The sequence below is a fragment of the Gossypium hirsutum genome, chromosome D02 (genome assembly GCF_007990345.1).
Source record: "Gossypium hirsutum isolate 1008001.06 chromosome D02, Gossypium_hirsutum_v2.1, whole genome shotgun sequence".
NCBI classification, from domain to species: domain Eukaryota; kingdom Viridiplantae; phylum Streptophyta; class Magnoliopsida; order Malvales; family Malvaceae; genus Gossypium; species Gossypium hirsutum.
The window spans coordinates 9,018,518-9,162,696 of NC_053438.1; the positions used below are offsets into that span (position 1 = coordinate 9,018,518).

At 33.8% G+C, this 144,179-nt stretch overlaps 10 protein-coding genes, 2 long non-coding RNA genes, 2 other non-coding genes and 3 pseudogenes across 21 annotated transcripts in view; 7 read left to right on the top strand and 10 right to left on the bottom strand.

The window, feature by feature from the left end:
• The first annotated feature begins 6,045 nt into the window (after positions 1–6,045).
• Positions 6,046–8,862, top strand: LOC107910516 (tRNA pseudouridine synthase A 1). Of its 2 annotated transcripts, none has more exons than XM_016838369.2 (6): positions 6,046–6,228; positions 6,312–6,420; positions 7,562–7,701; positions 7,780–8,142; positions 8,306–8,368; positions 8,550–8,862. In XM_016838369.2, exons 1-6 carry the CDS (start codon positions 6,133–6,135, stop codon positions 8,784–8,786), a joined length of 1,008 nt encoding a protein of 335 aa, XP_016693858.2. In that variant the 5' UTR covers positions 6,046–6,132; the 3' UTR covers positions 8,787–8,862. The 2 variants fall into 2 exon arrangements, with proteins under 2 accessions (XP_016693858.2, XP_016693859.2); XM_016838370.2 differs by lacking the exon at positions 6,046–6,228 and adding an exon at positions 6,598–6,685.
• Positions 7,411–13,293, bottom strand: LOC107910517 (G-protein coupled receptor 1). 3 transcript variants are annotated; one of them, XR_001687658.2, is made up of 12 exons: positions 12,944–13,293; positions 12,605–12,636; positions 12,296–12,465; positions 12,034–12,128; positions 11,620–11,721; positions 11,459–11,515; positions 10,739–10,882; positions 10,125–10,195; positions 9,079–9,520; positions 8,880–8,971; positions 8,447–8,803; positions 7,411–8,320 (listed from the first exon to the last, which is right to left on the bottom strand). XR_001687658.2 is itself a non-coding variant. In XM_016838371.2 (9 exons), exons 1-9 carry the CDS (start codon positions 13,106–13,108, stop codon positions 9,415–9,417), a joined length of 942 nt encoding a protein of 313 aa, XP_016693860.1. In that variant the 5' UTR covers positions 13,109–13,293; the 3' UTR covers positions 9,034–9,414. The 3 variants fall into 3 exon arrangements, 1 of the variants encoding a protein (XP_016693860.1); XR_005910118.1 differs by having other exon boundaries at positions 8,447–8,971; XM_016838371.2 differs by lacking the exons at positions 7,411–8,320; positions 8,447–8,803; positions 8,880–8,971 and having other exon boundaries at positions 9,034–9,520.
• An 8,386-nt stretch (positions 13,294–21,679) lies between these two features.
• On the bottom strand, positions 21,680–23,028 carry LOC107908368 (kinesin-like protein KIN-UB). Its single transcript, XM_016835544.2, has 2 exons — positions 22,858–23,028; positions 21,680–22,315 (listed from the first exon to the last, which is right to left on the bottom strand). The coding sequence occupies exons 1-2, from the start codon at positions 23,011–23,013 to the stop codon at positions 22,178–22,180; spliced, it is 294 nt and encodes a 97-aa protein (XP_016691033.2). The 5' UTR covers positions 23,014–23,028; the 3' UTR covers positions 21,680–22,177.
• A 3,422-nt stretch (positions 23,029–26,450) lies between these two features.
• Positions 26,451–32,701, top strand: LOC107910515 (5'-nucleotidase domain-containing protein 4-like; annotated as a pseudogene).
• A 3,663-nt stretch (positions 32,702–36,364) lies between these two features.
• Positions 36,365–38,353, top strand: LOC121214509 (uncharacterized). Its single transcript, XM_041088278.1, has 5 exons — positions 36,365–36,692; positions 36,807–36,877; positions 37,031–37,337; positions 37,389–37,561; positions 38,039–38,353. The coding sequence occupies exons 1-5, from the start codon at positions 36,365–36,367 to the stop codon at positions 38,351–38,353; spliced, it is 1,194 nt and encodes a 397-aa protein (XP_040944212.1).
• A 1,127-nt stretch (positions 38,354–39,480) lies between these two features.
• LOC121214500 (uncharacterized) lies at positions 39,481–41,034 on the top strand. Of its 3 annotated transcripts, XR_005910119.1 has the most exons (4): positions 39,481–39,749; positions 40,013–40,077; positions 40,412–40,494; positions 40,573–41,034. It is a non-coding gene; the product is annotated as an uncharacterized lncRNA (long non-coding RNA). The 3 variants fall into 3 exon arrangements; XR_005910120.1 differs by lacking the exon at positions 39,481–39,749 and having other exon boundaries at positions 39,889–40,077; XR_005910121.1 differs by lacking the exon at positions 39,481–39,749 and having other exon boundaries at positions 39,889–40,077; positions 40,412–40,474; positions 40,573–40,651.
• Positions 41,035–50,361: 9,327 nt separating this feature from the next.
• LOC107910512 (protein CHUP1, chloroplastic) lies at positions 50,362–54,386 on the top strand. 3 transcript variants are annotated; one of them, XM_016838368.2, is made up of 7 exons: positions 50,362–51,476; positions 51,580–52,023; positions 52,128–52,259; positions 52,588–52,769; positions 52,874–52,985; positions 53,714–53,857; positions 54,106–54,386. In XM_016838368.2, the coding sequence occupies exons 1-7, from the start codon at positions 50,943–50,945 to the stop codon at positions 54,217–54,219; spliced, it is 1,662 nt and encodes a 553-aa protein (XP_016693857.1). In that variant the 5' UTR covers positions 50,362–50,942; the 3' UTR covers positions 54,220–54,386. The 3 variants fall into 3 exon arrangements, 2 of the variants coding, with proteins under 2 accessions (XP_016693857.1, XP_016693856.1); XM_016838367.2 differs by having other exon boundaries at positions 50,365–51,476; positions 51,577–52,023; XR_001687657.2 differs by lacking the exon at positions 54,106–54,386 and having other exon boundaries at positions 50,526–51,476; positions 51,577–52,023; positions 52,836–52,985.
• Positions 54,387–54,617: 231 nt separating this feature from the next.
• LOC107910513 (anthocyanidin 3-O-glucosyltransferase 2-like) lies at positions 54,618–56,573 on the bottom strand (annotated as a pseudogene).
• Positions 56,574–72,526: 15,953 nt separating this feature from the next.
• On the bottom strand, positions 72,527–80,990 carry LOC107908046 (UDP-glycosyltransferase 71A15-like; annotated as a pseudogene).
• Positions 80,991–93,365: 12,375 nt separating this feature from the next.
• Positions 93,366–93,438, bottom strand: TRNAV-UAC (transfer RNA valine (anticodon UAC)). Its single transcript has one exon. It is a non-coding gene; the product is annotated as a tRNA-Val (tRNA).
• Positions 93,439–96,681: 3,243 nt separating this feature from the next.
• On the top strand, positions 96,682–96,754 carry TRNAV-UAC (transfer RNA valine (anticodon UAC)). Its single transcript has one exon. It is a non-coding gene; the product is annotated as a tRNA-Val (tRNA).
• A 6,842-nt stretch (positions 96,755–103,596) lies between these two features.
• On the bottom strand, positions 103,597–105,371 carry LOC107910511 (anthocyanidin 3-O-glucosyltransferase 2). The gene has a single exon (XM_016838366.2). The coding sequence runs from the start codon at positions 105,346–105,348 to the stop codon at positions 103,831–103,833; it is 1,518 nt and encodes a 505-aa protein (XP_016693855.2). The 5' UTR covers positions 105,349–105,371; the 3' UTR covers positions 103,597–103,830.
• A 6,596-nt stretch (positions 105,372–111,967) lies between these two features.
• Positions 111,968–112,458, bottom strand: LOC107910510 (L10-interacting MYB domain-containing protein-like). The gene is made up of 2 exons (XM_041088279.1): positions 112,139–112,458; positions 111,968–112,031 (listed from the first exon to the last, which is right to left on the bottom strand). The coding sequence occupies exons 1-2, from the start codon at positions 112,456–112,458 to the stop codon at positions 111,968–111,970; spliced, it is 384 nt and encodes a 127-aa protein (XP_040944213.1).
• An 83-nt stretch (positions 112,459–112,541) lies between these two features.
• Positions 112,542–119,730, bottom strand: LOC121214702 (uncharacterized). The gene is made up of 2 exons (XR_005910386.1): positions 119,457–119,730; positions 112,542–112,814 (listed from the first exon to the last, which is right to left on the bottom strand). It is a non-coding gene; the product is annotated as an uncharacterized lncRNA (long non-coding RNA).
• A 9,001-nt stretch (positions 119,731–128,731) lies between these two features.
• LOC121214510 (uncharacterized) lies at positions 128,732–129,115 on the bottom strand. The gene has a single exon (XM_041088280.1). The coding sequence runs from the start codon at positions 129,113–129,115 to the stop codon at positions 128,732–128,734; it is 384 nt and encodes a 127-aa protein (XP_040944214.1).
• A 3,456-nt stretch (positions 129,116–132,571) lies between these two features.
• On the bottom strand, positions 132,572–134,473 carry LOC107908045 (uncharacterized). Its single transcript, XM_016835320.2, has 2 exons — positions 134,015–134,473; positions 132,572–133,921 (listed from the first exon to the last, which is right to left on the bottom strand). Exons 1-2 carry the CDS (start codon positions 134,471–134,473, stop codon positions 132,572–132,574), a joined length of 1,809 nt encoding a protein of 602 aa, XP_016690809.2.
• A 9,503-nt stretch (positions 134,474–143,976) lies between these two features.
• LOC107910509 (aspartic proteinase oryzasin-1) overlaps positions 143,977–144,179 on the top strand; it is a 4,112-nt gene continuing 3,909 nt past the window's right edge. Inside the window, 1 exon segment of the mRNA XM_016838364.2 lies at positions 143,977–144,179. This exon segment is cut by the window's right edge and continues 89 nt beyond it. Coding sequence (XP_016693853.2) covers positions 143,992–144,179 — 188 coding nt within the window. The 5' untranslated portion in view covers positions 143,977–143,991.

Below are 144,179 nucleotides of genomic sequence, written 5' to 3' on the forward strand. Positions count from 1 at the left end.
CAATGGTTCTCTATGAGCTACATCAAAATTCTGCACCAAATCTCATGAGGCACAATATTGTTGAACTTCAATCTTTCCTGAAGACATTAGCCTAATCAAAATTAACCCACAAAATTCATCTGACTCGCACACCAACTTCGAGAGATCCTTGCTCAAAAAAGGTTTGTAAAACTTTGAAATTTCTGTAGCAATAGATCCTTCATTAGTTGAAAGAGGGCCATAACAAAACAATCTGAACTCACAATTCCAAAATGATCCCAATATTATGAAAAAACTTAATTCAGTTGCCCACTGATATGTATTATCCCTATGTTGTAACCTTAATTCTGATAACCTAATCACATTAATGAAGCATGGATTATCTAGATCAAGAACCCAACACAACAATGGCATCATTGGCTTACGCACATCACAAAGAAGCAATAAAATTTTAGAAGCCAAAACAAACTGAAACCCATCAGCTTCTGCTCTAAAAAATGCTAGGAATTGATCATCATCAAATACAACATATGGGTTCAACATCTCAATCTTAGCTAAACAAATTACATTAGACTAATCATGCCTAAAATCAAGTAACAAAACAACATCTAATCGGGCAACAACTAAAATCCTAGGATGCCAATTGAACTCAATACCCAACCATTTATAATTCTCTACACCACTCGAATCATCCCATAAAACTCTAAGTTTACTCCTTTTAACGTAGCCATTGAGTTTCTGACAATTAACATAAGAAACTAAATCAAACAAGAATAGTGCATAATTTTCTAACAAAACCACACTTGCTTTAGGTATTGTGGACTACAACAAGCATAGACAATAGATGAACTCTTGAATAGCTTACTTTCTAAAATCCCGTTGACATCATCAACTGGATCGTTTGCTACTGGCACTCTAATGAAGGAATATTCATTTGGAGGAACCTTACCCACCACTGCACATCTATCATTTGTCCCAACTATGGCTTGCCTCACTCGTGACCCTAACATTTTTTGTGTAATTAAAACAGTCGAAATACCATCATTAGGTTCACCCTGTTCCTGTATCAGATGAACCTTAAATATTGGCTCCGATTGAAGCGCTTGAATTTTGACTTGCGCAAACGAACCTTTTACCTTCATAGCCGATGCATAAAAAAGAACAACAATTACGCAAACTTGATGGAGCTTGTTCTTAAGAATCGTGTGGTACTCATCCGTGTCACTCAGTACCGTTGGTGTCAAATCGGACGGTGAAGAACTAGGATTATCAAGCCTTTTTACCTCAACCACACCACCATCCACATCACCATTTTTAGATTTGGAAATTGGTGTTTGGGGTATCGCCAAAGACGTACCAATCACATTCTTGCCCCCACATGTTCCTTAGATCGTCGCACCAGCATCATAAAACTGTATATCAAGCTGGCAACAATCATCATAAATATTACGACCCTGTGGAGAAATTCTAGTTAAGATAGCCTACAAGTGTCCTTCAAATGGGATCAAGACTTGAAAGCTAATCGACATTTGAAATGTGACGATCTTCTCCATAGATTCATGAGGTGAGAAAACTTAGTGGAGCACTTCCACAGTAATAGGATAAAGCATATGATGGATTGTGATTAGCAGGGTCCGATTTGACTCATCACTAGCCATGAAGGACCGGGTGAAGCTCTAATACCTTTGTTAGGCCATTTTACTAAACTAGTCCAAAAAAATATTATATTTACAAAAATAACTCAGGTTTAAAAACAATCACCATAATAACTTAAAAGGAACAGTAAAATTGGGTTGTGGCCTGTCAATGGCCGGAACCCACTCGTATTTTGCACCCATGATTGCCTAATAATTGTGTCAGACTTAAAAAAAATTATTTTTTTTGGGTTTTGGCCTGTCAATGGCCGGAACCCATGTATTTTTTTAAAATTGTATAATATTGATATACGAAAAAGGAAAAAAAATTTTGGGTGCTGGCCTGTCAATGGCTGGCACCCAACAGTAATAATAAAAAAAATTTTGATTTTTTTTCGTGTCAGAATCAGATATCAGTATACGAAAAAAGTTAAAAAAAAATTTTGAGTGTTGGCCTATCAATGGCCGGCACCCAGTACAAATTTTAAAAAAAATTCTTTTTTTTCGTATCAGAATCAAATATCAATATACGAAAAAAGCAAAAAAAAATTTGGTTGCTGGCCTGTCAATGGCTGGCACCTAGTACAAATTAAAAAAAAATTTGTGTCAGAATCAGATATCAGTATACGAAAAAAATAAAAAAAAAATTTCGGGTGCTGGCCTGTCAATGGCCGACACCCAGTACAAATTAAATTTTTTTTTGTGTCAGAATCAGATATCAGTAGTAGAAAAAAAAATAAATTGTTGGGTTCTAGCCTGTCAATGGCCGGCACCCAGTACAAATTAAAAAATTCTTTTTTTTATTTTTTTCGTATACTGATATCTGATTCTGACACAAAAAAAAAAAAATTTTTTTAATTTGTACTGGGTGCCGGCCATTGACAGGCCAGCACCAAAAATTTTTTTTTTTACTTTTTTCGTATTCTGATATCTGATTCTAACACAAAAAAAAAAGATTTTTTTTTTTAATTTGTATTGGGTGCTGGCCATTGACAGGCCAGCACCCAAAAAAAATTTTTTTTCCTTTTTCTTTTTTCTCCTTCTTCGTATATCAGTATTATACAATTTAAAAAAAATACATGGGTTCCGGCCATTGATAGGCCAAAACCTAAAAAATTAATTTTTTTAAGTCTGACACAATTATTAGGTAATCATGGGTGCAAAATACGAGTGAGTTCCGGCCATTGATAGGCCACAACCCAATTTTACTGTTCCTTTTAGGTTATTTTGGCGATTGTTTTTAAACCTGGGTTATTTTTGTAAATATAATTTTTTTTGGACTAGTTTGGTAAAATGGCCCTTTTGTTACGAACAGAAATAGAGAAGCCAAAAACAACAGAGAAAGAAGGAAAGGAAGAGAGAAATTCCAAAGAGGAGAGGAAGAGTTTAAGAAAAAGGAAGAAGAATAGACAAAAAAGAGAGAGAGAGAGAGAGAGAGAAAGAGAATAATTCCTTAAATATTTTCATTAACCACTCAATAGACCTGTCCATGGGCCGGGCCGGGCCCACAGAAAATTTTCAGCTCATTTACTAGGCCCGAGCCTGGCCCGAAATATGGGCCTAAGATTTTACCTAGGCCCGGCCCGAAGAAAAAATATAGGGCCCGAGCTCGGCCCGGCCCGGCCCGTTTTTAATTAAAATTAAAATTATTTTTTAATAAAATTAAAACTAATTGTTATTAAAATTAATTGTTAGTAAAATTATCAAATTATTAATTGTTAATTGTATTAATTGTTGTAATAAAATCTAACATTTGATTAGTAAATTTATCAAATTATTAATTGTATTAATTGTTGTAACAAAATCTAACATTTGATTAGTAAAACAAACTTGATGTTTTATTATTATTATTTTGTAACACTAGTCAAGGAAATGAAAGTAAATAAACTTAAAATAAAAAACTATTATATTTTAAAAATAAAAAATATATATTTTTAATATTTTTCAGGCCGGGTCGGGCCGTGCCCGGGCCAAAAAAATCTTGCCCGAGGCACGACCCATTTTTTAAACAGGCCTAAAATTTTGCCCAAACCCATATTTCGAGTCTATATTTTTACCCAAACTCTCCCATATTTCGGGCGGGTCGGGCCGCCCGGTCCATGGACAGGTCTACCACTCAATGACCTTAGCCAAAAGCAAAAAAACATATATAAGGAAAGATAACGACAAAATATAACAGCAAAAAGAAAATAAAAAGTAAAAGAAAATTGTTGGATGAAACGCTTCGTATCATTGAGTCTTCTGTGCGTCGTATCACTAAAGCAAAACACATCATTTTGCTTAGTATTCATTTTGGCTCGTATTACATGACAGGCTAGGTCAAAATCTTGAAATGCGAGAAACCGTTGATCGTCAACACCGAGAAGACCAATTGGACAGTGGTTGTTGATGGATCGAGGAGTGAAGTGGAAGTTGATTTGAGCTTGGGTATGATGAACCAGTTGGGTCTAGATTGCAAAAACAAATTAAGCTTAAGGAATTCAAAACTGGCAATTCTTCTTCTTTCGTTTCGCCACTGCCTAGTTTGGTTCTGGTCTTCGGATTTTTTTTGGAAGGATTGTGAGGGTATGCCCTTTTTAAAAATTTGCACCCCCATGATGCAATTTTGTTTTTAAAGTATATTTTGTAAATATTTAAGGTTAAATTTACAAAAATTTTAAAAATTAAAATTTATCATTTTGTAAATGTTGAGGGTCAAATTTATTGCATTTTTTTATATTTAGAATTAAATTGATAGAATGTTTAAACATGAGATGGCTAAATTTGTTAATAGATCAATATAAAAAATCTCATGGCAGCTACCCGTCATTCATCTAACTACAACTAAGAGGAGAGTAGTTAAAATATTTAATTTCAAAAAGTTTAATGGCTACATCAAAAAAATTAATAGTTGAGTAACTAAAATATAATAAAGTCAATAGTTTAGTGATCATTTTTGTACTTTACCCTTATAAAAATTCATAAAAAAATATATAAATTTCTAATAAATTGTAATTCTTTTTAATTTTTTAAAAAATTATAAAAGGTATATAAATTATCAAAAAGAAAAGGTTATCAATAAAATCAGGTTCATGTAATTGTCCTGTTATCAATAATTTTTTTAATATATTTTATACTTTCTCAATTAATTTTAACAATCAATATGGGTATAAACAAAAATTATTATTGAAGGGGTTTAATTAATTTGTTTTTGTTAACAAAGGCACAAATGGGTACCAATTAAATCAAGAAAATTTTTTTTGAACAATCTTATTATATGTTCTAATCATATATGCTTTTTTTAAGCACAATACCTAAAACTATCCATAGCTTCTTCTTAACTAATAAATATGAGGATAATGCACTTTAACGCACTCGAACCTATGTCTTCCTACATTAACAACAATATCCATACCAATCGAGTTAAGACTCAACCGGCAAATAAATCAAAAAACTTAATTGATTTTGTTTTTGTTTTTTAAGAGATTTTTATATCCATAAACCTTTAAAAAATATATTCAAGTATTTATTTTAAAATTACGTGCAAATCACCTAATATCCATATACATATATATATCAATTGTCACTATACGTCTCTAAATATTATTAAAAAACCTTATAATCTCATATTTAATCGTAACATTACAATATTATAATTAATATTTTTATTTATTTGATCTAACATACGTATAATATTAACCGATGGGTAATTCTTTTAAATGCCATATATAAAAAAGATAAAACAAATTTTAATTATAAAAAATCATATAACACTAAATTCTTAAAATTAAAAATAATTAAATTTTAAGGTAAATTACGCGCAATGTTACTAAACTATTAATAAGTTTACATTTTGATCATTTAACTTAAAAAAGTTATAAAATGATTACTAAACTATTCGAAAGTTCTCATTTAAGTCCCTGAGTTGTTAAAACCATTGTTGTATGGTTTCTTTGTTGGCACCAACTAAATGCTCTCTTTCAATTCTCTTCAGCAATTCCATTTTTTGTCACGAAAAAAACTTTGAACGTCATGAATCCATGAACCAAAATTCAAATAATTTTCTTCTCTGATATTTGACATTGATCGTCAAATTATCTTGGATCTAAGGTCTGTTTTTTTACTCATTATTGGGTATTGATCCTTCATATAGATCATCAAATCGTCGCTTGGAGCTCACTAACTTAACTTTAAAAAAAACTTAGTAGTCCAATGACTTAAGTAAAAACATTCTAATAGTTCAATGACTTAAATGAAAACTTTCAAATAGTTTACTGGTCATTTTGTAACTTTTTAAAGTTAAGTAGTTAAAATATAAACTTACTAATTATTGAGTGATCTTGGGTAGAATTTACCCTAAATTTCAAAGGTTAAAAAGAAACAAAATATACTTAAATCTTGAAGCTTGAGCCAAAGGGATTAGTTAAAACGACGCCGTAAGGTTCTGTGTGATCCTTTTTCATTTTCTGGAAGGATTGTGTATCCAAATTCTATACATAGATTAAGGAGAGTTTTTGAGAGAGGAAGAGAGAGGGAAAATATGGGGAGTGGTGGAGGAGCTTTAGGCCTTTCATCTCCTCTCTTTGCAAATGGGCATCTTTCTTCTTCCTCCAATTCTACTTCTCTACCTCTACCTGTATGTAACTCAAATCTTTCTTCTTCTTCTTTTGCATAAATAAAATAAACCCATTTCTTCTTTCTTCTTGTTTGCAATTGTAGGTGGAAGATGGTAACCACTTGGCAATGGTGAAGCCCAGCAGCAGTATTGTTAATCTTCCCCACTACAAGTGGCGTTTGCTTATAGCTTATGACGGCACCCGCTATGCTGGTTTGCTTTCCCTTCTTTTTCTTATCAATGTATCTCTGCATGTATTTCACAGCCCCCTTGTAGATTATCATTCATCACTCTCACATTCTGCTGATTGGTTTTTTCTTTATAAAATAATTAATAACTAATTAATATTCCTAATCTATACTCTGGAAAGTGTTTTTTTTTTCCTTAAAGTTGAGATAAGCTCTGGTGGAAGTTCATATGGCAGCATTAGCATTGGCATTGGCATTGGCATTGATATCTTCCTTGAGTTATCTTGTGGGTGGGTTTTCTCCATAAATGCAGCATCTTTCTCTGCCCTTGTTCTTTGAATTTGCTACCTTAACATGAACCCATCCACTTGTTTTAATCTTAAGAGCTAAGAGCCAATTTGTTTCATTGCCACAAGAAGAAAACTTGGATTTCTCTAAGTAATTAGTATTAGTCTGCTCTATCTAAATTTAGGATTAGCACTGTTGGTGCAAGGATGGATAAATGGCTCACCCTGTTCAGGACAGGGCGGAGAGCCACCGAGTAGGGTGGCTCGATTGGTAGGAAGGCGTTGAGATAGGCTGGAGAATGTTGGTTACTTGGTTTTCTCCTTAGGATCCCACTATTGGCGGGTCAAGGGCAAGTGGCCTTATGTCATAGGCTTAGGTAGAGTGGCAGTATGATGTGCCCTAAGTTATCTCATATGGGACATGGTATTAGAGATCTGATATGGCTGTTAATAAGTGGGTCCACTTGTCAAGAAAGTTGCAAGCCGAGGGGCTCTTATGAGGAATCCCCTTGGGGGGTCTATTTGTACCGCTTTGGGACTTGACCATCTGGGCAATCATAGCGGGGTGTAACAAGCATCTTATGCCCTAACAGCCAAAAGAAGAAACATTTTTGCCCTTAAATGTAAAATTTACAAGATTTCATTTATTCATTGTGAACTTTGTTTTAATATTTCCATCTGATGCTATGCCTGATTCTTGGATTCTACTGCAGTTAGAAATTTTGCAGTTTTAAAATATCATGTTTTCAAGTATGTTAATGAATGACAATCCTTCTTTACAAAATCCAATGGCCTTAAAACATGCTTTAACACCTTTGATTGATAGCAAGGCTTCAATGTCTTTACATCTTGAATATTGAGCATCACCATCTATTTCAGGTTGGCAATTTCAAGTTTCACCACCAACTATACAGTGCATTGTAGAAAAGGCTTTAATTCAAATAACAAAGCTCGAGCGGGAGTGTCTCCACTTTGTTGGTGCTAGTAGGACAGATACGGGAGTTCACGCCTGGGGTCAGGTCTGACTTTCTTACTTGTATGAGGATTTGGCAAGCATCCATCAATAACTCCCAAACTTAGTCAATTAAGATTTTCAGGTGGCACACTTCATTACACCTTTCAATTATGACAGCTTGGAGACCATTCACGCTGCTCTAAACGGGCTTCTTCCTTCTGGCATCAGGGTTAGAGAGATCAGTGCCGCAACACCTGAATTTCATGCTCGGTTTTCAGCAAAAAGCAAGGTTTACCACTACAAGATTTATAATGACACCATCATGGATCCATTTCAGCGTCATTATGTTTATCATAGTGTTTATAAACTCAATTCCGCAGCCATGAGAGAAGCAGCAAAAATGTTTATCAGAAAGCATGACTTCTCAGCTTTCGTTAATGCTTCACGTAATGATCGAGTTCCAGATCCTGTGAAGACAATATTCCGCTTTGATGTCATTGAAATGGTAATTGCTGGTCCCTGTAATACTTTATGTTCCTTCAAAAACCGGTTCATTCTTAAAACTTTAGCTTCTAGCTATCGTTGATTTACTAGCTCAATTTGAAACCAGTTTGTTTCCTTATTACCCTCTCGGCGTTCCTGTGACCCTTTACTGGTTTGTTGTACAGGGGCCTCTTATACAGCTGGAGGTTGAAGGTTCCGGTTTTTTGTATCGACAAGTTCGAAACATGGTGAGTTGTTGCAAAATAAAATAGGTCACGTTTGAGTTGTTTTTACACTTGAATATGAGTTAACTAGGAGTAACTTACATTTCAATTTTTTAAGCTCGTGGAGAGGAAATTTGCTCTGGGTCTATCATCTTTCACTTGAATAGGTGTTACTTTTCTTGATTCTAACTTGTGAGTTATGTAGGTTGCTTTGTTGATTCAAATTGGAAAGGAAGCAATTCCTACAGAGATTGTTCCAAAGATTTTGGCAACTCTAGACCGCAGAGAGCTGGCCAAATACGCCTTGTCTGCCCCACCGCATGGCCTTTGCCTTGTGTCTGTCAAATATAATCAAGAGCACCTACTGCTTCCTTCAGATTGCCCGACAACTAGCTTTGGTAGACATCATACTATCACCAAATGTAAGCTTCCCTTTTATTAATTTCAACTCAACAAAACCTTAAAAGTTTGAAAAACATCTGAATTAGTCAGAAAAGAAATAGATTGAGATTTTGTTAGCTGTTTATGGGCTTACAAGGTGTCAACTTCAAAGTTCCTTATACTGAATCCTGGTATAGCAAAGGCATGCAGCCTTTAGATGTAAAGGCCAAGGTCTAGGTAGTCTTGCTGAAAAATAAATAAACAGCGGAAGCTTTAAAGAATTTGATGATAACAATGTACCAGAATCATACAAGAATCATTAATCGATTGATTGATCAAACGAACAAACTTACTTCAATTCCAACTTCACACAATTGTTAACCAATCAACTAACAGGGCACAACAGCATATGAACAACTAAGCACGAGACACTATTAGCTAAAAAATAAGGGCCACATTGCGAGACGCCCATTTGTGGCCGTGGTCTATTTCAAAATTACAGATGCTGCCTCCTATTGCATCAGTCTTGTGAAGTGTCAAGGTAAGAAATGATCCAATCCGATTATAGTTTTCACTCGAACACCAGCTCCAATTGTCTCCCAACAATTTAAAGAAAGAATATCTACAAAACTGTGACACAGCTAGCAACGCACTTGATGTTTTGGTAAGAGCAAATGTCCAACTGCCAGTTATTGCTGGTCCTGAACTTTAAGGGAGACCAATTCACTCTGTTGCTGTTGGTTTCTATGTCTTGAACTGTTGGGGAACCATCTCTTAAGGCTTTCTGGCCAAAACCTGGTGAAGGATGCAACCACTCATTCTTCCACTGAAAATAACTATTGCAAAAGCAGCAAACACCAAAAATAAAAGCAACTACACCTAAAAGATGCTTCTTGGTTTCTATCATATTTCCTAGCAGATATCCAATGTTTTAAAACCTGGAGGAGAAGCCGCTATCAATCAATATTTAAAGTTCACCTGCTATGTGGTCTCGCATTTCTTCATTACTATTTACCCTTACTCATAAACCAAGAAAATATCGGTGACATGATTTCTAGCAGTACAACGCTACTAGATTTGTCCATGGACCAGGTTATAGGCTTGGCTGGCTTTTTAAATTCTTTGCCCAAGACCGCAACTAGCTCGTTGGGTCTTACAGGACCAAAAAAAATCCCAAGCAGGGCCCAGGCTTGAAAATAGTGTCCAAGACTCAACCCAATAGATAACCTGGTCTTTGGACAGGTGTAATTATTAATCCATGGTAAAAAATTGCAGAGGATTGCACAAAATGTCAAATGTGATTAAGTTCAATATATTGAGTGGTCTAAATATTATACATGGAGAAGTCCTCACAGATCCTATCAAGCAATGTATAAGAAATTCAGAATTTGCTACTTACAGTTCCAGTCTTTCAGAAATTGCTCGCCTTACTGAAGCATTCAAACCATAGGCTATTGAGTTGAAAAGGCCCTAAAATAGATAAACAACAGCAGCAAAATCAGTTTCTCAAAGACGCTTTACAATGAAGAACAAGTGCTTCATTCTTTGTACCACACTAATTCAACGGCACTTCCATCAGACAAGTTAGAGATAACAAAATTTGGATCCCACTTCGAAGTAACCTACAATTATCCATTAGGGCCTGGCTAGATACAAGAGATTTTCACTATGGCCCTATTAATGTTACATAAATTGCTTAACCTAAAACAAAAAAAGTGAAAAGAAAAGAAATTTCCACCCAAGACATTACTTGGAAACTTGGGTTAGTTTCCATAGTGGAACAAAACAGTTCTTTCTAAATTGAGCATGCTCAATTTTGCTTATTTGGTCCCCCCACCCCAACCCCCCCAACCCCAAAAAAAGAAAAAAAAGAAAAGAAAAAGAAAACAAGAAAAGCTCATAATATGTAGTGAGAACATGTTTTGCAAGTGAGATTTAATTACTATACTAACAAACAAAATAACAAGATACAGGCATACACATATAGGTATTGATAGTTTCCGAAGCCATTACCAAAAGTCCAGCTGTCCCAACATCAAGAAATGTGAGCCAAAAGATCTTGTGGCCAGGCTCAATAAAATCGTGGATGCGATTGATTGTGCCGAATGCCCATGATCCAATCAGGATCAGTGGATAGTAACCCCACCGGTTCAAAGCCTATGGAAAAATAAAATAAATGGCAAATAGACTTAATTTAACTTAACAATGCTTAAAGGTAATAGAGGAAAGAAGCAGAAACAAGTTTATTCCAATGAATTATGAATGACCAACTCCTATGGCTTTGACAGGGAAATCTCAAAGACAGTAGAAAAGGCAGTAAAGAACCATGAAAGCAGGAAACAGCTAAGGCCAACTCTATTTCAAACTAGGGCAGAAACCTGAAAAAGTAGAGCTGTAATTACGCAGCAGTCTGAAATAAATGGAAATAGGCTAATATTTTATCGAGGATTACAGTTTCATACAATATTTAATATATTTTTTAAGTTGCAAAGAAACCAAAATGGCATAACTTTTCTCTGGGAAATGAAGACATGTAATCATCAGAATCATAGAAACAAATTAGGACTACAAGGTATAATAATCAAGGTGGAGAAGAACATAAATACATGAATGATCAGGCATTTGCATTCAAGCAGTCAAGAGCAACAAAAAAATAGAAAAGCTCCATTTGATTTGTATGTTTCATATCTTTAACTTTTAATCTATCATATGCTCTGCTGAGAATAGAATTACCTTCGTGTCTGTCCTTGAATCAAACTGGTATGCACGATCTGACATGCCAACTGCCATCTAAAATTTCCAAAGATAGTAGACATGTGACCTTGCTTGGAGTTGCACAAGTGTGTCAGATTAAAATTATGAAAATAATTAGATAAAGATAATAGCAAACATACACGGGTGGCATTATTCAGCATGCGTATCACTTGAAAGTATGTAAAACCATTGTAAAGAATTGCACCCCATAGTGGGACATAAAACGTTATGAAATGAACTGCCTGCATACATATTCCAAATACGTCAGATAATCTATAATGCTAAAAAATCATGCTATATTTATCATAAGATAATTACAGGTCAAATTTTTTTCTTAACCTCATTATTTCCATGCTCAATTAGTATGTATAAAAGAATATAGAATACATTATTGTCTAGACACAGCAACTCAAAAGCTACATTCAGAAAGGGTGAGAAAACAAGGCAAGGAAACATGAAACCCTTATAGAAACCAAGTGCTTGAATACAAAGTTGGATCTAGTAAGACTATATCCAACAGGACAATCTGACGGACAATGCTAATTTTCACTTGCCTTTCCAGTGCGACCTGTTTGTGCCCAACACCATGCTCCCAAATGCGTGTGGTCATTACCAATAGAACGTATGACAGTCATAACCAGCGAAGTTCCTGTAGGAAGTAATCGATGTCCAATATAAAAAACTGGTAAATAGCACTAAAGGATGGAGAAGGAACCAGAAAAGGAAATGACAAGTGTGAAGCACCATGTAGAATGAAGATAAGTAGTAACAAGAAATTAGAAATAGAAACAGGAAAACATGTAAATATTATCATACCCCAAACATACAAGTGAAAGATAGCCTCCAAATCTTCAACATCAGTTTTGTGTCTAACAACAGTTCGATGAAGAGTAAAAGCAATAGTTGTTGTCCAGAGGAAGGAAGCGACACAGAAGAAATGCGTGGTGTAGCCCTGAGCATAACAAAAGAAACCTTTTGACGGGTCCCTGCATTAAAAAACAGATCTATACAATGAATATATCAATTTGTTTTAGTACATTGGAAGTCCCAAATCCCCAGTAAATACTAGAACAGAATAGATGCAAATGGAAATTGATTGCGTGGGGGGGGGGGGGAATACCATACCCGACCATGTTAAAGAAACTGCAAAGCATGTCCTGCGGCGATCCAAAAAAGGAAACGGAGGGAGCAATGGGTAAGAAGCATATCAGATCAGATTCCGAGATTTAAGAGAAAAATAATAATGGAACAACATCACAAGTTTTCCTTCCTAGATTCGCGCGCTGCACACATAAATTGGGTCTTCAACCGTAATCTATTGAATTGAACAAAACAAGTATACGAACATTCTTGATCCTATATCTATCATGATTCGTTGAACAATGAACAAAACAACCAGTTGCAAGTTGTAACTACTTCAGTACTAGTAAAATCTTGAAATTTAAGGAAAGGAAGAAAGATTACAGAGAGAGAAAGGTAGAAGACGAGCTTGAAGGAGAACTTGCGAAGTTCCTTGAAGAGGGAGTAACAAAGCACGATGAATCCGGATCCAACGAACGATAGACTCGATGCTCCACTGTTCACAGCCGTCAATATTCCTCGATCGTGAAGCGAGAGCACCGTCGCCATTTTTTCTTTTTGGGGTTTTAGTAAATGTTAATTCTGTATTGTTTTGGGTAACCAACAAAAAAATTCCATTCAACAACCAAAAATTAAAGAAAAAAAGAAAGAACGAAAAGAAAAGTGCAGTATTACAGCACAACATTGAGAATTTGAGAATTTAAGGCTAAACAGATGAATCGAAATGTGATGTGTAAACGCATCGTTTTGAGCCTTTGGCCCATTGTTTAAGACGCGTCGGTACTCCCTGCTAAGAAAGCCTATGTTAAGTTTTTTCCTCGTTTTTTAATAATCAATGTCAACGTGAGGATAAAACGAAACGACCTTCATTTCGTTAAAAATCCTTAATTAATTAATTAACTAATTAATGGTAAACTACAATAGAGGTCATCCAATTAGTCAATTTTTATCACCTGTTGGCTAATATTAAAATTGAAACCGTAACATCCTTAAAGTCCCTATAGTCGTAAGAAATATAAACTTGGGAATCTATGTGTTAAGATCTCTTAGAGTAAAAAAAATGTGAATTATCAGTGTTAATAGAAATGAGTATTGGATATTGAAGGAAGTTAAACAAGTAATATGTTGTGAGATAATGGTTTGAAGTAAGGACTAAACCGCAAAAAAAATTGAAAAGTAATGAGGTCAAGTCATAAATACTCAAAAGTTAAGAGATCAAAGTGGAAAAAGTTCTTGGGACTAAATTTTTTATTTTTCCCAAAGGTGTGAATGGCGAAATTGTAAATATCAAAAAGTGTCAAGGTCAAAATAGCCATTTCACAAGAAGATAATTTTTGGATAAATTATTAAATTGCCCTTAGGTGTATGGATGAATCATGACCATTTAATTTACTTGGAGATTAAGGAGAAGATTATAGACTCTTGGATTATAATTATGATGGTGGTGATATTTTATTATTTAATTATTATTTTAAATAATATTTTATTATAGATATTTTATTATTTTAATATATATGATAATTATAAAGGAAATATGAAGAACATACTTTCACAAAGCTCTAACGCCCATGAAAGGGAAAAGAAAGAAAGATTGCACTTTGTGCAATTTAATTCTTTTCCATTAAATCCATCATTTTCACTCAAAATTCATGAAATTTTCATAGCTACCAAAAAAAACAAAGTGAAGTAAAAATCCTAGAGAGTTTGATTATCATTTCAGAAGAAAGACATTAGAGTTGGGAGTGAAGGAAATTAAGAAATTAAGGTATCTAGGCTTAAAGATGAAGATGGGAAGGGTGAGAAAACATGCGTATTTGAAGAATTTAGTTAAGAAATTAAGGTAAGTGGTTTAAATTATTACGTTGTGTTTATTTGAGTGTTTAATTTGATAGGATGTAAGAATTAATTTTGTATAATTATTTTCTATGTTCTGAGTAAAGAAAATATTGTATTTATGTATGAAGGGAATGATGGTTGATGGGTGATTTTAGGAATAATTGGATGGATGATTTTATGTGAATAACTAAAAAAAAAAAAGGTAAGTGTGAGTGATTTTAAGTTAAATACACTAGGGTTGCCGCCCCTCACATGTAATACGAGGGGAATTGGTATATTCTATATTTGGTCCAATTATATGTGCTTTCTGAATTTTTAACCTAACACTTTATAATTTAATTCAACTCAATACATGTTATTATATTTTTCAAAATAAAAATTATTTATTTAATTAGTTTAATTAGATAATTTATTTTCTAATTAAACAATTTTCTCAACACAACTCTAATTTCGTTAAAATCATGACAACTTTACCGTAAAACAATCTATGAGGGAATATATTTAATTTCCATATTCAACGAATTCACAACCACTAATTAATTTAATTCCATTTTCGAACTTCAATTATTTCATTAAATAATAATCCGAAAACCTTAAATTAATTCTCAAGTCAATTTCTATACTCAGTGAGAAAACACATTCATTTGCAAATGTGACTCATTTCTCTATCTTTATCATTTCCAACCTTTTTTGTTCGTTTGGTTACATGTAATTCATTTCTAGTTTCAACGAGCTAGCAGAAGGACTGATTTGACATATATAATTAGGGTTCAAATGATTTATAATGAAGTTTCAGCTTTTCACCTATTAATTATAAACTCATTTAGTCACGATGTCATTCCACTAGCTCTCCCTAATGACATACCATTACGAAAGCTACTTAATCAGTGCTCATCCAATGACCTAGTCATAAGTGTGTTACCCTCATAGGATATCTTAATCTCTTTGGGATAAATCTATTCTCCTAATATGATCATATTTTATCTCATGGTAACCACTACATCTTCTTTAATAAAAATTCAATTACTATCAAATAGTAATCAAGTCATTCATCATAAAGACAAACGACATGTGGTCACGTTTACTTTTCATCTATCATGTAATGTCAATGGGAGGATGTCATTTGCCCATTGGTGGGGCTATGAATTCCACTATTGTAAATGATACTACATATTGTAAAAGTTGTATACCCAACACACCAGCTTTCAATTCCTTATCTATTTGAACTCAAGCTTGACCTTACATCAAAGTATACGAGTCATGCATACATAGTCCAACATCCACTCATGATTAAGTTACGTCACAAATGAATAAATCCGTAAATGGATCTAGGATCTATTCTACTTGGGTTTAGTTTGATGTACTATCAGTCCAATCAATCACATCTATGTCTTTATCTTCTGGGAGTGGCTTATCGTCAAATGTAGTAGTTATTTCGGTCTTTTCCATACTTAAGGAGCATGTTTTCTATCACTTTTAGAATTCAATATAATGTTTTCGGTATTTAGTAGCTAGGATTAAAAGTTAGTAAAAATAAGTATTTTTAACATGTTTTTGAGTGTTGATGACCTATTAGGTCAACATGGGCCTTAGGTAGGTTTAATTTGTGTATTTAAGTGTACACGAGTGTTGCACGAGCTTCTCGAGCCGTGAAAGCATGACAAAAACATCTAAAGCCATAAAATGGTTGCTATTGCGCGACATGCACCTTGTGTTGAGTCATAGCCTAAACTTGGGTCACAAGCGATGATGACATCAGCAACCGTATTTTGACAGATTCTCGTAGATTTTATTTCTTACTTGCACCCAAAGTATCGGGGGCATATCAGGCATAAAGTACACATATTTTAGCCTATAAATAAGATGCTTCTGTACACAAATTAGGGCATCCATCCATCAAACACAATTTTACTATTCAATTTTCTTCTTTTTTTATGTTCGCTTAATCGAAACTTTTCTATTCCGATGTGAAAATAATTGCGAGTGGAGATTGCTTTGCATTCACGTTTTAATATATTTATTCATGAGCATTCTCTTATCTCTTATCTTTTATTCTTTTATTTATATTTTATTGATTTGACCAATTAATCGTTGTATAAATATTAAAATATATTATTGTGTTTTATTCATATCTTGCATGTTTCGGTTAATAAATTAATTTATCTGTTAAGTAATTATTTATCTAAAGTTGAGTATTTATTCAAGAGTTCTTAGCAAATAAAAGAGTGATGCCCCCGATAGAATATTGAGATAGATGAGACCGGAAGGGTACCCTGTCATGTATAACTTGTGCTAAGCAAAAAGACTGGAAGGTTATCCGTATTCTTAAGAAGAGACCGGAAGAGTGACTTAGGCATTAATCCTTAGTGAAGATGAGACCATAATGATATTCTTAGCTAAGAGTGATAAATAACTCAATCGAGGATAATTAATTATTTAACTAGATGATTATGATTTAATCAATTATAGGTTAGAGACTCAAATTGTCAACAATAGGAATAGGAAATTTCATTAGGTTAGTTAGGTTAATTAATATTTTAATTTGGATTAACACTACTAATTCGTGACTCGGTCAGCTTAGTAATTATTTTATGTAATTAATTTAATAATAATTTCTCCAATCTTCATTCCGTTGGGTACGATCCTCGGAATACTTATTAGTGTTTTGTTGTAAACTTTACTATATTACAATTTGACTCATACGTTTGTGGACACCACCGATTTAATTATATATATTTTTAGCATGATATTATACTATAAACGATAACACATTTATAAACAGTCAAGTTATTGGCGTCGTTGCCGAGAATTGCGACGGCAAAAATTTTATTAGATTGATTATTATAAAATAATATTAATCGAAAGAAGAACAAGCTAGATAATGTTCTAATTTTTTGTACATAACTAAATATTTTTAATTTGAATTTTTAAAGTTAATTAAATATTTTTATTTTCAATATTTTTTTATTTTTACTTATCTTGTTGATTAGCATATTTAATCATGAATATTTATTTTTATAGGTCTGTGTACGAACTATCCAAATCGATTTGGTTGTATAGATTTTCGAAAAACCAATAGAGTCGTGATTACAAATATGAGCAGCCTAAGTATTCGAACGAACTCTCACCTAAGCCAAACAAGTATACATCTGATATGGATGGAGATTCAACAAACTAAGGGAGTTACAATGGAGAATGTGACATGCCCAACTATTCAATAAGAATTGGATTTAATAATGGATGATGATGTACATAGGTACTTGCTTGAGCAATATCGAAATAAACAAAGGCCAAGTTAGACACAAAATGTCTCAACAAATCAGCAGAGTTATGATCACAGGCTTGGAGATTACGATTATTCATCTAAACTCCCTTGTGAATCAGATTTATATAAGTCATTTCTCCGTGATCTAAAATTCCAAGCTAACTTAGAAGAATTTCAAAAACGGGTGGACCAGTTAGAGGAATTACTGTAAAAGAAAATAGAAGTAGAGACTCCATTGGAAGAGGTCATACATGATGTTTCCAATTTCAATCCGAAGGACCAATGTAGTGCTGACAACCATCTGAAATTAAATCTTGGAAATTAACAATAGTTTGGAACTGAAGATGAGAATAAATTGAATATAACTAAAGATGTCTCCAATCCAATTAACATAGATGTAGATATAGAAGTAGATGTAGTGGTAAAATTAGAGGTAAATGAGCTTCAACTATTTTTGAATGAAAGTGTAGACAAGCCGATAGACTTTCTGGCCATAACCGAGGAGGTGCAGACCGAAAAAATAAACAAGTTTATCTTATTCCCATTCTATGATGAAGATAAAGCTCGGGCAACCAAAGCTTCTCACGACATGGAGGGGAGGAAGCTTGAGACAATAATATCCCGAAAAATAATTTAGGGCTGGCTCGGATTCAGCACGAAGTGGCTCGTGATGTGGATGTCATGTCGGTCGAAGATAAGGTGATATCATCGGGATCAACCAAAGGTTCTAGTTCAGATTTATCGGCAGTGGAACAAAAGAAGGACTAAAGTGTCGAGGACCAATTGGAAGTTCATCTTTAGGGGCCAAAAAATGACTTCTCTTTTAAATTTTATTTTTCATTTTTTTATTAGTTATATTTTAGGATTTAGATATTTAATCTTATGTTAAAACTAGAAAAAAAAAGGTTTCCGAGAGCAATGGAGGAGCTAGAAGCAATTTGGGGTCAAGTACGAACAACTGAAAGCCTTTGAAGTCATATCATTACATAACAATCCCATGGCGCAACACACCTATTTTGAATCTGAAAATCTGAGAATCCGTTGTCTTGTCATGCCATACACATTTTATGGTGCGACATACACACTTTAAAGCAAACATAAAGGCAAAATTTCACTTTATGTCGCACCATGCCTTCTTTATGGCGCGACATGCAAGCCATTTTCTACAACTTTTTGTTCTTGGTTCAATGCAATCTTTAGAGATATTCTCCGAGTTTACACTGCAAGTCAAGCCCTAGATGACCTCTATATATTGCCCTTATTATAAGACACACCTTCCAAGCCTCCACAAGCAACCAAACACCCTTTGTTACTCTATTCTTCGAGATTCCACTAATTTTATGCCTTTCACTTGTGACATAGTCTTAAAACGAAGAGGAGCGACCATTTAGAAGCTGAATCGGGAGCTGATAACTTCAAAGAACTTCGTGAAAGAGAGCTCAAAATTTATCTTCGAGCCATTCGATGAAAATCTCCTCTTTAGGAGATAGGTTTTAAGTTATTGCTTTCATTAAACAGTAAAACAATAGAGATGGTTTGGTTCCATAGATGGGAGAAGTTTTTTGCCATCTTAAAGGGATGAGCCTGTATGTCAGTCATCTAGGAATTTTACACTGCCTTAAGAGAGATGGAGACGACTCGAGAATTCGATGTACCACGGTTGTGGGTTTTCATTTGAAGGAAAGAAATTGCCATCTCACCTCTAGAGATAGCAAGGTACCAATGAGATGATCCAAGTGTTATTTACAACCAACGAAGTATCCAATACGAGAAACTGGTGTGAAGTATTTGGTGGGAAATTGTAAGCGGAAAAGAGCTATTAAAACAAAGCCACATCTAGGTGAGACGATGTTTCTGAATTCGGAATGGATAGTTCGATGGATGCAAGAAACGAGACCAATCTACGAGGACTATACATGGAAAAGCAAGTTAGGGCTGCCTCAATTCCCAGCAACAAAATATGAAGCAAAGGCGAAATCCAGTAAGATAGAGATAGAAGAAGATCCAGAGGAAGACCCAGAAGAATATCTTGAAGAAAATCTGAATTCAGAGGGTGATCCGGACAAAGCTAACGAGGAGTCGGACCATTGATGACCTAGGGTCCCTCTAATAAAACCTTTGTATAATCTTTTATTGATTGGAATCTTACCATTAAAAAATCATTTTCTAAGTTCATTGTTGAATAGGCTACAAAAGCTTTCATAAAGCTAATATTTTGCTCATTAGAGTATTGTAGTCAATTCTTCTGCCCAATAACTTAAGAATGAAAATTTTGGACATGCTCTACTCAACCAAAAAATGAACACATTTCGAGAATTTAATTGATTGAATACTATTCACTATATCTATCACTACATCATATAAATAAACCAAATATCATCATCATTCATTTCTTTGTTAACATTATTGGGACCTTTAAAAAAGTTCAATGGTTTATCCTTGAATGATATTTTTTCACACTCTGAAGACTACATGAATCCTCATTTTCGGGAGGGTTTTTCACTTATAGACAAACCTTCTCGTTGGCCTTACTTATACCCTTTTTCGAGATTGACACCCTCCCTAAGTGCTTTTGCCATTCACCATCTTTTTTTTCTCTAATATGAATACTTTAAAGATTCAGTTAGGATGTATTGGAGTTTATAATCAATTTAAAATTTGGATGACAATTTGGAATAGACATGTTTCAAGGGTTGGGCTACTTATTCAAGCCCGAAGGCTTGTTTAATATTTGATAGGGTTTGGACAAAAATATTAGGTTCAAAAAATGAGCTTTAGCAACAAAAAATATTCCATTTAAAATGTGAGTTAGGTTGGGGCTTCAATATTCAAAGCTCGAGTTTAGCTCGATTCAACCCGTTTTTAAGTTTATAATATGTTTTTACTTTTTTATTTTATGTATTATGTATTTCATATCATATAAAATTTCAATATATTATACTACAATGTAAATATTAAAAAAATGTTAACTTGTTTATATTTAGAGTTTTAGTAAAATAAAAATTATATAATAATAGTAAAAGAAATGTCTATATATAGTTAGCTGGATGACAACTACTTTTTATAACAACTAAGAGCACGTTTGGTTCGCTGTATTGGATTAGAGGCGTAATGGAATAGAGGCGTAATGGAATAGAGGTGTAATAGCAAATCAATTATTTGGTTGAATGTAATGGAATAGAGGCGTAATAGTAATCTTGTGTTTGGTTGAATGGAATGAAGGTGTAGTAGCATAAGGGAAAAAACTAAAATGACAAGAATACCCTTAGCAGAAATTTGTTTAGATAAATGATTATTGTTATTGTTATTAAATTTTAATAAGATTATTAATATCAATAATAAATAATTTAATCATATTTTAACATAATTATTATTAAATATATTTTAATTAAAATATATTTTAATTAAATATAATTTAATAATAATATATAATTTCATAAAATTCTTGATAATAAATTTTCTTATATGAATTTATATAATTTAAAATAATTAATATTAAATATAATTTAATAATGATATATAATTTCATAAAATTCTTAATAATAAATATTCTTATATAATTTACTAAAATAATAATATAACTTGAGAATTATATTCTGCATAAACATAATTAACTTATATTAAGCCACTTCACTTGTTTGATATCATAGTAAATAATTTACCTTTTTTACACTACTTATAATCATAAGTTTGTATAAATTATTAACAATAAATAAACACCATAATTAACTTGAACCCTGTATTAACTTGATGGATAAAGTATTTATCACCTCAAATATGATTTGGGTGACCGCAAATGTGATTTGAGTTCAAATTAGATTCATAGTAAGCTCAAATTTTTATTAATGCCAATGCCAACACTACCACATTTGGGTTCAAATTATACTCATAGTAAGCTCAAACTTTTATTAATGCCAATGCCAACATTACCAAAACCTTTTGGACAATTATTTCGAAGATTTAAACCAACAAAAAGAAAATCAATAAGTAATAAAACCATAGAAAATAAAAGAAAAAAATTGCCTTTGAAGCACATTCAATTGAGCACTTGATTCTCTTTGATATCTACATGATTTCTTCATCTTTATTCATAATATCAAACATAGGCAAACAAATCGATAACTGTAACCCCCTACCCCTACCAACATTTTATTGTAACTATACCTAACATAGGATAACTAGTTGGCCTCTTAAAACAGTCAAAGACCAGACCCCAAACCAAACCAAACTGCTAAACAACAAAGCAGACATCATTAAAAAGACCCCATCCCCATGCATCATTTTCAATTCTTAGAAAGGAGGAGCATAGAGCTGGAGAACCTTCTGCCAGGACGGTCTGCTGCTAATGTCATCCCACCAAGCACTCACATGCTTCCTACTGGTTTTCATGTATTCCTTTCCCATTTGACCCACCAAGTACTGAGTAAATGGTAGGTGGCTCAGGTCAGCAAGGCTGAAGAAATCACCAGCCAAGTACTTGTTCTTTGACAGCCTCAGAAAGTAAGCAAGCAAAATAGCTAAGCCACCATATATCTCAAAATAGCTAAGCCACAATTTAAATCTCTGGTTGCGGTAAATTGGCTGATGCAAGAATCTAACAAGGTCTTGTGCAGCTCTGAGAGGTAATGGTTGCATCGTGAACGTCTTACCACTACCTAAAATTACAAACATATAACCATCAATTATTAGTGCAGAAAATAGCAACAATGCAGGACAACATTGAACTGGAAAGACAAGAAATGTAGAGCAAGAATAAGGACAAGGAAAATGAGAAAATGAACAATCATGTCTTAGGTTTATGTGATCTAGTTCAGAACAGAGTGCTGCTTCTCTTTTTCCAGCACTAGTTATTCTCCTAGCAGTAATTCATTAATCTAATCAAACCTTGTGATATCTAAATTACAAAGCCTAATCATATGCATTAATTAAAGCATACAAAGTAGAATGCAAAAATATAGCACATGGCCCATTCAGAAAGAATGCAGAAACTTTGGAGAAAATTTAAAATTTTCAATGAACAGAGCTATTAGGCACATTAAAATTTAAAATTCTTGTAACTTTGGAGAAAATGATAAAAAAAAATTCTAAAAGAAAAGTAAGCTTAGACCAATTAGCACAATTCATGACAATATCAGAAATCAAACACCAAGATCTGCAGTAATATGTATCTCCCAGAAAAGAATATCTAATATGCAACCTGCAAATAGGAGACCAAAACAGAATCAATTTCTGGTGAAACTTCTGCCAAAATGTCCTCCATAGCACGGACCATTATTCCACGATTAGTTGTATCTTCCTCCCCAAGTCGACCAAGAATATATGTTTTGCCAGTACCAGTCTGACCATAAGCCATGATTGTCCCATTGTAACCATCCAAAACTCCCTATGAACACAAATACACAATGACCTTGTTAATAAAATGAATAATGCATCAAAAAAGGCACCAAATCCTTTATAAGCTATGACCAAACACAGCAGTTATGTACAGCAGAACAAAACAATTGATAACTTGGGAGAAGATCGACACAAAACACAATGATAGGTTGAAACTATTTTTAGCCACCGCCTCTGCTGTTGCCAAGGAAGAATAACTAATAACAAGTAAAATTCTAACAAATTCTGGTACAATTAGAAAAGCCCTGTACTCAAACCTCAACAGCTGGCTTTGCAACAACTTCATACACACGCTTTTACGATGCAAACTTTGTCAGCACTTCATCAAACTCATAGGTGTCTGTGTCCCAGTTGTTTTTTCGAAGCTTTAACCTTTTAAGCTGAAAGAGAAAAGTTGAAGCATTGGTGAGAACTTCACCAAAATCAAGTAATAAACACTTACAGAAACTGGAAGGGAGTTAATTGCAATAAATCTAAAAGCTAGTTAGGTGAGCTACGTGCACAAGTACAGGCATGTCGACTTCACTTTTTCTTAGGTGGTTAGAAACTAAATCCTTCTTGACTAATTGAAATGAAGTGATAATTATTCAAGAATTTGCTACTTTTCTCCATTTTCATTTGAATAAACTCACTTTTAGGCTGATGCATCCCTCAAGATGCCAACCCTAACAAAATATAATCGATATGCCCTTCTCTTAGCTTTTCCTCAATCATTTGTACTTCAAGATCAAACAGATAAAAGAAAACAGATACAGACATCTAACAAAATTAATGTCACTGAGAATTGTATTCCCTACATATCCAACTGTCAGATAGCAACATAATACCTCTGGTTGAAGTTCTACACAATCAGCAAAATCAGCATCTGCTAGTGACTCTTCTGCATTATGTGGATGTAATCTCACAGCCACTCGAACTCTTCCAAGAACTAAAGAGAAACGTAAAGGCTTCAAATTAACAAATAAAATATACAGAACAAGCAAAATAATAGAGTTTCTTTTCCCAAAGATACAACTTCTGCAATGTAGAGGAAAGGTTTCTCTGTTTCTTGGCCAATTCTTCATTGAAATCTAGAAAAGCCGGATCAGTATTGTTAACCGATGAATCAGTCTTAGAAGTAGATGGCTGAGATGATACTAATGATAACGAAGGAGTAACTACTTGCAACATCTTCGAAGCTGTTGTAGAAAAGTTACCAAACCCCGCAGTTAGTATTACTATTAGAGCAAATAGATAAAATAACACAACAATCCAGTAAAATAATGATGAAAATCATTACCATGTTTACGGTGATAGGGAAGTGTTCCCACCGTAAGCAACTTTGCAATTTCACTCCCTGACTCAGAAGCTTTAACAAATTGAACATGTATCTCTCTAATCACCTCAAAAACATTCCCTGGAGGGCCTTTTGATCCTCTAACTTCGAACTAGAACATCCCATCACTGACGAAAACCAAAAAGAAAAAAGACCCAGCAAAGTATATCAACTGCTTTACATGAAGGAAACGAAAAACATGATAAGAGTGATTGTTTCTGGAGAAAAGTTCAGGGTAGGAGAAATAAAGGCTTACCAACAGTGCTTTCCTTGTGCGTCGGTGTGTATATTGCTGGAGAGTATTATGGGCAGAGGGACAGAGGGAGCAAATCGGTAGAAACCCCTAGCTAGAAGGAAGGAACAGAAGGCGAAAAAGGGAAGTGTCGATTGGGAGGGTAAACAGGGTATAAAACTTGAAGCAGCACCTAAACTGAGCAAAAGGAAGGGATTAGAAATCGGTGGATTTCACCGATTAGGTCAGTAATGGTTTAGCCCCGTAATAGCAATACATTGAACCAAACAACGGATTAGAGGCGTAATAAATGGGACCCACTGATTAGCCAATACACCCAACCAAATATAGTGTAAATTTGTTGTAGAACCGGTTTTTATGATCTAGTTTTACCTTATATAATAACTTTCCACCTAGAATAACAATAATTGTAAATTATGAATTACATTCTTTACTAAATTGATTTTCTTTAAAAACCTTTTATCTCAAATTTTGGTGAAATTAATTATATTTCTAAGTGAAATAAAAGTAATAAATTTTAGTTGTCAATTGAGTCTTAGCGTTAGTATCGACATTGTTGTCAGCATAAGAGGATGTGGGTTCGAGAACACTGAAGTGCATTTAAAAAATCTCAAATTTAGTTATAGTTGTATAACAACCACATCTTTGTATAAAAATAAAAATTGCAGCAAACAAATAAGGTTATTATAAGGAGGGTTGATTGTATAAAATTACTAAATATTAAATAAAAATATTTTTAAAAATAAAAAAGATATAAGCAGACTCAAACAAACTTCAATTAGTCATTTACAAAAATGAGCGGGATTGAGAAAAATTGAGGTCCATATCTTGAGTTGAACTAGACTTGAGCAAATATTATAGATAAACCAGGGCGAAATCATATAATTTAGTTTAGAGATGTTAGGTTGAGTTAGCCCTTTCATTTTTATCTTATTAATTTTTTTGCAAGATGGATACTTATCATTAATAGGAATCATAATGAATGAATATATAGGTATAACACATAGTTCAAACGATAAATAGAACACTATAAATTGTTGCACAAATGTCTCAACATTCAAAGAATTCAGAACCAACCAGAGATGTATCATCTCGATGACAAACACCGGTCAACCAAGAAACCATTGCCATAAGCCTAAAAGACCCACCCCATTAATGATGAATGAAAAGCTAAATCTTAAATGGCCTATGCTCTTCCTTGGCATGTTGGAATTCAATTTTATGAACACTATCACAATATTTTATCTCGACGAAGATCTCCAAGAACGATACCGAATAAATTTGAAATAAAACTAAAACAGAAACTATCACTAATGCTTTTAAAGAAAATAAGGTGGATAAAAAACACTACAAAATTTAAAATTAAAACTGCTACTGCCTTAAAAAAAATAAAATGGACTAATATTTATGTACAAAATTTCATACGATGATATTCTATGAAACTAAGTTAAACAAAATTTCATACGATGATATTCTATGAAACTAAGTTACCATAAAAACTATCACTAAAGTGTTGGAAACAAAATTGGAAAGAAAAAGCCAAAAGAAAGAGGTGAGACAAAATATTTTTTTATTTTAAGAAAAACCTTTTTTATTTCACATTTTCCTTTTCTATATATATTTCCTTTTTAATAAGGGATTTGAATTTTTTATTTAAATTAATTTCTAAATTTAACAGTTATTTCTAAATTCAGTCTAAATTTTCTTTTTTAACAAATTAGTTAGATATTTCCTTAAAAAAAGTTAAGACAGAAAATTTAAGGCTGAGAATAATTCAAAAAGTCCATTCCTTTCAATTATCAAACGTTAAAAGAGTGCAAGTAAAATTATTCGATAGAAGGAAAGGAAAACCCTAAACACTCCTGTTGTTGTTGACTTGACCCTAATTAATTTATAGAGCGAACAGAAAAGGATGGCTTGAGCTTTGACCACAGATTATCCACCTTGTCTGTCTGGAGCAGGAGGAGAATAGCTAACCGAGAAAAAAAAATTTAATCGTTAATTATACACTGTAAGAAGTGGGTCTTTTTGGCTCTCAGTTTTTAGTCTGAGCGATACCTAATTTAACCATTTTATTTTGGCCAAATTTGCAGTCACTAGCAATGGCTACTGCCAATCTTCAGTTTCTCCAAAATCCATTCCCAAGACCCACTTTTTCTTCTAAATATTTAGTGATGAGAGCTCCGAAAATGGTGTTCAAGTGTGGTTGTAGCAGTAGCAGCAGTGTTGGGGGGGATGCTTTCTCCCTCACTTCTTCCAGCAAGTGTGATGTTGATTATTTGGGTGAAAGCACCAAAGGCGATTTAAACATCAATCTGAAACATCTTGAGAATTTCGGTATTCTTTTTTGCGTATTTACCTCACATTTGATTGCTCTTTTCTCTTTCGTCTGTTAACTTTGAATGTATGTATACCGTTGTACCACTCAGCATGAATATTGGATGGTCTCTTTCAAAATCTTTTATTTCTCTACTTTAAACAGTGTTGATAATTATAATTTATACTGTATCTTGCTGGGTTTGCCTTTTTTATCAACTTATTTATGTTCATGACATTCCCTTGTAGGGCTTGATGGCCAGGCCACTTTAGAAGGTCCAATTGAACAGGTAGCTAGGTTGGAGGCTGAGGAAGCTGGGAGTTTACTCAGAGACTTGGGTATCCCGGTGCTGCAAATCCATCCTTTTCTTTTAATTTCATACCTTTACATAGAGTTTCTAATATTCTTACTTAAGCTAACTGCATGTGACACTTTATGGTAATTAATTTATTTTCTAAGGTGGCTGCATTTCTTATTTAGCTGGTAGAAATCAGTTTAGTTTACTGCATAAGTCAGTAATGCTGTTTTTTGTTTTCTGTCAATCTCATCTGTGTCAATTTTTTTATCTGTAGAGTCCTTCAGCGGCAAGGCTCTCTCCTCGTGGTATGTTTTGCACCCGGACGCTGAATCTTAGGTCAATAAGTGCAATAGGATATGACATGGACTACACTTTGATACATTATAATGTGATGGTGAATATCAGTTGAAATTCTTTATTAATGGAAATACTCTATTTTTTTATATTGCTTATAGCAACCTAAATTGATTCATCTCTCTTTGTGGTTACTTTAGATTGTATGATGTGGATTAATTCCTTTGCAGGCTTGGGAAGGGCGGGCTTATGATTACTGCATGGAGAATTTAAAGAGTATGGGTTTTCCTGTTGAGGGACTTGCCTTTGACCCTGATTTGGTAATGTCTTCATTTCCGAGTATACTCATGACTTCTTATTGAATTGCTTTCTCATAATTTCATGGCCCTAAACATGCTTTTCTTCTTTTGGTTTTCTGCAGGTAATTAGGGGTCTTGTTATTGACAAAGAGAAAGGTAATTTGGTTAAGGCTGACCGGTTTGGCTATGTTAAAAGGGCCATGCATGGCACTAAAATGCTATCTACTCGAGCTGTTAGGTATGTATTGAGCTGTGTAACTTTAGTTATTAGTAACAATTATGTTGGATGTGTGTGTGATGTGTGGCTACAATCTCAATTGGACAAACCATCTTGTAGTGAAATATGATTTAGATCGATAGTTCTAGATCAATGATATCATTGCCATTTTTTCATATAGTAGCCTGTATGTGCATTACATTTTCTATTCTGATAGTTGACTCCCTTGTCAATCTATTTGATTTCTGAGTTGTCTCTGCTTGGTATTTCATATTCTGTTACATTATTTGCGGCATATTTTCTATAGTGGCGCTTAACTTTCTATGCATGGAAGCGAGATGTATGGGAGAGAACTGGTGGATCTGCGGAAGGAGAGTCAATGGGAGTTCCTTAATACGTTATTTTCTGTTTCAGAAGCTGTTGCATACATGCAGGTAGTTTCTTCCCGTTTAAACTACAAAACAAACAATTATCTAGTTTTCCTTAGAAACTGTTTTTAGGGCACTTGCACTTTGTAGTGAAATTTAATGACCAAGTTCCTTTCCTTTCTTCTTGATGTAATTAACAATAATGACATACCTCTGCAATTTTATGACCTTCTTCACGTTCACTTAATAAATTTCTATCCTATGTGTCTTTATTGCCACTTGCATGGTGCTTGTAAGATCTCATAATCTCCAGATTCAAAAATCTTTAATTTCCACATTACTTTGCCTTTGTTCTGACTTCCATTATTGCTAATAATTTGCTCAACTAGGCAGGAATGGTGTAAATATTTTGAGCGTTATTATTCTTATATAAAATCGTAGTCTTCTAATTCTTTGTTGAGATAATTTTGTTATTAATACCATATGGTTTTACTTCCAGATGGTGGACAGATTGGATGATGGAGTCATTCCAGCAGATCTTGGTCCACTGGACTATAAAGGACTTTACAAGGTAAATTATTACTGCAAATGTAGTATTTAATCAACCTCTCAGATGAATATGTGCTTATATTGCAACTCTTTGCTTGGTTTTAAGGCTGTTGGAAAGGCTTTATTCAGGGCACATGTAGAAGGTCAACTTAAGGTAAACATAAACAGTAAATTTTGACGATTAAGAGTTGTAATCCATGAGTTCGTACTGACGGGTCACAGTATGCAGAGTGAGATAATGTCCAAACCTGAATTATTTGTGGAGCCTGATCCAGAGCTACCTTTAGCACTTTTGGATCAAAAGGAGGTATTCTTTTGCAGTTTTACCTTCTCATCTAGTTTAACATGTTAGTTTATTATATTCTTTCTATTTATGTGTACATTTCATGCATCAGGCAGGTAAAAAGTTGCTGCTTATTACAAACTCAGATTACCATTACACAGACAAAATGATGCAGCATTCTTTTAACAGATTCTTGCCCAATGACATGGGTTGGCGAGATCTTTTTGACATGGTAAGTATCAGTACATGCTCAGCGACCTTTCCCTTCTGCCAATGAGCACAACTTTTAGCGGATATTCTTTCTTTTTATTAGACCGTCTTTAAAAATAGACATTGATAATGTCAGCAAACAAGTTCTTGGTGAGAAGAAAACCAAGTAACCAATCAATGAAACAAATTGACATATAGCTAGAGAAATCCAAAACAAGATTTCGGCTAATGCATTCTGGGATGACTTTTACTTGGACCTAACGGTTGGGTCTGTCTTACCGTTGAGTATGGTCCAGTTGGCTTCCTTTTGGTCTCTGTTTTTAGTAGAATACTGACTTTAAATTTGTTTCTTCAAATCAAATTAAGAAAACTGATAATTTGTGATCTCACAACCTGGAAATTATCAAATGATACTCTGTGATATTAGAAAACAATAGCTTCAGTACAGTCTTCTCCTTGCACAACTTTTTGCAATTGTTTTTCTCATGAGTATTAAATTGCTCTAACAGAAGGAAATGTGAATGTTTGATTTAATGGCATTCAAACATGTTGACGCATTTGTGTTTTCCTGCTGTTCTGTATGTCTGTAGGTGATAGTCTCAGCAAGGAAGCCAGAGTTCTTCCAAATGTCACACCCATTATATGAGGTTGTGACTGGTGAGGGCTTAATGCGTCCATGCTTCAAGACTCATACAGGTGATCTATGTTTGTACCTTATGTTTTGATCTTATTTCTTCTTTATAATATAACATTTTATGTGGACGAAACCATGAGAGTGAAAGAGAAACCATTTACTAATCTGTTTTGATCCAGTTTCTTGGTTGTCATTGATGCCAGCATATGGGCCAAATTTTGGGGTTGAGAGAGATAATACCATTGAGTGGGTATATTATTGGGTATTTGAAAGCTATATAATGGCTGCAGCATTTTCCATAGCTAAAACTTCAGCCAAATAATTCTTCATATTGTTCTAAATATCTTCTCAACCAAAAGTTGAGGATGCTGAGAAATTACTCCCTGTTGACATATGAACTTTTTAGCTTTTGATGACAGTGCACTTTTGGCACTCTGAGCCAATGATTTAATTGTTGAATATATTTGTCTTGTCTTGCAGTTTGTGCCAAAAAGAAGAAATCATAGGTTGCTCATGATTTGCAGTTCTTACTTATTCATCTTTTGTTTCGTCTGCAGGAGGTTTGTACTCGGGGGGAAGTGCTCAGATGGTTGAGAATTCCCTAAATATCCATGGAGATGAGATTCTTTATGTTGGCGACCATATTTACACTGATGTAAGTCAATCCAAAGTCCATTTACGATGGCGAACGGCATTGATTTGTCGAGAATTGGAGGAAGAGGTATGAATATGTTCTTTTATTATGTTTACTATTTCTAGATGGAAGCTGAATTTTGTGTTTCAAAAGTTCAGTTCTATTTTGTGCCAATATTTTATTGTAATGACTTTCTCACTCTCTAGTCTATTGAGGATGAATTTAATCAGAACTATAAAGTGAAGTGAAAGGGACACCATTTAACTTGCAGTATTAATTACTGGACTTGTGAACTGTTAAACGAAAATAAGGTTCATTTGAGATCGCTGAATTTCGACTATGGACAAAATTAAGTGGCAATGCATTCTTCTAAATCCTGACTGCTGAGTGCTGAAAATGGTCTTTATTTTGTGAAACAACAGTATAAGGCTTTAATACATAGTCGTGGTCCTCGTGCAACTGTGGTAGAGCTTATAAACCAAAAGGAGGTTGTAGGGGATCTCTTTAACCAACTACGGTTGGCTCTGCAACGCCGAACCAAAGGACGCCCAGCTCAGGTGACTTGATCCTATTAAATGATGCCCCTTGTAATCCCTTGGATTTTAGATCCCTGCTTAATGCTACAGTGCGATTTCTGTTTTGTATAATTTACTGCTGTCTCATCCCTGTAAAAGGATGTTCTAAAATTTTGTAAATCATGCAAATTTATACCTGTTATCTTATTATCATTGATCTTCTGAAACGGCAAGCAGCATTCACACTCTCTCAGACTTCTTGCAGTATAATTTCTTTTCTTTTTTTCTGAAATCATGCTCATATTTATTCTCAAAATTTGCAACTAAATGGTTGGATCATAAAAAGCATATATTCATGGAAAAGGTGTTTATTGCAATGGTGAAATAACAAAATTCTTGAATCCTTCTCCATGGTTTTAGACACTTGCTGCAACTAACATGGATGACCGAGAACTGACAGAGCATGCAGAAGCTGCTTATTGTTATGCAAAGGCTTGATGAGAAGATTGCTCCATTGCTAGAAGCAGATGGAGAGCTGTTTAATAAAAGGTAAAAACGAGGACAGAGAACTTCATCTTTTTAGATTATTAGATTCAGATTATTTCAATATATCAAAATGAGGTAATGTTGAATATATGAATGCTCATATCCAGGGAGCCAACTGGTTAAAAGACTGTGATTAGTTGATCATACATGTTTCCTTGTTTTGGGGATGCATACAATATTTGTATATATTGGACACCATAGAAACAGGTAATTGAGATAGGACAAAATGTTTTGGTTTAGGTGGGGCTTTCTTTCACGTGCGGGTCTGTGGGACAAAAGCCACTTGATGCGTCAAATAGAGAAGTAAGTAGTCATGGCTGCCTGTCCTAATATACATTTTTCCGAAATAGAAAGTTGAAAAGTGATTGATTCGACAGAGTTATATATTAACGTATCTATAATTTGCAGGTATGCTGATATATATACATCTAGAGTGTCGAATTTTCTGAATTATACTCCTTTCATGTATTTCCGATCACAAGAGCAGGTAAGTGTTGGATGAAGTGGTAAATATATAATATAGATGTGGAGGATGGAATTCGTGGAACTGACATTGAAATGGTGGTGTTTCTGTTTGTGTTTGCAGACACTTGCTCACGATACATATTCACATTACTGTTCAGAACATAATGGGAGTTCGACAAACTAGTGAAGTTCGGAGTCATCTTGATGGTGATGATGATGAAGCTTTAGAAGATAATTTGTGTATTTTTATATAAATAAATGTACTAATATACCTGGAGTAAACAACCAATGGATGAGCTGAGCTGAGCAAGCAGTTTAGATTGTTGTGCGTGTGTTAGCTTAGCTGTTTATGGTGGATCATTCATGCTGAGAGTGGAATGTCAAAATGTAGAAGAATAAGCACTTTTAACACATTTTTTTCCCCCTAAACATGATTTAAGCTTTGTTATATATAGGCCTGGTCAGTCCAAGCATGGGTTAATATGATCCTAAAACCTTGCAAGTCGTATTTGATATTAACAATGCGCTGCCACGTAACACTGATGTCTTATTTTCTAAAGTGCATGTATACTACTACAATCCAGGTAGGTTAGGGGGTACCACCATTTTCATTTTAGTTGCAAACCCAAGTCAATTCACACGGTCAAACGTATATAGTCCTAATGTACTTTGATGAATTCTATTATTCTTACATTTTGAAATGAGTTTTTTCAGTATTATCCTTTAAAACAATGGCATGTTTTTTTCTTTTAAATTAGGTGAATCAGGTCATGACGTGGAGTGCACATGATGGCATTTTTTGTTGCTATATATTTTCATCAAAGAAAAAAAATTGAAAAATCAATAGGAAATTAAAAGGAGAAAAATATTTGGTAGGGTTAAGAGTGATGATAAATTTGTAACTCTGTTGTACCTTAAAAGGAAAACTTAATAATTGGAAAAAAAAACTTTCATGCTCTTTGTAAACTAAATCCAGAATCTCATTTTAAACCCTAAACCTTCATTTGACACCAATTTGAAAACCCTACCCCCAAATTGGAATCTTGCAAATTTGATTCATATTAAAGAAATTTGTTGCAGATTCAATTCAAGTAATAATTTTGTACCGTTACTAATAAACATTGAAATGCTCTATTCCGATGGTAATTCGAAACAACAATGTTTATATGAGTTAACAATAAATTGAATTTGCAATAAATTGTTGTAATTAAAGTGTAAATTAATTGGGTACCGTTAGTACCTATAAACATCAAATTGTTCAAATTTTTTGAAGAGTTTATACCCCAAGTTTGATCATGATTTAGCTGTAATTAAGGAGTCAAAACAATTGATGGATTCTTTATATGCTCATGAAGCAAGGATCAATAGTTTAGCCAACAGTAAACTTGACACTAATTTAGAAAATAATACCTAAATTTATCGCTATTTCCATATTTCCATACTTTTATATAAAATGCTTAAAAAAAACATGCAAACATATTAAGTTCAAAATTTTACCATTTCAGAACTTTTATATTATCACTAATTTCCAATGTTTATGCATTTAGTATTTTAATTAATTTTTTTTAAGAATGCATTTAATTAATGTAATTTTTTAATTTATTATTTGAACATTATTAAAATATATTGACTTATTTAACCATCTAAATATAACATGAAAAAAATTCAAATCATAATTAAAGCATATATATTATATTAAAAAAGTGACATTTTAAATTAATACTTTTTTAATACTATTAAAAAATTCAAATCGTAAATAATATACATTTCAACTCCTCTCTGCTCCCAAGAGTGCTTTGCTAAGAAGTCCTAGAGATAGCAGTAAATGCTGCGGCTTGGGATGGAAGCAAGCGGTGGCGACGACCGAGAGAGGAGGGATGAGATCTCTCCTCTTGCCGAAGAACTAGTTCAGTTATCAGTCAAAGGCTCGATGGTGGTACCAAGTTCCAAACCTACATTGATATGTACGATTTGGACAGAAAAGCAGTATAACCCAGACAGTTTTAGGGCTCATATGAAAGATATATGGAAGATAAGGAAAAAGTTTGAGATCCAGGTGGTGGGACAAAATTTATTTTTAATAATTTTTGAGTTGGAAGAAGATCTGGAATTAATTTTGGAGGCGAGACCTTGGCTCTTTCGTAAAAGTTTATTTTTATCTGACAAACTATGCCAAGCGGTGGCGAGGGACCAGATCAAGCTTACTTCATCCCCGTTTTGGATAAAAATTGAATCGTGCTTCCCAGAGTTCGACAAGAAAGATCTATTGCATGCTATTGGTGGAACGTTTGGTGGGGTTCTCAGATCTGAAATTAGTGAAAAATTTTGTCGACTCAGAATTAATTTGGATGTTCAGAAACCACTTAGAAGAGGTATTTTTGTCTCTACTGATTATGTTAGTAAAGTATGGATCCTTTTAAGTATGAAAACTTGCCAATGTTCTGTTTGGGATGTGGAAGAATGGGGCATGGGAAGAGTAGTTGCATCCAGATACCACTTGCAAGGAAAAATAAAATTAGTGAAAATCCTCCTTATTCGGTGGCCTTAAAAGCAGAATCAAGATTAGTGGAAAAGAAAGTATGAAATTTAATAGTTTGATGAATCATAAGGGGTTGCAAAGTTCTTATACTAGAGGGGAAAGAATGATGTCCAATAATATAAAACGTGCTGAGGAAGGATACACTGAGTTGGGGGGTTTACAGGAATGTTTAAGATTAAAGGCAGGGGGAGATGCTAAAAGAACAAGATAGTACTTCGGGGTTAGGGGAAGCTGAGAAGGTGTGGGAAAGTACCAGTAAAAAGAGTCAAAATCCTTATCAAGAGAAGAAGGTAAATTGGACAAGAACACAATCTGGCGCATCAACAACAAAATCTGAAAATTACACGAGGAAGACGAAATCCCCAGATGTAGATTTTAAAAGCTATTTTAATGATAGTGTAGACAGAGATGGAATTAAAAGGCTGAAACAAGATATTTCAGAGGATTATGATAAAGGCCCTTCAGTGATGATGACAAACAACGTTGAGCAACTTGAGGTGCAAGACTTACTGAGATCGGCGGCTGCCAATAGGCAAGCCGACCGGACACAATGAAAATCGTAAGCTGGAATGTTCGTGGATTGGGGAGTCCACAAGCTGGAAGAAGGCTGCGTTATTTCCTAAAGCAGCAGAATCCCCAAGTGGTCTTTTTAATGGAGACCAAAGTTGCTAAACAAAAGATGGAAAGAGTTAGACGAAGTTGCGATTTTACTAATGGAATTGATATTGAAGCTGAAGGCTCAAAAGGAGGATTATGCTTAGCATGGAAAGGAGACATGAAAGTTAGTTTACGAAGTTTTTCTAAAAATCATATTGATGTTTTGGTTAAAGAGGAGCAGGTTAAAGAAGAGTGGAGATTCACAAGGTTTTATGGCTCTCCATATGTCCACAACAAGAGTGATTCATGGTATCTATTGATGAATCTGAGGCAAGATAAGAATTATCCATGGTTGGTAAGTGGTGACTTTAATGAGATCATGTATTCTTTTAAGAAAAGTAGGGGCGACCTAAGGGATGAGAGTAGAATGCATGCATTTCAAGATGACTTGAAAACTGTCAGTTAGAAGACCTGGGGTATTCGGGAGTATGGTTTATATGGGAAAGAAGAAATTTACCAGAGACAAACATTAGAGAAAGACTTGATAGGGGGTGATAAACGATAAATAGAGGCTCCTTGTTTCCGGAAAGTGGCATTAACCATCTCTCTCACACAATGTTCGATCATTGTCCAATTCTAATTAATACAGATGGCGATAGCATTTATAAGGGCAATTCAAAGTTTAAATTTGAGGCGTGGTGGTTGATGGAAGAGACGTGCGAAATAGCAATCAGAGAATCTTGGGAGTCAGGAACAGGTACATTTGACGAGAAACTTGGAAATCTGCAAGCAGATTTATAAGTTTGGGCGAGAACAATTAAGAAAGGAAGAGAAGGACTAAAGAAAAGGTTAACGAAGCAGCTTGATATGTTAATGGGAGAAGAAAAGAATGAAACACGTTGGCAGAAATCATTGACACCAAGATCCACTTGAATGTGGAAATTGATAAAGACAAAATCTATTGGGAACAAAGGGCAATGGCGAATTGGCTTGAAGTAGAGGACAAGAACTCAACCTTTTTTCACAGGTTTGCTACATATCGAAGACGTATAAACTCAATATCAAGGTTGGAGAAAATTGAGGGAGGAGAAGCTAATGAAGAGAGTGAGATCCATGAAGTAGCTTCCACCTATTTTCAGGAGCTCTTTACGACAAAAGGAGATGGGGATTGTTCATATCTTTTATCGGGAATAAAGGAAAATATTTTGACAGATACAAATAAAGAGCTAATGTCAACTTTTACAGCAGATGATTTGTATGCGGCATTGAAGGGTATAAGACCTACAAAAGCTCCAAGACATGACGGTTTCCCAGCTATTTTCTTTCATAAATTTTGGCATATTGTAGGTAAGGAAACAACAAATTTTTGCTTGGATATCTTAAATAATGGTGTAAGTTTTGGTTCTTTTAATCATACAGATATTGTGTTGATTCCTAAAATCCCAAATCCCACTAGCATTGTTAACTTTAGACCCATTAGTTTATGTTCAGTAACTTACAAAATGGTCGCAAAAATAATTGCAAACCGATTTCAAGCAGTTATTGGAAGATGTATTGATGCGACTCAAAGTGAGTTCGTTCCGAGAAGGTTAATAACTGACAACGTGCTACTAGCTTATGAGATCTTGCATACATTTTGACAGAAGCGCACAAGGAAAAAAGGATATATGGCAGTAGAGATTGATATGAGCAAAGCCTATGATAGGGTTAAGTGGGGATATTTGAAGGAAGTAATGCTACGAATGAGTTTCACATCAGAGTGGGTTAGGCTGGTTGTGAATTGTGTTTCCACGACATCCTATGCAGTTAATATAAATGGAAGTGGAAGAATTTTTTCACCGTTTAGAGGCTTGCGTCAAGGGGACCCTTTGAGCCCTTTCCTATTTCTGATATGTAGTGAGGGATTATCATCTTTGATGGGAATGGCTTCAGCAGTGGGAATGCTAAAAGGTGCATAAGCTAGTAGAAGAGGACTAGAAATTTCACACTTGCTTTTTGCAGATGATTGTATTTTGTTCGGGGAAGCATCAGATAGGGGTGCTAGGGTTCTAAAGGATATTTTGAAGGAATATGGAAAGTCTTCTGGGCAATGTGTTAATTTCAATAAGTCCAAAATATTTTTTAGCACGAATACAGCTGAAGAGAAGAAGGAAGAAGCGTCGGCAAAGCTGGGGGTTAGGATCTCAACAAACTTAGAACGTTAATTGGGGCTTCCAAACATGGTTGGTCAACGTAAGAAGGAATATTTTAAGCATTTAAAAGATAAGATCTTAACTAGGATTGATGGGTGGAGTACTAGATTGTTATCCCAATGAGGTAAAGAAGTCTTTATTAAATCGGTGTTACAGGTCATTCCAACCTATGCTATGTCGTGTTTCTTACTACCAAAGACTCGTTGTGGGGAATTTGAAAACATATTTGCTAAATTTTGGTGTCAGAAATCGCATAGTAGAAGAGGTATCCATTGGTGTCAGTGGAAGTATTTATGCCGTCCTAAAGATGAGGGTGGATTGGGTTTTAGGAATATGGCTCAGTTTAATATCTCCCTTCTAGCTAAACAGGGGTAGCGTATTTTGAATAATCCAAATTCTTTAGTAGCACAAGTATTAAAAGCAAAGTATTTCCCAAAAGTAGATTTTTTAAATTCACAGTTGGGGAATAACGTTTTGTATACATGGAAAAGTACTTGGGATACTAAGGGTGTTTTAGCTGAGGGATTATGTTGGAGGGTGGGTAAAGGTATGAATATTTTGATCAGTCGTGATTATTGGATTCCAGTTTTACCGCGTGATAGATTACCAGTTTTAACTACGAATTTGAATGATAGTAAAGTTGCGGAATTAATTGATTCAAGCAATAGAACATGGAAACATGAGTTGATAGCGTATACCCTTTCGGAGGATGTAGCAGAGATGATTCTCTGTATCCCGCTGGCTGAAAGACCACACGAAGATTCCCAAGTCTAGAATGCTGAAGCGTCGGGTGAGTACACAACACGTAGCGCCTATAAACTATTACAAAGTACTGCAAATGATCCTAGAGCTTATGCTTTACAAGCCGACTATAAGGACTTTTACAGGAAACTATGGCTACTTGATCTTCCTTCAAAAATAAAAATTACAGTTTGGAAGATCTCATGGAATTTCCTAGCTACTCGTGTTAATATGCTACTTAGAAGACTAACGAATACATCAATGTGTCCTCGTTGTGGCTCAGGAACTGAATCTATGGAACATCTTTTTCGTGAATGCCCTGTTACAGTATCAGTGTGGAGAGAGTTATCATTTCATAAGTATGTGCAGGAAAATCAGATGGGGTTTCTACAGTGGCTAACCTGGGTTTTTGTACATAGCTCGACATCCTAGCGTCGGATCTTCTGTGTTGCAATATGGGCCATCTGGGGAGATAGAAATAATAGACTGCATAATAGAAATAATAGACTGCATAACAAAGGGAGTAAATCTGGAAAAGAAATAGGGAGATTTGTTAATAGCTACATATCAGAGCTTGAAGCGGTTGGTAAAAATTATCGACAAACTCCCATAACTGTTAAAAAATGGGAAAAACTAGTGGATAGGGTTGTCAAAATCAATTTCGATGCAGCATATGAAGTAGGACAAAAAAAGCGATTATTGGAGTTGTGGCCAGAGACAAAGAGGGTTCAGTTCTCTTATCTTGCTCGGAGGTTCATCAAAGGGTTTCCTCAGCCTTTGGAGCGGAAGCAATCGCGTGTCAGAAAGCTCTCCAGATCAACGTTCACATGCAGTGGGAAAGAGTTATTATTGAAGGAGATTCTTTATCAATAATAAAGAAATACAAAACAAAAAGCCCAGATAAATCATTGGTTAGTGCGTATATTCATGATATCCATCAGCTCTTGGTATATTTTAAGGAATGTAAGTTCGAGCATATCCCAAGATCAAGAAACAATCTCGCGCATACCTTAGCAACTGAAGCGTTTAAGAGCAATAGAGGAGATTACCTGGTCGGACGAGTCCCTGGAGTTGCAGAATTTCAAGCAGAAAATGAAAGGGTGAGAGAACCAGATTGAAGTAGGAAAAGGGTGAAATGGAGGGAAGGAATCGGAGAAGGGCAGATATCTAACAGTGTGTTTGGTTCGCTGTAATAGGTATACCATTACTCCCCGATTACGCGCCTATTACATTACCGACCTATTCCGGCGTTTGGTTCGCTGTTTTCTCATTCCGCGCCGAATCAGTTACTCCCCCATTACATTGACTGCGGGTAATAGGCATTACGCTCCCTCAGCGCCGATTACCCATTCCGCGTCTTTCCCTTTTTTCTCTTCCGTTTTCTGCCCTCGTCCTCAACGCTCCGATTCTCCCACGCTTCCTTGCACAGGTAATTTCTTTTCCTTCATCCTCTTCTGACGTTTCTCAATTTTTTCCTTTCCAGATTTCTACTTCTTCTTCTGGTACGGTACGCTTCTTTTCTTCTCACATTTCTTTTCTTTTCTCCATTTTCTTTTCTCCATATTTCTGCTTCTTCTTCCAAAATTTTCCCTGTTTTTCTTTTCTTTTCTTTTCTGTAGAATCGATTTTGATTTTGATTTTATTTATCTTTGTCGAATTTCGAAACACTTCTAATCGGGAATATCATATAAGTTGGATGCTTTTCATTCGTGTCTAGACACTCATCGTCTTCTCTGAGAATCGATTTCATTTGTCAGGTAAAATTCCCATATTTTGCCTATTATTTTTTCCCCTTTATTTGCATTCTTGCCTGTTGATTTCTCTGAATCTAGCTATAGGTGATTAAATATATGATCACCAAAGTAGTGGCATCCATCTAAAGTAGTTTTCTACCTTCTTGGGCTAAGTTCAGTTAAGTCTATATCATCATCCTCCCCTTGGCATATTGCATTCATTTTAGCTATAGAGTTATTTGCACAATTGGTGATTATCGTTTGACATTTCTCAATCTTCTATACTGGCCTAGTAGTCATTCTTCTCTCCTAACCTTTCTCATATGTGATCAACTGTACTGTTTTATTGCAAGCGCAGTCTCCTAACTACAATGCTACCCTGAAACAAATTTTCCCCAATATTCAGCAAATCGATTCTGAAGTATTGGCTTAGAAATTTTGGTAGGTTCTGGACTTTTGTAGTTGAATGTTCATAAATTTGCAATCACGCGTGTAGTATGCTAACGGTAACATCTCCAGTCCCTTGTTGTCTGGAGCTTGTGAGTTTGCAAATGTTGCTAGGGGAAAACAGGGTTCTAGAAGTGATCCCTAATACATGACAACCAGCAGGAAGCATGTGAGTGCTTGGTGGGATGATATTAGCAGCAGACCGTCCTAGCAGAAGGTTCTCCAGCTCTATGCTCCTCATTTCTAAGAATTGAAAATGATGCAATCTGGGGATGGGGTCTTTTTAATGATGTCTGCTTTGTTGTTTAGCAGTTTGGTTTAGTTTGGGGTCTGGTCTTTGACTGTTTTAAGAGGCCAACTAGTTATCCTGTGTTAGTTATACTTACAATAAAATGTTGGTAGGGGTAGGGGGTTACAATTATCGTTTTGTTTGCCTATGTTTGATATTATGAATAAAGATGAAGAAATCATGGAGATATCAAAGAGAACCAAGTGCACAATTGAATGTGCTTCAAAGGCAAATTTTTTCTTTTATTTTCTATGGTTTTATTACTTATTGATTTTCTTTTTGTTGGTTTAAATCTTCGAAATAATTGTCCAAAAGGTTTTGGTAGTGTTGGCATTGGCATCAATAAAAGTTTGAGCTTACTATGAGTATAATTTGAACCCAAATGTGGTAGTGTTGGCATTGGCATTATTTTAAATTGTATAAATTCATATAAGAAAATTTATTATCAAGAATTTTATGAAATTTTATATTATTATTAAATTATATGTAATAATTATTATTTTAAATTATACAAATTCATAAAATATAATTTATTAGTTATAATTATTTTAAATTTTATTAAATCATATATTTAAATTAAAATATATTTAATATTAATTATTTAAAATTTTATTTTATAGTATCATATATTATGATTTGAGTAAATTCATATAAGAATATTAATTATTAAGAATTTTATTAAATTATATATTTTAATTATATTATATTTAATAATAATTATGTTATTTTATATTTTACAGTATCATATATTATGGTTTGAGTAAATTCATATAAGAATATTAATTATTAAGAATTTTATTAAATTATATATTTTAATTAAAATATATTTAATAATAATTATGTTTAAATATGATTAAATTATTTATTATTGATATTAATAATCTTATTAAAATTTAAATAAAATAATTTACCAAAACAAATTTCTGCTAATTATTAAGAATTTTATTAAATTATATATTTTAATTAAAATATATTAAATAATAATTATGTTTAAATATGATTAAATTATTTATTTTTGATAATAAATAATCTTATTAAAATTTAAATAACAATAACAATAATCATTTATCAAAACAAATTTATGCTAAGGGTATTTTGGTCATTTTAGTTTTTTCCATTATGCTATTACATCTCTATTACATTCAACCAAACACAGTTTTACTATTACGCCTCTATTCCATTACATTCAACCAAACAGTTGATTTGCTATTACACCTCTATTCCATTATACTTCTAATCCAATACATCTCTAATCCAATATAGCGAACCAAACGTAGTGATTAAACTAAGCTCTCGGGTGATTCAAAACGTCTTGAAGAAGAAAAGAAATTGAAGAGACAAGATGTTTATCTGCTTTTGAGACTGATTGGGCAGGTGAATCGGCAGCATTAATTGTTGCAGATATTGTTTCCTTTTTTCATTTTCTAGGTGATTAGGTTTCCTTTTATTGTGTTATTGCTTTTCCTTCTGTTGGGCCTAGTCTGTTTACTAGGCTTGTTCTATTTATTTTTCTAGAACTATTTGTGTCATTATTAGTTAAAATAAAGCCCAATCTGAGATTTATTTCAAAAAAAAAATTTAAATCGTAATCAAAGCACTTGTACCATAGTTAATGCATAATATAATTTTACTTCATGTAATTAATACAAAATAATATTATTCAAAAATAGTAAGTAATAAATATAATTAATATATAAAATTATTTTGATAATTTAGATATAATGTTAATAAAAAAATTCTTAATCATCATTAAAGCTTTTGTACAAACTATAAAAATAATATATTATAAATTAAACTCTTCACTTTTGAATTTTTATCTTTTTTCTTTTCGTAATCAGGGGTGAAGCTAAAAAATTATTTTAGGGGGCCGAAATTAAATTTTATTTTTTAATAGTCTATATCTTTATACTTTTTAAAGGATTAAATCAAAATTTTATTATTTTTAGGGGGCTAAAGTGTAATTTTACCTTTACTAATTTAAATTTTTAAAATTTTTAAAGAGCCTAAATGAATAATTTTCTATTTTAGGGAGGCTCGGGCCCTGCCAGCCCCCGCCACCGTTGGTAATGTTTTGTAGATAATATTTTATTATATAAATATATTATTTATAAAATTGTATATATGAAATATAAATTTAATTTTTATATAAATAATTAGAATTTTCTATTTAAAACTCAAGTTATATAATTTTTTCCTTTTACTTTTTTGGTTTATGAAAATATAATAATTTAAATATAAAATTTATTTTATTTATTATTATATAAATAGAATTAAAATTCTTATTTATAAGTATGCTAAATTTTCTTGTAAAATAATTTATTTAACCAAATATTTTAGTATATTTAAAAATTTTATTTATAAATGTGATATATCTTATAAATAATACAAACATTTAAAATGATAAATCTAATAATATAATAAACCATAAAGATTATATTATCAATTCAAAAAAATTTCAAACTCGTGTTTTTTATATTATAGATTATATGTAACAACCCAAAATTTGTGGGCACCAGAAAAGTGTGTTATCGGGCCTCCGTCTTAGTGAAATAAGTTCGAAAATAATTATTAAAAATATTTATGAGTCTAGTAGTGTGTTTAATTAGGTTTTAATTAAGTAAATTTAGCTTAATTTAGAGTAATTAGTAAAAAGGATTAAATTGAATAAGAGTAAAAGTTTAATTATAGATTAAAGAAAAATTAGAAGGACTTAAGAGGAAATTAAACCATTTCCTATAGCTGAGGCAGTTTAACGTGGAAAATATCAAAGATTTTATTGATTAAAAAAATATATATTTATTTAATAATTAAGTATATTATATTATATTATATTATATTATATTATATTATATTATATATTATATTATATTATATTATTATATATAAAAGAAACAAATAAGTTAAAAAAAACAGAATAAAAGCAAACGAAACAGAGAAGAACAGGGGAGAAAGAAAGGAAAGAAGAAAGAAAAGGGGAAATAAGGTTTATGAAGCTTGGAGTTAATTGGTAAGCTTAATCAAGTCCTTTTCTCATAATTTTGATATTTTAGAAGTCTTAAAACAAGTTTTTGATGAAATTAAGTTGTTAGTTTGGAAGTTCTTAGGTTTCTAAACAAAGTTCATGTTGAATAAAATGATGAAATAGGGGTTTAATTGAACGAAATTCAAGTTAGAATAGATATAAGGATTGAATTGCAAAGTAAGCTATAAGTTTTGTGTTTTAGGGACTAGATTGAGGAAAATTCGGAATTAAAAAAATATGTTGAAAATTTAATAGTTAAATTTGAGTTTAAATGAAATTTGAATAGGAATAAGGTGTGAATTGGTGTTATAAATTTGGTTATTAACATTTTTCATCAAAACAGTTTTGGGAAGTAGCAATGGTCTGACTTTGAAAATTCACTAAAAATTTTATAAATTGAACTAGAGGATGAAAAAAATATGGAATTAAAGGTTATTGAGTCTAGTTTCTTATAGTAGAAACAGTGTAAGCAATTAATTGATGAATCAAGAGATATTTGAAATTTTGTAATACTGGTTCGGGGTGATTTCGAGATGCCCTGTTTTAACTTTGGAAAATCATTAAAAATTGTACAAAAATTATTATGGAGTGTAATTTATATATGTGAACTCCTTAATGAATCTAGTTTCAAAATAAATAAACAAGAACCTTATTCGAGTTCTGTACAATGAGATAATTTAGTTTTAGTAGAGAGAGGTCAGAACTGTCAAATGAAATAACAGGGGAGTATTTAACGAATAAACTGTATTAAATGGCTAAACCAAAAATTCTGGAAATTTTATGATTAGAAGATATATGAGTCTAGTTTTAAGGAAAATTTACGGATATTAATTTGGAGTTTCGTAGCTCAAGATATAAATAATTTAGTAACAATGACTCAAGTAGACAGCTTAATGGTGAAATTATATATATACATTAAAAATGGTTAAATTTGCATGTTTAGGCTCATGAATTAAATTGAATCATGTTGTATTGATGATTATAAATTATTATTTTCGTAGCCAACAAAGAACCTGAAGCATCAGCATCGAAAGGAAAGGAGAAAGTCATCGAGTACTAAAACGGGAGAATTACGGTGTTTATCACTATAATTCGAATTTTAATTATTATTGATTGCTGAATTTTTTTTATTGTTATGTATGGTAAGTAAGACTTGAGGTAAGTATGTGAAATTGATATGAATATTGAGTGAAAATGAAAGTGATGCAAATTGAATCAAATTGAATTGAATAAGTGAATTATGGAAGATGTAATTATTTGAAAAGCGTATTGATTGAAAAATGATTGGTGATTTGAATTGTGAATTGAAAGTGATATAGGATTGAGAATGTGAATTGAATACCCTATTAACTAGTCGGGCTGAGTCGGATATAGTTGGCATGCCATAGGATTGGAAGTGTTCAGGGATACTTCGACCTCGAGTCGATGAGACACTGGGTGTCACTATATTTCTTCGGATAGATTCGATGAGGTACTGGGTACCAACTTTACTTCGGCTAGGCCGATGAGACACTGGGTGTCAACTATTACTTCGAACTATCCGATGAGGCACTGGGTGCCATATTGGTGTGTTTGGTTGGATCCGTGTATCCGCCAAAGTCCGAGTTACGTTAATAGGGTGAAAAATTGAAATGTGAATTTGAGGCATTGAAACGAGAAAAATAAATTGAATTACGAATTGAAATTGGAATTGTGATAATAAGAGAAAAGTATGAAATGTATATTCATAAGTGATATAAATTTAAGTTTGAGAAAATACATTGATTTATGAATTAGTACATATGACATTAATTGTTAGGTATTTTAATATTTATGTTTTTACTATTGTTGATATAATTTGAATTATGGTAATATCACTGAGTATATCTATACTCAGCGTACGGTTGTTTCCGTGCGCAGGTTAGTAGAAGTCAAGTGTCTCGGTTCAGCATCCAGAACATTCCCGACTCCAACACAAATTTGGTGATGTATATTTTTCTTTTGGGTAAAGGTGGCATGTACATAGGTGTTATATAGTCACTTGAATATGCATATTACTTTGGGTAGTGAAGGTTGAATTATAAGATTTAGATGGTTAAATGAAATGGTAAGAAAAGTATATGATATTTTGATACATGAACATTAAGTTGTTAAATGAATGAAGTTTTTAATCAATTTTGAATGATGCTATGATAGTTTTTAAGTTGAAATTATGTTAATGATATAAATATTAGTTATATGAATGTGAAAAATGGGTGCTGGTTGTTTTAGTTTGAATTTGCAGAAGGTTTTAGGTAAAAATAAGCAGACCGAAATTTTTATAAAAAAAAAATTCAGAATATTCGAACAAGTTCCGTTCTACTTTTAACACGTGCTTGAACTTTGAGAGTTCAAGATAGGGACTCAATTATTATATTATACCATAAAAGTTATATTAATTGTAAATTATTAGTAAGTTGTCTGATATGTCCGGTAATGCCTCATAACCTCGTTCCGGTAACGGTTTGGGGTTAGGAGGTGTTACATTATAGATATATGAATTTTTTACATAAAATATATATTTCACCCATATCGAGTTGTATGTGTGTATCTATATAGATACATACACTATTATTTAAAATTTTGACTAAGTTGGTGTCATACTCAACTAAATTTTAATTCACTCGTGAAATTATCAAAAACCCAATATTTTTATAAAGCAAAGTTATAATTTTGAGGATATTTTTTGTCTTTTACATACAATTTTAAAAAATACATGCATATGATAAGATTTGAATTTGAGACCTCAAAATCTTCTTTCTCTCAACTTTATCATTTTAACCAAAACTACATTTAGATTTCACATCAATTTTTTATAGATTTGTTACATAAAATTTTTCAGTCAAAATGTGGTCAATTTTTTTATGTGAGTGTGCCATAATGTATAATACTTATATTAATATCTTGACTGGGTTGTATCATGAGTTAATTGAGCACTAGCTTAGTTTGAAAATTATTAAAATATAATTACTTTTACAAAGTAAAAAAAAATATAAATACAAGTAGCCCCGTCCCCCCTAAAAAATTTTCATTTGGGCCCTTTAAAATTTTTAAAATTTTAAATTAGTAAAGGTGAATTGCACTTTGCCACCTAAAAATGATAAAAATTAGATTTAATCCTTTAAAAATTCTAAAGATGTAGGGTATTTAAATGATGAAATTGCATTTTTACTATCGTAAAAATTACAATTTAATTTCGGCCCCTAAAAAAATTTTACGACTTTGCCCCTGAATACAAGGTTTTTTTAAATTTTTTTTAAATAATACTATAATAGGATTCAAACTTGAGACGCATAAATTTCAATTTTTTAATTTAACCATTTCAACTAAGGTCACACTTTTTTTTTAAAATAATTTTTTTATAAATAAATTTTTTGTATAGGGTTTTTTTTCTCTCAAATCATGGGTGTGTCATAGAACTAGTACTATATTTCAGATTTTAATTGAGATGATGTTGCCCATCAATCAACTACAACTCAGTTGTGAAGTTACCAAAAGTCCCTACTTTTACAAAGTAATAAATATTATTTTAACTGTAATATTGTCTTTTCATATAAAATCTAGAAAAATACTTGTGCATGATTAGATTCAAATCCAAAACATTATGGCATTTAATGTCATGATTAGAAAAATATATCCCATTTAACATTTGATTCCCTTAAATATCATGTAGCTTATCTTAAATATTATTCTTTTGTATTCGTAAACCTAACTAAAAAATAAGATGAAGTCATCAAAATTTCTAGATTTGTGATAATCCTTTTTATTATTTGATCAATTAAATTAATTAATTTTTAAACAAAAACTAATTAATATTTATATAATTAAAATAAATATTATAGAATGAATTTATTTTGTAATAGTACATATTATATTATATAAAATAATATACATACATGTTTAAGGACATATAATATACTAATTATTATATAACTAAATTATGAATGTAAAATAATTGTTATAACATTATGATATTACAATGCGCATTCTTCTATTAACAATATGCAATCTCAACTTTAAATATGTAACTCATCATATATAGGCTAGATTGATCTGTTACATCAACTAGACTCACTCTAACAATTTTTTTTTACTAGCCAATCCTAATTTCAAATAAATCACTCTTCCTCTTTGTTTTTCTTTTCTTACTTTTTATTAGAAAAGGGAATCCTCGAGAAAGCTTTTTTACCAATCTGATAGAATCTGACATATGACAGTTATTTCCAGCCAACATGCCAAATGGAGTTTGATATGTAACCCTACACAATTATGTTATTATAATATACATAACTAATATACTTTAATTATATAATACTAATCATATATATTATAGTATACCATAAAATTAGTTACATGTTTAAGGTTTAGGTTGCATATCATTAATAGAAAAATGCACATTGTAATATCATAATGTTATAATAATTATTATTATACATTCACCATTTAATTATATAACAATTGATATATATGTCCTTAAAAGTGTATGTATACTATTTTTATAATATACTATGTACTAAATATAATTATGTCATATTAAAAAAATTATATTATAATATTTATTTTGATTATATAAATATTAGTTAATTTTTATTTAAAATAATTTAACTAATTGAGTTTAGAAATTTTGATGGTTTCTTCTCATTGTTCAGTTAGGTTTACGAATACAAAAGAATAAGATGTTAAATAAGATATATTTTTTTGATAAAATTTTAAGCATATTTACATTTATTATAATTATTATTAATTAAAATATTTAATTTTAGAACATATTTTTATTGATATTTATATGTTGTTTATTAGTTTGTGTAAACTTTAATTAAAGTTGAAGATTAGTCTTGATAGTACAATACCTAAAATTATCCATAGTCCCTTCCCAACCCATAAATAGGAGGATAATACTCTTCAACGCACTTAAACGTACGACCTCTTGCATTTGACAACAATTTCCATGCCAATCGGCAACTAAAGTTAAAAGCAATAGGTTTGAACTTTATTGGAAGCATCATAGAAAATTAAAAGTGGTATTTACAAATCACATGAAATTAAAACAATTAAGAATAATTATTTTTGTTCCAACCCACTGTTACTACTGTTAATTGTGGTTTTTGTTCCAATTCATTACTATTAGAATTAATTGTGATTTTTGAGGTTTATTACCAATGTTAGAGTGACCATAACTATAAAAAAAAAAGAGAATTGATCGATATTTTAAAAATTATTAATTTATCTTTATTATAGATATATAAAATTCAAATATTTATGCTCACTGTAATGCTAATAAATATTCAACCAACTAAGGTTTATCTAGGCATACTATATATAAAATGAATTTCATTCGCATTTATAAGTTATTAATTTTTTTTTATGTTTGAGGTTATTTGAGAATAGTTAAATTTTAGTTTTAATCTTTATATTAAGCTTAAATTTTTTATTTAATCTTTGTATTTTAATTTTTTTAACATAATTTGATATTTCAATTTTTATATTGTCATTGGTTAGTCTATATATTTTACTTTAATAAAAACATTGACATAATTTTTTTTTAAAAATGATTAACATCATTAAAATTTTATTTTAAATTTAGATTCATTATAATGTCATATTTTTGTTACATGGCTGACAATTGTATTTTTTTTAACTTTAAAATTTTATTTAATTGAATAATTTTAACAATGTTAAAAATTAGATTTGAAGTTTTATATTTAAAAAGTGGAGAGGTTAAACTTTTAAAAATAAAAGTATAAGGACTAAATATCAAATATATGCCACTTATTTTAACTTTCAAATTTTTAATCTATAAATATAGTCAATATTTTAATAATTAAATTAGTAGTTAAATTGGTCAGATAATAATAATTAAATAAATGATTAAAACCTCATAAAAAAAAGATTCAAAAATTGGTTATCTGAACTGTTATGCAAAAATTGGTTCAATTCTCATTCTAGCCGATGTGGGGAGTATACTGGTTTACCTTTATGAGCAAAGTGATATTGACCTTTGGGATGGTAAAGTGAACACGTGTGGTTGTAGAAAAAGAGTAAAGATAAGTGGGCTTTTGTGGGCCTGTTAGATAGGTCCGATGAAATGAGGGTGCATAAGGGGAGAGGTGTCGGGTCATGCAAGGCTTAAAACATACCATTATAATAATTAGCGGGAAGAAGGGGAAGATGCACCAACCTACCCTAGCTAATAGCCTAATGGAGATGTTTTTGCACTAACGTAACTTTGAACCAATCATTACATTGGTAGATTTTGATGATACAACTTGAACCGAAATCTATTTTTGAGTATGATTGAGGCGTACGCATTGTTACATCGTTGTACCACTAACCCCATCTTTTAAGGATATATCACCATCGTATTGTAGTTTAGTCACCCTCCAACACCCTTTCCCATTTAAATTTGACATTAAAGAATTATGTACCAATAACAGCATGTAATTGTATATTAACAAACTGAGTAATAAATTGAAAAAGATTTTCACATTAACGGAGAATTATAGAATGAATCTGTTGCGGTGCATGATGATGTCAAAGCATTTTGGGTGATGCGTAATTAATGGAACAACATTTCCCATCAAACCTACTCATTATCTTTCCCATTCTGGATAAAATTTTCAACCATTAGTTAATTAGATTTCGAATTTTATTCATAATTTCATTTAATAGATGATCTGTAAGTACCAATCTCAATTATTCGAGTAAATTTACTTGGGTCTGAAAGTCCTACACCTGGCCACCCAAGAGGGTTTTTCATCCCACATCTGTCAAATATTGTCGACATATAGAGTGCAGGCAGGATATAATGTAATGTAATGAAATGCTGTTTTGGTTTGGTTTTGTTTTTTTTGGTTGCGCAGCCATTAAAAATTGCTGGGTGGGCAGTCGGACGATGAGATGTTGACAGTCCTCCCACGGGTTTCGCATATTGCTAATGGAAACACAAGAGATAAGCATCAATATCTGTTAGCGTTTTACATAACTTGTACGAGCAGTCTACCTTTTCTTTCTTGCATTTCCAGTTACAGGGGCACCTGATTTTCTTCATAATCAAGTCAATATCAAGCAATGCAAGACTATTGAAGTCAAGTTGGAGAAATTTGATTACCCCCTATGAAACCAGCTGATTGCAAGGTTGCTCCCATTCCCATGTCGCAGCAGCGGAGCACCACCCCTTCGAGCTTTAGAGTTAACTCCAAGCCTAAAGATCAGTCAGCAGCTAGGCCCAAAAGTGTACCCCCTGACACCACCAAAAACAGTAGGAAGTCTGTGATGATGATGAACAAGCCTAAATCTGGGGACCAACTGCCAGCAGGTGGGTGCTATCACAAGGGTAGAGTTGTGGAACAATTTGGAAAGCCTAGGCGTTCTAGTGCTAATTCAAGCTCAACAACAGAGAAGAATAGTGCTGTTGATGAACTGAGAGAGAAGCTAAGTTGTAGTGAGGGTTTGGTTAAAGATTTGCAGACTCAGGTGATGGGTTTGAGGGCAGAATTGGATGGGGCTCGGAGCTTGAATATGGAGCTGGAGTCTCTTAACAGAAAGCTCAAGGAGGACCTTGCTGCTGCTGAAGACAAGATAGCAGCTCTTTCAAGTCCTCAACCTGACCCTGACCCTGACCCTCACCCTGACCAGGTGCACCTGCAGGTTAGATCCTTAATATGTACTATAATTCCTTTCAAGTTCATTACTTTGTGATTTCTAACAACTTCATATATATAATATATATGCATGTATTTACTGAAAGAAGAGGGAGTCAAGTGGAGAGTACCAGAGCCCCAAATTCAAGGACATTCAGAAACTCATTGCCAACAAATTGGAACACCCAAAAGTTACGAGGGGGGAGGCAAGAACAGTTAAAGTGCCACCACGGCCAACTGCTTCTTTGGCTCCCAAAGATGCCAACCATCAGACAATCGCACCAATAACTTACTCTCAGCCACCGCCTCCACCACCACCGCTGCCATCGCTGCCACCGCTGCCACCACCTCCGCCACCACCTCGGTTCCCTGCTAAAGCAGCTACCACTCCAAAGGCTCATTCCCTTGTAATGGGCCCTGTACAAAGTTACCAAGAAAAGAAAAAGGACCCCCCAGTAGCAGCAGCAGCATGGAATCAAAAGAAACCCACGGTTATTAGCGTGCATAGTAGCATAGTTGGTGAAATTCAGAACCGCTCAGCTCATCTGCTAGCAGTAAGCATCTAGTATTTTGAATTAGAGATATAGAGCTGATTGGTTTGTTTCCGTTGATTGTCTCTGAAAACTTGGCTGTTAAAAGTTGATGATACTTTTGCTAGATAAAAGCGGATGTTGAAACAAAAGGAGAATTCATCAACAGTCTTATCCACAGAGTCTTAGCTGCAGCCTATACAGACATAGAAGAGGTCCTGAAATTTGTTGATTGGCTTGACAATGAACTTTCATCCTTGGTAAAGTCTCAAACCTCTCAACGTTGTTTGCTTCGATATGGTTCTAATTTCATTTCAGTGCCACTGCATAATTGGTCTTAACAAATCTTGAGTCATATGTAACTCTGCATAATCTGTCCCCAGTTTCTTCTTATAGATTTGTTACTCATATCGTAATGTTTTATCACAAGAAAGTATCTTCTTATAGATTCTATGAAAGAGAAGAATTATTTTTTCCATGATATTAAAGACGTTTAAGCAAAGGTATATTCAAGTTGTATGAGGCAGTTTTAGTACATTGGAGATGCACATTTGAGTTATTTGCATTGCTTGTATCCTGTTTCTACAGGCCGATGAGCGTGCTGTGTTAAAGCATTTCAAGTGGCCAGAGAGAAAAGCTGATGCCATGCGAGAAGCTGCTATTGAATATCGTGATCTAAAATTATTGGAAATGGAGATTTCTTCCTTTGAGGATGACACTAGCAATCCATGTGGAGTTGCCTTGAAGAGGATGGCTGGCCTACTGGACAAGTAAGGGCTGCATAAACTGCACTCTAGCGTATAGTCTTAATTCTGATTAATTTGTGATTTAGTCAGGAAACTGAATGGTTCAGTCACCCATGAAATCATACTAGGTCGGAAAGGAGCATACAGAGGCTTATCAAACTGAGAAATTCAGTAATCCGTTCTTATCAGGAGTGTAAGATTCCAGTTGATTGGATGCTTGATTCCGGAATGGTGTATAAAGTAAGCTCTTTATTCTTTCATGTTCATGCCTTTAGTTTTCTTCTTATCCACATTTTCTCCTTTTCCCTTGTCCCTTTTCCCCACACAGCCACATTTTCTCCTTTTCCCTTGTCCCTTTTCCCCACACAGCAGGCAATCAAATTTATTGAACTTGTTTTTGGTTCAAGACTCTTGGTCTACTGTATACAGCCTAATGGTTCGTTTTCTGCACTACTGTGGCGAATCAACTAGAAACTTTATGAAATTTGGAAAAAAATGGCTTGAGACCAACAGTCACCAACTTGTCACCAACCATGTAACCATGCTTAGTTTAGGACTGATGTTGATATGGAATCTATACCACTTATGTATGGTGCTTGATTATGTAGAGTCACATGATAATTTGTTTTTCCAATTTGTAGTAGTTATGCCCCAGTTTCAGGATTCTTCACCTTCTTGACTGCTTTAGGTTGGGAGGAGAAGATGAGAGGAAAAAAAAATAGATTCATGAAGGGAAACAGGTCTTGTAGTAAATGGCCTGAAAATTTTGAACTTCTCTGAGTTTTCTAGTAGTTGAAAAGTGAAGAAAGCCTCCCTTTTAATGTATTTGACTATTGGTAACTGCCCATGCTGTGAAAATTTCTTGAGGTGCAAACATGCATTGCATTCTCATCTCATATTCAACTGCTCTTCCTCTTTCACCATGTCACAAAAAAGCCATTGTCAGTGAAGAATGTGTAATTTTGTAGATAAAGCAGGCTTCTATGAAGCTGGTCACAATGTACATAAAGAGAGTGGGAACGGAGCTTCAATTGGTACGCAGTTTAGACAAGGAATCTGCACAAGAGGCACTGCTTCTTCAAGGCATGCATTTTGCAAATAGGGCTCACCAGGTAATCCTTGAGTTGGTTCCCTTCCCTATAAACAAGAATCCCTGCCTACTCCTCAATGTTAAATCAATAGAAACGTAATTTGGAAAGTGAAATTGGTTTCTAGGATACATGATTCTGTATTTCTTTTTCATGTCATGATTCTTAAGTATGTGTTAGGGGGTTTGTATGGTATGAGAACTTAATGATTATTCTAGTTCTTGCTTGTGCTTATGAAAACATTCCTTATATAGCTCCTGCTGTGCGTGCAGTTTGCTGGAGATCTTGATTCAGAAACACTGTGTGCTTTTGAAGAGATCAAGGAATGCATTCCAGGACACCTGGTAGGATCCAAAGAATTGTTGGCAGGAATATCATCAGCCTGAGTCGCATTGTTAGTTAATAGATTTGATTTATCATCAGCACTTGAATTTTCCATTTTGTCCTCTGCAGAACTAGTTGTAGTTGTGGAAATAACACAAGGTAGAGGTGATGTGAATTCAGAATATGTAACATATTTTTTCACTTTTTTGATGAAGTTGGGTTTATAATATCTCATGCATGCATGCATCCATCTACTTGTACTCGTGCTCCAGGCATAATGCAGTTAAAGTTTGTGGTTGTTTGTAGTGGGGGTGTCAAGAGAGAGGTCTAAAAAATGGTGACATTGTTAATGGTTATATTGTACCTCCTTTGATTATAATTAAAGTTCCATTTACCCATGCATAAGAGTCACAGACATCAATTTCGAAAATACAAGATGGAAAGAAAGCAAGAGTAAGAGTTTTGAAACTAAGAGACATAGCACATCTTATTCTTAATCATATTTCATGGATCCATGTCAAACCTAATAACATTTTGTAAACATATTGTTCATCAGATCATCGACCAAACCACGTGTCGTAGAGTGTGAAGATCCACCATTCATCAGGGCTTTCCTACTCTTTTCACTCGTCTCTTTTACCCTTTTCCTAACGTCACTACCCTTTTCCATTACGCTCCTTTTCCTTTCTCTATCGTTTTGGCACTCACGATTTCAATTTCATCGCTACCTATACCATCTCTCCTATAATCCATTTTAATTTCCACTGCTAATCCCAACTCCCTCACCAATTTTAACGCATTCAGTTGTTGTTCTGCGAAAATTGGCCACGCCGCTATCGGAACTTCGAACCATATACTCTCCAGCGTCAAGTTCCACCCACAGTGCGATACGAACCCTCCAATCGCTGGGTGGCCCAAAATCGCCAATTGCGGTGCCCAACCAATGATCTTACCTATGCCATGCGTCCGATCTAAAAACCCTTTTGGCAGAACCTCCGATGCATCGTCGTAGTCAGTTGGGCTTGCCATCGGACCCTTGGATGGGTCTGGGGATTGGCGTAATGACCACAAGAACCGGTGCCCACTCTGCTCTAGCGCGCAAGCAATCTCTTTCACTTGATCCCCTTTGAAGCTTCCCCCGCTCCCGAAGCAAAGAAACACCACCGATGACGGAGGTTGTTCATCCAGCCATTTCATGATATCAGAACTCTGATGGACCTCACTTTCACTCTTGAGATTCAATATAGGTCCCACTGGATAAACGGGTGGAGCACTAGCTTCAGAAAGGGAACTGATTGCATGGGATTCGAGCTCCCAAAACGTGTTTATCATTATACCCTTGGCCTTTCTTAGCCCTCTTGCCAAGGTATTCATCATAGGAAGAGATTCAGGTTTGAGCATAACAGTGGGAAAGAGTTTAGATGACACAGGGTTGAGATAGGAGGGTATGGTGGACTCCGTGTCCGAGTCCTTTAACTCAAAGATGTTAACATTTTGCTCATCGTGAAGGCCTAGTGCATAAAATTGAAAGCCGAGAAAAGCTGCATCCGATGCGTAAAAAACATAACTCGGAACACCCAACTCGTTACCCAAATCAATGAAAGAAGGAAAAAACATGTCGAGAACAAACCCCGCGAGGCGATGCGAGTCGAGCACAGAGGTAGAGTACTGAAATATGTTGGTTGCAGCCTGTTTCACTAACGGTACATGGGTTTGCACTAAAGTAGTGATAAAGTTGGCGGGAGATAAACCTTTGTGGGTTTCAAGTGGAGGGAGGTGGATGAATTTGATGCGAGTGGCAGTGAGAGAGTGGACGTAGGCATCGAGTTCTGCATGAGGGTTTAGTTTCATGATGGGAACAGTAATGGAGAGATTGGGATGGAGATCAAGCAGAGCTTAGCCAGTTGGACCATAGATATGAAATGGCCCATTCGAGGCATTGGGATGAACACAAGCTCGGCTTTCATGACCAACTGGAACAGAAACGGAGCGACGGAACAACACAGGACAGGCAACAGAGACGATGAAGAAGGGAGATAAGAGAAAAAAGTGGACGGTAAAAGTGGAGTGATGATAGATTGTATAAATAAGTCGTAAACACGTGGAACTTCGCTTGGACGGTCAATTTATTTTCTTCTTCAAAAAGAAGAAAAAATAGCTTTAGAAATCGACAAGTGAGGCGCGAGATATTCGGAACTTGACGGATCTTTCTGTTCACTTTCATACTAACATCCTTGGGTCGATAATGTTGACCAGTAGTAGACCTGTCCATGGGCCGGGTCGGGTTCGGGCTGGGTCTAGAAAATTTTTGGCCCGACTCTTAGGTCTGGGTCCGGCCCAGCCCGAAATATGGGTCTAAAATTTTACCTAAGCCCGGCCCGGGAAAAAAAAAGCTCGAACCCGGCTCGGCCAGGCTCGATTTTTAATAAACACAAAAAATATTTTAAAAATAAAAAAATAAAAAAATATTTTTAAAGCATTTTAAAATTAAAATTAAAATTAAAAAATAAAAATAAAAAAATATATATTTATTATATTCGGGCCGGGCCGGGTCGGGCTCTAAAAAAGTTGAGCCCGAGCCCGGCCCATTTTTTAAACGGGCCTCATTTTTTTGCCAAAGCCCATATTTCGGGCCTATATTTTTACCCGAACCTTCCCATATTTCGGGTGGGTCGTTGGGCCGGGCTGGGCCGCCCGGCCCATGGACAGGTCTAACCAGTAGTGTTGATCAGTAGGTAAAAATATCATTCCTTACCAAGTTATAATTAATCATTCGTCTGGCTTGAAATTGATAATTTGATTCATTTTGGTATTTATATTTTTTTATTTACTTTGATCTTTGACTTGAAAATTAGATCTATTTTGTTTTCTAAATTTAGATTCTATTAAAATTTGATGATATAATCAGTGCTACTGAAACAAAATCGAATCAGACAGATTGAGAATTGATCGATATAACAATTCAAACAAAATGGTTGAACTGATTGACTCGAAAACTGTTTGAAATTTGTAAAAATCTAAATCGAGGCAATAATCGAACAGTTGAAATGTTTAATAATTTTTTAAATTTTTTTTAGATTATTATGAATTCTAATTATTTATTTAATTATTATTGATTCGGTGGTCAAACTGATCAAATTAGTTGAATCAGGAATCGTTGGTCTGACTTGTTTTATCACTAGTCCAGCTATTAAACACTGAATGTGACACTCTAGGATTGTACCGCATCATCACCTTTAATTGTCAAGTGATGGCGTGCCACAATCTCAGAATGTCTTATCATCACACTTTTATATTTTTCAAGTTCTGACAAGAATAAGGTAATCTCTTCAATTTTATTGATAGACCTCAAGGGTATATATATATCAATACAGTAGTAGTTACGTAGGAATCAAATTGCTAAAAAAATAATATCCTACAATTTCTCATTAGGAATCAAATTGCTAAAAGATAATATCCCGTAATAATATCCTAACACCCTCCTCAAGTTGGAGCATGTAGATCATAAATGCCTAACTTGCTAAGAAGACATTCAAATTGCGGTTTACCAAGTGCCTTTGTAAAAATATCAACCACCTGAATGATGTAACACCCTAAATTTTAGGGTTAGTAGTTTTGGAGCTTCGTGATAGGGTTAGTGGCTAGAGGGTACATTTGAGTTTCATTTCGCGTTTTGATATTAGAATGGGCCTGCTGGTCTGGTGGTTGGTGGTGTGTTAGTGTACCTTTAGGTTATGTGTTTGAACCCTCATAGGTGATTTAGGAAATTACTTCTAGTGAGGTTTTATTTGTTTTATTTCCCTTTTATTTCACAACAAGTCAGTTATTTATTTATAAATGTTATTTTATTTTAATTGGAGAAGAAAAACTAGAAAGACTCTTCACGTTGGTTTTTCCCAAAAAGCTCTCTGAACTTTTTTTATTTTATTTTATTTTATTTTTCTTCTTCTTCTTCTTCTTCGTTCTTCTCTCACTCTCTTCTTACGTTAGATTTTCTTTTCCTTTCTTGAGTTTTCCTGCTTTGTCATTTTGCTCTTGCACTATATTCATCTTCAATCATTGTAGTTCGTCGGAGAATGATACGAGCCAAGGAGGTGACACTCAAGGGGTTGTTTTTCCTAGTGGTCCAATCACTAGAAGCAAGACACGACAATTAAAATCAAAGATGAATGCTTTTGTCCAAGACTTTGTTGCTACAAATTTAATTCATCATGTTCGTGACGTTGACAAATACGAGAATAACAATTCACTGGACCAATCTTGGAATAGTGAAAGCCCATAAATTGGTGGATTAATCTTTTATGTATCTTATTATTATTATTATTTACTTAATTCTCATTGGTTGGGACACATCACTTATGAGTTTTAAGTAGTTTTATTGGTTAGGTTATTATTTATTTATTTTCTTAGATAATTTTAAAGAGTTTTATTAGGGTTCAATTACTCTTGTATTTTGCCTATAAATAGGCTTGCTTTCTACACATTGAGGGGGGAATAGAAAGAGAGTATTTGTTTTCTTCCAAATTTGTGTGAGGCAAATTTTTGAGAGTAGAGTGATTCTTCTCTTGCTATTTAGTTCGGAGTTTGTTACTTTCGAGGGTATTTCAAAGTTACAAATATTCAAATTTCTTTCCCGTTCATCGGTGTTTCTAGAGGTGCTTCTTCTAGGGGTTTCATAGGGAGCCGCTCAATCATTGGCATTTTTGGTTACAAGTTAACCAAGGGTTCCATAGGGCAAATCTATCCTTTTTTTTCTTTTATTATTATTATTTAACTAATTTTATTTATTCTCGTTTTATTTCTAATTTGTGTTTCTCTTGTGTCTAGATTCGGGATTCTGCATCAAGTGTTTTCTTTAAATCTAAGTTTTATGTAAATGATTTTGGACTGTAAATAATTGTTTAAAATATTGTAATGTTTTTCTATTTGTTAAACTAAAATTTCCCACGACTACTTAGGTGATTAATGTAACCTTTGAAGTTCGGTCTAAACTTCTAGGTCGGGTTTTGGGATGTTTCATTTAGTGGTACCAAAGCCAAAATTGCAAAAACTCGGCTTGTATTTTTACGTATCCGTGTGCGTACGTGTTCATTTAAAAAAAGTTTTGATAAACCGTACCATAGTATTTCGAAATGATGTGTGTTTCACTGATTTTGAGGAGATAAAATGTTTGAGCCTCCAATGCTGGTTAAGGGTGGAAATTTGAAACTGTAAGATTAGAAATGTAGATTTTCGTTTTTATTTTATGTTCGTTTTCTGAAAATGTAGATACTCTAAGTTAGTCACAAGATCGATATGGATTCTGATGGTAAGCATGATCATGAGGGTCAATCTGGTGAGACTCTCAAAGAGTCGTTGGCTTCTCCGAGACGTGAGCTTGGTAAGGAGTTAGAAGTCAATGCGGTTCCGCCAGCTTCGGGTAGCGATAACCCAGAGGTTGGTACCAAGGCGTTGACTAGGGTGGTGAGAGAGGTGTTAGAGAAAGTCTTCGAGGCTAGTTTAGAGAGGAATAGAAAATTAGTTCAATGTAGGTGTGTGGATTGTGGGAAGAAAAGAGATCGTAGCCCTTTGAGGTTGGAGCCTCAGTCTGCGAAGCGTATAAGAACGCAGTTAGGTGTTAGTAAAGGTTGTATGAATGGTTCTAGTAATGGGGCGAGCGTATCGGTTTGTGGGCACTATAAGAAGTGCCATTCGAATGACTGTTGGAAAAAGTTAGGAGCGTGTTTTAGATATGGGTCCATAGAGCATCGAATTAGGGAGTGTCCACGACGACATTGAGACATGTATGGTTGTGAATGTTCCGATGTTTTGATTAGAGCATAGTAATTGTTTGTGATAGAAAAAATGTGTATCTGCTTCAGTGGTCAAGTGCTCTAGGTTTGTGTATGAGGTCTTGAGTTCAAGTCTAGAATGGTAGCGCTTCGGGACTAGAGTGCGTAGCGGGAGCGTAGTGGTGTAGCTTGTATACCACTGTTCTGTTAGTTTAAAATTTCGAGGACAAAATTTATTTAAAGAGGGGTAAGTTGTAACACCCTGAATTTTGGGGTAGTAGTTTTGGAGCTTTGTGATAAGGTCAGTGGCTAGAGGGTACATTCGAGTTTCATTTTGCGTTTTGATGTCAAAATGGGCCTGCTGGTCTGGTGGTTGGTGGTGTGTTATTGTACCTTTAGGTTCTGTGTTCAAACCCTCATAGGTGATTTGGGGAATTATTTCTAGTGGGGTTTTATTTGTTTTTTTTCCCATTTTCTTTCTCAAAAATTCAGTTATTTATTTATAACTGTTATTTTATTTTAATTGGAGAAGAAAAACTAGAAAAACTCTTCACGTTGGTTTTTCCTAAAAATCTCTCTAAACGTTATTTTATTTTATTTTATTTCTTCTTCTTCTTCGTTCTTCTCTCCCTCTCTTCTCACGTTAGATTTTCTTTTCCTTTCTTGAGTTTTTATGCTTCGTTGTTTTGTTCCTGCACTATATTCGTCTTAAATCATTATGGTTCGTAGGCGGGGTTGGGTGCTTATCTCGCAAATCAGGTGTGTGATTCGAACCCTTCTTTTTCATTAATGAAATTATGAATTGGATATGTGATATTCAGTAGTTATGGGTGTTTTCTAAATCGTTAAGTTTCGATGTTGAATTGCTAATTTTTCTGTGGAATTCGGCAAACGCTCTGTGTTCTAAAATTGTTAAATTTAGCATTAAATCGTATGTTTTCAGCATATTTTAGTATCTTGCTAAGTTACCTAGGGTTCGAGAACTGTTTCAGCAGTAAATACACGATCTATTGCCTGTTTTGGTGTGCTTTCGTAACCACACAGGTGGCCACTTGGGCAGTTCGCACGGCCGTGTGCAATTGAAATTTGGGGTTTCTGGGTTAAATTGGGTGCCACAAAGCCGTGTGGCTGATTTGGAGAATTTAGTCGATTTTCACATGGCTGTGTCCCCTAGACACACGAGTGTGTGTGTTTGAGAATTAGGGATTTAGTGATTTAGTGCCACACGGCTTGGCTACACGGCCGTGTTTGGCCTGTACTTTATTTTAGTACAATTGGACAAAGAGTTATACGTCCGAATCACACGGCCATATCCCTAGGTCACACGGGTGTGTGCCCCTTTACATGGGAGTGTTGACCCCCACACGACCTAGGCATTTCCACACGGTCGAAGCATACTATCGTGTGGCCCGACCTTGCTAAATTTTGTTCTGTGTCAAATTAAAGCTTGATTGTAGTTCTGTGTGTTCCGACTCCTAGCTAAGTCTTAGCAAGGGTGGTCGAGACTTTGTTTCGGCCTAGACTGGTGTGTTTTATATATATCTTTATTTAAGCAGATTGTTTTATTGTTACTTGAGGTTACTATGCAATTGATTCTGAATCCGGGTAAATGAATGTACGCGTTCCTGATTCTGAGTGATTAGTGTATGAGTGTTTGAGTGTGGTGCGCATTCTGTGACTGCTCGGGAATTCTGTAATTGATTGATTGGATGTAAGTTTCTGTGCCCGAATGACTGTTTGGAAATTTTGTATTTTAATTTTGTACGTCTATTTGCATACATACGTTTGCATAATACTTATGGGGTTTTGGTTTTGAAGAGAATGAAGGATGTTCTGATTTGGCAGTTAAACTGCAGCCTATCTGTATAGCGGTTTACCGCACTGTACCGCATGTACACCGACTTTGCTGCGTACTATTATCTGATCTGATAGTTTAAACTGTAACATGTTTGTATAGTGGGTTACTACATTGCACTGTACTGCATATACGCCAGCCTTGCTGCGTATTATATTCTGAGTGGCTTAGACCACATACATGGTGTGTAGGGTTGGATAGGCCTTTCGAGGTCCTAATAGTGTGTTTGGTTGGGTGAGCTTAAACAGCTCTTTTGGGGTGTGATCGGGAACAGAGAGGTGTTTTGGCTGGATGGGTGGGTTTTTAATACTTGACTGCATTCATATGCATATGTTTGGGTGTTTTCGGTGTAAGATTATTTGACCGTAATCTGTCTGACTGAATAACACTTATGTTGAGTATTCTGTGGGTGATTTGGGTACTTTAACTGTTACGTGTGTTGGGACGTTGGTTCTGATTTTGATTTTTGTTTCTACGTATCTTTGTAAGTATGTTTTGCTATTGAACTACCTTCTGGAGTTCTTTTATGTAAATCTGTTGTTAACCGTTTTGAATTCATACTGAGCTCTTGTAGCTCACCCCCATCAGTTTCCCTTTTTTAGGTGTTTGAGTATACTGTTGCTGGGATCGGCATGTCGGAGGTCTCGGAAGCATCACGTTTCTTAAAATTGGTTAATAAAGTGTTTTCTATAAATATGAGTTTTATGTAAACGATTTTGGACTATAAATAATTGTTTAAAATACCGTAATATTTTGTAGTTGTTAAACTAAAATTTCCCACGATCACTTCGGTGATTAAGATAATCCCCAGAATTCAGAGAGAACTTTTAGGCCAGGTTTTGGGGTGTTACAATGGAGGTCGAAACATAAGAAGGTGCAATCAATCCATCCTAAATTGCATCTTTAACAAAGTGACAATCCACTTTAATATGTTTAGTACGCTTGTGAAATAAGGGATTTTGTGCAATGTGCAGTGCAGATTTTCTATCAGAAAATAAATTAATTTCTTTAGGATAATGAACACCTAAGCTCAATAGCAATGCCTTTAGCCATTTGAGCTCTCAAGTGACAGAATTCATAGACTTATGCTCAGCCTCAGCAGAAGAATGGGAAACAGTATGTTGTTTTTTAGTTTTATAGGAAATAAGAGATTGTTTCAGAAAGACAAGATAGCCAGTAAGCGAATGTCGAGTTAACAGACAAGTAGCCTAATCCGAATCACATCACCCTTTCAAGGACAAATCATTATAAGATCTCAAAAAGAATCCCTTGGCCAGAAGAACCTTTTGTTAGAGTATGCCCAGAGACCAACCATGAGATGATTGTAATCACATACTTGTTTTACCTTGCTTGTTAATATAAGGCATTGCCATTATTATTTTAGTTTCTTTTTTTTGCGTGTATTAATAAACTGGTTAATAATAAAGTCTTGAGAATAATATGATTATTTTTAAAAGGTCCTTAGTCAAGTATTATTGTGGGCTTGGACAATGATAATGCATTGAGACTAAAGTGTAGTTGAGTGATGACAAAGTGTTATCACTGACGTAGGGATGTCAAAATCGATACATGAGTATGTGTTAGAGAACAATATACTGGACTGACTCGCTATGAGTATGTTTGTTGGATTATTATGTAAGATTATTATGTAATAATCACAACATTATTCATAGTGATAATTATGTATATAATTCTTAGACTTTAGATCATCTTTGTCCTAACATCGTGAGTCGTATATTTTGACACAGTCAAACATCTACCACAACAGGTTATACTATTAAGATTGACGTTGGGTATGACGCAATCTATGTAGTGGGATATGATTGATCAAGATAGGTGTAACAACCCGATTTTGGGCCTAGTCGGAACAGTGGTTTCGGGACCACGAATCCGATGAATAAAAATTTATTTTTCTTATATTTTTATGGTCTACGATTTCACGAAATGATTTTGTGAAAATTTCGTTTGAAAATTTCGACGTTTGGGCACTCAATTTAGTAAAAAGGACTAAATTGTAAAAAGTGTAAAGGTTCAGTTCTACATGTTAGAGGTGTTCAATTGTTATGAAACTTTAAATTGGAGGTCCTTATATGGTAATTAGACTATTGGTTAAGTTGGTAGACAAAAATGGGCATGAGATAAGTGAAATAGGAAATTTTTAAGTTAGGGGCAATTTGGTAATCTAGTAATTAAAATGAATTAAAAGGGAAAAAATATGGCAAATTGGGGCTCACCTTCTTCATTGGGACGAAATCAGCAAGGGGGGGGGAGCCATTGTTAGGGTTTTCAAGCTTCCATGCTCCATAGTAAGTGATTCTAAGCCCCGTTTTTAATGTTCTTTACGTTTTGGAGTCCCGGTAACTTGATTTTGCTTATTCTAGCAATAATTTAATCTAGGGTTTATATTTGGAAAAATACCCATATGTAAAATGTGTTTATTTTGATGTTTTATGGTAGAATATGAAGCTAGAAATTATGTTAAGCAACTTTTTCTAAGCGATTTTGAGTGAAAACGAGTAAAACGACATAATCTATAAAAATACTAAATGTTCATAAGTAGTGTTAGAGTGGGAATTTGGTGTTGTCATAGAAGGGAAAAATGTTCAGCATGTCATAATACATAAGAATAAGGGATAAAGTTTAATTTCCGAGCCTAGGGGCAAATTGTAATTTTGTGAAACTTTTGGGGCAAAAATGTAATTTTGCCAAAATGTGATTTTTGGACTGGATTGAATAATGTGAGTGTTAAATAAGTTAAATGTGTTATTATAAGTCAAGAAAGACAAGGAATTGACTTTGATTAGTGAAAAAAATGAGAAAAAGTGAGAAATTTCCCAATTGAACATTTAGAATAAAAAGGGATACGAATGAAGTAACAGAAATGATCACATATGTGGCATGGACTGTGTGTAGGCCACTATATGAAAGTGAAAGTGTTGGTCATGTGTGTAGTACTGTGTGAAGGCTACTACGTGAATCGATAAATAATGGTCACATGTGTAGTACTAAGTGAAGGCTACAATGTGTACCGAGAAGCTTTGGTCACGTGTGTAGTACTGTGTGAAGGCTACTACGTGAATCGATAAATAATGGTCACATGTGTAGTACTAAGTGAAGGCTACAATATGTACCGAGAAGCTTTGGTCACGTGTGTAGTACTGTGTGAAGGCTACTACGTGAATTGATAAATGATGGTCATATGTGTAGTACTAAGTGAAGGCTACTATGTGTACCGAAAAGCTTTAGTCACGTATGTAGTATTATGTGAAGGCTACTACGTGAATCGTAAAACTTGATCACGTGTATAGTACTATGTGAAGGCTATTACGTGAACCGTAAAAATTGATCACGTGTGTAGTACTATGTGAAGGCTACTACGTGTATCGAATGATAACAGTAACATGGGTGGTACTATGTGAAAACCCCAAATATTTGTTGTTATACCGACATGTTTAACGAGATATGAGAATGTGATTGAAATGTGATAAGTTACGAAAGAGTGACTGAAGTGATGAAGTCTTGCATTGTGTTATAAAATAAATGGTTATAGTGCTATGTGAATGAGAGATATTGGAATAGAATAGATTTGGACAGTGACGGTGATGTTACTTTGAAAAATCACCAAAAATTTTAAAAATTGATTTAGTGGTTGAATAAGATATGAAATTAAAGCTTATTGAGTATAATTTCATATAAAAGAAACAGAGCAAGCAAAAGAGTTGTATATTTTGAGATATTTTAACTTTAGTGAGACAGGATCGAAATGATTTCGGAATCCCCTGTTCTGATTTTGGAAAATCACTAAAAATTGTAAAAGAATAATTATGAGTTATAATTTATATGCTTAGAATACTTGATGAGTCTATTTTCAAATGAAATAAACGAAATTATCATCCAAATTCTGTACAATGAGATAATTCATTTTTAGTGAAGAGAGGTCAGTGATGTTGAGCAGTGAAATAGGGGTGAATTTAAAGAATAAAATGTACTAATTGGCCAATTCAAAAATTCTGAAAATTTTATGGTAATAAGAAATGTGAGTCTAGTTTAAGGGAAAATTAACAGATCTTAATTTGGAGCTCTGTAGCTTCAGATAAAAATGATTTGGTGATGCTGACTCAAATAGACAGCTTCAAATTTAAATGTAAGTGAATAGTGAAATTATGTATAATGCTATTTAAGCATGTTTTATACATAAAGAATGTGGAATGGAGAGGAGGAGGAGGACAATAAAATGTATGCAAGAATTGTGTATAATGGTCATATGCCCGATTATAATCGGTAAATGTTAAATTGAATGGTAAATACGTATTGGTACCGAAGGAACTATTGCGGTGTTGAAAAGCAATTGATCAAATATATAAGAAATTTAGTCTTGATATATATATATGATAATAATGATATATGGATGATTATATCATTGATTTGCATTGATTAATTCGGTTTATGTGATGGAAATGTCAAGAACATTTGTCTTTGATATGTGATGATCATGGTTTAAGCTCATATGGGAAAATAAAGTTTCATAGTATGAGAGTGTGGTATTGAAATATATATATTGGATTGAGAAATTAATTTGAATTGTGAACACGAAATATTGTGAATTGAATAAAATGGAAATGGAGCTTTGAATTCATTAGTAAGTATCGGGTCTCATAGGCCCTATTTGTTATGAATATAATATTTTGAGGATATGTTATAAAGAATTATAAAAGCATGTTAAAAATTTGAAGAGTTTAAATTTGAATGAAATTTTGTAACTCGGTTTAATACGTTTACATTTGTAAGTGTTCTAGTAATGCCTCATACCCTATTCCGGAGTTGAATAAGGGTAAGGGGTGTTACAATAGGATTTGTCCTTCCTACATAATGAGAGCAATATATTAGGCCTCTTGATGGAGTGAGACTAGAAATGCATGACCATGCTCGAATAAGTTGATATGAGATATCACACTTATTTGTTTATTATAATCTACTCAGAATATCAAGAAATATGAGGTTGGACTATACAAGTGTGACTATTCCATGACTTGTGTCCGATCTAGATATTAAGGACTAAAGGATATTATACATGAAACAAATTATCACAGAAAGGTTATATGGTAGCTCATTGCTTGTAATATTGGAAATGTTCGAGTATTACAAAAGCCTACAGGGTCACACCCTATAGTGGAAGCGAACAAAATAAAAATGCATTTGGTATTGTATTTAGCTGTTACATGAATTAAATTAATTATTGTTAAATATTGAACACATTATATGTACAAACTTGTAGACAAACAGAGAACATAGATAAAATTAATATATGAATTTGATTCATGCAAAATATTAATTGTATATTGTTTATTGAAATTATTAATATAAATAATTATATTAATAATTTTAGTTAAAATATAAAAGGATATGAAAATTGATATTCTTTTGGAAAGAATATAATTTCTTTTTCTGGCTTTCCATTTGTTTCTCTAAAAATAAGGGAATAATCCCTTTTTTTATGCATGTGATATCAAAGAAAAATAAAAGGAATATGAATCCCTGATTGTGTTAGGGTTGCCAAGAAAAACAAATTAAAAGGTCTAGTAGCCGTTTTTAAAAATTTTCTCTGAAAAGTTCAAGAGAGTTTTACTGTTCATTCTTTGACTGGATGGATTAGATAGAGGTTAAGATGTTATTGTTGCGGCTTGTGATCGACATCGTTCATAGGGGTCCTATCAATAACGCTATTCCTCGCTTTTTTAGTTTCAAAAATGTATATTTTCGACTCTTGTTTCAACCCGATTTGTTCATCGTACATGGATCCATGGCTGATGATCACCAAAATATTTTTTCCGTTGCACCACGGGGTGTACTGTCAATCCAACACCTTTCAAGTACCGGACAACACGCAAAGTCGCATCGCAATTCTCCTACCTTGGCTCATACATAAATTGGGATAAGACATGAACCGAGTATGCCAAATCAGGTATGGCCACTGCCAAATAAATCAAACGACCCATTAACCGTTAGTACAGCTCAGGATCGAACAAAATTGTCCCTATAACATATGCTAATTTATGATTTTGATTTATTAGGATCCTACGGGCTTTGCTCCCAAAAGACTCACCTTCGAAATGATATCAAGTGCATATTTCTTTTGACAAAGAAATAATCGCAAAGAGCTACGAGCTACCTCTATCCCTTAAAAAATATTTAAAAACGCTAAGATCCTTCATATGGAAGCAAGAACTGAGATACCCCTTAAAAGTTTTCAAAGCATCGGAATCATTCCTAGAAATAAGCAAATCACGACCTTAAACTAGCACATTAATGTCTACTTAAAATATGTGTAATTAATTTTTATATTCAAATAAAAACCTAGTATACTTTACATATAATTTTATGTCTAAAATATGAGGTTAGCCCCTATACTTTGACACAATTTGATATTTAGTTTCTGTACTTAAAATGTTAAAAATTAAGTCATAATTTTTTTTATTTAAAAATCCTAAGCAATCATTAAGCAATGTTTCGAATAGTCAATTCAACAAGCAATCTTCCTGAATAATCCCGGAATGATTCATTCAACGTTTTAAGCATTCGTTGAACCAAACATATGTTCTACTGTTTAATCTTGAACCATCCTATAATAGTATTTCTATTACATTGAACCAAACATATTGTCAATTCCTTTCATCTTCTTTCATATTCCCATAACTCCCATGATTTCCTTAAAATTTCTATGTAACCTACAAGTTGTGTTTTGTTTGTTTGATGATTGAAGGATCCGACATGCGTGAAGGCAATTGGTTCAGTGATGACTAAACATCAGGCACTGGTTTCCTTGACAATTCTTGCTTGGTGGAGGGTTGAGACTTCAACAATAGCACTTCTAGGGAGCATTTGGGCAAGCCCCGCCTTGATACAGAAAGGGTTTTTCTTGGCATCGGTTATGGACGTCCTGTTGTAGGATGTTACGACTCTGTCTTCTGCCATGGCTACCAAATGCTTGTGGGAATGCTTCAAATGAAGTAGCTAATGCAGAATCGTATTTCAGATTGCTTTTAGTTTTGGTGTTTGGCAGATTGCTTGTAAGGATGGGAGCCTGAGAGGGAATAAAATAGGGGTAGCTTTTGATGTTTTGTTAGTTTGAGAAGTTTCAATAAACATTAACTTATTCAAGAATTTTACTCAGCTTAACTTATTTAGTGCTCAATTTTCAATTTTATTGATTTTTTATATATTATCTTCTAGGTAGTTAATAAATCTTGAAACAGGACAAAAGAAATTATAATAATTTTATTGATCTTTTACATATTTAAAATTTTATAATTTTTTACTAAGTTTTAATATCTTTTTATAATTTTAAAAATTTTGGTTGAAATTATAATCTTTTAATTGATTTTTTTACATATTTAAATTTTATAATCTTTTAGTAAGTTTTAATAACCTTTTAAAAAATTTATATTTTAATATATTTTAATTTTGTAAAATTTTTGTTGACGTGATATGTCAAGTTAGTGTTGTTTGTCATGTTAGCACCACTAACAGTCAAATCGATTAACTGACAATTTCTGTTAATGAAATTAGTTGATTTTCTTGTCATTAAGGGTTCAATAAGATCATTTTTTAAGGGTTCAATTACTTTATTAATTTTTTACTAATAGCATTTTTGACTGATAAGTGCTAAAAGTAACATATTTTAGTCTCATTCTTAATACGTTTTTGGGTGATTATTTGATGTTAATAGTGAATTTTATGCTTCTAATCCTTTAAATTCATGTTTTTATGCTTAGGAGAACATTTGGGAGTAAAATGAGCGAAAAATGAGTGAAAACTAGAAAATTAGATCAAGGTACAGGAGCCATACGAGCTAACCCCTTCCACATGGCCTGGCCACATGGCCATGTGGCAAGTCATGTCAATTGCGTGAATTCGCACTCTGAACAGCAAAAAATTGTAATTTTTAGGTTTTTCGGGTATTTTAAGGCGTATATATGACAAAAATAAGAAGATATGAGAGAGCCATCATAGAATATTCAAGAAAACAACTCGGAAAACACCATTGAAGCTGATTCTAAAGCAGATTTCCGTTAAGATTGAATATTCTCGATTGGTTTCTTAGGAAATTAACATGAGTTTCTTTATTTCTTTCGATTATACCGTGTTTTGGATGTTTTTATTTTTAAGCATGAACTAATTTTCTAAATACATAGGGAGATGAACCCTATGATGAATTCTATCTTTTGATTTTTATTTTATGCAATAAAAACTTAGATTTTGTTCTCAATTATATGTGCTTAATTCTTGGCTTGAGAGTTCTAGATTATTGATCCATATTTGATGTGCTTAAATTAAAGGAGGAATAGACCCTGTTTAAGAGTAGATCTAGTGTAATTGAGTGGAGTTGCATGCAATCCTAAAAATAAAATTACATAAATATACCAGATTAGAGTCAAATCTAATAGGGAGATTCATAAATTGAGTTAATGTGACAATCATGGTTTCAATTAGAAAGAAATTTCAATTAATCAACTTAGAGTCAATTGCTCTTACTCTCGAAAGAAATATTAGCAAAATTTAGGGATTTCTAGGGATTAAGATACTAAGTAAATAAATTGCGTAATTTAGATGAAATCAAGGTGAATTCTTTCTTGGGTATTGTTTCGCTTCTTGGTTATTATTTTAGTATTTTCTTGAATTGTTATTTGTCGTGTTTGTTAGCTATTAATTTAGTTAATTTTAGTTTTCAATCAATCATTCAATTTATCGATTAAATAATAGAAAAACAGTATTTACTAGTACTTTTACTCTTCGTGGGAACAATATCTTTACTCACTGTAACTATAGTATTAATTGACAGGTACACTTGCCTTAGTCAAATTTTTAATTAGTTCACGGTGCATCTTTGACTTTTAAACCTTATTATTATTACCCTTGCATCGTGAAGATTTAATTTGTTAATGATTTAATTTTTTTAAATTATTTTATAGGATGAATTTTCTTAAAAGTAGGTTTGTGTGGCTATATTATTTGTCTTTAATATATATTTTGATTGTTGTGATATATGGCATGATTTAATTAGTGGATGTGATCTTTTGTTGAGTATGATTTATGATGCAAGTTTAATTATTGGTTCTGTTTGGTTTAATTGATGACTGATTGAGAATTTAATTATGAGTGGCTAGGAATTAATAAGATACCATAATAAAGGTACAATGGGAACGACTCGATGTGGGTTGGTGCAAAGTGAACACTGATGGGGTTGTACGGAGTGATGATGAAATGGTTGTGACTGGTGGTGATACTCTTGTTGGACAACACACGTTAGCGAACAAAATAGATAAATATAATAAATAAATATTCATATATAAAATAAAATATAAATAGAATAATTTATATTTAATTCGTCAAATACGAACATCAATCAAAACCATAACAAAAATTGAAATCGAAAATAAGAATAGAGATTTTACTAAATGTTGAGGCTTGTGAAACACAATTTCCTTAAAACAAATTCAGCCTCTCCTATGGTACTTGGAGATGGAAGAATGTCTCCCAAGATACAACAATTCAATGATCAAAGCAGCAGCACAAATGATACATTTTTCTATCATCAGAATGTTTGAAAAATACGGAGAAGAAAAGAAGAGTTTATGAGAGCAAAAAAATTTCGGTGTGAGAGAATTTGGGAGTGTATAAAAACCTTCAGAATTCATAGCCTTTTATAGGAATTGAGAATGTTGGAATTTTGGAAAATTTCCACAAAATCTGTCATTAAAGAGACAATAAATCAATTTGATTAAAAAATTAAATCAAATTGATTGGAATCAAATAAACAAGATAAGTGTCCTTATATAAGCAGATTATGAGGACAAAATAATTTTGTGTTGGGCTAAAATATCTACAAACCCAACCGATCCAGACGTTTTGCATCGTCAACATCGTGCGAGTGCGCCTCAACCCCGTCGGGTTTGGACCTACACCCCATTGCGCTTGAGACAAGGTTCTAAACTTAGTCATTCAATCACTTTTTTAGAGGGTTCCCATATATAAACACATTTCACACTTTGTATTTAACCAATGTGGGATCTAAGCCTTTACTTTTCCTCAACAAATATTTCTAAGTAGCTTACTTTGAGCATCAAGTTCTCATTCATCACTCAACCATTTTGAGCATATGATATACCGTTGTAAAGGTCTTATGAAGTAGAATATGAAACCATAATTTTATGATTCAACTATTCACTTTTACCTATTAAGAATATGCCTCAAAGTTCCATAAAAATAAAATTTTTCCAACAATACTCAGGATTGTCAAATAGGCTGAGTGATCGAACTTTGTAGGAGGATTGGGGTGCATATGATAGACTTGTTCATGGTTGGCAACTGAGAGCTAGGCGAGTGATCTTGGAGTTGGATGATATGTCGATTGTCCAAATGGTGAACAGGCAAGGAAATGTTGTGTTCTGAGCTATACAGTGGAGTTGAGACGTTAAGGTAAAATATAGATTTAAAAAAGGAACCGTGTTACTGATGCAATGGTTTTGGTCTGTCGATAGGCCAAATACACAGTCCTTTTTTTAAGCAAATTTCATGGATCCATTGTTAATTCTACTAATTTTTCTTAAACATATTGTCTATAACATCATTGATGAAATCATGTATTGTGGAGTGTGAATATCCACTGTCGATCAAAGCTTTCCTACTCTTTTCACTCATCTCTTTTACGCTCTTTCTAGCATCACTATTATGCTCCATCACATACTAGATTCCTTTCTCTATCGTCTCAACCCTCACTATTTCAAGTTCACCCCTACTTATAACACATCTCCTAGAATCCATGTTAATTTCCACTGCTAATCCCAACTCCCTCACCAATTCAAACGCGTTTAGCTATTTCTCTATGTAAAGTGGCCACGTCACCATCGGAACTCTGAACAATATACTTTCTAGCATCGAGTTCCACCCACAGTGCGATATGAACCCTCCAACCGCCGAGTGACCCAAAATCGCTACTTGAAGCGCCCAACCAATGATCTTAGCTATGTCATGCGTCCAATCTAAAAACCCTTCTGGCAAAACCTCCGATGCGTCGTCATAACCTGTAACTCCCTAGAATTTGGGGTTAGAAGTTTTGTGATTTGTAGGTAGGGTCAGTGGCTAGTTCGGGTATTTGAAGTCATGTCCGCGTTTTAGTGTCAGAATGGGCTTGTTGGTCTGGTGGTTTGTTGTGTGTTTGTATACCTTTGGGTTTTGAGTTCGAGCCATCATGTGTGTGGTTTGGGGAAATAATTTTAATTTAGTTTTGTTGTAACGTCCAAAATACCTATTTTAATTTTAATTTTAATTATTTTTTTATTTTGGATAAAACTTCCCAATATCACTTTCATGTTCTCTTGTTTCTCTCCCCATTCTCTCTTGTTAGTTTTTATTATTTTTTCTCTTTTTTTATTTTTCTTCGGGTTTTAAAAATTATACGTTTCTCTGCAATTAAGTTCTCCTCTTTAATTGTCGTTAATGGTTTTTAGGTAGTTTAAGGTTTTGAGTAGAGGTAAGTGGTGTAGGTTTTTAGGTTTTATATGTGTTAGATTGATATGGTGATGATATTGGTTCTTGTTTGTGTAATTAAGATTTCTAAATTGCATTGAGGAGGCGTTCCGATCTTCTTTCGTGTTTGGATTCGCGAATTCAGGTGTGGGTTCGGTAACTCTTTCTTTTCATTGACGAAATTTTGATTTAGTTCAATGAAATTTGATATAATTGGTGTATCTCTGAAAAATTACCATTCGAAGTGTCAATTCTTGCGATTTACCTTGAAATACTATGGGTTTTTGGTGTGTTACTAGATTAACAGTGGTTGGGTAGTTTCTCGAGAGCAAAGTCACGTTCTACAGTTAGTTCTGGTATGGTTTTGTGACCACACGGGCATGTGCCCTAACATGGGTGGTTCACATGGTAGTGTAGATTTGGGAATTAGGGTTTCTGGGCAAGATTAGGTGCCATACGGCCTGGCCAGACGGTCGTGTGGTTGATTTGGAAAAATTAGTCAATTTTTACATGGCCATCTCTCTTGGGTACACGGGCGTGTGCGTTTGGGAATTTAGGGTTTTTGATGAATTGTGGTGCCACAAGGCCTGGTGATACGAGTCACAAAAGCCCAAATTCTTGAAGGCGAGGCCCAATAAGCAAATTCCCAGCCCAATCAAGAAATCCATCCATACTTAGTTGAAAATCAGGCCAAATTGTCAAAGTGGCCCAAGTTGTAAAGTTTTATTTTTATTTATTTATTTATTTATTTTACTTAGTTTAAATTTTTATATTCAGTCTAAGAGTCCCAAATAAAAGACCCTTGGCCGAATTTTCATATTAAAATAATTAGGAGTTTTTTTTTTAGTTTTAGTTTTAGTGTTCTAATTAAATTAGGAAAACATTTGAAAGGCCTATTTATATGGCTTGGCCAGCCACCCTACATAATATTACAATTACATTGAAAATTTCAGATTTGATTTGAGTGAAAATTCTCTTTGAGTTCTTCAAGGATTTTCTCTTGAGTTTTCTTTAGAAGTTGTTTTAACAATCTTTTTGATTGTGGGAGCCATCTTCAACCTTCTTCTTGCCATTGATATTCTTTGGAGGGGAGATTAGAGCCGTTTGAAGGGAGTTGTGAGATCTTTCGAGATTTCAAGGCTTCTTAGGACTTATCTTTTAATTTCTTACTGTCAATTCTTTCTTTATTTCTACTTGTGCTGAATCATTATCTAATCTATTTTCTGTTCTTATTGTGTTTTCAGCCTTTTTCTATCTTAAGGAATCAGCCCAAAAATCCCCAATTTCTAGGGTTTTTCCATACTCGTTTTGGGTGAAATTAGATTGTCGAAATTTGGGGAAAACTATCTTGGTGTTCAATTGGGCAAAATCACAATCTCCTTGAGGGTTTCAAGAACCCTAACACTTATTTCTATTCTCAATTTGATTCTTTGCTGATTTGGGGATTTTATTTCAGATCTAAAAATTTAAAAATCTAATCTTTTAATTTTCTGTTTCGTTTCAGATCTAATTGTTTAGGGTTTTCGTAGGAGTTTCTCGTGACTTGGCAACTCGATCTTGGTCCGCGCGCAACCCCGTATCATTTGGTATCAGATTTTGGGCGTTTTGGGTGTTCTTGGTTGATTTCTAAACTGATCTCTATTTTTTAAAGCATAAACGGCAGTTTTACCCAGAAAAATTGTTCAAAAAAAATTCATTTGAGTGGGTAAACGTTGTCCGATTGATCTGAAATTTTACATACATGTTTTTGGCACTGTGATTGAATATAAAAAATTATTCCCGCAAAAAAATCAGTCAAAAAGTCAAAAAATAAAAAATACGAAATTCAATAAAAATTTTAAAAAAGATTTAGCGGGTTGAATTTGGTGCCCAAAATTTCCAGATCAAAAATTCAATATATAAGGACACTCCAGATTTAATTTCGTGATTTTTGGAGATCGGGAACACCTCGAACGAAGTTGTCAAGTTACTCCGCAGTTTTTCGAGTTTTCTGTTTTCAGCAATTTTTATTGATTCTTAGCTGTAGGTTTTCATTTGTTTTCCTTTATTCTTCCTTTACGTTATCTAACACCTTCTTGTTTCTTGTGTTAGTAGGATTTAAACGTGTGCACAACTTCTTCCTCGGTGCAACACGAATCAATTGGTGTCTCGTCAGTTTTTGGCATCCTAGTGCAAATTAGGATTCTTTGGTAGTTTGGTTCACACTCTCTAATTGGTTGATATAAACTCTGATAAAGAACTCACAAGATTGAATTCGACCTCATTGAGAATTTGATTTTTTCTTTTTGAGTGATTAACGGTGAGGTTTGATAACTTTTATTTTTGAGTGTTGAGTGTTTTGCAGGTTTTAAAAAAAATGTCTACAGGTGATAATACTAGTGACATATTTAAAAAATTCCAACAACAGTTGGACGAACAGGCTGCTGCACTTCGAGCGTTGACTGCTACTATCAATGAGGTGCGGTTGAATCAAGAGCCTCAATATCGAGATCAAATTAAAGACGATGTGGATAACCAGCCTCCTGCTCATAGGCGCGCTCCTCGGCGTGTCCCTAGAACTGATTATGATCTTCATGATCGTGGACAACCCTCTTTGACAAAACCAAAGAGCGAGCAGCAACGAGAACATCTCTTTCATACTCGCTGCCATGTACAAGGTAAGCTTTGTAGAGTTATTATTGATGGTGAAAGTTGCTCGAACGTAGCCAGCACGACGATGGTGGAAAAGCTTTGCTTAACCACTACCAAGCATCCACGACCTTATCAACTACAAGGGCTTAGCAACGAAAGCCAATTTAAGGTCACTCAACAAGTGCGCATCGCCTTTTCTATCGGTAAATATCAAGACGAAGTCGTGTGCGACGTAGTACCTATTCAAGCCTGCCATTTATTGCTAGGAGAACCATGGCAACTGGATCGAAAAGTCACTCACGATGGTCGTACCAATAGGTATTCTTTCAAGCATCAAGGAAAGAAACTTACCTTAGTGCCGCTCACTCCGGAACAAGTCCATGAGGACCAAATCAAACTGAGAAATTCTGTTAAAACGAGTGAGGAAAAAGAAAAAGACAATGAAAAAGAGCAAAAAGAGATTGAGAGTGAAAAGGAATGTGAAACAGAAAAGAAATTTGAAAAAGAAGTTGAAGAAAGAAGAGAAAATGAGTTAGAAAAAGAAACAAAAGAAAATGACGAGGAAAGGCTAGTGAGGAATGTTTCCACTAACCAAGATATGAATTTTTCTTGTGTTGCTACTTTTCAGGTTCCTGAAAGATCGAAAGATAACTTTCAACTTCAATACCTCTCAAATGAAAGACGCTTTCATACGATCAACTTAGGCAAAGATGAAATCACACTACATGATCCCGAAGGTAAGCGAGGTAAGGAAATTTTAGAAACCGAGTCCAGTGCAGATTTAAAAATTATTAATAAAACTTTTGGTGACTTAGTTCTTAAAAGATCCTCTCATTTTGATCCGATTAATTGTTACTCTTCGATTGTGGTTGATAAAGTCATTACGAAAAGAAGCGTGATTTGTTATTCTCTTGATTTACCTTGTGTAAAATCCTCGAATTTGTCCAAATCTGTTTTGGAGAATAAGGTAACGAAATTTTCCAAATTTGTTTTCAATCTATATTCGTGCCTTAAACAGTTTATGTGGTTGTACATGAAGTTTGAGTTCCATTTGACAAAGGTTAACTCAACAACGGAGATTCGACTACACTATGCCCCGATGAGCGAAGGTTTGTTTTAAATGAAAAAGGTAAAATCGACCCTTATTCTTCTGCTTATCGAGGTAAGATGCTTGAAACCTTTGAAACACTTTTGTACTCCTCGGATAGTGATAAAGATCGTGTTGATGAACACTTAGATCGAAACGTGCTTGACTGTCCTATTTTATTTATTGATGAACTATCTGTTTTGATGGTTGATAAAAAGATTCTTGTTTTTGATAATGCATGTGTGAGTGAATCTATAGACCGTCGATTAATGCATGGTATGATTATGCAACTCTGTGAACCATGTGAATCTTTTCAAATACCTACTTGTGACGATTATGTTTACCATTTGATTTATTACTCGCAATTTATTCATGGTTTGTGGGAACAATGTGAGACGACTGAATGCCTTAAAACATGTCCATATTTGTTTCAAATATTTGACGAGGCAGTGGTGAGTAAATTAGATTGTTTGCATTGTAATCTGAATCTGTCCATTCACATGCGTTATACCTGTTCTATTATGCTTATAATTGGACTACAAGCTTGTTTGTGTTGCTATTTACTATTTCATGGCTATTCTTTTCAGTGGACTCAATTGCCATTACTCCCGTTCGATAGAGGAAAGTCGAGTTCATTTGATTTTTCAGATTCGAGGACGAATCTTTTTGAGGAAGGGGGGAATGATACGAGTCACAAAAGCCCAAATTCTTGAAGGCGAGGCCCAATAAGCAAATTCCCAGCCCAATCAAGAAATCCATCCATACTTAGTTGAAAATCAGGCCAAATTGTCAAAGTGGCCCAAGTTGTAAAGTTTTATTTTTATTTATTTATTTATTTATTTTACTTAGTTTAAATTTTTATATTCAGTCCAAGAGTCCCAAATAAAAGACCCTTGGCCGAATTTTCATATTAAAATAATTAGGAGTTTTTTTTAGTTTTAGTTTTAGTGTTCTAATTAAATTAGGAAAACATTTGAAAGGCCTATTTATATGGCTTGGCCAGCCACCCTACATAATATTACAATTACATTGAAAATTTCAGATTTGATTTGAGTGAAAATTCTCTTTGAGTTCTTCAAGGATTTTCTCTTGAGTTTTCTTTAGAAGTTGTTTTAACAATCTTTTTGATTGTGGGAGCCATCTTCAACCTTCTTCTTGCCATTGATATTCTTTGGAGGGGAGATTAGAGCCGTTTGAAGGGAGTTGTGAGATCTTTCGAGATTTCAAGGCTTCTTAGGACTTATCTTTTAATTTCTTACTGTCAATTCTTTCTTTATTTCTACTTGTGCTGAATCATTATCTAATCTATTTTCTGTTCTTATTGTGTTTTCAGCCTTTTTCTATCTTAAGGAATCAGCCCAAAAATCCCCAATTTCTAGGGTTTTTCCATACTCGTTTTGGGTGAAATTAGATTGTCGAAATTTGGGGAAAACTATCTTGGTGTTCAATTGGGCAAAATCACAATCTCCTTGAGGGTTTCAAGAACCCTAACACTTATTTCTATTCTCAATTTGATTCTTTGTTGATTTGGGGATTTTATTTCAGATCTAAAAATTTAAAAATCTAATCTTTTAATTTTCTGTTTCGTTTCAGATCTAATTGTTTAGGGTTTTCGTAGGAGTTTCTCGTGACTTGGCAACTCGATCTTGGTCCGCGCGCAACCCCGTATCACCTGGCCATACAGGCATGTGTTCCCACACGGGCGTGTGAGATCTCCACAAGATCGTGTCTTTTCTGCTCTTAATTTTTAGCACTTTTGGACAGTGAGTTACACGGGCTGCTCACATGGACGTGTGGCATTATGTCGCCAATTTTTGTATTGTGTCTATTTTTGACTTGTTTGTGACCCTGTGGGTTCCGAAACTCGGTTAGGTCTTAGTAAGGGTGGTTGGGACTCTGTTTGGCTAGGACTTACGAGTTGTTTGTAATTGTTACACTAATATAATGATTCGTCATTATGATGTTGCCTAATAATTCTGTATTGTGATACTTGATTCTGAACCTGGAGTGATTTGAATGTGCGCATTTCTGATTTCATACTCTGCTTCTGTAAGTCTATCTTCAAAAGGTGTGCAAAAATTGCATTAATCTTTTTAGATTGGGTTGCGAAGAGAAAGGAGTCTGATTTGTTTTTGCAGTTTCCAATGAAATACGTCTGTATAGCGGTTTACCGCACAGTACATCATATATGTCAGCTTTGCTGGATATTAACATTTGAATTGCTTAGTCCACATACTTGGTGTGTAGGGTTGGATGAGCCTTTCGAGGTCCTATGTGGTGTGCATGGTTGGATGACCTTAGTTAGCTCTTTTTGGGGTACTTTCAGGGGATGGAGAGGTGTTTGGCTGGATGGGTGAGATTACTTTCTGACTTGTTACATACCATTTGCATCTGTTTACATGTTGTTTGTCTGAATGATGAGCTTAATTACATGTTGTTTGTCTGAACGTTGGGTAATTATTGTGTGTGATTGGGTGTGATTGGAACTTTGTAAACGCGACTTGTGAATTTTGTATCCATATCTTTTATTTCTGATCGGTTGTTCGGGTAATGTTTTGAAAGCATTCTGGTTTGTTTCTTCATCTTTTTGCTTCTTACGTTTAGATTCGAACTTATACTGAGCTTGTATAGCTCACCCCCATCAGTTTCCCTTGCAGGTACATTTCTAAATTCTAACGCTGGACTCAGTATGTAGAGGTCTCGAACGGTCTCGGTTAAAAATAAATTAATAGTTCTTCTTTTCAGTTTCCATTTTGTTATACGATCTTGAACTGTAAGGTTTTATAAAGTCTGTGGTACAAATTTTGTTTTTTATTTTTCTCGTAAATCTTACTTTATTCATCAATTAAACTTATCTGTTTTATTTTCTGATTGAGATCTAGGAGATTAAATGTTCTTGGTTCGTAAAGGGATAAATATGTATGTAATGGAATTTGATATAATTTGTTTTGTAAAACTTTCCTACGATCACGTCGATGATCAATGTAACCTCTAGGATTTGGTCTAACTTCTAGGCTGAGTTTTGGGGCACTACATAATCAGTTAGGCTTGCCATTGAACTCTTGGATGGGTCTGGGGGTTGGCGTAGTGACCACAAGAACCGATGCCCACTTTGTTCCAGTACACAAAAGATCTCTTTCACTTGATCCCCATTGAAACTCCCCCTCTCCCGAAGTAGAGAAACACCACAGATGAAATAGGTTGTTCATCCAGCCATTTCATGATATCAGAACTCTGATGGACCTCACTTTCATTATCGAGATCCAATATACTTCCCACTGGATATATGGGTGGTACACTACCATAAGAAAGGGAACTGACTGCGTGGGATTCCAGCTCCCAAAACGTGTTTATCATTATACCCTTGGCCTTTCTTAGCCTTCTTACCAAGTTATTCACCATAGGAAGAGATTTAGGTTTGAGCATAACAGTGGGAGAAAGTTTAGATAAAACAAGGTTAAGATAAGAAGGTATGGTAAACTTAGTGCTCGAGTCCTTTAACTCAACGATGTTAACATTTTGCTCATCTTGAAAGGCTACAGCTGATAAATAGAAAACATAACTGGGAACACCTAACTCGTTACCCAAATTGATTAAAGGAGTTAAAAAAAAGTTGAGAATAAACACCGCAAGTCGATGCGAGTCAATCACTGAGCTGGAGTACTTTACAATATTTGCGGTAACCTCTTTCACCAATGGCCCATGGATCAGCACTAAAGAAGTGATAAAATCGGCGGGAGCGACATCTTTGTGGGTTTCAGGTGGAGAGAGGTGGATGAATTTGATGCGAGTGGCAGTGAAAGAGTCGACAGAGGCGGAAATTTTTGCATCAAGGTTTAGCTTCATGATAAGAACAGGAATAGAGAGATTGGGATACAGATTCACTAAAATCTTAGCAAGTTGAACCATAGATACGAAATGGCCCTTACAAGGCATTGGCATAAACACTAGCTCCGCTTTCATTATCACTGGAATAGAAACGGAGAAAAGTGAAGCAATGGAACAGCACAGGGCCTGCAACAGAGATGATGAAGTAGGTAGATATAATAGAAAGTCATGGACTTTTGTTTTGACTTTGATGTCATTCCTTTGTTGGATTGATTGTGGTTTAACTTTAACATCCGCCAACAACTTATTTTAGCTTAGAAATCGATTAGAGACAAGTGGGGCACGAAAGTTAAGGATTAGTAGGGTTGTTACAAAGATGCTTTGAATTAATAAACCAAACTTAGGCGGCAGAGGTTTGTATTATTTAGGATTTGTTTCATACAAGAATAGGGGTGGGATGGTTAACATCGCTTCAACCCATGCTCAAGATAAGAATTTTAATCACCATTTTATATCAATTAAAATTGTATTATTCGGAATCTTATTTCATTGGATTTTGGATTTAATCAAAATTTAATGGTGGCAAATATAATTAATCGAATCTTAATTTAGCTTCCATTGTTATTGCTGCTAATACATGAACTCTAAGCACGCTAAAACACATTTATTTTCTTATAAAAATCATGAATATAATAATAGAGAATATCATCAGATATTCTCAACGTTAAATTAAAATAAATTTGTCTAAACTTTAGATTATCATTTCATTTAAATAAAATAAAAAGCTTAATATCAATTTTTTAATTATACAAATACAAGGAATGGTATGAAAAATACAAAAAATATGTTTTCATATTAATGCCAACCATTTTAACTAGTGTTCAATTTATATTGGATAAAAAAAATCCTCAGATATTAAAAAATTAATACCAATATTATTGAGATGTCTTAATTAAATTCAACATTATTATTGATTTATTAATTAAACAGTCTTAGTCACATTATTATTAGGATTTATTGTTTTTTATACAACATAGGTTGAATACCAGCTAAAAAGGTTAAAATTAATGTCGATTGAGTATTAACTCGATTGGTATCAATATTGTTGTCAGTGCAAGAAGATGTGGGTTTGGGTGTGTTGAAGCGCGCAATTCTTTGATTGAAGGATTTAGGATCTAGTCTATAGCTCATGTGTTGAGAAAGGCCTATCAAATAATTTCTTCTAGAGTCCAAATTTAATGGAATTATTGAATACAAAAAGATGTTTACAGAAAAAATAAAACTTATCTTGGTATTTATGAAATCTTTTGTTAACTTTTGTAGTCTTAAATAGTTAAAAGGTTTTGTAAATTTAATTTGGTTAAAACCCTTAATTTGAAGTTCAAATTTCTCAAAAAAAAAATCATCTAAAGATTTAATCTAAACTTAAGTAAAAATCCCTTTGATCGTTGATACAAAAATAAATTTGTATTTTTAATGCATTTATTTTTGGTTAATTATTAAATAAAATGCTACTAAATTTGAATTTTTTTATTAGGAACGAAGTTGGTGAGCTGAAATTCAAAATCATACAAAAGGGGCTAAATTGGAACAAAAAGCAAAGAGGAAGGGTACATTGAAAGATTAAAGGTTTGAAGTTGGCTGGATAAAGATTCAAGATTTAAAATTGACTAGATAATGATTAAATTATTTTTTATATTGTTAAAATTTGTAATTAGTTTAAATTTGAACTTTAGTTTAAAATCTGATTTTTAAATTTTGATTTATCTAGTGATAATCTTTTAAGGAAAATCTAGTTATATTTTAGCTCTAGAAGTGTGTATAAATACCTGGGCAGACTTGGCTTTGGCAATAATCAATTCTTTACCCTTTTTTTTCTTTCTGTGTTAGTGCTTTTCTATTATGCTATTTCAATTTTCTTTTACTTTCAATATTTTTGGTTTAATTACCTTCCAAGACCTTCCTCTCCAAATTCCACCACTTCCATACTCCTTCTAACATGATTTATTTCATGCTTAACTAAATCCCCTTTTTAGCCTTAGTTGGGTTGTCACTCCGACAAAAGTAACCGTGAGATACAAACCCACACTAAATACTTTACAATTCGGTATTCGATTTCTCTCCGGCATATGGGATAGTACAAATTCGTCCCTTAAAGTTGGTTCGATTTCAATTCAAAAAGCATGCGTTGGGTTGTAATCGTTTGGCGTATAGTTGGGAAGTTGAGTCGGCTGTGTTGTATTCAAAATCCCGTGAACAAATTGGTGTGTTCAAGTGGGAAAAGCCAGTTGGATTCTGTCAAGGGAAATAATGATCAGCTTTAAACGACCCACACGGTTGAGGCCGTTAATTAAAGTTGGGCTTATCAGATCGTAAGGCTGTCGAAGTTTTAAATTACGAACACGTGTCACATGGTTAGAAATTCGATAAAGGTCAATTTGCAGGACGTACCGGAATCGACTATAAGAGGAAAAGTTGGTGGTTTGAGGCATCCTCGACCGTTATAACCAACTTATCGGTAGGAAAGGAAAAATCTTCTTTTAAGGATCGGTTCAAGTTCAGGGGGCATCGAGGCTAAGGCTAAGCTTTAAAATATTTTATTTACCCATTTATTTTATTTGCTTAAAATTTATTTTTACAATTTCGAATTTGTTTTCATTTTATTACATTACATTTTAAACAATCCTTGTGGATTCAACCCTACTGCTCTATACTGCTATTTAGTGTTATCTTATCGTAGGAATTCATATTTGGTGGTTACACCCATCAAATTTTGGCGCTGTTGCCAGAAATTGGTGAAAATTTCTAATTTTTTATTTTTTTACGACTAGGTCAGAATCGGGGATTCTAGAATTTGAATCGAAAATAAAGAAGTTGGCTCAAACATTCCGAAGAGAAGCTATTCGACATGGTAAACGACCACATCCCGACTTTGAAGTAGGATCTTACACCGATGATATTTTCTCATCCGAGGAGCCAAAAGGAATGCCAAATCAAACTATACGCTAACTCGTAGTAGCACCAGATAAACAACAACCACTATGCATAACTTATCCGGTGGGAGAAACGCCGTTCGATTTAAAGTTGGGATTAATTCACTTATTGCCCACTTTTTACGGTTTGAAAAATAAGAAACCCCACACTCATGTGAAGGAATTCCACATGGTTTGTTTAAGTATGAAACCAGAGGGATAAACCGATAATCAAATTAAACTTCGAGCTTTTCCTTTTTCATTAGCCAACTTAGCTAGGGAATGACTATTTCATTTACCTTCAGGATCTGTTAATACATAGACTGATATGTCTCGGTTGTTTCTTGACAGGTTTTTTCTAGCATCTCGAGCAGGTGAATTAAGGAGAAGTATAGTCGGAATATAACAAAAAGAAGCAGAGTCACTCTATGAATATTGGGAGAGATACAAGTAGTTGTGTGTAAGTTGGTCATAACATGGTCTGCCTGAACAGTCACTCTTACAGTATTTCTATGAGGGGTTGCTCCCGATGGAAATGAAGATGATTAATGCCACTAGCAGAAGTGCGTTTGTGAACATGACTCCTCAAAGAGCTAGGGAATTGATTTTGACCATGGCTGCGAATTCTCAACAGTATCGACCATCTATGGAACCTACGAGAAGGGTTCATAAATTGAGAACTTCTTCCTTAGTAGATAAGATTGACAAGCTTATTAATGTGGTTAAAAATATACTTGCAGGAGAAACAAACCCAACTCAGTCATGTGAGATTTGCGCCAAGCCTGATTATCCTACTAACTCGTGTCTAATTTTACTTGAGGACACAACAACACAAGTAGGTGTCGTTAGGAACTACCCAAGGCCATCTCCAAGGTGATATGATCCATACTCGAACACGTACAATACAGGTTGGAGGGACCACCCGAATCTAAGCTATGGGTCAAACCTTCGATATAATCAACCGTATTAGCTAAGGCCACCTCCGCCTCAATAGTATCAACCTCCAAAGTCATCTCTTGAAACCATAGTAGAAAGGTTAGTCGTTAACACCGAAAAGTTCCAACAAAAGACTGAAGTGCATCTCCAAGAAATGGATCAACAAATAAGAAAGCTAGTGCTCATGGTTAGGTGTTTGGAGAATTAAGGAAAACTATCGTCTCAAACTTAGTCGAACCCACGTCAAAGTGTGAGTGCTATGATTGTAAAAGATGAAACAATGTCAAAACCAGTGCCTGGCACGAGTCGTGACCATGACGTTGAATAGGAAAAATAAAAAGCCGGACCAGTAGCTCCCACAGAGCCGACACCATAGAAAACATTTGTTGTACCTCCCCCATTCCCTAGAAGGCTTGCCCAAGTTGAAAAGGAATGGGAGGAAAAATAAGTCATTGATACATTTCGGAAGGTAATATTATTTTACTTGATGCAATTAAACAAGTTTCACACTATGTAAAATTTGTGTAAGATTTGTGTACCGGCAAAAAGAAACTCCAAGGAAATGAATGAGTGAATATAGGAGAAAACATTTCTGCAGTACTAAAAAGGAAAATCCGGCCTAAGTGTAATGACCAATGTATGTTTTCTATACGCTGCAAAATAGGAAATAATGACATAACGAAAGCCATGTGTGATTTGGGAGTATCTATTAACGTAATGTCTTCACCTATTTTTAAATTTCTAAACACGGGTCCTTTGAAAGAAGTAGGGGTGATTATTCAATTAGTAGACATATCATGTGTGTATCTAGAAGGGGTGCTGAAAGATGTCATCGTAAAAGTAAATGAACTAATTTTTTTGCATACTTTTGCATTATCGATATGGAGGATGACCACTCAAAAAATGCTTCCGATATTCTACTCAAGAGACTATTCCTAAGCATCGCATGCACAAAAATTGATATACAAAATGGAACCTTCACTATGAAATTCGACGGCAATGTTGTAAAATTTAATGTTTATGAGGCGATGGGCCAACCCAGTATAATGTCGAATATTTCTAGTATTGATATTATTAAACCACTAACGAAATTTCATTTTGAATATCATGAAAAGGACAAGTTACAAATGGTGCTTTGCAAAAGTTTAGACCTCGAAACGGTGGATAAATTGAAAAAGTTAATGACGTTCAGAGAATCGATTTGTGAAATCGTTATTTTATTAGAGACTCTGCAATTTCCTAGAAGCCAAGGTAAATACTTTGAACTTTCTCTGTCCAAAACTAAACTGTTGCCTTCTATTTTGTAAGCCCCAAATATAGAGCTTAAACCATTGCCGGAACACTTGGGTAATGGGAACATATTACCGGTGATAGTTTCCAGTAAGCTTTCGGGACCGGAAGAAGAGATTTTAATTCGAGTCTTAAGAGACTACAAAGGGGCAATCGGGTGGACGATTGCCGATATAGAAGGGTTAAGTCTTTTAATTTCTATGCACAGAATCCTAGTAGGAGAAAATGAAAACACGAATAATATAGCTTAAACGCCTCATTCCATCAATGATGGAGGAATTCAGGAAATGCTTTAAGGAAAATGGGAAAAGGTTGAAACTTTTCTACAAAAACTTCCGAGTGCACGTAATGGAAGAATTATTTCTCAAGCAACCAAATGAATAACATTCAGGTCATTGAACTAACGTCGTTAAACAAAAGCTTTTTTTGGAAGGCAAACAATATTTATTGATTTTAATATATTTAATTTTGAATTTTAGTTTAATTTAGGTTGAAAATAAAATAAATAATAAGATTATTATTTAATCTATTTTAATGTGTTGTTTTCCAAGAACGATGGTGGAGGTTGTCCCTTTTCATCTAAAAATAAATTAGAATCAGATTTCTTTTGTGGCATGAGCACGCCTTGTCAAATTTCAGTGTTGCCATTTATTGAAACATACATCTAAGACCGAACTAACCAGAACCAACCCGAATTGCCCAAACCTTCCTACGCCAAATTAATACGGGGAGTACACTTGACCCTTCTATTTATTATTGTTTTAAAATTGCACATTGAGGACAATATGGGCTAAATAGGGGGTTCATAGAACATGCCATGTTATTTCTTCTTTGCATGTGTCCATTCACTAAGATAATTCCTCAATTCATTTCGAAAATGAACATCTAATTCTTGTGCTAAGTTTGTTTAAATAATTGGGTGAGTCATGAATAACTATTGCTTACTTGATCAATAAATATTTTGTAGAATTGAAAATGTTATGGCTTATTCAATATTTCTTATAAATTGTTGGCTCTTTTGAACTTGCCTAATGAGAGTACTCATTTTAATAAATAAATAAATAAATAATCTGTTAATGGCTTCGTTAAGAGTGAAGGATCGGAAATGTGACCAAGTTGAGTAACTGGGGTGAGGTGCTTGGTTGTCATCTCATTTCGCATCAAAAGATTTGGTGATGAACCAAAACTTGTAACATTCTGTTAACCGAGTTATAAATTCATTAGGGGTGTGCCAAGTTGAGTAATTGGGGTAAGGTGCTTTGTTGTCATCTCATTTCGCATCAAAAGATTTGGTTGTGTTTCAACTTGGTTGTCATCTCATTTCGCATCAAAAGATTTGGTGATGAACCTAAACTTGTAACATTCCGTTAACTGAGCTATAAATTCATTAGGGGTGTGCCAAGTTGAGTAATTGGGGTAAGGTGCTTGGTTGTCATCTCATTTCGCATCAAAAGATTTGGTTGTGTTTCAAATTTGTAAAAAAATATATATATAATAATATCGAGTTGAGTAACTGTGATGGGGTACTTGGGTTGTCTTATCATTTCACGTTGAAAGACTTGACCGTATTTCGAATAAGTAAAAATATATATATAAATAAAAATTATAAAAATAAAAATAAATAAAATATATTTATTAAGTACGATTGTTTTGCAAGTTTAATTAAGCCTAAATTTAGTGAAGTAATTGAGTTTAAAAATTATTCCAGATTTTATAAAATGTTTATTGATTGAGTCTAGTAATTATTTATTATTGATTCACCTAATTGTTTGCAGTATACTAGACCGAGAAAAGGGGTATGATTTCGAAAAGGATTGTCGAATGATTTTTAGTGAACAACATGCTTGAGGACAAGTATGGGCTAAGTGGGGGAAATTTGATAGCAAAATAAATTTGTATTTTTAATGCATTTATTTTTGGCTAATTATTAAATAAGATGATACTAAATTTGGATTTTTTCTTATCTGGAATGAAGTTGGTGTGCTGAAATTTAAAATCATACAAAATGGGCTAAATTGGAACAAAAAGCAAAGATGAGGGATATATTGAAAGATTGAAGGTTTGAAGTTGGCTAGATAAAGATTGAAGATTTGAAATTGGCTGGATAAAGATCAAATTATTTTTTATACTGTTAAAACCTGCAATTAATTTAAATTTGATCTTAAGTTTAAAATCTGATTTTTAAATTTTGATTTATCTAGTGATAATCTTATAAGGAAAATCTAGCTATATTTTAGCACTAGAAGTGTGTATAAATACATGAGAAGACTTGGCTTTGGCATTAATAAATTATTTACCCTTTTTTTTTCCCTTTTGCGTTAGTGATTTCTATTATGCTATTTCAATTTTCTTTTACTTTCAACATTTTTTTGTTTAATTACCTTCCAAGGCCTTTCTCTTTTCCAAATTCCACTACTTTCATATTCTATCGAGCCTGATTTATTTCATGCTTAACTAAATCCCCTTTTTAGCCTTAGTCCGGTTGTCACTTCGAAAAAAGTAATCATGAGATACGAACCCACACTATATACTTTACAATTCAGTATTTGTTGTCTCTCTGGTATATAGGATAGTACAAATTCGTCCCTTAAAGTTGATTCGATTTCAATTCAAAAAGCACACGTTGAGTTGGAATCGTTTGGCGTACAATTGGAAGTTGAGTTGGTCGTGCTGTATTCAAAATCCTGCGAACAAATTGGTGTGTTCAAGTGGGAAAAGCCAGTTGGATTCTATCAAGAGAGATAATGATTGGATTTAAACGACCCACAAGATTGAGGCCGTTAATTCGAGTTGGACTTTTTAGATCGCAAGGCTGTCGAAGTCTTAAATTACGGGCACGTGTCACGTGGTTAGAAATTTGATAATGGTCGATTTGCAGGTTGTTCCAGAACCGATTATAAGAGGAAAAGCTAGTGGTTTGAGGCGTCCTCGATTGCTATAACCAAGTTATTGGTTGGAAGGAAAAATCTTCTTTCAATGATCGGTTCAAGTTTGGGGTGCAGCGAGACTAAGGCTAAACTTTAAAATATTTTATTTACCTATTTATTTTATTTGCTTAAAATTTATTTCTGTAATTTCGAACCTATTTTTATTTTATTACATTACATATTTATTTATTTTATTATCTTTATATATTAAAACCCCCATTTTCATTTTTCAACATTGCTACGCACAAGTCGTGGGCATGACTGTGACCGCGACAGTAATTCTGGTTACGAGAAAAGGCGAAATTGGATAATCAATCCCTGTGGATTCGACTGTATTGCTCTATACTGCTATTTAGTATTATCTTGTCGTAAAAATTTATATTTAGTGATTTCGATACCTATCAATCGTGATAATTTAATACCCAAATCAAAGAAACCCTAAATCAAAATCAAACCCCCCTTCAAATGAAACCTTAAATAATAATCAAAAGAGCATTAATCTTCAACCTAACCATTAAATCAAAACCCATTTTCACCTAACCTTAACAGTCAATAAAGAACTTCAATTATAAAAAGTGAAAACCTTGAATTGAAACATGATTCATTTGTAAGTAATTGGAGGGTTTTCGGAACCCTTTGTTATATTTCAACTGTTTAATTTGAAATGGTGGTTACTAAGAAAGGGTTGGCAGGCATTTTTTTTACATGAATGATTTTAGCATTATGGAGGCTTTAAGAGGACATGAAAGTGAACAACCACTGCAAATGATTTCTAATGTAAGGGTTGGTCGGAAAGAGGAGGATTCTCCCTATGGAGGCACTGATTCGGTGAAATTGATGAAATCGTTCAAGGATACTATCTTGAGACCGTGGGACGGCTCAAACGTGGAGAAATATGGTGACTTTAAATTGTTTAAGGGCGATATGCTTAAGGAGGTTGTCGATGGCATACCCTCCATTAAGTTTTCTGAAAGAGTCTATAACTTGATCCAAAAAATTATGGGGAAAATGGCTGTTATTAAACTTCTTGTTTGACAGATTAGATTCAACGCACTTTGGAGCAAAATCTATGCTTTATGGAAACAAAAGATGCTTGTACATCTAAAGGGCATTGAGAATGATTATTATCTTGCTAAATTTTAAGCTACCGAAGATTATACAAAGGTCTTTAACGGAGAGACTATGGGCAGGATCACTCTTGATGTTTTTGGACCCTAAGTGAAATAATAAATCGGACCCTTTTAAAAAATATATAAAATGTAATACAGTAAAATAAAATCATATACTAGTAATTTCATTAAAATAATATGTTTTATGACTTTAAGCAAATAATATATTTTTCTAAAATAAAAAAAACCCATTTTTCATTCAATTTACTCATATGTCATCAACTACAAAAACACAAAAAAATTATAAAAAATGGGTTCTACATCATTAGGCTCATTTGGATAATTAATTTCATTATTCTCATTAAAATCAGTATGCAAACTTTCATTTGATTTATCCAAAATTTCATTAAAAACTACTTATTAAAAAAAATTTACCAATAGCATATTGCTATGATTTTTTTAACTCTTCAACACGTTTTCTCTTTTTCCTTTTTTCACTTCTAGATAAATGTTTTTTAGGCAATATTATATATAAAAGATAAATCAAATACTCAAGTAACACAAGAAAATAAAACAATAGTACCTGACAGAAGAATTCCAAGTTGAATATTTACTTTCACATTTGCTAATTCCAAAAGTCAAATCGAGTCACTAGAATTCTGTAAATATAATTATAATAGACACTGTAATTAACAATATCTAATTATTTGTGAGGAAAATGCAACTTAAAAATTAAATGAGTAACAAAAACAATTAAAATTTCAATCGCATAAAGTCATAAAGAAAGGGTAAATAGTAGTACATTGTACTACAGTTCATCAAAGAAGGAATTAGGGGGAGAAACTAAATATAAACATGACTTAATGACTTTATTAGTTAAAACCCAAAAATGTCATCAAATTAAAAATGAAAAGATTACAAGAAAGAAGAGGAAGGAGGGAGAATTATACCTGCAACAATGGTAAATCCAGCAAACCGCGGTTGGGAGGCTCTCAATCTCTCAAATATAAAGTAAAAATTAATAACTTCAATTGATTGATGCTAATGACCGATGAATGATGTATTACTAAAATCACATTTGGTCTTATTTAATTTGTGGAAAATTTCTTCCATTTCCATGGTTATGGGAAAATAAAAAAGGTTGAATGCTAGTAACGGTTGATTTTTTTGGGGAAAATTGAAATTCTTTTTTAGCTTAAATTGTAGAAGTTGGAATTTGGGAATTAGAGGAGGTTTGGAGAAGCCAATGAGTTGAAGATGAATATTTATGACTAAGAATTGAAAGTCTAAAGCATTTAATTAATTTATTTTAGTTTGAAGATTTTTTTCCACACTAAAAACTAAATAAATAATTTTTCAGTTGTACTTCAAAACAACCTTCAGGGCCGGCCCTGACTGTAGGTGATTTTTGGTCACCATCTAACAATTCAACCATGGTCATCATTTTTCTCCTCTTTTCAAGAATATCCTCATCAATTGACAGTGTAGATTAGATTGTATGGCCTATTTGATGGTCTTTATAAAAGTTGTCTTTTGAGAGCAATGGGCTATGCCGTTGGTCTTGCAGTCAAGATTGATTATAACACTAACGTTGAAACTATTAGTGTTGACTTGCATACAACTTTAATGTCAAAAGATTATGATTGATAGTCGTTTGTTTTGATGATGTTTGTTCGACTGCTCACAAGAATGTGAAAGTAGCTGTAGAAGTTGAGCAGGTTTAGCTTGCAACAATCATCATTTTTGGTAGTTAATCATCAGGTGGAAAATGAAAATTTTGGTCCCTAGATGATTTCTCATTGATGATAAAGACGATCAATCGGTAATGGGAGTAGAAGAGGCTCTTGATTAATGCTGGGCCTAAGGTAGTGTTCAAGGCAGGTGGATCAAACCGAAGATAAGGGCATTTCTTTAAATAACTGGCCCAATATATTTTTTAAATATTAATGTTGAATTTTAGGCACACATCTTTTTAATATATTTTTAATTTACTCATTTTCATGAAATAATTATAAAAAAAAAGTAAATGAACTTTTTTTGATGGTCAAGATATTCACCAACCTAAGTGTGACACTGATTCGAGTTGCGTTAGTTGCATTGTTGTTAGGATTTTGCCCTCCTCTTATCATTTACACAAAAAAAATTCCTTAATAAATACCATTATTATCATTATTTTATAAATAACACAATTAATATAAAAAAAAATTAATTGTATAATACTTTACAATAATCATATATGGTTTTCTATATTATTAAATATTTTTAATTAAAAGATGAAAATGATTATAATATTTATAATTGTTTATACCATAAATGCTTCTACAAATAATCATTTACTAAATATGTACAATAATTAAAAAATTAATATAAGTACATCGAACCTGATTATTTTTTTTCAAAGAAATATACATACTTCAACATGTTTTTAAAAAAGATTCAGGACAAGCTTTTGACAAATTTGGTATTTCATTGAGATTTAAATCTCTCACAGAAAAAATCACAGCTTTTTAATTTTTAAAAAATCCATCCTTATATACTTTTATAAAAACAACATCAAGAATTTCAATTTTTTCCAATTACATATAGAATAAAAAATAGTTTATGTTTGAAATTTTTTTTCATAAATAGATTATTTGAGTTTATTAAAAAAATACACATCTATTTTTTTCGAAAACTTTCAAAACACTTATATAAATTGATAAAAGTTCTGGTGTTTCATAATTTAGATGCTTCAATGGATTTAAGTACCCTCACGTTAGAGAAGACCATTACTACTAATGAAAATCGAAGGATGAAATGGTGATAAAAATTGTATAGATTTTAGATATTTGAAAAGATGAAAGTTAAATATCGTTTTTGGTTTCTAAGGAGGTGAAAATTTTAACCTTTTTTTCAAATACAAGCTATAAAAAATGGATTTAGTACCAATAAAGGCCCAGTTCCGAAATTATTTTCAGAAATGGGTCGTATCTAAAAATAATGACTGGTATAGACCGAAAATCCAAAAGCACGTTGAGTGGACGCTTTTTCACGTCAGCACTTGTTTTTTTTGTGTTAGGTAAAAGCACGCTGACATGAACGCACTTTAATAAAAAGCGCTGACGAGGATGTGCTTTTAGCTGTGTGATCCCCAATGGATTATTTGCAAATTAGAGCCTAGGTTTAGAGTTTTGGGTTTGATTAGGGTTTAAGAAAATTTAAATTAGGGTATTAGGTTTTTAATTGTTTAAGGTTTTAGGGTTTAATTTCTTGAAAAGGACCTAGAAAAAAAATATATGTTGCTACCCAAGATCGAACTAGGGACCTTTAGTGTGTAAGACTAATGTGATAACCACTACACCATAGCAACCTATTGATTTTAAAATTGGAATTTAATTGTAATTATGTTTAGATTTATTTAAGAAGTCACATGATAATGAATGAAAAAGGGTTAATATACTATTTGGTATATAATTTTAACTTCAATATTCAATTTAGTATTTGAAGTCAACAAAAAATTAAACATTGCAAATCATTTATCACTATACCAATAGCTATTTGATGAGATTGAGTTAGATTGGTTTACGGTTTTTGTAAACATATGGCACTATCTAATCTAAATGAGAGTATATATAACTATACGGTGCTTTTTAATTTCATTTATGAAGTTAAAAAAAATTACCACTAATTTATTAAATAATTATCATAACGTAACTATTTTATAAAACATTTTCTTCACTTGAATAACCAAATTATTAAACCTCAAACCTGGCGGAATGCATCAATTTTGTTTTAAAAGAAACGCTTCATTTGCCAAAAACCTCAGTTGTGAAGGAGACATACTTCCGTTTGGTGGCACTATTCCCAAAACGAGCAGCGAGTTATAAAGGTCAAATACAGTGAGGTCATGTATGGTTCCGGAAGGTATTGCAAGAAATTAATAAGACTAAGGCGCGAGCCAACTCCATGCATGTAGCGTGTCATGATCGCGACAACCTATAGTTTTGGGTGACGGAGCTCGACAGACCGAACCAAGGTACTATAGACGGACAATATCATGTACACCTCAGAAATAGGACTTGCGACTGTGGGTCGTTTCATGTATTTCCAAAATTATTTATGGAAATAGACCGTTTCTAAAAATAATGACGGGTATGGACTGAAAACTCAAAAACGCATTGACGTGGACACGTTTTCAGGGGATATCCCAGAAACACGCTTCCACGTCAACGTTTTTTTTTCCTTGTGTCAAGCAAAAGCACATTGACGAGGACGCACTTTTGACCTTGTAATCTCCCAACGGTCACCTCAACGGCCATTTAAAAATCTGACCGTAGGTCCAATGGTCGGGAAAAAAAGTATAAAAACTCCTTACAACCCATTCTTTCACACCAAATTCCAAATTTATCTCTAAATTTCTCAAAAAATCTCTTAAAGCTATCTAAATTTTTTATTTTAGTCTGAATTAGTACTATTTTTTTTATAATTTCTAAGAAATTTGATCGTGTTAGCAATGGTTCGACAATTAATTTGTCTCAGTGATAAACTTATCTCCGTCGACCAAATGAAAATGGTAAGGGTTAATTTCATTTTTCTTAATATTATTTAATTTTTATTTAATTTTTATAATTTAATTAATATTTTTTATAATAGTTGGTAGATCGAGTGTTACAATGTTTTATTCGTAATCTACCTGGTCCTCCATCATCGTTGATTGAAAATTACTTGAGGGAAGTGAGTTTTTGACATGTGGCTAATATAGGCCAAGGTGCAAGTTGGACCTAAAACTCAATAGCGCGTTTGTGGAGAGGTGGATACCCGAGACGCACACGTTTCATTTTCCATGTGGGGAGTGTATTATCACTTTGGAGGACGTGCAGTTACAGTTGGGGTTACCGGTGGATGGCTCCGTACTCACCAGGTCCGCTCAATCTACTGATTGGGGAGCCATACGTTACGATCTTTTGGGTGTGATTCCAGATATTATTTATGGAGGTCGGATTGTTATGGGGTAGTTACGAGAGACATTCCCAATGCCGGGGGATGTTTTGACCGAAGTACAAAGAGTATGATATGCTCAGACATACATCCTTCAGATCATCGGAGGTTATCTGATGCCGGATAAGTCACGAAACCTCGTACATCTGAGGTGACTGCTGAAACTTGTCGATTTTAGAGCAGCTGGTGAACTCAGTTGGGGGTCTACCGTGTTGGCAACATTGTACTGGGAAATGTATCGGGCGACGCAACCAAATAAAATCAAAATCGGAGGTTGCCTCTTATTGCTACAATCATGGGTTTGGTTTCGCTTTCCATTTTTACGTCCTCGAGTGAACCACCCATATACATTCCCGCTCGTAACAAGGTAAAACTTATATTAGATTTTACAATTATTAAATAGATTTAATAAAATATTTTTACATCATCGATTTTTGAATATTTTTGTACAAATTATTTTTATATTGTTTCATTCAATAAAATAGAAGTTCTTTTGAATATTTTTATACAAATTATTTTTATATTGTTTCATTTAATAAATTATAAGTTCTTTCAATGTAGACATGTTGGCATTTTATGACCCGGGTTCCTACACCACCCGCATAACTTCTATTGGCTCGTTCTTTTCCAGATATCCATATTATCACGTATTCTAGTCGAGAACGGTGGACGTTTTGTTTTGCAAGACAATTCTCTATTCAGTAACAACTTAAACAGAGCAAGCGATACAGATGGCCACTTACGTTCATCTAGGACTTGTGGGAATACGTGTCTCCACACGTTGTACATGTATTCTAATTTGTATACTTCGTCGACATAGCTCATGTGATCCAAACGGAGATTTTGACAAGCTATAATTACATGAGCGCATAGTTAACAAAGTGCATCAAGCCTCCCACAGTCTCAAGTCCTATTTCTGAAGTGTACACGATATTGTCCGTCTACAATACCTTGGTTCGGTCTATTGAGCTCCATCACCCAAAACTATAGGTTGTCGCGATCGTGACACGCTACATGCATGGAGTTGGCTCGCGCCTTAGCCTTATTAATTTCTTGCAATACCTTCCGGCACTATACATGACCTCTTTGTATTTGACCTTTATAACTCGCTGCTCGTTTTGGGAATAGTGCCACCAAACGGAAGTATGTCTCCTTCACAATTGAGGTTATTGGCAAATGACGTGTTTTTTTTAAAACAAAATTGATGCATTCCGCCAGGTTTGAGGTTTAATAATTTGGTTATTCAAGTGAAGAAAATGTTTTATAAAATAGTTATGTTATGATAATTATTTAATAAATTGGTGGTAAATTTTTTTTAACTCCATAAACGAAATTAAAAAGCGCCCCATATTACTATATACTCTCATTTAGATTAGATTGTGCCATATGTTTACAAAAACCGTAAACCAATCCAACTCAATCTCATCAAATAGCTATTGGTATAGTGATAAATGATTTGCAGTTTAATTTTTTGTTGACTTCAAATACTAAATTGAATATTGAAGTTAAAATTAAATACCAAATAGTATATTAACCCTCTTTCATTCATTATCATGTGACTTCTTAAATAAATCTAAACATAATTACAATTAAATTCCAATTCTAAAATCAATAGGTTGCTGTGGTGTAGTGGTTATCACGTTAGTCTTACACACTAAAGGTCCCTAGTTCGATCCTAGGTAGCAACATATATATTTTTTCATTTGTTTTCAAAAATTAAACCCTAAAACCCTAAATAATTAAAAACATAATACCCTAATTTAAAATTTCCTAAACCCTAATCAAACCCCAAAACTCTAAACCTAGGCCCTAATTTGCGAATAATCCACTAGGGATTGCACAGCCAAAAGCACGTCGACGCGCTTTTGTCAACGCGCTTTTGCTTGACACAAGGAAAAAAGCTTTGACGTGAAAGCGTTTTTCCAGGATATCCCCTGAAAAGCGCGTCCATGTTAGCGCGTTTTTGGGTTTTCGATCCATACACGTCATTATTTTTATAAATGGCCAATTTCTGTAAATAATTTAAAAAATGACCTTTATTGGTACTATACCTAGATACTTTAGTATATAAATTTGAATTGGTTAATTAATTATTTAGATCCTCAAAATTATTATTTTTAAAAATTTCAAAAATTTTATGTATTATTTAGAATTTTTATTTATTTAAATTTTTTTATGAATTTTTAAAAATATTTATGAAAATTTGGATTTTTTTTATAAAAGTTGAGAATTTTAAAAAATATTTTGAATTTGAAATTTTTGTTGAGAAAGACTAATATGCTCATTTTTAAAATTTATAAGAACTGTTTACACTAATTTATTATTTGAATAATTTAAATTATTTAAACTATTAGAATCTAAAAATTTAACTTAAATTAAACTTAAAAATTAAATTATTATTAAAATTAAATCAAATCGAATCAAATTTTGGTGATGAATATCCACTGTTGATCAAAGCGTTCTTCGTAGCATCACTACATTTTTCCTCCATCACACATTTAATTTATAACATTTTTCGTATAATCCCTTTTAATCTCCACCACTAATCCCAACCTTGTCACCACTTAGCTGTTACTCGACGTAAAGCAGCCACACCGGTGTAATAAAAACTCTGCAATTGCTAGGTGGCCTACGTGCGATGCCCAACAAATAATTTTACCTATGTCATGCTGTAACACCCCTTACCCGAGACCATCGCCGGAATCAAGTATGAGATGTTATCCAACTTAACTTACCAATTCGGAGCATAAAAATTTGCTTTTAAAATTAAATTCACTATTCACAACAAAACTGTCCATTTGCGCGACTGTCACTAATTTAATTATATCTTCAGTTAAGAAACTTGAAATTTAAATCCGTAAATTTTCCCTGAAACTAGACACATATACCTTATTACCATAAAATTTTTAGAATTTTTGGTTTAGCCAATTAGTACATTTTATTCATTAAATTCTCCCCTGTTTCACTAGTTGACAGTTCTGACCTCTTGGAACTAAAAATAAATTATCTCATTGTAAAGAATTCATATAAGGTTATCATTTATTTCTTTTGAAAATAGACTCACTAAGAAATCTATACATATAAATTATGACCTATAATTCTTTCTGTGCAATTTATAATGATTTTATAAAGTCAGAACAGGGGACTTCAAAAACCATTCTGAACCTGTCACACTAAAATTCAATTATCTCAAAATATAAAATTCCTTTCCTACACCGTTTCTTTTATGTAAAAATAGACTTGATAAGCTTTAATTCTATATATCATTCACTCTCCACTTCCATTTCTACTATTTATGGTGATTTTTCACATTCACGTCACTGCTGCTGTCAAAGAAACTGCTTCTTTGTATTAACTACCATTTACACATATATAACACCAAAACATAATCTTTACTAACCATTTCAATAGCTAATCTTAGCCATATCATATGAACATACTCAAAATGATTAAGACTCTATACATGCCATAGTTTTAAACATTCTGAAAAACACATAATACCGAGATGGTTATGATAGTGTTATACGAGCTCCGACGATCTCCAATTTGAGCAAGCTTAAATCACTATAAAACAAAGGAAAGGAGAAAATGTGTAAACTACAAATAGCTTAGTAAGTTACATGTAAACAATAATTACTCATTCAATAATTAACACTTTTAACATATAACTAATCAAAACATTTCTTAGCAATTTCAATCACTTACACATGCACAATCTTATCAATTCACTTGCATATACATTTTCACACTTAACATTTATCACATATGCTCAATTATTTCAATTGTACCTGCATACACACTTCATTTCATATTCACTTTAACTCATTATTAATCCCGTTGAACACTCGGAATATACACAGATACGTAGAGATTTAGCACATAAGTGCCACACTGATATGTAGCCGAAGCTACCACTAATCAATAACACTGGAAATGTCCACAGGTCTGCTCATACAAGCTGTCAGGTGTTTGCAACACATGCTAGATCACCCAGCACCTGGGACTCACTGTAACATTGTAACACTGGTCTCTAGTGACATGTCACTTGTATCCACTTCTATTCCTAAGTTCAACCGGGAATTTACACTTAACACTTTATTTTAAACACTTTATCACTTGAATAATTCATGAACAATTTTTCTTCCACATTCATTTTTAATTCACATATCAAATATAATTCACAATTTATAAAAATATATTGCTATTATTTACATGTAACTTACCTCGGATGCAAAACGACTATTTTTGTAAATTAGTCGATAACCTTCTCTTTTTCCCGATCACTTCCACTATTTCTTCTTTCTTGATCTATATTAACACAATTTAATCTATTTTATCAATATTCCATTCAAATACAACTCATACACAATATTTTGACGAACTTACATTTTTTTCCCATAACTTTTCAAAAATTTCACTTTTGTTCCAAAGCTCGTAAAAATAAAATTCACTAAATTCTTAAATTTCAAACTTCACTAAATCATATTTCATGCTCATAACAGCCCCCAATTTCACAAAATCACAACTTCATGCACACTTTACCATCTTTCACAATTTAGTCCTTTTTCAACATTTTCATTGAAATTCATCTAGTAAAACTTGTAATTAACACTTCAAACATTCATTATCTAACATCACTAATCAATTTAAAATTATATCATGAATGGGTCAATTTTTAAACTTTAATTTCATTTAAATTAAATGGTAGAAACATGAAATTCAAGCTTCAATAAGCATAAAATTACGAAAATAATTAAAAATGGGGCAAGAAATCACTTACAATTGAGCTTAGAAAAATCAAGAATCCTAGCTATGGTGACATGAATTTTTTTGGCAGCAAACGTCTGATTTTGAAGAAGATGGACACTTATTTTCACTTTATTTTGTCTTTTTCTCAATTTGGACAAAAATGCCCTTGACCCATTGCTTAGATATTTTTCTAGAATTACCCTTTTGTGTCCATATCACTAATTTGTGGTCTAATTGTCACATAAACACTTCCAATTTCATGCAATAATTCAATTAAGTCATTTAATCACTAATTAGACACACTTTGCATTTTTCTCAATTTAGTCCTAAAAATTCAATTAGGCACTAAATCATTAAAATTTCCTATCCATATTTTCACACAATATTTCAATCAATCGGAAATTAATAAAAATTTATAAAATTAAACTATTTCACTTCGGATTTGTGGTTACGAAACCACTATTCCGATTAGGCCCTATTTCGGGCTATCACACATGCGTTCCAATTGGGGTTGCAGTCAGACCTTGGATGGGTAGTAGACTTGTTCATGGGTTGGGCCACCTAGCTCGGTCAGCCTGAAATGTGACAGGGTTTGGAAAAAAATATAGGTCTGAAAAATGGGCTTGGACAAAAAAATAAAGTCGTTTAAAAAACGAGTTGGGTCTCGGATAAGACATTTTTGGCTCAGGCCCGGCCCGAATTCACTAAAGGACAAAAATCTTTTTTTTTTTTATTTTTAATATCATTTTCTTATTGTTTTATCCCTATTTTGCTACCATTTTATTATTATGTTGCTACTATTTTGTTGTTATTGTTTGGATATTGTATAAAACTTATTTTATTGTTAATTTTGTTATTATTTTAAAGACATTTGTTAATTTTGTTATTATTTTAGAGGCATTTACTTATTAAGTTGCATCTATCTCAGTGATATTTAAGTATACATATTTTTTAAAATTTATTTTCAAATTGTTGAAAATATTTATTTTGATATTTTTAGTATTTTTGATGTATTATAAAATTTTAAAATTATATAAAAATAATATAAAAAATAATATGGGCGAGCCGAATCGAGCCCGAATTTTAACATTTTTATCCGGGTTGAGCTTGAGCAAATTTTTAAGCCCATTTTTTAGGTCGAGCCCAGGCCTAACAAACGAGCCTAAAATTTTAATTGAAACAACCCGGCCCGATCCGACTCATGCACACCTGTAGGGACCAAAATTCGATTCCCACTTTGCTTCACCCAGAACATCTCTTTCACATTATATGTGTTGAAGCTCCCGAAGCAAAGGAACATCATAATTGATATCCAACCATTTCATGATGTCAGAACTTTGATGTTAACCCACAAAACAAACATCATAATTGGTTCATAATTACAAAAAGAAAAAAACATGAATTGCCTAGCAACACAAGAATATGCACTTGGCCATAACAAAACTTGCCCTAGAGAGGCAAAACTTCTAATAAAATGTTACATAAATATATATTTTTTATTTGAATTGGTATTTATGTTTGATTTCTGTTATATAATATTAATGGTGTTAATTCTTTTATATTGTCCAATAAATATTTGATACATGGTGATTATAGTATCATAATGACGACATCATTCAAAAACCATTAAAAATTAAAATATGATCATATAAAATATTTTATAATTTATTATAAAAATAAAAATAAGTATAAGAAACAAATGTCTTTTTATAAAAAATAAAAAATTATATTTTTTATAAAAAAACCAAAGAAAATAACCTAGTGGTTAGAATTTAAATTATTAAATTTAAAAGTTTTTTTTATTTTTGTTTAAAATTACTTATTTACCTTTAATTTCATAGTTGAAAAAAAAAAGATTTTCCACTTCAGTGTATTTATCTTCAAAACAAGATTTAAGTTGAAAATTTTCTTACACCAAAGTTATAACTTTTTTGAAAAAAATAGTTACTGAAAATTTAAAAATAGAATGTATTTTTTTTATCAAACATGAAAGTGGATTGACATTTTGAATGTGAAATAAATATCATTCTATACCTAAATAGACATTCATATAAAAAAAATGTTGTATACTTCTTTTTAAAGTAAATTAATTTTTAGAAATAATTTGTCTTTTTTAATGAAATCTATTGTTAATCAATTTTAAAAATTTGTATACAAAATAGACTCTAATTCTTTTAAATAATATGATAATTTTTTTTGTAAATATAAATATTATCATTATAAAATATATTTTTATAAAAATCAAAATTATAAATTTTACATATAAATAATGTTGTAGATTTTTAATAATTTTTAATTTTCAGATACGTCATCAACGTCACATTTTAAATATTCATTGGACCACATGGTAAAAGTTAACAACATTAGCCTCAAGTATCATTTTGTGTAACGAAAACCAAACATAGATACTAATTTGGACAAAAAAACATAAATACAAAAACGAACATTGAAACTAAGGTGGTCAGTATCGCATTGGTGGGCACACTAATTTTCTACTGGAACTAGTACATACCTATACCAATCTGTTTCGGTGTACTGTTTCGAATTTATTGATTTTTTTTAAAAATATTTAATATATGTGTATAAAAATATTTATAAATATCAAATAAATTACACTGAATAGATTTTAAATATTAAATATCTATCAATTATATAAAATATTCATTAATAAATTTCGCAAATAAAAATTTATCATTCAATAAATTCAAAATTAACAAAAAAAATAAGAAGTCGAAGGGCAAGGGGATTTTTTTCGATAAAAGAGAAGATAAAGGATGAGTGAGAATGTTTTTTTTTTGATAATTAGGTGAGTGAGCTTTTTTATTATATTTTAATTTTTATATTTTAAATGTGAAAGTATATCTCAAAAAAATTAAAATATTATACTTTAATTTTCAATGTAATATTTTTTAGCGGTCAATATATTCCAATCAAGTCTTTAACACAATAGTAAATAGTTAAAATTTATATTTTTAATTCTGATCGAAACGAGCCGGTACAATTAGTACAGACCAAAACTTTCATTGATATTGCTTGTTCCGTTTTAGCATTGAAACGGTATGCATCAATTGGTATGACCAGAACAAATACAGAACCGACCACCATGATTGATAAAAAAAAATATTTACCCTAAAATGTTATCACCTTTTAAATATATAAAAGAAAATCTAAAAAATGGAATGTGTTTTGAATTATTACGATGTAAGTTGTACGGGGAAGAGAGAAAAAGAGTTAAAATGATGGCTTGTATCCAATTTATTTATTTTTTAAAATATAAACATACAATCCCATCTAATAAATCTCGAATTTGCACAATCTTTTTCTTTTCTTTTTTGAATAGGGAAATTAATTCATCAGCATTTAATTTTAAAAAAAATCATGGTGAAGGACAAACTTTATCAATAATATAAAGGTTTTAACCTCAACAACAATGAAATATTATATTACATTAATAATTGACTTTATTATAATTTAAACATGACATATTTGAGGTAATTATAAGCATTTATCACGATAAGGGAACTAGCCTAGAATGTCTAAAGCGGTAAGTAAAATCAACAAAAAAAAATTGACAATCTCCAAATTAAAGAGAACGACGACAAATTTTTCTCTAAAAACACTTGCAAAAGTAAGAGTATATACATGAGCAAGACTAAAAACTTGTACAAGATAAAACAAAAACTTCAAAAAGAAATACTTATTAAATAATGAAAAAAATAAAATAAAACACGTCTAACCCGATTTGTGAAATTTTTTAATCTATGCTCAAAACAAATCCAGATTAAAAAACTTACAAAAAGTCACTATTTGCCAATTCACTTTACAAGAGAAATTGTTGATGGCTAGTAGAGGTTTAACAATACTAAATATTATCATCTATTCATCATAACTCAGTGAAAAAAAACCCTAAAACAACACGAGAAATGAATAAGAAAGTAAAGAAAGGTGCATTGTAACCAACTCGGAAACGGACGCAGCTTTCTTAAGCAGATATTATCAATCTATGTGAGTGCTACTAATTTTTCTTAGGCATACTGCCCATGACATCATTGATGAAATCTCGGATCGTGGAGTGCGAAGATCCTCCGTCCATCAAGGCTCTCCTAATCTTTTCACTCATCTCTTTCACCCTTTTCCTAGCATCACGACCTTTGTCCATCATGCACCTAATTCCTTTCTCTATCGTTTCGGCCCTCAAAATTTCAACTTCACCGTTACCTATAACTTCTATCCTATAATCCATTTTAATCTCCACTGCTATTCCCAACTCAGTCACTAGTTTAAATGCATTCAGCTGTTGCTCCGCGTAAAGCGGCCACGTCGCAATCGGAACACCGAACCATATACTCTCCAGAATCGAGTTCCACCCGCAATGCGATACGAACCCTCCAATCGCCGGGTGGCCTAGAATCGCCACTTGCGGTGCCCAACCAATGATCTTACCAATGCCATGCGTCCGATCTAAAAACCCTTCTGGCAAAATCTCCGACGCGTCATCGTAGTCTGTTTGGCTTGCCATCGGGCCCTTGAATGGGTCTGGTGGTTGGCGTAAAGACCACAAGAACCGGTGCCCACTCTGCTCCAGGGCAGAGGCGATTTCTTTCACTTGATCCTCGTTGAAGTTCCCCCCGGTCCCGAAGCAGAGAAACACCACCGATGAAGGAGGTTGTTCATCCAACCATTTCATGATATCAGAATTCTGATGGACCTCACTTTTACGCTCGAGATCCAATATAGGTCCCACTGGATAAACGGGTGGAACACTACCATTAGAAAGGGAACTGATTGCATGAGATTCTAGCTCCCAAAAAGTGTTTATCATTATACCCTTGGCTTTTCTCAGCCATCTTACCAAGGTAGTCGCCATAGAATTAGATTCAGGATTGAGCAAAATAGTGGGGAAGAGTTTAGATGAAACAGGGTTGATATAGGAGGGTATGGTGAACTCAGTGTCTGAGTCCTTTAACTCAACGATGTTAACATTTTGCTCATCCTGAAGGTCTAGTGCCTGAGATTGAAAGCCGAGAAAGGCTGCACTCGATGCGTAGAAAACATAACTAGGAACACCCAACTGGTTTCCCACATCGATGAAAGGAGTTAGAAACAAGTCGAAAACAAACCCGATGAATCGAGAGCTGGAGTGGTGAAGTATGTTGTTGGTAGCGTCTTTGACTAAGGGTGCATGGGCTTGCAAATTACTGATATGATTGGAGAAAGAGATATCTTTTTGGGTTTCAGGTTGAGGGAGGTGGATGAATTTGATGCGAGTGGCAGTGAGAGAGTGGATGTAGGCGGCGACTTGTGCATCGGGGTTTAACTTCAAGATGAGGACGGTAATGGAGAGTTCGGAATGGAGATCCACCAAAAGCCGAGCCAGTTCGACCATAGGTGCGAAATGGCCCATTCGAGACATTGGGATGAACACTAGCTCCGCCATCACCACCACTGAAACAGAACGGAAAACAGTGAAGCGAGACGGAACACTACAGGAGACAATGAGGTCGGTAGATATCATAGATAAAGTGGAGGCCATCAAGGGAAAGGATATAAATACCACGTTACCTTTATTTTTTTAATAATTTAATATTATATCAATATTAATATTTTTATTTAAAATTTTAAAATTTTTTATCTTAAAATAATTAAATTCAAATAAAAATCATTAATTTAATGTGACGTACAACATCTAGTGTTCCAAATTATAATAAACTTAGAAACATTTCTAGAAGGGTTAGCCTATATTAGATTATAAAATTATGAAATTTGGGGCATCTTAAAAAAATTAAATTCAAATAAAAATTATTAATTTAATGTTCTGTACAACATCAAGTGTTCCAAGTTGTAATAAACTTAGAAACATTTCTAGAAGGGTTAGCCTATATTAGATTATGAAATTTGGGGCAAAATACTAATAAAAGCCTATTTTTTTAAATTACTAAAATGAGCTCAGTAAAAAATTAATTACTGGAATGACTCAATTTCTCGAAATCACGTCCACGTCAGCGCGTTGTCAGGTGACTAGGAAGGAAAACGCTTCCTCAAGGAAGCACTTTGTCCATGTGGAAAGAAAATGCTTTCTTGAGGAAGCGTTTTGCCCGCGCGTGAACAGTAGCAACGGCTAATTTTTTTAAATCATAAAAAATTGATTATGTTACCAATGGCCGGAGAATTAATTCGTCTCGATAACAAGCACATATCCGTTGGACAAATGAAAATGATAAGTGTTAAATTTAATTTTTAAATATTATTTAAGATTTTTTTGATTTATGCAATTTTAAATAATCTTTATTTCATTATTTCTTATAAAAGTCTGTAGATCGGATATTGCAATGCTATATTCGTAATATGCATGGTCCTCCATCACCGTTGGTAGAGAATTACCTGCGAGAAGCGGGTTTTTGGCACATGGCGACGGTAGGCCGGGGATGCAAGTTGGACCCGTAACTCATCAGTGCGTTGATTGAGAGGTGGAGACCCGAGATGCACACATTCCATCTTCCATGTGGAGAGTGTACTATCACTTTGGAAGACGTAAATTTGCAATTGGGATTATCGGTGGACGGATACGCAGTCACCGGGTCTGTTTAATCTGGTGATTGGGGAGCGGTATGCTACGAGCTTTTGAGCGCTATTCCAGATAATATTAATGGAGGTCGGATTGAGATGGGCTGGTTACGAGACACATTCCCGGAGCCGGATGATGATTCTACCGAACTAGAAAGAATCTGATATGCTTGGGCATACATTCTTCAGATAATTGGAGGTTATTTGATGCCGAACTTGTCACGGAACCTTGTACATCTGAGATGGCTGCTGAAACTCGTTGATTTTAGAATAGCTGGTGAATTTAGTTGGAGTTCTGCTGTGTTGGCAATATTGTACCGGGAGATGTGCGGGGCAACGTAACCGAATAAAATGAAAATCAGAGGTTGCCTATCACTACTGTAGTCATGGGCACGGTTTCGCTTTCCATTTTTACGTCCTCGAGTGGACCACCCATATACATTTCCACTCATAACAAGGTAAATTTTATATTAGATTTTACAATTATTACGTAGATTTAAAATATAATCGTATGCTAAAAATTTATTTAATTAGGTGGAACCATTCGGCAAGTTATGCTTGATTACCTACCTCTCTTGAAGATATACGGCTTCTATTAGACCAACGGTCGAAAGCACAAGTAAGTATTAAATAAGATAGATATTTCCATCATTAGATAATCGATTTGTATTTAATATTTAATATTTAGTATTATGTATTATGTATATAACTAATATTTCCATCATGTTCATATAGTTTCAATGGACACCATATGAAGATTCGGCAATTTGGGCAATAATTCCGGATAAGTACTTCCAAAATCCAAACGCTTGGCATGTGAAAGTCTCATTGGCCAACTTTGCGACCGTTGAGATACACCAGTCAGACAAAGTATTACGACAATTTAGATTCCGACAACTGATTCCCGTGGCACCTGAAGTGTTGGATGATCATCACAAAATTGACCTGCGGCAATTGCATACGGATTAGCCGAGATTTTGGTCACACTACATCCAAATATGGGAAGATCGGTATGATTATATACATACTCGGGAACCGATCATCATTTTAGAGTTAGCGTGCGTGCCGGAATACATGCCATGGTTTAGGATCCATGGCAAGCCGTATTTATTGTCAAAAGAGGAGAGGCAGCGGCAATTGCGTGTCCAAAGGGAATGACGTTGCCCTTTAAATCCAAGAAGAAGGGACGACGACGTAGGCCCATCAAAAGCGCCACACAATCACTCGGCCCATCAACAATGCTCATACAATCACCAGGCCCAATAACAGCACTGGCACAGCCACCCGACCCAGCACTTCAACCGACGATACCCATGACACAACCTTTTCAGATGATGCCAGGTGTGTATCCTAGCCCTTTTATGTATCCTAACCTATATATGTTTCCTTTTTCTAGTCTTATGGTAGGTTGGAGTCCATGGCCCGGTTCATCTCCATTTTCGATTACGCCGAGTAGACTACCGATGTATAGGCCACCGTTGTAGGAGGGATCGCAGGAGGGGCCGTCGGGGAACTCTTCTTTTCACCAATTCCCATCACCATATGGGTTTCAAACAGCTTCGACGTTGGTGATGCAAACACCTCCATAGTTACTATTCTATCAAGGTGGCTCATCGTCCCAACATCAACAACTAGATCCCCTACCGGAGGAACCATAATCCTCGTCGGAGCAACCACAACCCTCGCTGAAAGCTGGACAAAGGAGGAATCTAGCGCGTAACTGTCGACGGCCACCATGTGGCACTGAATTCGGCGGGCACGGAGATTGATTTTTATTTAATATATTTGTACAAACATTTTGAATATTTTGATATTATTTGATGTAATAAAATAGAAATTCTTCTATATTATTTCATGTAATAAAATAGAAATTTACTTTTACATTTTTAATATAATAGATCTAGAAACTCCAACGCATCATCTGCAGAAAGATCAACATTATGCATGTGGGCTGGAGGTGAGTATGCCCTGAATCGTGGATCTTCTTCTTCATCTGAACCCCCTTCAACATCTTCAGGTTCGGTTGGAATAGGCTTTGGTTCAAAAAATAATGCAACTTCTGCACCATCGGGCCCGGGCTCTCTAGGTGGATCTACATCAGAGTCATCTTTTAACCTACCATCATCTATAACGTACGAGGTCCCTTTACTGGTGGACGTCGTAGGGAGTATATCATCCCTTCTTCTGGGCGTTTCATAACGTCCCCAATTGGATGTAGATTGCCAACCACTAGAAGTTGATGTCATTCCCCAGTACGTATTTCCAACATCAAACATCGACCCACCGAGGTGCATATCCCATCCACTAACAGAATGTCGTGCAGAGGTTGTGTATTCCATACCGCTACCAAACATGGGTTGTTTCATGTTTTGTAACCCGCTAACCGATTGTCGGGTAGGGGTCGTGTATACCTCTCGAACAGCTGTCGCAAGTGCATCATTTGGCGATGTAAATTGTACAAAAAACTCAATATAGGGTGCTCCACTAGCGAGATGAGTCTACACCATTGTCTCCAAGCTACGAGCACCTTTTATGTCGAACGAGTCATATGTCACCGGATCAACAGAAGAACAAAATCGATACGTAATAGACAGAACTTTCATTGGCGTCGTTCCGAATATTTTACGCCTAATTCTTTTACGAAGTTCTATCAAATCTATGTTCTGGTTAAAAACCAGTCGCACTATATTCTCTGATAAAAAACAACATCGTTCTCGGTATGACGAATCTCACCATCATAGTAAATAACAGCACTAATACGTTCACTCATCTTCAATTTCTATCCTTCTTATTGTGTGTTTGGCATTGCTGTCAAAAAGTGCTTTTGAAGAATAAAATGTCTATTTTAGACATGAGATTATAAAGTAACAAATATGTATTTAAATAATGTTCAAATTAGTTAATATTATGATATTTTAGCAAAAATATAAAAAATAATTTATTATAACTTATTGTTAATATTTTAATATATAATATTAATTTTAAAAATTTCTAAGTAATTAATATTAATTATTTATAAAAATTACTTAGAATATATAAACTATATTTAAATATTTAAATATAAAAATTAAATATTGTAATTAGATATTGACACGATTATATTATTATAAAAAGTATTTTTTATTTTTAATTGATACTTTTAACACATTTTATTATTTTATTTTAAAATGTATTTGAATATATAACTCATATATTTACTAACATAACATAGAAAACATAAACCTAACGAATTAAAATATTACATATATTTGGATAAAAGTTTTAAAAAGGGATAATATTTATATATCAAATATAATTACTAAAAATTTTACAATATCATTACAATTTAAAGTGAATTCATTAAACTAGAAGCTATAGCATCTCTTGTTAATTTCATTTCAAAACCACTTGAATTGTTTGATTCAGCGTCATCATCACCGTCATCATCACCATCATCATCATCGTCGTCATCATCACTTTCTCGACCATGCGCATTTTCCGAATCAATATCTTCGTATTCCATAAAATCTGCATCATTTCTACCGACATGTTTTCGGATAAAATTGTGTATCGCCATTGTAGCAACAACAATCATCGTTTGCTTCTCAAAACTATAACTTGGCATATCCCTTAAAATGGCCCATTTTTTTTTCAAAACACCAAAAGTTCGTTCAATCACGCTACGTAATGATGAATGTGAATGATTGAATATCTCTTCTTTACCAGATACCGGTCTACCTCTACGAAAGTCAGGTAAATGATATCGCTGACCTCTATATGGTCCAAGATAACCTTTCATTTGGGGATATCCAGAATCAACAAGATAATATTTTCCTACAAGTCATAATATAACAAACAATTAATCATATTACTTTATTAAAATTATGAATTAAAGAACTTATAATTTATTATTTAAAAAATCACATATAAAAAAAAATCTAACCATTTGGTGGGTGCGGAAATTTGTATTTCGGATCTCGAATTGCATCAAGAAATATTCTAGTGTCATGTGCCGATCCTTCCCATCCAGCCATGACAAAGGTGAAACACATATTAAAATCTCATACTGCCATAACATTTTCAGTCGGGATACCTTTTCTTCCAATATAGGGAATTTGTTCATTTGGTGGAAGAATAGCGGCAATGTGAGTACCATCAATTGCACCAATGCAATCCTGAACAAATAATCATATTACTCTCGTGCATATTTTTAATCAACCAAAAATATTAAAATATAATAATATAAAATTAAATTTTAACCTTAAAATGCGACATATATCTAGAATCATTACGTATTTGTTCGGGTATTGAGCTAAAAAAAGGATCTTCGGGTGCAATTAGATCAGTGGCCATCCTTGAAACTTTCTGAAGCACAGTTGCAAAGTGTCGACTTATTGTTGATCCAGACCTCTGAAATCTTTCTCGACATTGGGAAACTTTTCCGCCGGTGCCCAAGATGTATAAAAAATTCCCAACATTTCAGTAGAAGATATGTTTCTTGAAGTTTGCAAGTTGTATCTTGTCTCCAAAACTCTCAATAAACTTGTGAATACCGTTTTAGACATCCTAAAATTAATCATACAATGTGATTCATGACCGTCGAGTATCTCTCGTATCCATGTCTCACCTGACTGTTTTGAATCCATGCATGGTTGCCTCGATATATACTTCTCGTAATATAATTGTACGGAAGAAGATGCAGCAACGAATAATCGATTAAAACATTTCATGCGTTGTAAAATCTCTTTCTTTTCTCTTTCATCATCATTTTCATCATCGCTGTAATCCTCAACTATACTCATCACCTGTGAAAAAATTTTATATCCAAAATCATATTTAAACAACTATTGATAAAACTAATTTAGTATAAATAAGTAGAACATAAAATCAATATACAAAGACCAAACATAAACAACTATTAATAAAACTAGATTACACATAAATAAATAGAACATAAATTCAATATCCAAAAACCAAACATAAATAAATATTGATAAAACTAGTTTAACGTTGTTGTTTAGTTACATAATAGATATCTCTAAACCCTAGAAGATCAGAAAATGTTCAACTATCCTCCATTTCCGACTTAAGCCACAAAGCTCTAATCTTGGGATTAATTGATAAAAACATAATTCGCTTGTCCTTATTGAGCAATAATTTAAGTGCGAAAAAGTATAGCGGACTAGCTTCTGGAGCTTCCTCCGACATGCTGTCAAGCACTTTGACTGCTTGCAGAATACCATATGGATCCATAACAGGAGTCAAACTAGATGTGGCTTGACTCATATTGTCAGCTGCATTGCATAATTTTTCTATTTGACTGGACAATCTAGCAGCCCCTCCAATTTGCTTTGAGGATTTCTTTCTTCCAGTTTTAAAATGTGAACTTGATATCTCAGGGTTTTTTCTTTTTTGACCATTCCCATCAATTTGAACATCATTTGAAATGTGAACATCATTTAAAATGTGAACATCATTTCTCATATTCTCTTCTTCATTCTCTTCAGGTATTTCGTTAGTAACATCCTCAAAAAAATCACTCCGGAGTGTACCAGAAGAAGGTGCCCATGCTTTATCTCCTGTTGCAACTATCCCCATGAACATTTGATCTAACTTCCCTTCAAATTCGGGATCAATGCCTGAAGTTCAAAATTTTTGAGCTTCAGGCACAACCTACATATAAAATGATAGTTTAATAACAGTAATTATCAATAACCTCATAAATAAGAAAAAACAAAAATATTCAGAATTATTAATGTACCTGTAGCCTACTCTCTCACCAATCATCCGATGCATCAACCGTTCTTTTTATAGGATTCCACCCTAAACCAGTATCTTCGCCTTTAAGTTTCTTCCAAGCTTTCCATTCTTTTTTTAGGGCATCCCACCTATTTTTAAGTTGTCTTTGTGAAAATCTCTTTCCCGTTTCTTTCTCAAGGTTGGTCATTATTTTCAACCATCCATCTTTTGTAAAATGAGTATCAGGCCTATTGCCTTTCAATATCTCTTTAATACAAATATCACAAAATATTTCTGTCAATCTCTTATCCCACATTGCTTTCACCTTGTCACCACTAACTTCGACCGCCGAAGTACTCATCTATTGTGTATACGAACATATTCGTTGAAGCCAGTAAAGCAATCAAGAAAATCAAACATTCCATAAGTATATTTGTTTACATGTGTATGAAAATACATATTCTAATATTAATTTTACCAAAAAATGGACCCGACCGTAAATATTTTCCTCTAATATTAATTTTACATGTTAAATGTGTATGAAAATATTTTCCTCTAATAGAATTTTGCAAAATGATACATCAATGTTAACTGCATCCAACTATTCAGAATCCAAGGCAAAAGCAATAAAAGAAACGTAATAAGCTCACAAACCTGAGATTTACTTTGTCAAGTCCAAGAACCAAGGAATTCCAGAATAGGTTGATTGAGAATAAGCTGAAAATAGTGAAGGGGAAATAAATTAAAAAATAATATATTGTAAATCAATCATATTAAACTTAAATATATTGTAAATCATTTACAAAATATATTGTAAACCATATTAAACTTTTTTAACCTTAGTAATAAGAGAAAACTTTGATAAAACTTTAACTTATTGCATAATAAACCAAGAATTCAAGAGAAGATAAATAAACAAACTTTTTTTTAAAGAGAAGATAAATAAACAAACTTTTTTTAACTATGCAATTAAAAACAGATGAAATTAACTATGAAATTAACCTTTTTTTAACTATGTTTGATCCTAAAAGGGATGTATAAACAGATGAAATTAACCTTTTTTTAACTATGCAAACAACAATGCCAAATAATGAAGCTTTTCATGCTACAATAATTTACTGTGAAAAAGAGAAGATAAATAAACAAACTTAAAACAAGCATGTGAGTGTCAGAGTATAAAAGGCTAGATATTTCAAAATATCTAGAAATAATCCAACAAGCCACCTAAAGCTTGTCTGCATAATCACTGCTTGCTTAAAGGACAGCTTAGAACAAAATCTGACTAGCAACATTTACATAATTCTCTTCCAATCATTCCAATAAACAAACAAGAGGTTCAATTTATACATCCCTTTTAGGATCAAACATGCCAACCTTATCAAACAGTTTAGCCAGTAAGTTATTCAATAGTTCTTCATTATCCAATACAAGGAATCACAGGTGTCCAAAATACTTAGACAACACAGTATAATAAATACTTTCAGTTTATCGCATTCGGCATTAGCTATATGATCAATGGCAGAGCAGAAATTCAATAAAGCCTTCAAATTTAAAATGCCATATCTCAAACCAGTCGACTGTGAAACATATCAGTCTTTGACCTTAGTTTCAGAGTAATACATCTTAAAAGCTTTAGGTAGATAAACAGGCAACAAGAACCCAAACAGATTGAAGCACCAAAACCCCATATTAGCCAAAGCCAGCACTCTTCCTACGTAAACTCTCTTACCAAATCCCGCATACTCGTTATCCACCATTGTAAACTCACACCTCAACCAGTCCACCAGGCTAAAAATCCTCGTATTGTAAACCAAAACATACACGTCAATTGAATATTGCTAGAGTGCGGTTCAGCAAGAGAAGTCGATTATTCTTTTTCATCTCTTAACAGCAAAAGCAGTATAAAGAAATACCAGCAAATCAACAGCTTCATGTTGTTCCAATAGGGTCGGAAGCGTGTAAATTATTGTACTAAAAAATCACACAAAGTTCAATTCCCAGGGAAGAGAGGTGGATCACATGGATCTCTTAAATACCAAGTCTTTCCTTAGACAGAATATCCCTTCTATCGTAATTTAATAGCACAATTAAATACTACTATTATACCCTCAAATATTGAAAGAAAAATAGGACAAGAAAGAACACAAGAGATTTAACGAGGTTCGGTAAATTATACCTACGTCCTCGGGCACTAACACCAGATGATAACTTTACTATCTCCAAAGTATTACAAACAAATAGAATTCCTTAAGAATTCTCAAATGGGAGAAGAGAGAAAACTAAGAGAGAAAGATTGGTTGGGATGAATTGAAATGAGAAATGAGAAGGCCTATTTATAGTTGAGGTTTAAGGACCAAACAATAAATAGCCCATTATCTCAAGGACCAAAAAAAAAGTATCCCATGCCACTTTTTCAAAGTCAACTTTAGGGTGCTAAACTTGCACCACTTTGTATTGTTTTCCATTAATGTTGTCTTCCATTAATGTTAACAATCTCCACCTTGAAGATTTGATTAGGATAATCATATCTTCACACACTTCCTTCAACTCCCCAAATTCGATAAAGCTATCTTTTGTAGTGCCTACAAATGCACTCTCGAGCGCCATACACCTGAAGGTGCTCAAATTCTCAAGATGTTAATCAAGTTCAAACAATGATTAAACTTGATTGTTGTTACCACCTTGGTCATCATATCTGCGGGATTATCTGCTGTCGGAATCTTCTGAAGTAGAATTTTTCCTTTTTCAAAGACTTCCCGCACAAAGTGATATCTTACGTCGATATGCTTGGTTCTTGAATGATAGACTTGATTTTTCGCTAAATGAATAGCGCTCTGACTGTCACAATATAAACTTATGTGACTTTGAACAACTCCTAAGTCTTTCAACAATCCATTAAGCCAAATAGCCTCCTTAACAGCTTCTGTAACTGCCATATATTCTGCCTCTGTAGTAGACACAGCTACTGTAGACTGTAAGGTAGACTTCCAACTCACTGGGGCTTTCACAAGAGTAAACAGATACCCCGTAGTTGAACGACGTTTATCTAAATCACCAGCAAAGTCGGAATCAACATATCCAACTACAAACTGACCAAGTGTTTCATCCTGTTCAAAAATTAAACCAACATCTACGGTTTTTCGAAGATACCGTAGAATCCATTTCACAACTTGCCAATGTCCTTTTCCAGGATCATGCATATACCTGCTCACAACTCCAACAGCTTGTGAAATGTCAGGCCTCATACACACCATCGCATACATCAAACTCCCAACTGCATTAGCATATGGGACTTTCGCCATATATTCTCTTTCATCTTCAGTCTTCGGAGATAATTGAGCACTAAGTTTCAAATGAGAAGCAAGTGGGGTACTTACATGTTTTGTGTTTTCATTTACACCAAAACATTGTAATACCTTTTTCAGATATTGCTTCTGATTTAAACAGAGCTTGCCTCTCGGTCTATCTCTACTTATCTCCATGCCGAGAATCTTCTTGGCCTCACCTAGATCTTTCATCTCGAACTCTTGATTCAACTGAGCCTTCAGCTTATCTATCTCATTTTGGCTCTTCGAAGCGATTAACATATCATCAACATACAAGAGTAGATAAATGAAAGATCCGTCATGCAGCTTCTGCAAATATACACAATTGCCATATTTGCTTCTTGTGTACTTCTGCCTTCTCATAAAGCTATCAAATCGCTTGTACCACTGCCTCGGGGATTGCTTCAATCCATATAGCGATTTGTTCAGCTTACAAACCCAATTTCTACCACCAGCATCTGTGTATCCTTCGGGCTGAGTCATATAGATCTCCTCTTCTAACTCACCATGCAAGAAAGCCGTCTTAACATCAAGTTGAGCTAGCTCCAAATTCAACTGTGCTACCAAGGCCAACAAAATTCTAATGGAGGAATGCTTCACAACAGGGGAAAATACATCATTGTAGTCAATTCCCTCCTTCTGAGCGTAGCCTTTAGCTACCAATCTTGCCTTGTAGCGAATATCCTTCTTGCTAGGAGATCCATCTTTCTTTGCGAATACCCACTTGCATCCGATTGCCCTTTTACCTTTCGGTAATTGCGCCAACTCCCAAGTATTGTTCTTCCGGAGAGACTGCATTTCTTCATCCATGGCGCTTTTCCATTTATCACTTTCTAAGCTTTGCATTGCTTCTTGATAAGTGATAGGAATATCATCAACAACGAGAAGGGCGTAGGCCACCATATCAGTAAATCGAGCAGGTTTACGAATTTCTCTCCGTGGCCTTGCAACTGCAACTGGTTCTGGTGTACTTAGTGGTTCTTGGGTCAGAACCTCTTCAACCTCTAATTCCTCCATTGTGACTGGAAAATTAGACTTATTAACTGGGCAAATCTCCATCTGCTCAAACTCCACCTGTTTTGGAGTACACTCCACCTGCTGTGGAGTATTGCTCGTCTGAATATCTTTATCTGCTACCTTTTTCAATGTGGCAGATTCATCAAAGGTAACATCTCTGCTACAGATAATTTTCTTTGTGCTTAAACACCAAAGACGAAATCCCTTCACTCCAGAAGTGATTCCCATAAAGAGAGCTTTCTTTGCCCTCGGATCTAACTTTGACTCCTTCGCATGGTAATATGCAGTGGATCCAAACACATGTAAGGAATCATAATCTGTAGCCGGTTTTCCAGACCATACCTCCATAAGAGTTTTTTTTTCTAATGCAGATGATGGCAAACGATTAACAAGATGGCCAGCGTATGTCACAGCCTTAGCCCAAAATTGCTTGCCCAACCCAGCATTGGACAACATACATCGAACTTTCTCCAGCAATGTTCGATTCATACGCTCTGCCAATCCATTCTGCTGTGGTGTATCCCTAACTGTGAAGTGTCGAACAATACCATACTCTTGGCACACATCGAAGAATGGATCACTTTTATATTCCCCTCCATTGTCCGTCCTAAGCCGCTTGATTTTCTTGCCAGTCTGGTTTTCGATCATAGTTTTCCATTTAAGAAAAACTCTAAGCACTTCATCCTTAGTTCTCATGGTATACACCCAAACTCTTCTGGAAAAGTCATCAACAAAAGTAACAAAGTAGTGTTTTCCTCCCAATGAAGGTGTCTTGGAAGGCCCCCACACATCTGAGTGAACATATTCCAAAATACCTTTTGTATTATGGATAGCAGTACCGAATTTCACTCTCTTTTGCTTTCCCAGAACACAATGCTCGCAAAATTTTAATTTGCAAGCCTTTGCACCTTTCAAAAATCCTTGCTTTGCCAGAATTTGCAAGGATTTTTCGCTGACATGTCCCAACTTCATATGCCACAACTGCATTGAGTCCAATTCTTTGTTACCGGAAGCTGTAGCGACTGCTCCAATAACTGTACTACCTTGGTAGTAATACAAGTTATTTTTCCTGATGCCCTTCAATATCACAAGTGCGCCAGATGTCACTTTCAAAACCCCATCTCTCATAGTAACAACTGAACCATTGGATTCCAAGGGTCCCAATGAGATGAGATTTTTCTTCAAACTGGGCACGTACCGAACATCAGTCAAAACTCTGGTTGATCCATCTTTATTCTTTAATTGGATTGAACCTATCCCAACAGTTTTACAGGCATTGTCATTGCCCATATAAACAACTCCTCCATTTAGTTCTACTAAATCAGAGAACCACTCCCGGTTAGGGGACATATGATAGGTACAACCCGAATCCAATATCCACTCATCTGAATGGAACGACGATGATGATGCAACCAGTGATAGTTCAGAGTCACTAGTATCATGCTTAGCAACACAAGCATCTACAGCAGCTTTTCCCTTATTCTTCAGCTTTGGACAATTTTTCTTCCAGTGGCCTTTCTCATGACAAAAAGCACATTCATCTTTCCCGAGTCTGGACTTTGACTTTGATCTCTCCTTTTGAGTTTTCTTCCGAGTGTATGAACGACCTCGGACTACTAAAGCTTCTATATCTCTGATTGAGTTTTTCTGTTTGTCCTTCTTTCTCTGTTCATAACTGTATAAGGCCGCACAGACTTCGCTCAGAGATATATCACTCCTGCCATGAAGTAGAGTAGTTTCTAGGAACTCAAACTCCTCAGGAAGTGACCCCAACAGCATCAAAGCCAAATCTTCATCTTTGAATGTCTCATCCATATTCACCAAATCAGTGACTAACTGATTAAATTTGGTGATGTGATCATTCATTGTGGTACTTGGGACGTATGTGAAGCGAAACAGTCTTTTCTTCAAGTGGAGCTTATTTTGACTGTTTTTCTTCAAAAAAATTTCTTCAAGTGCCACCCAAAACTTATTTGCAGAAGTCTCCTTTGAAAAATCATACCTCTGCTCTCGAGAAAGGCATGATCGAATTGTGCCACATGCCAACCGATTGATCGCCTTCCAATCTTTCTCCTGTACATCATCTGGTTTCTCTTCATCAATGGCAATGTCTAGACCCTGCTGAAAAAGGGCATCTAGAACCTCACTTTGCCACATACCAAAATGGCCCGTGCCATCAAAGATCTTCACGGCCAATCTTGCATTTGCAATTGTCGGTCTTGTCCACATGGACGATGTTGAAGCTCCTACACCGACCGTTTTCTCCATAATCTTTCAATATACCTAAGGAAATCTTTTCTGATGTGGAAGATCAGTTCAAACTGCAACCACATAGCATACTACGATTAACCTTTGGCTCTGATACCACTTGTTGTTCCAATAGGGTCGGAAGCGTGTAAATTATTGTACTAAAAAATCACACAAAGTTCAATTCCCAGGGAAGAGAGGTGGATCACATGGATCTCTTAAATACCAAGTCTTTCCTTAGACAGAATATCCCTTCTATCGTAATTTAATAGCACAATTAAATACTACTATTATACCCTCAAATATTGAAAGAAAAATAGGACAAGAAAGAACACAAGAGATTTAACGAGGTTCGGTAAATTATACCTACGTCCTCGGGCACTAACACCAGATGATAACTTTATTATCTCCAAAGTATTACAAACAAATAGAATTCCTTAAGAATTCTCAAATGGGAGAAGAGAGAAAACTAAGAAAGAAAGATTGGTTGGGATGAATTGAAATGAGAAATGAGAAGGCCTATTTATAGTTGAGGTTTAAGGACCAAACAATAAATAGCCCATTATCTCAAGGACCAAAAAAAAATTATCCCATGCCACTTTTTCAAAGTCAACTTTAGGGTGCTAAACTGCACCACTTTGTATTGTTTGCCATTAATGTTGTCTCCCATTAATGTTAACACTTCAAACTCTTAATGAAAAGCAAATCAACAGCAAATCAACAGCTTCAAAATATTAAACAGAAGAAGAAATATAAAAGAAACTCTCACCTGCTGCGGAAGAGGAACAAAGAACAGAAAATAGAGCTTTGAAAGCTGAAAATGGGGAAAAGAAATCGGGTATAAAGCTTGGATATAAAAGGAGAAATTTTCGGGTATAAAGAAATCGGGTATAAAGCTTGGAGAAATTTGTGTGTTTGGCAGAGGGGAAAGAACAGGGAACCAGCAGAGGGGAAAGGGGAGAAGACAGGGGTATTAGGTAAATTTTCGTCCAAAAGCAGGTACAGTAGAAGAAAAGGAGAATTTTTTTACTTCTCCGTCTAGAGAGAAGCACTTTTGGGTGAAAAAGTCAGTCTAAAACGGGATAAAGAACGGGGCCTTAGCCTCTCTAAATTTTTTTACTGTAACTTATGCAATTTGAGAAAAAATTTTGCCTCATGTATAGCCTTAGACCAAATAGGAGCTATTGTAGCAAAAGCGCGTCCACGTGGGAGCTTCTTTCAGTACTTTTGCTGACAATGCATCCTGCTTAAAGCATTTTTGACACTATTTGCTGAGAAACATCTTCTCGAAATTATTTTTTCAGGAGCTACTGTAGCAAAAGAGCGTCCACGTGGGAGCTTTTTTAAATTAACAAATAATTTAATTAAGTAACCCTAAACGCCAAACCCTAATTTATTTAAGTTTTTCCTTAAAAATCCTAAACACTAAACCCTAATCTAATTTTTTTAAAATTTATAATTAATTTACTCAAGTAACCTTAAACCTTAATTTATTTGATTTTTCTTTAAAAACCCTTAACACTAAACCCTAATCTAATTTTTTTAAAAATTTTAATTAATTTACTCAAGTAACCTTAAACCTTAATTTAATTAATTTTTTCTTTAAAAACTATAAACATGAAACCCTAATCTAATTTTGAAAATTTTTAATTAATTAAATTAAGGAACTCTAAACTCTAATCCCTAATTTATTTAATTTTTTCTTTAAAACCCTGATCTTAAAAACTCTAAAACCCTAACCCTAAACCCTAAATCAAAAACCCAAAACCTAAAACCCAAAATCCTAGAAGCGTTTTGCCCACGTGGACAGAAAACGTGCCCTCAAGGACATGTTTTCTGTCCACGTGGATAAAACGCTTCCTCAAGGAAGCGTTTTCCTGCTTCGTCACCTGACAACGCGTTGACGTGGACGCATTTTCGGGGAAATAGGGTCATTCCGATAATTAATATTTTACCTGGCCTATTTCAATAATTTTTAAAATAAGGGCTTTTATTTGTATATTGCCCTGAAATTTGGGAAGAAAAAAAATATAATATATACTAAATTTTGGTGATTACGACACAAAGATTATGTCAAAGATATGAAATTCTCATATTTCCAAATCGATGGTTGACTTGTTGATTTGGGTTTCTGATAAATTGTTTGGAATTTTAGAATTTTTTTATATATTTAAATTTTTTTAATTTTAAAGAGTTTGTTATGAAATAAATAATAAAAAAGAGTAAAGAACAAGAAAATAGAAGAGTAAAAGAGAACAAGAAATAAGAGAACAAAATAGAACGTATTTTTCTTGAGCAATAAAAATGTTTATAATGTTTTTCTAAAGTCTATATTTATAGAAATAAGAAACATAAATGAAATCAAACTATACTTCTAATGAATTTTAGAGTTACAAAGTAAATATTCATAACACTCCCTTTAGATAACCATTGGTAGATAACATGTTCCATTAAAACCTTACTAAGATAAAAACCCTGTGGAAAAAATTCTTAGTGAATGAAAAAGAGTACACTTACCCATAATATGCATAACATGCTACCTCATTAAAAACTTTATTAGGAAAATCCAATAGGACAAACCCTCGGTTATTGGAAAAAGAGTACAACGTGTATTTACTCTCACTCATGACAACATCACATAATATCTCATATTATAAGTATTTAGTCTTGAATACTAGTTTTCAAATGATCACTTGAACAAATTTGCTAAATATTTATATCATCATTCTTCTGAAAGTCATGAGTGAGGAAGACTTTTGAAGAAATATATTTTGATTTCTTCAGGAGTTCCAACAATAATTATAGCAAACTTTGATCACGACCCTTCTATACATGTGCATGTTGGATCGTTTTATAGTCTTCCTTCTACTATTATTCACTAAGTTGAATTTACCACATATGTTCAAATCAATTTAATTTATATAAATATTTACTCAAGTGTATTGAATAATTTCCTCATAATTTCTATATGCGTCTAGCATTCTAAGTCTTTCAAGTATTTTAATATAAACTTCCACTATATTGTGATTCACATAAAGATTATAACAACAATCATAAGACATATGTCAAATATTTCATAAACTGCTAGGCCTAGTAATACATCTAAAGATTATTGCATCCATTACAAAAAAATATTATATATTTTCATAATTTGTACCCCATTGACTTTATACCATTAGATGTTTGAACTACTGGCCCACAATCTTCACGAATTTAATACCACTTGAATTATGTCTTTTTATTTTGGCCAAACTTTTCCATGTCTATATTTTTCGATAAATTTATTTAAGATCCTCATCTTATTTCATTCCCTCAATAATACCATAAAATAAAAGTTGAATGTCAATATGCATTTCCTATAATGTTTATCACGCTCATAATGCTTATCACGCTTATCAAAACAAAATCAAGTAAAAAAAATAGAGGACAACAACTTGCAATCCAAAATACCATAAAAGAAAGTTGAATGTCAATATTCCCTTCCCAGTCAATAGTCTAACTGCTACCTTTTTCTTTCTTTGACTCTACTCTCGTTTTTTCTATTATGTTTACCATGCTCATCAAAACAAAATCAAGTAAAAAAAAAAGAGAACGAGAACTTTCAATCCAAAATATACCATAAAAGAAAGTTGAATGTTAGTATTCCTTTCCTAGTCAATAGTCTACTTGGTAAGTTTTTCTTTGCCCCGTTCCTTTTCTCCGACTTTACTCTTGTTTTCTCTATTATGTTTATCATGTTCGTTAAAACAAAATCAAGTAAAAAAGAAAAAGAATAAAGATGACAACTTACAATCCAAAATACCATAAAACGAAAGTTGAATGTTAGTATTCCTTTCCTAGTCAATAGTCTAATTGGTAAGTTTTTCTTTCTTTGTCCCGTTCCTCTTCTCTGGCTCTACTCTTGTTTTCTCTATTATGTTTTTTGCCTTCTCCTTCTCTTTTCCAAAATAGAAAACTATTAATACTAACACTCTTCTCACCCATGTCTGATGCTATAGGTTTTAATCCTAAAAACTAACTTATAAACTCTTCTCTAAATAGAGTTCTAGCACAATACCAAATGTGCCTCAAGAAGAAAAGCAAGGCAAAAAAAGCATGCCTAAAAGTAAACCAACCCCTTGGACTGGTATGAAAAACACCATTGAATTTCAAAGTAGTGTAGTGACCTAAAAATTTGGCGATGGGCGCTAATTGAATTGATGAAAATTTGAAAACGGAGTTTCGATTTTATTTAAAAAGGGAGTCGCCACCGATCTTTTTTCCTAGGTGTGATCGGACACCTAATAAATTCTCTTTTTAGAAGAAAAATTTATTTTTAATTTTCCTAAAAAAGAGGTAATTTTAGGTCTGCGTGAAAATCCAAAGAAAATTAGGGCTCGGGAGTCGGTTACGCGTGAGGAAGGTATTAGCACCCTCGCGACGCCCGAAATTGGTATCTTGTTAAACGCATGTTGTCTTAATTTTCAAAATACAAGTTCAATTTAATATTTAATCGTGATCCGATTGAAACATGAGAATTTTTTTTTCAAAACACGGGAATTTTGGAAACACAATTTATTTAAAAACGAGAATTTATGAAACATGAGATTTTTTTTTGAAAACACGAAAATTTTCAAAACATGAAAATTTTTGAAAACACGAGGATTTTTGGAAATACGAAAATTTTAGAAACATGAAAATTTTTAAAACACGACAACTTTTGAAGCACGAGAAATTTATTCAAAACACAAAAATTTTAAAACACGAACATTTTTTGAAACAATTTTTATTTTTATTTTTAAACAAGAAAAATTTTTAAAACACGAGAATTTTAGAGACACGAAAATTCTTAAAACACGAAAATTTTTGAGAACACGAAAATTTTGAAATACGCGAATTTTTTTGAAAACCCGATTTTTTTGAAGCGCGAAAATTCGTGAAACATGAGAATTGTTGAAAACACAAAAATTTTTGAAAACACCAAAATTTTTGAAACATGAAAATTTTTTGAAAACACAAATTTTTTTTTTGATCATGGGAATTTTTGAAAACGTGAAAATTTTTGAAACGCGAAAGTTTTTTTTTAAAAAGAACACGAAATTTTTTTTTGAACACGAGAAAATTTTTTGAAAACATGAAAATTTTTGAAACACCGAAATCTTGAAAACACGAAGATTTTTGAAAACAATTATTATTTTTTTAAAAAACGAAAATTTATGAAACACAAGATTTTAAAAAAAACACAAAAATTTTCAAAACACTGAAATTTTTGAAAACATGAGGATTTTTAAAACACGCAAAATTTTGAAAACACGAAAATTTTTGAAATACGAAATTATTTTTTTTAAAACGCGGAAATTTCTTTTGAAACACAAAAACTCTTGAAAATGCGAAAAGTTGAAAATTTTGAAATACGAGTGATATTTGAAAATCCGAAGATTTGAAACACGAATTTTTTTTTATTTTTTTTATTTTTTAAAAACGTACCGTTTTTAACACGAATCGATGATATTTACCCCAACATGGCGATGAAATCGACGAATTAGTGTCAAAACGATTCAATTTGATTTTTAATCGGGATTCTATTAAAACACGAGAAATTTTTTTAATACGGGGATTTTTGAATATTTTTTATTTTTAAAAGGGCGTCCCGAATTTAACACGAGCTATCGATATCCACCCAACATAGCGATGAATTCGGTGACTCGATGCTAAACCGATTCGTTGCCTTATTTATTAAAATTATTTAAATAAAGTAAAATTAAAATTTAATTAAATTGTAAATATAAATACAAAATATAAAAATATAAAAATGCATAAAATGCTAATAATATTAAAATGAAATAACATAAAAATACGAGCATTAAATTAAAAGAGAAATAAATGAAATTACCGAAAAATCTAAAACACGAGCTTCACCGAACGGGTTGCTAAAATTGAACCCCCTTTTTCTTCCTTTTTTTTCTTTCTTTTTTCTTTTTTTCTTTTTTCTTTTTCTTTTTTCTTTTTTTTCTTTTTTCTTCTTTTTCTTCCTTTTTTTTCTGCTGGGCTGCCTTGTTGGGCTGGCCTGCGCGGGCCTGCTGGCTGGTGGCCTGCTGGCTGCTTGTTGGGCTGCTGGAATTGGGCCTATTGTTGGCCTGCCCTCTTTTTTTTTTGCTGCTTCTTTCCCCTTTTTTTTGTTTTTTCTTTTTTTTTGTTGGGCTACTTTGGGCTTGGCTAATGGGCTTGCTGGGTCGAGTTGGGTTGCCGGATCGGGTCGGGTTAGACCCGGGTCGGGTCGGTTTGACCCGACTGTTAAAATTTTTTTCTTCTTTCTTCTTCTCTCTTTCTTTCTTCTTCTTCTTCTTCCTTCTTCTTCTTCTTCAAAACCGAGCCCCCACACCGTCGCTTCTTTCACGCCGCCGTTCGAGCTGCCACCGTCGACTCTACCGGACCTTTCTCTTTCCTTTCTTTTCTCTCCCCTTTTTTCTTATTTTTGAAGCTTTTTTCTCTTTGAAACTTTATTTTTTGGAGATTCATGGGGTCCCGATTTTTGGGGTTTTAAGCCCAATTTATAGCTAATTTTTGCTTCATTTTGCAGGCGGTAGGTGGCTAGGGGAGAGGGAGGCCATGCCCTAGGCCGGTGGCCGGAAATCACGGGGGTAGGTGTGCAAGTTGCTGCCAGAAGGACTAAACTGTAAACGCAGGAAAAGTTTTGGGGCCTAAATGTAATTTCGAGGAAGTTTAGGGGTCAAAATGTAATTTTGAGAAAGTTTAGGGGTCAAAATGTAATTTCAAAAGGTTTAGGGGTAAAATTGTAATTTTGAAAACTTTTAGGGGTCAGAATGTAATTTTAAAAAGTTTAGCGGTCAAAATGTGATTTTTTATTTTTTGTATTTTTTTGATTTAAAAAAAAACAAAATCGAGCCGGACAAAATTCAGTGATTACAGCTGCCCCTCTTTGCTCATCGCTGTGAAACAGGGATAGAGCAAAGACTTAAAATCACTGAATTTTGTTCGACTGTCCAAAATTTTCTTTTTATTTGAAAAATAGAAATCGAAAATGCATCGGGGTGTGACCCGAGGCTCAACTCACCTCTCACAATATGAGTTGATTTTTGAAAAATAGAAATTGGAAAATACCTAGACGTGACTCAAGGCTCAACTCACCTCTCGCAATATGAGTTGATTTTTGAAAAACAGAAATTGAAAAATACCTCGACGTGACTCGAGGCTCAACTCACCTCTCGCAATATGAGTTGATTTTTTTGAAAATACGAAATTTAAAAGAAATACCTCGGCATGTGACCCAAGGCTCAACTCACCTCTCGCATCACGAGTTGATTTTTTGAAAAACAGAAATTTAAACGGAATACCTCGGCATGTGTCCGAGGCTCAACTCACCTCTCGCATTATGAGTTGATTTTTGAAAAATAGAAATTTTTAAAAGAAATACCTCGGCATGTGTCCGAGGCTCAACTCACCTCTCGCAATATGAGTTGATTTTAAAATAACAGAAATTGAAAATTCCTTAGCGTGCGACCTGAGGCTCAACTCACCTCTCGCATTATGAGTTGATTTTTGAAAAGCAAAAATTGAAAAATACCTCGACGTGACTCGAGGCTCAGCTCACCTCTCGCAATATGAGTTGATTTTGGAAAAATAGAAATTGAAAAATACCTCGACGTAACTCGAGGCTCAACTCACCTCTCGCAATATGAGCTGATTTTTTTGAAAAATAGAAATTTAAAATACCTCGGCGTGACCCAAGGCTCAACTCATTTCTAGCAATATGAGTTGATTTTTTTTTTTTGCAAACAGAAATTTAAAATACCTCAGCGTGCGACCTGAGGCTCAACTCACCTCTCGCAATATGAGTTGATTTTTTTGAAAAACAGAGAAACATAAATTGAAAGTACCTCAGCGTGACCCGAGGCTCAACTCACCTCTCGCATTATGAGTTGATTTTTTTTTTAAAAAACAGAAATTGAAAATATAATTCTTGAAAGCAACGGGGTTTCAAAAACATCAAGTGAAACTAAAAGCCTTCTTCTTTGTTGATTCCGTGCAGCTTTCTGTGCCGCTTTCTCCCAAAATTTCTTGCTCTACTGGTATACCTGTATATGTCATGTATGATGTTATTATGATATGCACATGTTTGTCTTAAATGCTTTCGTGTCTACATGATCATGCCATGCACCCTGGGCTGTTTGTCACATGTCCCACTTTTGATTTTCGTGAGGGTCCGCATTCATTTCCTCAATTCTTGACTTTTCTCCAGTTTTGTACTCGTCCTCAAGTCCTGTGAGTGATCCACATTTCTTCGTATATCATCTTCCTGCCCCCTTGTTGAACTTTGTTTCTGCTTTGGGGCCCTTGTACTTATCAAATTCTCATTCAGGTAATGTTCAACATTCCTTTTGTTTAGAGTATGTCATCTTACTATTTATCATTTAAATGAAATCAAACACAAGACGCATGACAAAAATGGCAAAGTAGGCATGAAAGAAATACCTCACATTCAATTTTTTCAAAAGTAGCAAACAAACTGACAAAGAAAAGTTCAAAGAAAGCATCACAAAGAAAGGAAAGTGAATTCAATGGCCGCGAATGCTCTAGATATCCAACGCATGAACTTCTCCGCGTTTCTTCGTCCTGGATCTTTTCGAGCACGGCTTCTTGTGTAGAAGATTTCGAGCTTCTGAGAATGCTTCAAATATTGCGACTTCATCATTCGACTCCCCGTTCAGGTCGTCTTTCTCCTTTAGGTTCGAGCCCGCTTCATTAGGACGCCCTTTCGGGTTTTCATCCTAATCCTTTTGTTTATCAAGACGCCCTTTTCGGGTTTTCATCTTAATTTTTTTGTCTTTTTGTTTTTTTTGTTTTTTGTTTTTTTGTTTTTTTGTTTTTTTTGTTTTTTTGTTTTTTTGTCTCTTTTTTTAGGCATAATATTTCTTTACAGCATCTGAGTTCACTGGATTAGGTAATTCTTTCCCGTCCATCTCAGTGAGAATCAGAGCCCCTCCTGAGAATGCCTTTTTTACGACGTATGGCCCCTCCCAATTTGGTGACCATTTTCCTCGAAAGTCCTTTTGTATCGGGAGGGTCTTTCTTAAAACGAGCTCCCCTTCGTGAAATTCTCTTGGTCGTACCTTTTTATCATGGGCCGTGATCATTCTCTTCTGGTACATCTGTCCATGACAAATTGCCTTCAAGCGTTTCCCTTCAATAAGGTTTAGCTGATCATATCGAGCTCGAACCCACTCTGATTCTTCTAACTTTGTCTCCATCAAGACGCGCAGGGATGGAATCTCTACTTTGATAGGCAGAACGGCCTCCATCCCGTATACCAGAGAAAAAGGAGTTGCCCCTGTAGAAGTCTGTACAGCAGTGCGATATGCGTACAAAGCGAATGGTAGCTTCTCGTGCCAGTCTTTATATGTCTCAGTCATCTTCCCGAGAATCTTCTTAATGTTCTTATTAGCCGCTTCTACTGCTCCGTTCATCTTCGGGCGATAGGGCGAAGAATTATGATGATTTATCTGAAATTGTTCACATACTTCTTTCAGGCAGACCATATCGACATATGATCTTTTTTAAGAACCTACAGACTGCAGCCTTTGTCACATTAGCAAACGAAGTGGCTTCTACCCGTTTTGTGAAGTAGTCTATAACTACAAAGATGAATCGATGTCCATTGGAAGCTTTCGGGGAAATTGGCCCTATAACATCCATGCCCCACATAGAAAAAGGCCATGGAGAAGTCATGACATGAAGGGGCGATGGAGCTACATGAATTTTATTGCCATAAATTTGACATTTGTGGCACTTTCGTGCGTAGCCAATGCAATCGCTTTCCATCTTCAGCCAATAATAACCAAGTCTCATAATCTGCCTGGCCATAGTGAAACCACTGGCATGCGTTCCACAAATTCCTTCATGAACCTCCTCAAGTATCTTTCTGGCTTCAGCAGCGTCCACGCATCTCAAGAGTACTTGATATTTTCCTCTTTTGTCTAGAATATCCCCATCAAGAACAAATCCAATCGATATTCTCCTGATTGTTCTTTTGTCATTCTCATTTGCTTACTCGGGGTACCTTTGATTCTTGATATACTCCAAGATATCATAGAACCATGGTCGTCCATCTAACTCCTCCTCAATACTACAACAGTGTGCGGGGGTCTCATATATACTCATTTGGATGGGCATTATCTCTGTTTCTCTGTTTGCTTTGAACATCGAAGCCAAGGTGGCCAGAGCATCAGCCAATTGATTCTCTTCCCGTAGAAAGTAGTTAAAAGTCACTTCATAAAATTCCTTGATTAGCTCTACAACGAGATCACGATATTTGACTAATTTCAAATCTCTCACTTCCCAATCTCCACGAATTTGGTAAATGACTAATGCTGAGTCCCTGTGTACCTCTAAGATTTTGATTTTCCTCTCGATAGCTGCACGAAGTCCCATGATGCAAGCTTCATATTCCGCTATATTATTGGTACAGAAGAAATCCAATCTGGCAGTAAGCAGGTAATGGTTCCCTTCAGGCGACACTAAGACTGCTCCGATCCCATGCCCCAATGCATTTGATGCACCATCAAAGCTCATCTTCCATGACTTCTCTTTTGATGACTCGCCCTCTTCTCCTGAAATGCACATCAAATCTTCATCTGGGAAATCAAATCTCAAAGGCTCGTATTCCTCCGTTGTTCGACTTGCCAAGAAGTCAGCTATTGCGCTTCCCTTTATCGACTTTTGGCTCACATATACAATATCATACTCAGTCAATAGGATTTGCCATCGTGCCATCCTCCCTGAGAGTGCAGGTGACTGCATCATGTACTTTATTGGGTCCAGTTTTGAAATTAACCATGTCGTATGATACAGCATGTATTGTCTGAGCCTTCGAACCGTCCAAATTAATGCACAACAAAATTTTTCAATTGAAGGGTATTTCGCTTCATATTCTGTGAACTTCTTGCTGAGGTAGTAAATTGCCTTTTCTCTTCTCCCTAACTCATCATGTTGCCCCAGTACGCAACCCATTGAGTTCTCAAACACGGTCAGGTACAATATTAAGGGTTTTCTAGGGGTCGGCGGTACTAGCACAGGAGGATTAGATAAATACTATTTTATCTTATCGAAGGCCACTTGGCACTCCTCGTTCCATTCTCCCGGGTTATGTTTTCGAAGGAGTTGAAAAATTGGATCACACTGATTCGTAAGTTGGGCAATGAATCAAGCAATGTAATTCAACCTACCTAAAAATCCTCTGACTTCTTTTTGTGTACGCGGGGGAGGCAATTCTTGTATAGCTTTTATCTTATCTGGATCAACCTCGATACCTCTTTCACTAACAATGAAACCTAGCAATTTTCCTGAGGTAGCCCCAAACGTACATTTGGCCGGGTTAAGCTTCAACTGGAACTTTCTTAATCTTTCAAACAGCTTCCTAAGACTCCCAACATGCTCTCTTTCTTCCCGCGATTTGGCAATCATATCATCGACATAAACTTCTATTTCTTTGTGCATCATATCATGGAATAACGTCACCATGGCTCTCTGATATGTTGCTCCAGCATTCTTTAGTCCGAATGGCATTACCTTATAGCAGAATGTTCCCCACATTGTTATGAATGTAGTTTTCTCCATGTCCTCGGGAGCCATCTTTATCTGATTATAACCTGAGAAGCTATCCATGAAAGAAAACAGCGAATGCTTTGCCGTATTATCCACCAAAGTATCGATGTGTGGTAAATGAAAGTTATCCTTAGGGCTTTCCTACCTTGCCATCTTTCTTCGGCACTGGGACTATATTAGCTACCCATTCTGGATACTTGGAGACTTGTAGGAAGCCAGCGTCAAATTGTTTCTTGACTTCTTCTTTTATCTTTAACAGCATTTCTGGTCTCATCCTTCTTAATTTCTGCTGAACGGGTTTGCATTCTGGTTTCAGTGGGAGCTTATGGACCACAATATCTGTGTTCAACCCTGGCATATCCTAATAAGACCAGGCAAACACATCTTTGTACTCATGGAGCAAGGCGATCAAATCCTACCTGGTGTTTTCTGAAATGGAAGTCCCAATCTTCACTTCTTGTTTCTTTTCTTCATTCCCCAAGTTTACTACCTCAACAGATTCTTGATGGGGTAGAATTTGTTTCTCTTCTTGTTCTACCATTCTCAGTAAGTCAAGAGATGAGACACAATTTTTAGCATTTTCGTCGGCTTTGAATTCTCCTAAACAAACAGCCTTCTCAAAATTGATTTCAAGATTCATAATGGGATTATTCATCCCATTGATATCTGAGCACCTGAAAGGTGAATGGAAAAAAGCTATAGAAGAGCATTGAGGTATTGGAATCAACACACGATGATATGATATGATATGAGACATATGCTGGAAAAGGAAATGAATAGAAGGAGTAGTCGTGAAGTTAATGAAAGTGAAAAGAACATGACAATATAAAGCAAAATGCATCTTCATTAATGATCATTGAAATGATAAAGAGCAAACATAAGCTCTTACAAAAGGAACCCTACTGTTTAAGGACACACAAAATGAAGGGTTAACATTGAGCATTACTCTGAAGGGGACTTAAAAACTATAAGGAGGTCCACAGCAGTCCAGTTGTCCAAAACATATCCTGAAGGACAATGGCGTATCATTGAAGCATTCTTGATTGCATCATTCTCATTATCAATAGCATTTAGGCTGATATTCTGAAGACCCTTTTCAATCAATAATGTGGCTTGCGAATTGTTCTGCCCTGGGTACATCACTCCTGCTGATGTGAATGTTCTTGACAAAGGAGGATACACAAACGGTTCCCATCCCAATTCCTGGCCTGAAGCCCTTGTGATTCTTCTCTCTCGATCTTTCTGTAATTGTTTTCTTCTTTGATGTATATCTGGCTTGAACCTCAAACCGTACCGACCCTTGTGGTGCGTTGGTTTCAAAGCTCTAACCATCCCTTGTTGATATTTTCCCAAACCTTTCCTCGCTCGAGCTCCTTTTCCCATAGTTAGCTTAATTCCCATTTTGGTATTCCTCGACAGTTTGGGAATGGGGATCTTATTCCCTTTAGCAACAAATGCAGCATTAATAAATTCCAAGGAACGAAAAGAACATTCTACGGCATCTTCGCTTATTTCGATGTAGGGTGTATCTACAGAGATAGATGCAACGATGTCTTCTTCACCATCGACAATAATCAAACGGCTATCCATGATGAACTTTACTTTTTGATGGAGAGACGAAGGAACTGCCCTAGTAGAATGGATCCAAGGTCTTCCTAAGAGGCAATTGTATGAAGGCGTGATGTCCATGACCTGGAACTCGATATCATATACACATGGCCCCACTTTTAAAGGAACTTCGATCTTTCCCATGACTTCTCGCCGTGTCCCATCAAATGCCCTTACTATATAATGACAAGGCCTCAGATAAGACATATCAACCGGCATCCTAGAAAGCGTGGTCAAAGGCATAATATTGAGTGCAGATCCATTGTCGATAAGCACATTTGGTAATATGTGACCTTTGCAATTGGTTGTGATGTACAATGCTTTTACGGAGCCCCTACCATTTGGCGGTATTTCGTCATCACTAAAAGAGATAAAATTATCTGCATTTAAATTATTTGCCCACCTATCAAGCTTTTCCACAGATACATTGTTCGCCACATAAGCTTGATTTAACACTTTTAGCAAGGCATTTCGATGTGGCTCTAAGTTCAACAATAGAGATAGTACCGAGATTCGGGCCGGCTGCTTGTTTAATTGTTCTACAACGCTATATTCGCTGTGCTTAATAAATTTTAAGAACTCATGTGCTTCCTCCTCATTCACAGCCTTTTTAACTTCTTGCTCAAGTTGTGTCTCAACATCATCCTCAACCTCATACATTGGTGCTTTTCCTTTTTAGCTCGGGCCAGCAACTTTCTTCTTTGGTTCAATAGTCTCGGGAGAATAACACATTCCGCTGCGAGTGAAATGTCCTACTCCACTGACATCTTCATTCATAACCTTTGACTTTTCACCTTCAGGCACAACGATATTGACATCATACTTCCACGGCACTGCCTTGTTGTCCTTGTAAGGGAAATGAGCAGGTACTTCAATTATCAAACTTGGTTTAACTTCTCGATTAACCTCTTCCTTCTTTGCCTCATAATAAATAACCAAAGGTCTATCGACACTATAAGGGAAAGCCATCGATTGATTATCAGAGGCACATATTTCTCCTTCTTCGGCCCCCTCCACCCTATCAAAGACCTTGACCTCTTTGTTGTCCATCATGTCCTGAAGTAATTTCCTAAATTCCCTGTAAGATTGGATGTCATGCCCTTGGACACCATGAAAATCACAGAAACTCTGGTCTTTTGTACTTTCTTCTTTGAGAATCTTACTAGACGGACAGAGCAAGCCATTTTCAATCATAATCTCCCATACCTTCCGCAAATGTGTATTTATTTCGGTAACATAAACTTTGGCTCGCCAATTATCTTCGTTTGTTACCGCATTTACATTCCCTCCAGTATGGTTAGGAAGAGGATTTCCCGTCACATTGCTAACACCGTCGAATCGTAAAACGCCAGCATCAATAAGACCTTGAACCCTCCTTTTAAAAGCAAGGCAGCTTTCTGTAGTGTGTCCCTGATTCCTAGCGTGATACATGCAATTAGCGTTAGGATCATACCACTTCGGGTATGGAGGCTTCAGGGGTGCCATATAATGTAGGGAAATTAATTGTTTTTCCAACAGCTTCGGGTATAATTCTCCATATGATACCGGGATTGGAGTAAACTGAGGTCTTTCAGGATTGGGTCTTGCTGGTCTTTGATCATTTTTGGGTTGGCTTTGTGCAGGCGTGGTGTTTGGTGGGAACACGGTGAATGGTCTTTGGTTATTCATAGCATAAACGGGGAAAGACAGAGGTGTTTGATAGTAAGGACCCTGAGGAGGAAAGTAAAAGTTTGAAGGTGGGCGATAATGAGGTCGTGATTGGGCGGGATACGGATTGGGGGTACATTGACTCTCGGTTCCAACCATATGGGCCTCTACCTCTTTTTTCTTTGCAGGTACTGCCCTCTTCGAACTCTCGGGGCTTTCCATTCTCCCACTCTTGATGGTGTTTTCAATAAGCTCCCCAGATATTACAATATCCGCAAAGTCCTTTGTGGCGCTTCCTACCAATTTATCGTAAAACGGCGCTTTCAGAGTATTAATAAAGAGGACCATTATCTCTGTCTTAGTTAATGGAGGCTTCACCTGAGCAGAGATATCCCCCAATCTTTGTGCATGTTGCCGAAAAGTCTCTGTCGGCTTCTTTTCCATCATTTGTAAAGTTAATCGATCAGGCACCATATCCGATACATGCCTATATTGCTCACAAAATGCTGATGCTAAATCCTTCCATGATTGGATTCTCTCTCTGCTGAGCTGATTATACCATCGAAGAGCTGAGCCAACCAAACTATCTTGAAAGCAATGCACCAACAATTTATCATCATTTACATAACCAGTCATCTTTCGGCAAAACATGATCAGATGCGCCTTTGGACATCTTGTTCCGTCATACTTCTCAAAATCAGGTGCCTTAAATTTTGGGGGTAGAATCAAATCGGGTACCAAACTGAGCTCTTTAGCACTCAAAGCAGAGAAAACTTCAGCACCTTTTACTGCCTTGATCCTCTCTTCCAGGATTCTAAACTTATCTTGAGCATTATTGTCATCAACTTTCAGCCTTGCTATTTCTGCAGGATCATCTAGATCTGGAACAATTGGGTCAGAGGGATTAGCTCCAGAGTTCGATACAAACATTCATTGCCCTAGATGAGCAGATGGAACAGGAGGTTGTTCCAGGACTATAGGCTCTCTTTGGGGATATCCTCTTTGCATTACATGGACATGAGGTGGAGTAAATCCCGGGGGGTAAAGCGGATCTTGACTGGCTCTTACCTGAGGCAGCTCTACGATATCAGGGCTCTGCATAGGTCCTTTTCCTTTGACCAAGGTCGTCATCATTTCCATCATTTTATTCATTTGATCCCTTTGCTCGAACGATTCTTCTCGAGACCTCACTATCAAATCTCTCACCTCTTGCTGCGACTTGGCTAGTTGCTCCTGCAACTCTCTCTGGGTTCTTTCCATCCTTTCCATTCTTTCATTGAGTTCAGCGTCCATAGCTCTAGCTCTTAGGCGCGTCCTATAAGAGTGACGTGATTCCAGACTCGTAGTGTAACAACTGTGTATTACGCGGTCTTAGCCTTTGTGAATGGTAAGGGTGATGTGTACATGCAATGAATGAATGAATGAATGAATGACCAATGAATGTTAGCCATGCATGAATATGGAAAAAAAATGGTATTGATTTCAAGATAGTCCCATATTTTGGCGTTTCGTTTATCAAAAGAGTCCATTACAAGATATTTTGCCAATAAAGATGCCCCTAGTGCCTGAGTCTCATTGTTTCCAGATCCTAGTCAAATCTTCAGGGTTATTCTGACGAGCATTCGAAGTCGCCTTCCTGGAAAGATTAGAGATATATTTTTCCTTTAAACTGTCCCTTTTGCTTTCTGGGTCTTCAAAGACCAATCTCTGACAACGACATCCTCCTCGATTACTTGTGTAATTGACTCCTCCATCAGAAACCCGTTTTTGGCAACCAATCTCTAATCAACACCTTCCTAATGAGATGTCTACGATGCATGATGAAAAATAAAATGAAGAACAAATGACCTTGGTTAGAGATTACAACAGATATAAACAGAAGGAAAAATAAAAAAAATAAAAAATAAAGACTATGGAAAATTTAACAAATTAAGCTATTCAATCATGCAATTTGGTGGAACAGACCCACATTTTTTTTGCCCCAACATGCTTTACAAGAAGCCTACCCCACATACCATCAGACAATCTATCCGGCTCACTTTATTAAACAGACTCAATTCATTTGCAAATAGGTGTAAATGTAAAAGAAATAAAAGGTAAGAGGCGCTTCTCCCGTGTACTTATTTCGGTAACTATCAAACGGACAGAGGTTCGGCATGGCTCTAATTGGGTGGCTCGTACGGTTCACTATATGTGGTTTTGGTTCTAGAAAGGTACTCGAATTGTCCATACTATCACCTACTAAGGTTAGTATGGAGCCTCGATCATCACCCATCACAGGCTCACGAGCTCAATTCGAGGGATTACATTTACTTATGCCTATGCGGAGGGACGAGTTAACTCACGAAAGCATAAGTCATATGTAACCCGGAAGTAATTCACTAGCCTGTGCGGAGGGACGAGTTAACTCACAAAGGCGTAGTGTTTACTTCCACTTAAACGGACGGAGCCCGGGAAGAGAGCTCATGTTATGCAAGAATGCAAGTGCATGGTGTGTGGGGAGAAACTCACAAACCTTTTATTTTTTATTTTTACTAAAAAACAAACTAAAAAACAGTAAAACTTAGAGCTGAAAAAAACAGAAAAATAAAATAAGTTAGAAAAATATTAATTTAAAAACCGAATGCAGATGCATGACTTTTTTAAATAAAAAATGAAATAAAATTCAAGGATTACGATTAAAAATTAAATTGAACAAGGAATTTTAAAAATTTTGACAACATGCGTTTAACATCAGACTCAACTCTCAAAAAAGTCCCCAGTGGAGTCGCCAGCTGTAGGGACCTAAAAATTTGGCGATGGGCGCTAATTGAATTGATGAAAATTTGAAAACGGAGTTTCGATTTTATTTAAAAAGGGAGTCGTCACCGATCTTTTTTCCTAGGTGTGATAGGACACCTAATAAATTCTCTTTTTAGAAGAAAAATTTATTTTTTAATTTTTCTAAAAAAGAGGTAATTTTAGGTCTGCGTGAAAATCCAGAGAAAATTAGGGCTCGGGAGTCGGTTACGCGCGAGGAAGGTATTAGCACCCTCGCGACGCACGAAATTGGTATCTTGTTAAACGCATGTTGTCTTAATTTTCAAAATACAAGTTCAATTTAATATTTAATCGTAATCCGATTGAAACATGAGAATTTTTTTTTCAAAACACGGGAATTTTGGAAACACAATTTCTTTAAAAACGAGAATTTATGAAACACGAGATTTTTTTTTGAAAACACGAAAATTTTCAAAACACGAAAATTTTTGAAAACACGAGGATTTTTGGAAATACGAAAATTTTAGAAACATGAAAATTTTTAAAACACGACAACTTTTGAAGCACGAGAAATTTATTCAAAACACAAAAAATTTAAAACACGAACATTTTTTGAAACAATTTTTATTTTTATTTTTAAACAAGAAAAATTTTTAAAACACGAGAATTTTAGAGACACGAAAATTCTTAAAACACGAAAATTTTTGAGAACACGACAATTTTGAAATACGCGAATTTTTTTGAAAACCTGATTTTTTTGAAGCGCGAAAATTCGTGAAACATGAGAATTGTTGAAAACACGAAAATTTTTGAAAACACGAAAATTTTTGAAACATGAAAATTTTTTGAAAACAAAAAAATATTTTTTTTTTGATCATGGGAATTTTTGAAAACGTGAAAATTTTTGAAACACGAAAGTTTTTTTTTAAAAAAGAACACGAAAATTTTTTTTTGAACACGAGAAAATTTTTTGAAAACATGAAAAATTTTGAAACACCGAAATCTTGAAAACACGAAGATTTTTGAAAACAATTATTATTTTAAAAAAAAAAGAAAATTTATGAAACACAAGATTTTTTAAAAAAAAACACAAAAATTTTCAAAACACTGAAATTTTTGAAAACACGAGGATTTTTAAAACACGCAAAATTTTGGAAACACGAAAATTTTTGAAATACGAAATTATTTTTTTTAAAAGCGGAAATTTCTTTTGAAACACGAAAACTCTTGAAAATGCGAAAAGTTGAAAATTTTGAAATACGAGTGATATTTGAAAATCCGAAGACTTGAAACACGAATTTTTTTATTTTTATTATTTTTTTAAAAACGTACCGTTTTTAACACGAATCGATGATATTCACCCCCAACATGGCGATGAAATCGACGAATTAGTGTCAAAACGATTCAATTTGATATTTAATCGGGATTCTATTAAAACATGAGAAATTTTTTTAATACGAGGATTTTTGAATATTTTTTATTTTTAAAAGGGCGTCCCGAATTTAACACGAGCTATCGATATCCACCCAATATAGCGATGAATTCGGTGACTCGATGCTAAACCGATTCGTTGCCTTATTTATTAAAATTATTTAAAATAAAGTAAAATTAAAATTTAATTAAATTGTAAATATAAATACAAAAATATAAAAATAAATAAAATGCATAAAATGCTAATAATATTCAAATGAAATAACATAAAAATACGAGCATTAAATTAAAAGAGAAATAAATGAAATTATCGAAAAATCTAAAACACGAGCTTCGCCGAACGGGTTGCTAAAATTGAACCCCCTTTTTCTTCCTTTTTTCTTTTTTCTTTTTTTCTTTTTTCTTCTTTTTCTTCCTTTTTTCTCTGCTGGGCTGCCTTGTTGGGCTGGCCTGCGCGGGCCTGCTGGCTGGTGGCCTGTTGGCTGCTTGTTGGGCTGCTGGAATTGGGCCTATTGTTGGCCTGCCCTCTTTTTTTTTTTTGTTGCTTCTTTCCCCTTTTTTTTGCTTTGTTTTTTCTTTTTTTTTGTTGGGCTACTTTGGGCTTGGCTAATGGGCTTGCTGGGTCGGGTTGGGTTGCCAGATCGGGTCGGGTTATACCCGAGTCGGGTCGGTTTGACCCGACTGTTAAATTTTTTTCTTCTTTCTTCTTCTTCTTCTTCTTCTTCAAAACCGAGCCCCCACACCGTCGCTTTTTTCACGCCGCCGTTCGAGCTGCCACCGTCGACTCCACCGGACCTTTCTCTTTCCTTTCTTTTCTCTCCCCTTTTTTCTTATTTTTGAAGCTTTTTTCTCTTTGAAACTTTTTTTTTGGAGATTCATGGGGTCCCGATTTTTGGGGTTTGAAGCCCAATTTATAGCTAATTTTTGCTTCATTTTGCAGGTGGTAGGTGGCTAGGGGAGAGGGAGGCCATGCCCTAGGCCGGTGGCTGGAAATCACGGGGTAGGTGTGCAAGTTGCTGCCATAAGGACTAAACTGCAAATGCAAGAAAAGTTTTGGGGCCGAAACATAATTTATATGAAGTTTAGGGGTAAAAATGTAAGTTTGATAAAGTTTAGGGGTCAAAATGTAATTTCAAAAAGGTTAAGGGTAAAAATGTAATTTTGAAAAATTTTAGGGGTCAAAATATAATTTCAAAAAGTTTAGGGGTCAAAATATGATTTTTTTTATTTTTTATTTTTTTGATTTTTTAGAAAAAAAAACAAAATCGAGCCGGACAAAATTCAGTGATTACAAGTAGCACGAACTAATTCAAAAATTTCACGCAATTGAGCATGCCTAGTAAATTTTTTAATAGTGGCAGGATCACTATAACTCACTTCATTGAGCTCGCCTCCGTAGAACTCAACAATTACACCTACTTGTTTGGCAATATACTTTGGTTCTATCTTTCTAAAGGGACATCTGCTAAAACAATTTTGTCTCTGTACCAAAAGTAAGGTAAAAATAAAATTAAACAAAATAAAAATATTATGGAGACAATTATATTGAATTGCATTTTGCTTCTTTATTAAAAAAAGAACATATTAACTCATATACATTAGATTAAAAAATAAATTAATACATCTCAATTTTTTTTTAATTTTTAAACGTTGAGTCATTTTCCTACATGTGAGCATATAAATTAAATTTAAAATCAATACGCTAATTTTATACCAAATAATTACTCAGTATTTAACAATGTGTTTATCGCCTTTTACTACACTTAATGGAATCTAAACACAGACATGCATTCTTACAATTTTTTGACACTAATTAAATCATAAAACGAATCCTTTAAGTTGCATCTTTGTCCATCTTCTTCAATATGTAAACAAAACTTTTTTGTTCATACATAAATATTTGTTACATACTTTTTTTAATTGACCAATATTATATATTAAAAATATTTTTTTATTCGTGCGATGCATGTATTTAATATATATATATTAATTAAGTTATATGTAATTTAATTATTTTTTTATTTTTAAAAATTTTGTACTGTTTCACTACTAATATGATTATGAAATTAAAACATAATAATATATAATTTTATTTTTTTAAATGGTAATTGAATGTAATTTATTCTATATTTTTTTGGTATATTATTCAATACAAATAGTACCCGAAAAAGATATATAATAATATCTAACTAAAATATATTATGCACATATTTATACACACATATATGTATTAATATAAAATAATACTTAAAAATATATTGTGAATAAATTCTGTGTATATAATTATTTATTAAAATAGTAAAATGATTAAATCTTTGCATATTTATGGAGTCTTATCTAATGTTAGAATCAAAGATAGAATATACGTAATTTTATTATAATATGCTAATAAATATATGGCATTATTATAAATATATATTGTAATAATATGATTTTATTAAAATAAATAAATTCAATGGATAATTAGAAAAATAAAAAATTAAATGCAAAACTCGAGACATCCTCACTCGTCACAAATGTAGTGTATGTAACTTGTTATATTAAATTATACTAGTTTTCTTATTTAGCGATGTACACTTCTATCAGTTAAAATGTATTTAAATTATTTTATAATTTTGTTTAAATTTAATTTTATGATTAATATTTAAATAAATATTTTATTTGATAAAAATAATGTATTAAATTAATATATATGCATGATATATACAATTTTTTAGATTAAATACAGATGAATTTTTTTTATTATGAAATCCATTAATTTGTTATTTATGAAATCTATTCATAATAAACGTTTTAAGCTTTTAGATTTTTTTTTTTAAATTTTAAAATCGAATTGCTATACTAGTGCAAATAAGACAACATAGTAACTTATATACAACTAAGGCCAAGAGTGAAGTATCATATACCTAGCAGCTATTAATGCCAAATGAAAGTATAAATTTTATATTAGAAACAAATGAACATTTATAATTATATTTTTTAGTGTGTTAAAGTTAACTATTTGAAACTGTCAAAATAATATTACAGACACTTTAAAAATTATTTTCTCCTAAATTACCTTATCCAAATGGATGCCACACGTATTATTTGAAAAATCTTGAACAGAATTTTTATTGGGTACCAAAAATTTCGCTGAACCTTACAGAAAAGTCACCAAAAGTCAACAAATTATTAAATTGGCCCACATTTTACGGAAAAATAGATTAAAAACACAAATGTTGGAAAAATCTAAACCAAAACTCGCCTTAATTGCTAGAACTCTATCGATTTGCCCTTCCTTTTCCTTTCTTCCTCTTCTCTAGGATTAGCTTCTCCCAAATTGTCAAAAACATCGTCTAACATAAATTACCGTAAGTGATTTTTTTCCCCTTCTATTCTATTCTTTTATAAAAACTATCAGAACAATTTAAAATAATACCGATTTAAGAAAATTGTAGGTATTACAGTAAAGTCAGCCTAACTACCACAAGTGAGGATTCCTTTAGGATTCCTTCAAGGCACCAATTTGTATAGCAGAAGCAATTGTGCCAAAAAAAGCTACGAAAGAACAACAGAAAGCTGCAGAAAGAATGCACGAGAGGTGTCTGAGTGAATGCTCTCCAAGAATTATATTACTCTTAAGAATTCAATATGCAATGGATGATTTACAAGTGAAAGGAGGCTCTCTATTTATTGTTGAGCTCCCCAAAAACCTACGATCCGGATTTACATTGACGGACGAGGTTAACATATCTCTTAAATCATGGGATTTACAAGATATACAATACAAAATTTAATCTAATCTTTACAAGATATGATTTCTATCAATCTTCTAAGATTAGTTTCCATATTTACCAAGGTAGTCTATGTTGTCATATCTTTATCATTGGGCCATCCAGGCTTCAATCTGACAAGCGTCTCTAACAATTTTTTAGTTCTCGTGGGCTAAATGATCCTCATCTAATTGATATATAGACCTCCATAGAATGCATTTTATGTCATGGTCACAGACTTTACACTTTAGCCCGTGACAATAGTACCCAATTGACTTATTAACATGCTTACCGATCAAGATCTTCTATCATATGAATTCCTAGGAAGGGGGGAAACAACACTTGTCAGCTGTGGATTACATTTAGGATGGGGAAATTGAGATTTGTCTTGCTTAAAAGCATTCAAAATGCTTCAGACCAATGCTGCGTACACAAGCCGAATAGGACAAGGTGACTTCTTCCTAATATGCAAATGTGCTCTCATGATCAAATATTGCAAGTTGTGAGAATTGCAAAACAATGTGTAACTATGTCGCGTTTTTTCTTTGTAGATGATAACTATTTTTTTTTTGTGTTACTATCCTGTCTCGTCGTGCTAATAAGCATATAGTATTCTTTTATGGACATATGTCAAGATTGGCGATTAATTATAAAAAATTAGAATTATTTTTCTACTAATTATATATATATTTATAAAATAACAGCTTTTTATATTATTATTTTGAAATTAAAAATATAAAATATAAAAAATCTAAATTTTTTTTTAAAATATAAAAAATTGTAAAAACATATAAAATTAGGATAAACTACTAAAATAGTCACTTTTGTTTACCTCAAGTTACATTTTAGTCACTTACGTTAACATGTTGTAACATTTTAGTCACTAAGCCGTTAATTGTCATTAACGGTGTAACAGTAAATTGACGTGGCACGTTAAATCATCATTTCAAACAAAAATTTTAGGTTAAATTATACAATTGGTCCCCATATTTTCTCATTTTGAGCAATTTAATTTTTTTTTATGTTATTTTTCTGTCTTTTTCATTCTTTTCTGCTTCTCCATTGTTTTCCTCCATTCTCCATATCTTTTAACATAGTTTTTCTATGTTTTCCATTTGTTAAAACTAAAAGGAAAGAAAAAGAAAATAAAGAAGTAAAAAAAAATTAAATTGTTCAAAAAAATAAAAGTAGGGTAAACTACACCCATGATCACTTTTGTTTACCTAGGGTTACATTTTAGTCACTTATGTTTGAAATGTTACGTTTTAGTCACTTACGTTATCATGTTGTAACATTTTAGTCACAAAGCTGTTAATTGTCGTTAACGGTGTAACGATAAGCTGACGTGATATGTTAAATCATCATTTCAAATAAAAAAATTAGGTTAAATTATACAATTGGTCCCCATACTTTTTCGTTTTGAGCAATTTAATTTTTTCTTTTATATTCTTTTAACTTTCCTTTTATTTTTTTCATTCTCTTTTGCTTCTCCCTCTATTTTCCTACCTTCTCTATTTCTTTTAACATATCAGGAAGTCGAATTAGCGACGAAAAAACTATAATTTAGCATATCAGATATGGAGAAGGGAGAAAAACAGAGGGAGAAACAAAAAAGAATAGAAAATAAAGAAAAAAAGTAAATTAAAAGAAAATAAAAGAAAAAAAATTAAATTGATCAAAACGAAAAAAATACAGGGACTAATTGTATAATTTAACTTAAAATTTTTTTTTGAAATGGTGATAATGAAGATGGAGAAATGAAAGTGTAAGGACTTTATTTTACCCACGTTAATGCCGGATGGGTTTTAAATAATTTTATAATTTTTACTTGTTACTATTTATATATTATTTTGTCATGATTTTTAAATTCCTTGGGGTTTTATAAAAGTTACATATTTCAATATTTGTACAATAAATTTTTTTATAATATATAAAATTGTTAAAAAAAAGACGTAGAAAAGCTTTTGTTCATGTTGGTTGTGGAAGGAAAATAAATGTTGTAAGTTTCTAATAACTTTAAAATTGATATATATTAGTAAATTGGGCCTAAAACTGAAGTTAGGGTTAAAATGGAAATTGATTTTCTGAACTTGGCAAGTTTTAATAATATTAGGGCCTTTGCGTAGGCCTGCCTTATTTAAAATTTAAAATACAAAATCAGTTAATTAAAACAAAGCGTATTTATTTAATTTTATGTTTAATAATTACCGAATTTCATACTAAAATGGTTTGAACAAAATTGGATCGTATAAAAAAAATACTAAAATTTATTTTTAATTAATTTATTGATAAAGGGTTTCTATAAAATAATCTAATTATCATGTAATTATTTATTTATACTATTAAATTTGGATTCAGATTTGGCTCACCCTAAGAATAAATCCTTATCTTGTTTCCTATGGGGGTTATTTAGCCTAGTCTCTATACAGGTTAAAATAAGTATCTTCTGAGTTTCCACCAAGTATTGAATCAAAAAGCAGCACTGGGACATGCATACGTACATGCATGCACCACAAGAAATTTCGTGGAGAGTTCCAAAATTCCAAGACGGAATTAGCTAGGTTAGAAACTTCTCTCTTTGTTCCTATTCGTTCCCTGCACTGCACATTGATCACTGGTGGTGAAAGAGAGTTGGTTTGTTCTTTAGTCATTACACTTAAAGAAGAAGCTCTTTATTTATCTACTGTCAGTCT

What these genes read in the sequence shown, in the direction of transcription:
- LOC107910516 (XM_016838369.2), top strand. Translation starts at nt 6,133, where the DNA reads ATGGGGAGTGGTGGAGGAGCTTTAGGCCTTTCATCTCCTCTCTTTGCA. An exon ending in GAGTTCACGCCTGGGGTCAG is followed by an intron (nt 7,702 to 7,779) that starts GTCTGACTTTCT and finishes TAAGATTTTCAG; the next exon opens with GTGGCACACTTCATTACACC. An exon ending in ATCGACAAGTTCGAAACATG is followed by an intron (nt 8,369 to 8,549) that starts GTGAGTTGTTGC and finishes TGAGTTATGTAG; the next exon opens with GTTGCTTTGTTGATTCAAAT.
- LOC107910511 (XM_016838366.2), bottom strand. Translation starts at nt 105,348, where the DNA reads ATGGCCTCCACTTTATCTATGATATCTACCGACCTCATTGTCTCCTGT.
- LOC107910510 (XM_041088279.1), bottom strand. Translation starts at nt 112,458, where the DNA reads ATGAGTACTTCGGCGGTCGAAGTTAGTGGTGACAAGGTGAAAGCAATG. An exon ending in GTTGATGCATCGGATGATTG is followed by an intron (nt 112,032 to 112,138) that starts GTGAGAGAGTAG and finishes TTTTATATGTAG; the next exon opens with GTTGTGCCTGAAGCTCAAAA.
- LOC107908368 (XM_016835544.2), bottom strand. Translation starts at nt 23,013, where the DNA reads ATGGCTTATGGTCAGACTGGTACTGGCAAAACATATATTCTTGGTCGA. An exon ending in TTTTGGTCTCCTATTTGCAG is followed by an intron (nt 22,316 to 22,857) that starts GTTGCATATTAG and finishes TTGTAATTTTAG; the next exon opens with GTAGTGGTAAGACGTTCACG.
- LOC107910517 (XM_016838371.2), bottom strand. Translation starts at nt 13,108, where the DNA reads ATGGCGACGGTGCTCTCGCTTCACGATCGAGGAATATTGACGGCTGTG. An exon ending in TTGGGACAGCTGGACTTTTG is followed by an intron (nt 10,196 to 10,738) that starts GTAATGGCTTCG and finishes TATCTATTTTAG; the next exon opens with GGCCTTTTCAACTCAATAGC. An exon ending in ATTTCTGAAAGACTGGAACT is followed by an intron (nt 9,521 to 10,124) that starts GTAAGTAGCAAA and finishes ATCCTTCACCAG; the next exon opens with GTTTTGGCCAGAAAGCCTTA.
- LOC121214509 (XM_041088278.1), top strand. Translation starts at nt 36,365, where the DNA reads ATGGCGAATTGGCTTGAAGTAGAGGACAAGAACTCAACCTTTTTTCAC. An exon ending in AAAAGCTCCAAGACATGACG is followed by an intron (nt 36,693 to 36,806) that starts GTTTCCCAGCTA and finishes TTAATCATACAG; the next exon opens with ATATTGTGTTGATTCCTAAA. An exon ending in AAGCGTCGGCAAAGCTGGGG is followed by an intron (nt 37,562 to 38,038) that starts GTTAGGATCTCA and finishes TTAAATTCACAG; the next exon opens with TTGGGGAATAACGTTTTGTA.
- LOC107908045 (XM_016835320.2), bottom strand. Translation starts at nt 134,473, where the DNA reads ATGTTTGTATCGAACTCTGGAGCTAATCCCTCTGACCCAATTGTTCCA. An exon ending in ATAGGCATGTATCGGATATG is followed by an intron (nt 133,922 to 134,014) that starts GTGCCTGATCGA and finishes ATCTCTGCTCAG; the next exon opens with GTGAAGCCTCCATTAACTAA.
- LOC107910512 (XM_016838367.2), top strand. Translation starts at nt 50,943, where the DNA reads ATGAAACCAGCTGATTGCAAGGTTGCTCCCATTCCCATGTCGCAGCAG. An exon ending in GCTCAGCTCATCTGCTAGCA is followed by an intron (nt 52,024 to 52,127) that starts GTAAGCATCTAG and finishes TACTTTTGCTAG; the next exon opens with ATAAAAGCGGATGTTGAAAC. An exon ending in ATTCCGGAATGGTGTATAAA is followed by an intron (nt 52,986 to 53,713) that starts GTAAGCTCTTTA and finishes GTAATTTTGTAG; the next exon opens with ATAAAGCAGGCTTCTATGAA.
- LOC121214510 (XM_041088280.1), bottom strand. Translation starts at nt 129,115, where the DNA reads ATGGGACTTCGTGCAGCTATCGAGAGGAAAATCAAAATCTTAGAGGTA.